The sequence below is a fragment of the Microchirus variegatus genome (genome assembly GCF_963457635.1).
Source record: "Microchirus variegatus genome assembly, chromosome: 9".
NCBI lineage: Eukaryota > Metazoa > Chordata > Actinopteri > Pleuronectiformes > Soleidae > Microchirus > Microchirus variegatus.
The window spans coordinates 22631622-22762699 of NC_139810.1; the positions used below are offsets into that span (position 1 = coordinate 22631622).

Consider the following 131078-nt stretch of genomic DNA (forward strand, 5'->3'; position numbering starts at 1 on the left):
TGTCAACTTAAACGGAATTGAAATTCTCATAAGCCACGTAGGAAGTGCCCTTAAAAAAATCCCTGCTGCAGTACTCCCTCCTTTGTTCTTCCTGCTGTGGGCCTGCCTGTTATGACCGGTGAGCGGTCGCTAGGTGGCGCTCTTGCTCCACCGAAACGCTGCTGCTCTCCCAACTTGACCGCGCTGACGTCACGCCAGTCTGGAGCATCAAGGCCACTTCCACGCCGCGATTGGTCTGAAAATCACGTGACATGTCTCCCAGCATCCATAATTATGTTCCTGATATTTTTGCAGCCCCCCCTCCTCCAAAAGATGTCAGCATCCTACTGTCCTGATTCTCCCAGAGAAATCCCCTAGTTTCGACCAGTGGTGCAACACACACACACCAAACGGTCACTGCAGCTGGTGCCAAATGCCCAAAAAATGTCATGTCCGAATAACATAGCGCCCGGTAACTTCCTGATGGATTCCTTAATGGGAGGATCATCTTCCTTCAGGGGTGAGGGTTACTCCAACAGCCCCGGGATGTACATCCACACAGCTGCAGAGTACGGATATTCAATGATGAGAAACATTGGCAAGATTGGACCATCTTCACTCTCCAAAAGAGACGACGGAGCAGCGGGCGGTGCTGCGCCGCTCAGCGGCTTCCAGGATGGGCCCTACCTGTCAGCTCAGCTGGCCACATGGACCCCAGCCTCTAAAAGCAGCAGGGACGAACAACCTGTTGCCCAGTGTTTACAACCCTGCTCGTTTCCAGCGGGTAACGTCAAAGAGGAGGCGTTTTGTTGCCTCTATCAGGATGACAGCAATAAGGGGAAACGGACAACAGAGGCGGCCACTTACATCCGGCTGGGGGACAACAACAATAGCTGCCGGCCTCGACAGACTGCCGCCCCGGCCAGCGGCTGTTTCCAGGTGTTGAGCGGAGGGAGGCCACAGCAGCAGCAGCAGCAGGATGACCAGCAGCAGCAGCAGCAGCAGCAGCAGCAGCAGCAGCAGCAGCAGCAGCAGCAGCAGCAGCAGCAGCAGCAGCAGCAGCACTTCCCCTCCGGCTTCTCTCTGACTCATTTGGCGACATCTGTTGAATCAGCACCAGAATCGACAGTGGGCTGCAGCAAATCGGCGCGAGGGCTTTCAAAGGCAGAGGAGAGTCAGAGCAGGAAGGAGGAGAAGGCCAAGAGTGACAGCTGCTCAGAGAACTCGGACGGGGAATTAAAAGGTAGAACCACTACTACTACTACTACTACAACAACCCCTACACCCCCTCCCCCCAAACACACACACACGTTCATGCACGTAAACACACAAAAAATGCACTTAAATATTGCACTCGTGCATTAATCCCAGTCAGTGTTGTGTGAGTGTGTGCGCGTGCACTGTGTTTGGGTCACGGCTCAGTCACGCACACACTCTCGTGTGTTTGATTCTGATAGCAGTCGTATGGACCGTGTGGGCTACAATTGACAGGCTCGTCTGCGGGGGTTATTATGGTGCCCGTGGCATTTAACACCTTTCCATTAATGTGAGAATGTGAGATGGGCAGTTATCATTGAAATAAACACGCTCTCTCTTACACACACACACACACACACACACACACACACACACACACACACACACACACACACACACACACACACACACACACACACACACACACACACACACACACACACACACACACACACACACACACACACACACACACACACTTTCTCTTTCACTCTCCCTCTTACATAGATCATTTACATTGTGAGACGCAGCCATTTTAACAGCACAATTATTCGCTTTAAATAATCTGTCAGAAGCAAATGCAAATATGGTAATTGTACATTTTTTTAATCCACTGTTGCAAACCTTTTGTGCTCTGGTTTTAATGTAAAAAAACAAAAAACCCAAACCATAAGAGAGACAGTAGATGTTGACTTTTCTGCGTCGACGCATCGATAATTCAGGACAATTGCAGCCTACCCAATGATTTAAAAATGAAAGTTAAGATATGAGCACACAAGTTTATTTTCACTCTTACTTTTAAAATGTGAAAATGTCAGGGGAAAAAAACACTATTCGTTGTTTTCCCTGTTTGACTTGTGTGCGAGAAACCAAATGTTGTATTTAAGACGAGCACTTTTAATTGAACGCAATGATAATAATTACGAGGATAAAAATAAATAACAACCCCTTTAATAAATTGATGCTAAAGCAACATTTAGCTCACAACTCATCCCTGTGCCTCTTTTGTTACTGCGTAAAACTGGAAAACTCTAGTTGTGGGTTGTTGTTGTTATTTATGGGTTGAGCTAAAAGCTTCACACATGATCAACAAGCTCCTCTTCATTTCTTTTAATTTAATTGGAAATTAGATGAAGGCAACTGTGTGTGTGTGTATGTGTGTGTGTTAATCCCATATTACTGAATTAAATGATTGAATATGGGACAGAGACACAGAGTCTCGCACATTATGGTAATTATTACTGTAACCTACATTGTGTGTGTGTGTGTGTGTGTGTGTGTGTGTGTGTGGAAGAGGCGTTACTCCCCAGAGTCCTCAACCTAATCAAGGAATTAACAGAATGTGCATCAGTGTAATGTTTCCCTGCCTTGTTTCTTTGTCTTTATGTATTTCCTGTGTCACGTATAAGCTTCAGAGAGTTTCCTAATGTTTTGGGGATGAACCTCCCCAAAAAAAATAAAAATTTTTATCTGGCTCTGGTGAGTGAAAGTAATAAAAAATTAATGGGAGTCTGAGGTGCAACATAGACAAAAGAAGTGCTTACACACCCTGTTTGATTTTATCTAATTATAAGCTCTACGTCATACGAAAGCAATTTGCCATGTAGCAGTAGGCGCTGGAGCTTAAGGTGGGATGTTTGGCGTTGTTCATTTGATCAAGTGAGTCATGGAAGAGCCAGGTAAATCTCTTATTAGCTACTCACTTCATTCCTGTTCAATTTTAATTAGTGTGAGTTTGAGAAATGGGCGTGTGTGTGTGTGTAGCATCCATTATAGAGGATGTTGTATCAGGCCGTGTGTGTGTATATATATGATGTGTGCGCAAACACTTGACTGTTGGTGTTTCCTCTGCTCTCTGCGCAGATGATTTAACGGCGGAGAAGACACCGGGGGCGAACTGGTTGAACGCCAAAAGTGGACGGAAGAAGCGCTGTCCCTACACAAAGTACCAGACGCTGGAGCTGGAGAAGGAGTTCTTGTTCAACATGTATCTGTCTCGGGAGCGCCGCCTGGAGATCAGCCGGAGCATCAACCTGACCGACAGACAGGTCAAGATCTGGTTCCAGAACAGACGCATGAAGCAGAAGAAGCTCCACAGGGAGAAGAGTGGAGTTTACAGTTACTCCTGAGATTAATTACGCGCACACACACACACACACACATATATATATATATACACACACACGCACACATACACATGCATACACACACGTGCGCGCGCACTTGCACAAACACTGCAGGCACAAAAACAGACAGACATACGTGTCTCATTCAATTATCATTCATCAATTTTATCACTATCTGACACATACACGCACACGCGCGCGCGCACACAACGCGTGCCTCCTTAAATTATCAGTAAATCCCGGCAGCCTGCAGACTAGCCTTGGTTTCCAGGTGAACACTTGCAGCAGCAGCAGCAGCAGCATTGGAACAATAGTGTGTTATAATTCCACCAACATCCAAACTAAAAAAAAAAGGAGGAGACAAATCTCAAGCTGTCCACGAACAACAACCTGGCACGAGAACTGTATCACTCTCTGCTGCCACTTGTGCAGCTTCCTCCCTGGTGTCTCATCCAGGCTCTGTGTAATGCACATGATGATAGTAAAGCCATGTCATGGCAAACGAGTCCAAAACAATAAAAAAAAAAAATAATAGAGGGGAGGGAAAAAAAGAAGAGGTATATTACCAACTTTGTCCTTCCACTGGCATAGTGGTGGAAATGTGAGGGAGGGAGAGACACTGCGGATGAGAGAAGGAGATCATGGCAGTTTTAATAGAAGTGAGAGACCATAACGTTGATTTAAATATTATCCAGGTGACCACAGTACGTCAAGGTCATAAAATTCTAATGTCAGGTTCGCCCTGGAAAGCGTTGGGGGAGGATTTTATGATCTGCAAATATAATGTGCTGCAGCAGTAAAGATGCGTTTAAAGGTGTGTGTGAGTGAGAGAGTGTGTGTGTGTGTGTGTGTGTGGAGGAGGGCTAATCCACACTCCAGACTGCAATGTGCGGGGGATCCAGCCCGAGTCGCCGGGGCTGCGAGGGAGCAGCAGTCGCCTCCACCCGGGGAGGATAATGGAGCTTCACTGGAGCGCAGGAGATAAGGGGGGAAAAGATGGAGAATAAAGGAACAGCGACGGCTGCAGGAGCAACAATAACAACACAGCGTCCCTGTAAACACGTGGATAACTAAGCAGGACAGGGAAGGCGTCTGACTGCAGGAGGGAGGCATGGCAAGGTAGGACACATGTTTCCTTAATATTTACATGTCCTGTTTTGGAAAGCATGCCACATCTGTCAGGGGAGGCGTGCTTTGACAGCTCCTGTGGCATGCACGCTTGCATGACTGCTCACGCTGATAACTCACGTGAATTATTGCTGATATTAAAAACGCGTGCTGCTGATTTTCTTTATGATTATTATTATCATCCTCCTATTTTTCTTCTTCTTCTTCTCTTTCCACATTGCTGCTGCTGCTGCTGCTGCTTATGCTGATTCTTTTTGACACTCTTTGTGCTCCTGGGTATCAACTGTGACTGAATGTCTAAGTTTGAACATGTTTGATGCTATACTCTTTATGGAATCAGAACATAAAAACAGACGATGACACGGGTTGTTATGAGTAAATTGATGAACACATGCATTACAGTGTACAGTTGAGTCGAGCTTTGACTGCAGCCTGGTGTGTTTTATTGTGATAGTACTCGCCTTATCTCTTTGTGCTGGTAGTCAGTCCTCACTTGGCTCTCTTTCCTTTTTTTTTGTTGCATGCAATGCATTTTTCCTTGTCCATGGATTTTTAACCCCTCTTTTTTGCGCGAAGCTGAAGCGTGGTTTAGGTAGTTTCATGTTGTTGGGGTTGGCTTCCTGGCTCGGCAACAAGAAACTGCCTTGATTACGTCAGTTCGTCTTCATCAAGGGCACAATTTCCGCTGAATTACCCCCTCTAGTCACCCCAAGTCCCCGCAAATGGCATTGTAAATGAACTGAGCTGCAATGCCCTGGACAGAGAGGGGTTTTCTTTCTTTGCTGTTGTTTTGTGGCGGGCTGTAAAACCTCCTGAGGCTCTTAGGAGGAGAATAGATTGTAAACAACATGGGGGTAAAGTTTTAGACTGTGTTGTATTGCATCTGTCATCACTGGCAGTGTGTGTGTGTGTGTGTGTGTGTGTGTGTGTGTGTGTGTGTGTGTGTGTGTGTGTGCTGAGGTTTTAGGAGCTTCAGGTGCTGTAGATGGATGGATGGATATTTCACTTTGATATATTTATCATAAAAATGATAATTGATGCGTTTTGTGATGTGAACAGTCCTCGCCTGTGTGACTGTCTAAAATATCTGCTATTATAGTTTCCACGTGTTATAAAGATTCATAATATGACATGACAGTGTGTATGCGAGTCTAAAACAATGCTTTCTTTGAAAATGGAGCGTTTTCCGCATCACTTCCACACCACATTGACCTAATTAAGGATTGTTATATTCTTAATTAGTGACATTCCTGCAGTTGTAGTTTGTGTTGTGTACGAATACACAACTTTAAATACAAATAACTTTGCACATTTTGACTTCCAGCGCGGTTAATGTGGTCCAAATGTAAACTAGATAACTAGATATTAGGATGCATCGCGCGCGCTTGTATGTGAGTGTGTGTGTGTGTATGTTTGTGTTTGTGTGTGTGAGAAAGGGAGAGAGAGGGAGGGTTATTTGCATGATTTGGAGGCTCTTTGTAACAGTTTTGCTTTAGATGTTTGTGTCTATTTGTTCACTTGTTCATGCCATTTTGCAACATTTGATGTCAAACTTTAATCTATTTCCTTCAACTACACGGAGATGATTTTTTTACGCTCATTTTGCAAAGAGCAGGAGTAAAAACAGCTATTTTCTGCCTCGCCGGGATTGAGACTGCATTAGTATATTTGTATTAAGTATTAATCAGTATTAAGTAGTTGTAAGTAGCATTAAATTATGTCATATAGTCCAATCGCACTGAAATATTTGAATAATTCATTGCACTAAAACTATTGCACCATAGACTCGTGCGTGTATTGTCGTAAATTTATTTTTGTTTTGCCTTGAACAGTAAACCCTGTGATTACTGACAACACTGATCAATACTAACAAAGAGAAAGGAGAAACTGGACATGTCCAGGAAAGACACGAGAGTTTATTTCTGGAAAGTGCTGCATCTTATTTTTTGCGAGGAAAACTTCAGTCCCCGTTTAATTTCCCCTTGTTTTCTCAGCCCCCCTCCTATTGGCGGCGGTGGTTGCAACTGGAAGAGACAGAGTCTGGAATCCAAAGTCACTTTCATTCAGCTCAGTGAATGAGTGTCTCCGCTGGAATGCATCACTGACAAAGACTTTACAGCGCTGGAAACAGCCCCGAGAACTGCACAGATTCACCCTAAAACCATATACACATAAAACAATTTATTTGACTTTGTAGTGGCGCACAGGAACTGAAGCCTTTACACGGCCATTTCCGCAGGACAGCGCCAGAAGTGTTAGTGTTAGTGTAAGTGTTACTGGCGCAATCAGCAAACTATAGGCTCACCACTTTTTCTTTTAAATTACTATTTAATTACAGATAGTGTATTTGAGAGTAACAGCCACCACCTTGGACTTTATTTATTTAAAAAAGGCAAAAGAACATTTGGAAATGTTTTGCATTGTTGGTTGATTGGTTTGTAATTTGGAATTAATTGACTTATATATGACGCAGCATCTATTTATTTATTTATTTAAGTTTATCCTTACAACATTTTGCGTTTGCTGCAAAAATGTGGGATTTGATCAAGTGCTTTGATTATAAACAGGTTTGAAGTATAGTGGATGTGTGTGTGTGTGTGTGTGTTTGGATTCTGTGGAAGTGTCTGTTCGAGGCTTTTCAGCTGACTCTGATGATGCAGCGGCGCTGTCTGTTGTGCATATGTGTCCTTATAAATAACTTTTATACTTTGAAATGTCCATATGCAGAGTTTCCGCGCGGTTGAAGATGGCCCAAATGTGAACTGGAGATAAACCACACATTGAGCTGCACCGTGCATGTGTGTGTGTGTGTGTGTGTGTGTGTGTGTGTGTGTGGGAGGGAACCATCCTGCCTGATGTGAAGGAAAAATGTGTTGTGCTTTAATATCTTTGACTATTTCTCGCAGAGAATTGCACCGTGAGTGGCGTTATTGAAATATAATAACGTGTCTATATGATCCATTAAGTGTGGCCGTGCTTGTCAAATGGATGAAACTCGTGTTCTAACTGTACATTCATGATTCTATATATCATTTTTATCCACGAAGCGCGTGCTGCTTCACTGGTGGAAGTGAATCCAAACAGAGTTTCGACAGATGTGATGAAGACACACAGGAGATAATGCGATAATCTCTTTATGCTCGTGATACAAATAAGATTCTGCAGCTGGTGTTAATCTGCACGTTGTCTTTGTTCTGCGTGTGTGTGTTTTTTTTGGGCCATTCTCAAGTTTGCTCTCTTGTTTACATGGCGTTCATTGAAGCTGTTGTGTCTACGGTTCAACTGTTCTCCGTGTTGTCAACTCTGTGTTTAGGCGTTTTCTCCTTCTTCGTGTTGCCAACTTGGTGGTGAAACAGCTGCTTCTGCCAATGTGTTTTCTGTGTTGTTATGATGACGCGTCAGTCAGTGAACACTGCTGCAGCACGGATACACACACACACAAACACCCAAACTGGGACACAATTATCTGTGCTGGCGCCCAGATGACGTATAAATAAAGACTCAGGAGTGTGGATAAGTGTCCTGGATGTAAGACAAAACGCATTTTGACGCATATTGCAGAGTTACAGCTGTGTGTGTGTGTGATGTGTTTTCCCCTGTTTTAATAGAATGTAAAATGTAATCGTGTAATGGGGAAATGTCGGTCAGACTCATGGCGGAAGCAGTTTCCAAACACTGATGCTCTCGTGCCAGAACAAGTCTTATATTAATAAAAAAAAAATCAAAATGTACCTGTGTATCCCTGACTTGCACTAACATGACGAAACTTCGAGTCTATTCAGTTTTAGAGGCGAACACAAATATTGAAAACAATTACTTAAGTTGGTTTTTAAGTGATTCAATCCATCTGAAAGCAAACTTTTATTATTTTTGTCTACATACTGGGTTCTATTTCTAATATTCGTTTTCCATAGAAGATATTATTGTAACAAACGTCTGAAGTAAACTTAAAATAACAACCCTGGTGCTACTTGTGTTGTGCGCCACAGTTTGATTCATGTGAAAAGACACAATATTAGATTAAACATAAAGATATGAGGACGGAAAATGTTATATTGGTGTCGCAAAATACGCTGTTATTTATTGGCGGTTTACTTTTACGTGATCTAGTTGCGGGTTGCAGTTTTGTACGAACATGTTAAGACATTTAAAAAAAAGCAAACAACAAAGGGATATTTAATGATGACTTTTATTAAAGCACATTAAACATGACGAGAGACAAGTACGTGAGAAAGAATTCGTCCCTCTTTATTAATGAAACACACTCTTTTATTTGCGTTTACGCCCAAAACATTAGAAAGGCTTCCTCTCGACATGGACACTGATATAACGCAGTGATATGACCATATGTTATTGTAATACATGGCCGTTGAGCACACTTTCATTCAGCGTTAATGGCAGCAGAGGAATTAACGCACTCAAACTCCTTTTAACCTGCAGAAAATGAACAGAAACACAAGCTGAAACATTCTCTTTTTTTGTCTCCTGTAAACATGTGGTGGATTATTTGCTTGACCAGCGTCTGGCGCATTGATCAGTCCCACTCCGGGACGCAGTTATCCGGGTTAAGGTCTGACGTCTGGCCTTTTAAATTTCATGCTTGAATCTGAACTCAGCAGCCGTGACAAAACAACGCCGAAACAACCCGGTCATGTTATTTAGTTTTTTTTTTTAAAGCCACGAAGATGAAATATCTTGAATTTGATGTCAGTGAAATGTCCACACTGACGAATTCTTTTGACTCAAGTTGAATTTATTTGACCGATTGGTGACGTCATCTGACCCGTGTGCAGACTGGCCGTGACAAAGACAAAGGGAGATGTGTTTTCTGATATTAGCACTTTACCGTTTCATTTTGCATGCACTGCAGAGTAAATGTTGGGATTATTTTTGGTGTCTGCCTCTTTGTTGTCTCCGGTATAAACCGACATTTTGTGCTGGGCAATTAATGGGAAACAGTGCGCCCATTTTGAGTTAATTTCAGCATAGTGGCGTCACTTTTGTGCACATATCACGTCTGTGTGGTTTGCACATGATGTTCAACTACATCCATTTTCTTTTTCTTTTAGCTAAGCACAGTCACAAAACAAAAAAAAAGTAAATATCAAACTAGTAAAACAACAATATGGAGCAAAACCAGTATCACTGCAGACAATAAAATCGTCAGGCACAAATCTTCTCCTGCACCACGGGAACAAAACGTGCATTTACTAATGCACCAGCCACCATTGTCTGCTCTACCCCCTTACAGTCTGCACATATATGCATTAAACTTACATTATTTATGGCACAATTAGTCTAATTGTGCTCCCTGTGACAGTGCTGCCTTCTTCAGTTACGTCCCCGTGTATCAGTGTTGTCTTATTTGCTGTGTGCGTGGCTGCAGCCCTGCAGAGGACTTGCTGGTTTGCTTTTACAGTCAATATATTACAGGGCAAACCAGTAAACTCCTGTCATTGGATGCAACAGTAACGTTATCCTTATTATGAGATACCCCCCCCCCCCTCCCTTTTTCACCTCCACTGCTCTGCTGTACCCTCTTTTTTTCCTCTGATATGAATTGTTTCACGTGCACATGCAGTGGCTGTGGAGTTTTTTTTTTATGTTTCACGAGGAACCCGGATGTAGTCTTATTAACGACACGTTTATGAACAATCAAATGGTCCTCGTTAAAATTTATTGATGGGCATAAAAACATGAACGGTCACCAGCCGAATATAGCCCGCTGTAGTGGGCTGCTTGTCAAGAATGTGGATCCCCCTCCTTTCCTATCTCCGCAGACCCCGTTTAGGAAATGTTTGTTCTGTTGCGCCCTCGTTAAAAAAGCAGCACAAACTTTTATTGTCGTAGTATATTCTGCATCCCCTTATTTTGATTTCCTCTCCCGCGCGCGCGCCTGTCTACATGTGGCTACTGTGGAGGCTTCTATGGAGAAATTAACAACATTCCGCAGGAAGTTATAAAGCTTTCACGTGATCAAATGCGATATAAAACAAACTCGCCAACGATTCCATAAACACTTTAATGCTGTAATACTAGTCCTTCTAATAACACGGTGCTGCGGTGGATTTCACCAGACAGAGATTGATTACACCATCAAATAGTGCCTTCCTCGGTCATAGAGCTAACGTGCACAGGTCTGTTCTGCGTCTACAAACAGTCTCCACAAACATCTTTCATTCATTAAACAACACGGAAAACACACGGATTGTTGAAGTTACCTCCATTAGGTCCCGGAAAATGCGCAAAAGAGTGCATTCTTTAATCCGATTTAAGTGCATTGGTATCCCAGGATAAGTGGCGCATTGATCCACTGTACAATTTCTGTGGGGGTAAATATAGTCACGTGTCCACGAGGCAGCCAATAGCAGGCAGGGGAGCGTTGAGAAATAATTACCTGCCTTGATTGTTCTATGGCCAGATAAAAAAGTACACATACACGCCATATAATAATCGGATGCATGTAAAAGAGTCAGGGAAGCTTCGACATGTCGACCACGGGTCCCATAAGTAATTACTATGTGGACTCCTTGATCAACCATGAGAACGAGGATGTCCTTGCTGCTGCTCGCTTCTCGGCGCCCGGTTCGCACCCAGCCGCCCCTCGACCGACGTCCCTAGTACCGGAGTGCTCAGACTATCCTTCCTGCAGCTTCGCACCCAAGACGCCGGTCTTCTCCACCTCCTGGGCCCCCGTTCACTCGCAGTCATCAGTGGTTTATCATCCATACAGTCACCAACCGCACATAGGCACAGACTCGCGGTACGTGCGGTCATGGCTGGAGCCGATATCAGGCGCCGTGACTTTCCATGGCTACCCGGGGAACAACAGGCACTACGGGCTGAAGCCCGACGCCTTTCAGGAGCACAGAGCCGGAGAGTGCCTCGGCTCCAGCGGACGGAACTACACGGATTATCTGTACTGCTCATCCACTGACAGAGACAAGACGCATCAGAACGTTTCCTCTCCCGAGTCGGAGCTCCTTGTCTCAGGGAAACATAAAGAAGAGAAGCCGGAGCTAGATCCGAGTAAGTTCAAGCTCCTGCAGGTCTTTTTACAGCCGGGTGGGAGTTTTTACTTGAGGGTTGTTTTAAACTACTTTTTTTTTTCTTTGCTGAGAGGCATTTTAACGTCGCGCGTAAAAGTGAGAGAATTTAAAGCAGATTGATTCCCTGTGTCGTGCTCAGCTCCGGGTCTCCTCTGCTGCACGGAGAGAGCAGCGTTAGGAACTATAAAAGACAAACGCTATTAGGCTAATATTGGGGCTATAAAAGCAGACGAGGTTGTAAACATGGACTCAAACCTACAGGAACACGTTGAATTTGGAATTATATAGCATAGCATGAGGGGAGTTTAAAAAAAAAAGGGTGTGCTTTTAAAAGTGAACCGCAGAAACAGACACATGAGTTCATCAGTAAATGTTTTATTGAGCATTTTAACGAGCATATTTTTGACCTCGTGCCATTTCATGCAGCACACTAGGGCTCACTATGAGCAGACTCTCAGTCCTGTTTAATTATGTTTTATTTATCTTTTTATCTAAACCTATCTGGGAAATAAAAGGTGATTCCCCAGTCCTAATATAATCCCCATCAGAACGAGAATATAATCTGTTTATGTATAGAAACGTTCTCTCGTGAGAGACTCCTGCAGCACAGCTTAAGGAATGTAGGGACACACTCGAGGACTTTCATCAGCATGGACCTGTAACGGCTTGAACTACTGGCCATTTTATGGGCCAATAAAGTGAATAAGCGCATTGAGTATTTTACGACAGAGTTGACTCACAAGTTAAAGTGACGAGGAAGCAAATCACTGTAAAAGCCTGCAAAAGTCGGACGCTGAGAAACCTCTTTGAATATGTTTACTATCAGCTCATGTTGACACTGTTTTTAATTGAGGCATCTTCTTCTTCTTTTTCTCACGCCCACTTAGTAGCTAAACACTGCAGAGGCATATTTTCTCATGTGGGCAGAGTCATTTGTCATAGTTTCGGTTTTGATCAGGTCTTGTTTATTAGTTCTTTTTATTATTAGTATTATTCTTTTATTTGTATGCTTTTTATTCGCAGATAACCCTGTGGCAAATTGGATACACGCCCGCTCCACAAGGAAGAAGCGGTGTCCTTACACAAAGTACCAGACTCTGGAACTGGAAAAGGAGTTTTTGTTCAATATGTACCTCACAAGAGACCGCCGGTACGAGGTGGCGAGGGTGCTGAATCTGACCGAGAGGCAGGTGAAAATCTGGTTTCAGAACCGGCGAATGAAGATGAAGAAAATGAACAAAGAAAGGAGCGACAGAAAAGAACAATAATGGAGGCTGCAGTGAGAAGAGGAAAAAAAACCCCAGCCACAATAACCACTCTAATCAACATGGACAGCACAGATGTACCAAAACACACGATGATTCCCCTCTCTGCATATTTATCACTGTTGGATTTTGTATTAACCCTTAATTACGAGACTGTTTGATGCTGATTATGTTATTTTTTTCCAGTGCACAATTACGTGTCAAGCGTCAGAGAAAAGAAGAAAAAGAGAAATAAAAAAAATAAATGAGATAACTATATTCCTTTTTTTCCACTTTGTTATAACTTTATATATGTATACTTTTTTTTTTTTTTAATATATTTTTTTTCTTATACGAGAAAAAAAATAAAATAAAAAGCGCCGTTTGGTTACATTTGAACTGTCCGAAGAAAGAAAATACTTGAATTCTTTTGAATTTCACGAACACATCTATTTATGACGTGAATGTTTTTTCAGTCATGTTTCATTTTCCTTTGTACGTTGTTGTGCAGGTGTGGTATTTTGTACAGAAACAGAGCATCTGCGAACGGACGCGTTTGTCTATTGTGTATTTTTGTGATAGTCGTCGCTGTATTTGTGCATCTTTCTCCTTCTCTCTCTTTCTCTCTCTCTCCCTCTCTCCTCTTGGACTGTAGTTTAATTGTAGAGTGTAGCTATAGACCTCTGCAAATATAAACATAATCACTGAGTGCTTGTATTCTGTTTTTATTGTGACTCGGAAGTGGACAGAGAGGGCCCTGACTCCCCTGACCTGCACCTCTGCATGAACAATCTACTGTGGATTTTGAAAATTCGTAACAGGAAGTGGAGTTCCCACATCACAAACACGAGTGTTTCCCAAATAAGTAACCTCTGCAACTGATATGATCTGACCCGCGTAAATACCGTAAATACAGCTGAGGCCTACACACACACACACACACACACACACACTAGAGCTCTGCTCCTGCGGGTAATGACGAAGCCGAACAAAACATGCGCACAGTTACATCTGCGAATAGCTTTGTGTTAGTTCTATTTTGATACTCCACAACTTACTTTTACAGTTATATGCACAGTTATACACACACATATATATATATATATATGAAGTGAACACACACATTAGTATGTGCATTTCCTCACACACAGTCATAGTTGTTTACATTATTACTTATGCAAAAGAGCTTTGAATGTGTTATTTTAGTTAGTTAAAGGACAAATGTCACATATCCAAGAACAATGAGCCGACTTTCAGTTTTTTGTAAATAGTGCTATTGGGCGTTCATTTTAAATTAATTTAATTTTTAAATGCACGTGTTCTTCCTAGCACAGGCATTCAGAAGAAATCTCAGGCTGAAATTGAGCAGCTGACTTTTTTTTTTTAAGGTGAGAGACAATTTCCCATGTCTCGCGTTTGTTTCCTGGGTCAGGCCTAAATTGCCTTTTTGTGGTGGCAAACAATACGGACAGGATGCAGTCATTTCAAAGCCCCAATGCAGCACATTTCCGCTCGGCTCGGACAAAAATGCCAGTTTTACAGCCCCTGCTGGAACTCTGGCTGTTTGTCTCAAATGCAGACGAACAAAGCAAACTCGACTAACTGGCTAGACGTCTGGGCTAAATTACTTTATGGTTTTAATGGACGGTGGTGGTGGACTCCTTCAAAGGGGAGTCATGCGCACTGTTGAGAGGACGTTTGGCCTGATGGGGGCCTTCTGCAGCCGCTCTGCACTTCATCACATGAGTGCTCGATTAGCCTACAATTATGGGGGGGGAAAGTCAATAGTTATTGTTCATAAATATGGACGCGGCACTGCACTCGTGTATGAGAGCAAGTCTCATCCATGACATCAAATGATACAGCACAACAACCATCTAAAATGTTGCTGTAAAAAACACACACATAATGTTTCGATGCACAGATCACGTGATGATAAACGGCTGCTTTATTTGAGGAGAATGGTGAGCAAAACACAAGGTTTTTGGACAAACGTGGAGCTTCCTTTCTGCATCACAGCTGTTTCTGATTGGTGGATTGGCTCATGTTGAGGAGCCGTTTGGACGCTAGATGACGCTGTTGCTCCATGTTTTGAGCAGAGTGTGTGTGTGTCGAGTGTCTCTTTCCTTTTATTTTTTACAGCTCTGTGGCTTGGCTCGAGGATGAATAGTAACCCATCGATGACAAAATGACAGATATGGTCACCCACCGCATTTTGTGCAGCAGGCCACAGAGCAAAGGCTTACACATTGTTTGCACAAGCTGGATTTATTGTTGTTGTTATTTAATTTGGTATTATCATTTTCATTTGTTTTTTAATCTTTTGATGCAAGCTAGTATTTCTCTTGAAAAAGACAAAACAAAACAAAAAAAACTGTCCAGCCTAACCAATATTTCCCTGAATTTATTATTATTACGATTACTATTATTATTATTGTGAAATTATCTTTAATTGCCACCAATGTTGTGCCCTTTGACCCTCGGATAATTGAGCTCACATAGGTTCTAGTTTGAACAAAAGTGCATCAATAAAGCGACAACAATGTAACTGCTTATTCGGGCTAATGCAGCGTCACGGTGTCCGCATTGTGTTTCTGCACATTTAAAAAAAAAAAATGTATTTAATTATTGTAAATGGAAATAAAATCAAAGCATTATATATATATAGATATATAATGTTTTGTTTTTATTTCCATGCACCAGTATAAATATAGATATTTAAAAAAAAAGTAAAAAAAAAAGTTAAAACGCAAAATTAAATAGCAGTTAATAAAGAGCCAAGAATCATTAAAATTAAATAAGATTTATTTAATAACAATAGCATCAGTAACATCCCATTCATACAAGAAGTAGCAATAATGACAACAATATGATATAAACGTTCATTATAACAGAGAATGCAAACAACACTAATAACAATTATTATTTTGTCAACTCCCTTTTTATTAGTATTAATAATAAAATAATATTAATAATATATATATATTTTTTAATAACTTATCGTTCATTTGTACAGGCAGATATTAAACGGCTGTAACGTTTGCATCAGCGTTTCAAAGACCCAGGATATGTGCAACTGTGATTGGCAATCTGCATATTTATAGAGTGTGAAAGGTCCATAAATTCGCCCAGTGCGCCTTTCATATTTTACGATGATGCGTATAAAACGTGAGTAACCCCACAAAAACCACAGTGGCATATTTGGAGAGGGAGGGAGAGGGAGAGAGAGAGAGCTCGTGCAAGTATTGAGCTGGGAATTGTGCGCGCGCTGATTGTGGCTAAATATGCAATGTAAAATTTTATGAACTCCTCCGCGTGGGAGATTTACTGGTTATCCTCGTCGGTTTTACGGGGTCAGTAAGTGGCACGCGGTATTCATAGGTCGTGTTTACATTTGCGTGTGTCGGTGTTTTACAGCGCATGGTGCAAGTGTGTGTCGCTCTGCTCTTTACGCGTCTACATTACGACCAGGTTGTTTTGTCTTAAAGCTCAGAGCTTCGGCCTGAATGTGACAGCTTCAGTGTTTTTGGGCTTTTTAGTGTCACAGTTTTGGTCTTCACGGCCTCCTAAATGCTACATTGACCTACTGCAGCCCATAATAGGTCGACTATTTTCGAGGAATCGTTGTACAACCCTCTATTTGGCCTGTGAGGGCAAACAGCATGCCCATAACAGCTTTAACCGTTTATAAAGGGGGAAACCTCTCCTGCTTTATACACCTCATAACCTCCATGCAAAGACAACAAGCTGCACTATAAATTCAGAGAGGAGTGGAACAGCATCATGCTTCACACTCCTTATATTTTAACCACTTCCCCCAAAACTCCATGGATCAGTTTAGTCTTTTGTTATAAATATAACACTGATCACATTTAAAGCCTCTCGGGTTGTTGGTTATGATTAGTGTAGCTCCTCTCAAGGTGGATATATATACGTAGGGCCCACGTCTGACCACGGTCGCAGGAAAAGATGAAGGGGCGGGGGGTGGAGGAGGATGAGGGGTGGGGGGGGGGGGGGCGCCTGTGGTGGGGGTGGTTGGGTGGGAAGCTTCAAAAAAAGGAAAAAGAAAAAGAAAAGAGCAGCGTCTGTGGCTGTGCCGGTCGAGCACAAGTCAGCTTTAACCTTAACGCACATCCAAAGCACAAGCCATGAGCCGGGTCTGAGCCTGCAGAGCCTCGACAAAAAAAAAAAAACCCACTCGCGACTGAGAGAGGAATCCGATGAGAGGAACGGCTCAGAGAGAGTGAGCTGCCGTAGATTGTCCAAAGGGGCAGCGTTTCTCCCAGTTCCGGTTTGTCTGCCTGTGTGTGCTGCGCGAGTTGGGACCCTAAACAAAAGGCTGCCATCATCCTAAAGGAGATATTCAACTGCGAGAGCCCCGTCTGCTTGATGCTAACTAAACATGAGCTCTTATTTTGTTAACCCTCTTTTTTCTAAATACAAAGGCGGCGAGTCACTGGAGCCAACTTACTACGACTGCAGGTTTCCACAAAGCGTCGCCCGCAGCCACACGCTGGTTTACGGACCCGGAGCAGCCGCGCCGGGCTTCCAGCACCCGTCCCATCATGTGCAGGACTTTTTCCACCACGGGACCACGGGCATCTCGAATCCAGGATACCAGCAGAACCCGTGCGCTTTGGCTTGCCACGGAGACGCAACGAAATTTTATGGATATGAAGCCCTTCCGAGGCAAACGCTTTATGGTACCCAGCAAGACGCAAGCCTAGCGCAATACCCAGACTGTAAATCGTCGAGCAGCTCTAACCCCGGAGAAGGACAAGGCCACTTAAATCAAAACTCTTCTCCCAGTCTTATGTTTCCCTGGATGAGACCCCACGGTCAGAATCGTACAATTATTTCCTATTCTTTCTGTGTTGATCAGTGCGCGCGCTCGCGTGTGTGTGTGTGTACGTGCGTCAGTGTGAGTCTGCCTGCGTGTTTGTGTGCGCGTGTGCTGCTCTATAATTCCTGTGTGTGTGTGTGTGTATGTGTACATATATGAGTGTTTCTCCAGACCATAAAACGAAATAAGTGAGTGAACATGATGGGGCACATAGAAGCTGTAGAGCAGGCTGCTGCTGCTGCTGCTGCTGCTGCTGCTGCTGTTCCTCTGCAGCTGCAGCAGCAGCACATGTCCATACAGGGCTGAGCTGCTTTCAAAAGTGCCTTTTAAAAAACATTGGATTGCTGATCACAGCTCATGACACCAGCTCTTTGAAGTCAATTATCGTTCACATAAGATATTTCACAAACTCTGACGACACTATAGGGTGAAGTCCTAGTTTAAAATATGATGCTATACCCACACACGCCCCAGACCAGGAGCATGCAGAGTGACAGGAGGGTTAGCTGAAACACAGCGTGCCTCCGATTATCCACAATCCGGGTTTTAAGGATTTAGAGGGGGGGAGTAATTTGACCCACAGGCCCAATGCGGGCTCAGACTCTTACAGCCATAATCATAAAGGCTTTTGTGGATATTACCTCGTCCATTCACGGATCATCATGTTCTGGCTATCAAACGACATTAACTCCACACAGGTGTAAGCTTCATTTTTTATCTGCTGCTGGTATATTAACATCAGCCTGGCCCCCATCTGCTGTCACTGTCAGCTTTATCCTAACTCACTGTTTCTCTACTAGTTGTCCCCTTTTTTTTTTTACATTTTACCCCTGTGTGTGTGTATGAGTGTGTGTGTGTGTGTGTGTGTGTGTGTGTGTGTGTGTGTGTGTGTGTGTGTGTGTATGAGTATGAGTGTGTGTGTGTGTTTGAGTCAGGCTATTTGAAGCCATTTTATTCCATAAAATAATAGAAATGAGTATATGATGCAGACACGAATACATGTAAATGGATCTTTAAACTGATTAATAATTGCCTTTTAAATACACCATCCTCTCATACTCACTCGTGGGTGAAGTGGGAGCAGACAGCTGATCACTCCTTCCTGTAAATGGCACACACACAAACAAACAAACAAACAAAAATACGTGTAAGAAAATTATAATTTTTTTAAAAATGTCTACTGCTGTAGAAAATCCAATCCACAACACACACCTTAAGGCTTCCCCACGCCTGAGATTAAAGGTGAACGCTTCAGAAGGAGATGAAGGATTAGTTTTCTTTCTGATAGGAAAATGTGTAATGATATTAGGATTATGAGTCATCTGAATGTTATTATAATTTTTTTTTTTTTATGGACGACCGTGCTCAGCTCAGCTAACCTCTGGCTTTATTTCATCCAAGCCCCAGGCAGACGGAACGGAAGGCAAACCTACAGTCGCTATCAAACTCTTGAACTGGAGAAGGAGTTTCTCTTCAACCCTTACCTGACCCGCAAGCGAAGGATCGAGGTGTCCCACGCCCTGAGCCTCACCGAGCGACAGGTGAAGATCTGGTTTCAGAACAGGAGGATGAAGTGGAAAAAAGAGAACAACAAAGACAAGTTTCCGGGTCAGAGGGGAGAGGCTGAAGCCGAGGGCGAGGAGGAAGGCAACGAGGACGGTGAAGTGGAAGAGGCAGAAGAGAAAGAAGCGGAAGAGAAAGAAGAGACCAAGGAGTGATTTTATGGTCCTTTTTATGGTTATATGGCTGAAAAAGGGAAGAAAAAAGAGAGAGAGAGAGGTCCCATAAACAGACGAAGAGTCACATAAGGAGGCAAAGAGCGTCAACTTTATGACCACCCTTTCATTTTGTCAAGAGGGAACAGGAATCCCGCTAATATTGTTGTCATAAATAGACAGAATTCTCCCTTCTCACAATTTTCCTAATCCATGATTCGCACTGCTATTTTCTTCTTTTTTTTATTTTTCATTTTTCTCTAGATGCTACACAAGCTTGTGGCAAACAAATAAAATAAAATAAATAATTTCTTTAATAGAATTGTTGCCCTGCACACAATAAAACAAGGGGTGAATTAAAACGCATGTTATATGAAAAAATAGCTTATAGCTCTTATTTTTTCATTATTTTACTTGTTATTTTTTTTTATAAATTTGTTTTTTAAAATGATAACACCACCACCAACAGCAACAACAACAAAATCAAATCATGACCAATGTCGACCTGTGTTGTAAATAGATGAGAGCCTACATTTAAAAAAATAAAAATAAAATAAATAAAAGCCAACCACCATCATTTCAGAGTAACTTTTGCGAGAGTGTCAGTGAATTGTAGGCCTATAACTTAGTAGTTAGTGTTCCAGAACATCATCGCAGCAGTGACATGGCTGTCAGTCCATGCGCACAAACCCCCCCACACGTTTTATTATTCTCCTAATTGTTACTGTAACTGTTTACTCGTTTTCATGTGAATGGCCTAGACAAAGATCGCCATTAGCTCCTCAGTCATCTTTTTTTCTAGGATTACCAGGGAAATGCAATCGTTTGAAATCCTTTGATGCTACCTAAAAACCTGGGGGAAATTGCAATAGAGATTTCTGAATATAGAGATTTCATATGGTTTTTAATTTTTAAACGTGTTCTATATCCACATTATATGATTAAGTTATGTATGTAGCATTTACCCAATATACGATATACACTTGTTGAAGACAATTTGTGAGTCTTGGGAAGACAATTAGCTCAAAGCCAAGCAAACAACTTAGAGATTGTACCACGGCACTACCTAAACTCAGAGCTTTGCCTTTTGCAGAATTTATATTCCACACTTATGGCATCGCTCTGATTTGATTGCAAGCTATTTTCCCCAACAACTAAAACTGCCTATAACGCACATTTACTGTGTATGATAATACCTGCTACAATTACAAGAAAATTTTAAAGTGAGGGAATTTTTATTTTAATGTGCTGGTGATATAGCGTAGTTGTTTTTGCACTGAATATAATCTTTATGTACGTCTTGTTATATATTGATGTGAACAATATGCTCGTTTCCTGGTGTTTTCTCCTGTGAAAAACGGATTTGTGTGCCCCCACAACCCCTCCCAAACCCTTCCCCTCCCCACCTCGCCATTGTTGATGTAAAATCACGAATAAACAAGATGGCTCACAATCATTTCTGCTTTTTTATTGGTATCGCAGCCTCTGTTGCTCGTAGTATTCCCTTCCTCCAGCCCAAAACAGTCGTAAAAATGAGGTGCAGACAGAAGTGAACCGAAAAGCTAAATCACAATCCAGTCCTAATATGTATAGTTTATGTTATTGTTTCACCACTGAAGCTGCTTTTCTTAAAAAAAAAAAAAAAGAAAAGTATTTTAGTGAGACACTTTCACATCTGAACACTCACATAGGAGTCGTTGACTCTCGAGTAAACAACGATTAAACGAGGAAATGGCTAAATACGCAGCAAAGTTGATGTTTTGATGATGCTTTCGTTTTCCTGCCCATAATATGCGCGCCCACGACGTGTCGTGTGGCAGCGGCAGCAGGGGGTAAAGGATGCCCACGACTGTCGAAGCGTCTCTCGTCTGAAGTTTGCTTCATTTAAACTTTGCAACTTGATCCATGAAATAAACGCCACGCGTGCGTTTGCAGATGTTTCCCTTATATCTCGTTTTAAAGGGGAGGGCGGTGATTCCCTTCACAGCACGCGCACTTTCCAAAGCCTGAGTCGTGTTTTTGATTCATCCTCTTAATAAAAAAAATAAAAAAAACTTCCCCTCTTCAGGGAGGACACGAGGCTTTCCTTAATGAATCTTTGGATGAGTGATGGCTTCTTGAGAGGAGATGAACAAACATCTGGCATGTTTCTGTTAATAATCGGACTAAATAATGGGGCAAAGCATCGGGGGGAGGCTTTATGTGTCCACACCAGGCGAGGTGTAAGTTTTGTGTTCAGACACAAACCTGGTAAAAGCAGCGGAGGGTTGAAATCTAAGCGAATCAGAGGCCAAGTGCAGGTAACAACCTGTGTCTCATCCTGTGCTGCTGCAGACACAGTCACACTCTATTTATTTATTTATTCATTTATTTATTCCACGGAGCACAACTTTCCTCAAACACATCACATATGTAGGTCACATGGTGTTTTTTTTTTTTTTTACATTTGGGATAAATTATCGTTATAGAAACCTGAGCCCATTTTTTTTTCTTTTTTCAAAAACATGTAATATGAGCTCTTTTTCCATCTTTGAAGCTGAATTTCACTCACACAGCTGCTGACCTTTGTGTTTTTAATTTCAGGCCCAAACACAGGTTCCATGCACCTTTTTGGTTTCATTTTCCCTCTTTAATTCCATTTTAAAGGAGTGTATTACTATAATAGGGTATATATGCTTTTCAGCGAATGGAGAGTGTTGTGTTCCCCTGTAGCTGGAGTCAGTGTCATGTCTCTAAATTATTCAAAGCTCCCACTGGTGCGTCCAGTCTGGCTGCTTTTTTTTTTTTTTTTATCTGCTCTCATATATTGGGCCTATTATCATTCTAACCTATTTGAGCAAGCACAAATAATCTACTATAGGTGTTTGTGTGTGAAACAGTGGATTCTCAGCGCTCACCGTGGAGGCCACAGGACCTTCACTGGAGTAGATGTGAGGCCTCGAGCTCACACTTCAATGTCTTTATTGATTTTTTTATTTTTTTTTAAAAGCATAGATTGAAAATATTTAGGAAAATTAAGATCTATTTGTCATTTTTAGACAGAAGAAAGTTATTGAGGGAGTTGTATTTTCTCCTGTTGATATTTTATATAGAAACCTTAAAATAGTTGTTAAATAAGAAGATTCGCTAATGCGTTTGTCTAACGAATAATTCTGACTGTAGCGTTACAGGCTTGTTATTGAATTCGTATTTTACATTCTGTATGCTGATCTTCTTTAATATAAGAATTGGACTATAATACCAGATCGTCCTATAGGTTGGAGTTCAGTTCACTGTTGTTTCCTCCTCAAGTCTGTCCCCAAATGCGCATCCTTTCCTTTTCCATTCCCATTGCGTCTTAATGTCGCTCTTTTTGCGTGCGTGTAGTCTTTAGAAAATTCCGGATGTGTCCCCAAAGTGACAGCTTTCCTCGAGCAGGGATGGGCCCACATGTGTGTGTGTGCGGGGCTGTGTACTTTTACCATAGGGTTGACTTGACCAATAAACTTTAGTGGACCTGCTGTAAACTTTATTGCTGGTGTAAAGCAGCCTCAGCTCGCATGGGTCTGCATCTTTTGTCCGTGTGTGTGTGTAGAGTGAGCTCAGTGTAGATACCACGGCCTGCAAGGACAAGATGCACGCGCTCATCCAAGTACGTGACATGCATTTCTTTGATTATTTATTTTTAGTTATTAGAATTATTTGTAATTCATTCGTGGATTCTCGGTGGTTTTTCCACAACACAGACTGACGTGTTTTTTTTGTTTTATTTTGCTCTGCGTGTGATTTAAAACTGCGTCTTCGTGGCTCCGTATTAAACGATTTCCCTTCACTCCTTTTCATTTCCAGCCTTCATTCTTATATGGATTTCGATGCAGCATATTTTGCAGAAGGCAAAATGATTATCTCGGCGGCTCGCCTCGTTTTCCTCCATATATCTGAGATATGGTAAAACATTGATGTGAGCGTGTTTTTCCCGAGACATCACTCTCTCTTTGTCGCTCGTTTGCCAGAACTTGTTAAAAGTCTTGTGCAGATTTACAGTGTGGATGACATGGGTTTTTCTTACTTCTCGTCATAAACTTTGATGGCTGATGTGTTGTCTTCTTGTCTGTGAGTGCAGCTCCGCCTCATACCTGCTCTTCTGGTTTATTTAAAAAAAAAAAAACAACTACATAATATGGAAATGAGTTTGTGACAAAAGTGTGAAATCTGACATCATTTTTGAAATATTCTGTTTTCACCTTGTTGTGAATGTGTGCGACAGTCAACCCTGACATCTGATAACTGTGCTATAATCTATCCTATAAGAGCCAGACAGTGAGACTGAGGCCCTGCATGGAGGCAAAGTCACTCTGATTCAAGTTTAATCTCTCTCTCTTTCTCTTCCGGCCTCCCCTCCTCCTCCTCCTCACTGACCCTCTTTTATTTCCTATTTCCCGTTGGCTTGGGTGCAGCCAGGCTTCATGTTGGCAAACAGCCCCGTCTATTACGAGACCTGTCATATTTTTTTATTTATTTTCTTTTCTTTTTTTTTAATTTAATTTGAAACACGGTGCAATCTCAACGTCTCCATATCGTATAGTGGCCAATTTTTGGTCACTATACGATATTTCTCATCGGGGGAGAAAAACAGAAAAGGCAAAGATGGGTGCAAACATTCCTGGTTGTTAAAGGGAGAAATTTACAGCTGAGTAATAAAAGTTTACGACTGAATCCTTTCTGCGATTGGCTGCATCGAGCCACGTGGCACACGCTCTATGAACATGAACTTTATGCTGTTGTCTATTCTCTAGTCCTTCCCTTGTATCAGCAGCAGAGCAAAAAAGCTGGGGCGTAGAAAAACCTCTTATTTTGGTGCTTAAATCTCACATGAAAACACCACTGCATGACTTTTCTGGCGCTGCTTTTCGTCTGATATTCATCCGATCTCCGACTTCCTGACAGTGGGATCTTCGGGACAGTCGCCGCCTCTACCATCCGCTGCCTGCGTCTGTCCTCCCCCCCAGAGGCAATAAAGCCGCGACTGGGTAGGGAAGAAGAAAAAAAAGGGAGCAATGACGGCTGCTAGAAAAAAAAGGACTTTCCCTGGTAAACAGACGCTCTGCCTCCATGAGCTCCCACAATCGCCGCGGCGTGAACACAGACAGCAGCACGCGGAGATGCGCTGCCCTGTTCATATTCCCATCGTGACCCCTCAGCTGGACCACGGACTACTCTCCTGAGGTAAGACCACATTTACACTTCTATGTTTTGTTTCCGCTGCTGTGCTTTGGGAACCATATCTGCCTATTTCTGTGTTGAAATGATGAGGGTGTGTGTGTGTGTGTGTGTGTGATGCAGCAGCAGCGTGTGTGTGTGTGTGTGAGATCATGAGAAGGCGGAGGCGTCCTTCCTTTTCTGTGGAGCTGTGTGTGACCTGACCTGTAGCCTTGGCTGCTGCTGCTGCTGCTCACTGTACCTCTGTGGTTTTTGGTGTCCTTTTGATTTCCTCACTCGCGGTGAATACTAATAATGGCCGCATTAGCAGCGCGCTGTGGAGATGCTGGCCCACTCTGTTGTAATGAATTGCCTTCTGATAGTAAACTTTGTCATCACTCATAGGCCCTGCTGACCAACCAGTGACAAATGAGCCGACTGATTAGCCCTCGTTTCTCGCGCCGGTGCTTGTTGTCACTTGTTTTCCAATCTGTGCCAAGACACTCGGGTCACCTTTATATGCAGATTCACGCACGCACATGCGTGTCTACCTGCACGCATAGACTCTGCATCTACCTGCACCGTGTGTACACACACACACACACACACACACTGACATGCACAGCTCGCGGCAGTGCCCCCTAGCGACCTGAAGCGCAGCCTGTGGAGGTGGGTGGGTGTTGAGGCTTGTTGTTTATGGCTGCTGGCTTTCTACTGCGGATGTCAGCTGACCCCGCTTGATACACTGTGCTGCCGGCGAGCAACAGCACGAGCTGACACGTAGGAGTGTTTTTTTTTTCGTTGTTGCGGCGACTCTGATTTGTTGTTGTCACTTTGGAGAAGAGAAAAAGATTTGTTTGTGTCATTGTGTTTGTTGTGTAATGAGATGCGAGGATGTGCAGCTGCGAGACTCTGTGACATAATCACTGACGACGAAGTGTGTGATTTTTTTTTTATTTAACGCCACACACATCAGCAGATTAACAGTACACATAATCACCAAATAATCACAATAGCCATTGAGTGGACAGAGCTTCGTTGAATTGGCGTTAAACTAAGATTAAATGCACGTGAGAGGTGCCAAGTTGTCAAATAAAGTTAAATGATCGAATGGAATGGCAACATTTAACCTGAGAAATATGCACATGCATTTAATCAGCATGGGAAACCGGAGTCACCAGTGTGTGTGTCTGTCTGAGTGTGTGTCTGAGTGTGTCTGTGTGGAACAAGGAACAAAGAAAATGTGTTCAGGATGATGCAGGGCCAGTATTGCGTTTCAAAACAAAGTGATATATATATATATATAGAGAGAGAGAGAGCACATATTGTGTGTCTGTGTGTGTACATGTCTGTAACAGAATGTGTGTACCTTTTTCCCCAATTCAAACCTAGTACATGTGTAGTTTGAAGAAGGCTCACTTCCTTCAGTGTGTTTCTCACTGCTTTTGCTATAGTGAACATACACACATACTCAACAACACACACATGTGTTGTTCGCGTTGCACACATGGTGTCACGTGTGTCTCTCTCTGTGTCCTGCGGGAGCTCCACAGCCCCGCGCCTCGATCCTTGTAAAAGCCCAGTTATTGCAGCAGCCTTTAAAGTCTCATAACCTACTGTCACACACATTGTTTGCTTCTTCTCCCCTCATGAAACATTGTTGATGCAATGGCTCGTGTCCACTGCTGTTGCTGCTGCACAATATCTGCAGAGAGGAAAGAGAGAGAGAGTCCATTTAACGCATGCCATTTGGGTAGTTTGGTAAATTTAGGATCCAAATAAGAGTTGAAAACCACAGTGAATTGTGTTTTTTTTTTTGTTTTTTTTACCCTGCAGTGTTTTTTAAAAGCAGAGACGAGACTCCCATAAAAGCCCATTCAAACCGTGAATCTGTCCTCATCACCACATTTAAAACCTCACTCACTAATCCCGACAGCACAGAGAATTTTGCCTACTAATGGTCATAATTTATGATGTGTGGATCAACATGCGCTCATTGGGCAACAGCTTCCTGAGTGCTTAACGAGCATAAGTCGAACACTTCCGGACATTAATTGGACGGCCAGCGATGGTAAAGTGCCTATAGAGGGCTTTACATTGTTAGTATGTGAATTACTCCTTATTAGTGAGGTTAGAGGCGGGGGAGAGTTAAAAGCATCACAGGCAGGGACCAGACTTCGGCTTCCTTTGCTGTGTTTTTAATCATGGCTGATAATGTCGAAGTTTTACACGTCCCATAGAACTAATACTGAGTGATGTTGTGATGCTGATGTGCATTTGTAGCCTGTGTGACTGCAAAAGACAAGCAAGGCAACACTGGATCTGCTGCTGCTTATGCTGCTGCTGCTAATGCTGCTGCTGCTAATGTTGCTGCTAATGCTGCTGCTTATGCTGCTGCTTGGCCCCGCACTGCTGCAGAGGAACAGGCTGCTGCACTCAGGCCTTCAGGAATAAGCGTAAATGTGAATTTTATAATTATATGACACAATCTAATTATACTAATAATAATGATTAAAAATACCAATACTATTTTATAATGCTTCATTTCAAAACGCATAAATTAAGATGATTAATTTACAGCTCAGTTTATTGTCACTTCATTTGCAATTCATTATTTTCGTCTTGGACCGTCGCGGTCCTGTCCTATACGTGCTGTTACACTGTCTCTGTCTTGGAGACGTTGACCAAACGGGTTGTTTCCCTTCTGCGTCAAAAGCCGCGCATGTGATTTGCCTCACGGGCCGCAATAAAACACTAAAACACGGGGGGAAAGAATGACCTTTCTAATTCTGCACACTGGCACAAGCTCTGCTGCTGCATTCCAACCTCTCCAGTCCACACATTGGCTTTACTGTTCAGCCTTTATTTACAACCTGCTGGACTTTATGGAGCGGCGTGTTTCTTGTAGGGGGGGGAGAGCGAGAGAGAGCAGGGAGAGTTGTGAATGACAATTAGCCTGCAGGAGAACAAAATAACACATATGTCTTTATAAGTTGACTAGAAATTACTCATTGTACATGCATATTTGTTTCCCGATATAATCAACAGAATGCGTTTTTTTGGATGAAGTAAAAGCTTTTACAAAATCCTCCACATATGTGTGTTCTGACAAATTCAAAAATAAACACACCACATATATAGATAATATACCACGCGCATTTGTATTGTTTGTTTTAATTTAAACTTCAAACAGTTTTAACGTCACTTTTTTTTTTAAATTGCTGTCATTATTTTTGTGTGTGTGTTCCCTCTGTGTGGAAAATACATTTCTCTCTTTCTATATATAAAAAAATAATTCACTAATAATAACAATAATAAGGCTCAGTTTTGCTGCGTTTTATTCCTGTACATGATCAGTTTTTCTTTATTTAATATCAGGGTGCAGAGAATAAAAAAAAAAACAATAATCCCAGGACAGCAGCGGAGTTTCACTCCAGATTCCAACTTTTGCGCTTTATTTGCCTGAATTGTTGTGTGCGACGCGGATGTCACATATGGCCACGAATAAGCTAAAGGGAAACTTTTATTGCACCAGCCACTTCCTTCTCTTTGTTCTTGTCTCTTTTATGGGCTATTCAGGTTCCCAAACAGCAGACCAAACACTGCTGCACATTTAGGCTGCAAGTATTCAGCCTATTGAAGAAATCAATGAGGCTGCTGTGGCCACAACGACTGCGTCTGGACAGACATTTTCAATAACGGTATCGATTATTTCATTGGTTTCCATTATGGCCTTTTCCGAAAAGACAATTTGAATTTTATTATTACAAATTAGTACGTACAGTCTACTTTTCATTCAATTTCAAACGCGTCAGATTTGAAATATTTAAAAAATAAAATATTGCAGTGGCGTAAAACGCGCTTACAACATCTGTAAGAGAAAGTAATTTAATTATAAAATAAAAGTAGAAAACACAGAGAGGGAGAGGCTGCCTTGTCATGTCGTAAATGTCGATTTTTACGCACCAAGCTGCAGCACGTCACTCTTAACTTTTACTATTTTCCCCAAAACGCTTTAAAAGTAATTTTCAAACCGATAATTATCTGCTGGGATAATTATCATTCCCCCTTTCCTCTGTGTGTGTGTGAGAGAAGAATGTGTATGAGTATAATCACATCAAGAAAAAAAATAAGTTCAACATCTGTACATGCATTTTCAACACGGTGCGTTTTTTAACTGCAATTAAATTGTGTGCGTAAAAATACCAAAGAGTCAGAGTCTTTGTTAGAGTTTAAAAGACTGTACCTGAGAGTCATGAGCTCACAGCTGATTTGACCTGAGCAGGATTTTTGTCTGGACAGTCGCATGATAGATTTTTCAAGAGAAGTGTGGCAGAAATATATTTCCTCAGACGCAGTTGTTTTCTGTCGACTGGACTGGACTTATACACGCTTTTCCACATGCTGTGCACTGCTTTCATTTCTGCTGCTGCTGCTGCTGTTGCTGTTGCAGCATGGCTTTGCTGCAGAGATAGTTGTTGGTGAGCTGGGGAACGTCACTTGTTTTATTGCCCTCACTGAAGAGAGACCATAAACGCATTCTTACTACCTACACACACACACACACACACACACACACACACACACACACACACACACACACACACACACACACACACACACACACACACACACACACACACACACACACACACACACACACACACACACACACACCCTCCCCCCAATCCAGTTCACTGCAAATGCATGGAAATTGCTCACATGCCAGATAATTCATGCACAATGGAAACATTAACAGTATGTTGGAAAGTCGTCGATACGCGGCCGAGATAAACAACACATGCCAATATTCATTTGGTTCCTCGTACAAAAGGCTGCGTGTCCGCGTCCTGCGGGATGACAACATGTAGACGAGATAGTAGATCACTGCAGCAGTGAAATTAAGTGAGCTGGGCTTCTTTTTTTCTTTTTTCTTTTTTTTTTTGACACACACACACACACACACACACACACACACACACACACACACACACACACACACACACACACACACACACACACACACACACACACACACACACACTTAAAAAAAAAACCCAAAAAAACTCCCAATATCACAGATGATGTTTTGTGTTATAGCTCAGTAAGTAAATGAAAATCCCCAAATGACCCTTTTAAGACACGAGTTGGTGTGTATTTATCTGCCTTCCTTTGACTGTGATTACTGCACTGAATGACGTTGGCCACGCTCTCTGCATCACACACTTCCTGCATAAACACCTCATCTCTCAAACTTCGAATCCAAAATGTCTCAAATAGCCAAGCTGCACAGTGTGTCACTCCAAATCTGCGCTGTGTTTATCGGCATTTAGCAGTAATGTTCAAGCTCTGAGCTAAAAGCTACAGTTTCCCCTCAACTCCTGCCTCTCAATTGGTGGAGAACGGTCAGCTGACGTTGTCATATTGTCTCTCACCGAGCCAAGCCTCGGCTATAACACTCGGGTTTGTGCGTCTTAACCGGAGATTGGAAATTAATAATATTGAATCCTCAAAGTAGCCCACGTCCACGCGGAGAGGCGGAAAGTCACGGAAAAAAGAAGCAGAGCTTGGAGAAAGGTGTGGTTGCATTGACAGAGACGGGGAAGGAGATTTACACAGGAGGAGATTTGTAAAGAGACCGATAAAGAAGTGGGGAGAGTTGGAGAGAGGGTTTACACGCAAGGTATGAATTCTTATTTCGCAAACCCGTCGCTCTCCTGCCATTTATCCGGTGGTCAAGATGTTTTGCCTAACGTTCCCCTGAACTCCACCACCTATGACACGGTCAGACATTTTTCGTCGTACGGTGCCGCTGTGACCCAGAATCGGATATATACACCTTTCTACTCTCCTCAAGACAATGTCGTCTTTGGCTCGGGTCGGGCTCAGTACGAGTACGGATCAAACGTGTTCCTCCAGGACAAGGACGTGCTGCCCAGCTGCAGGCAAACAAACATGGGACTCAGTGCACAGAGCCACATTGCTCAAGAGTACAGTTTGGATCAAGGAAGAGCAGGAGCGCAGGAGCAGAAAGGCAACGTCCCGATCTACCCGTGGATGACGCGAATGAACTCACACAGCGGTGAGTTTTACTACGACAAATAAATTAAGCGAATGGGTCAGTTTTACGATATGTCTTACCAAGAGAGTAAGTTACTTTTTATGAGCCCATAAAACATTACTGTATTCCCTCGACTTGTAGATGGGCCTTTACATGTGCAAACAAACAGCTTTCATTTTCAGAATGATATAGGAGCAATAATCAGTAGCGTGAGACAGCGAGGATACAGCATGATGCTTCGCTTATTTTAGATAATCAAGTGAAGATGCCCTTTGAGAGGGGGGTTTTTGTTTAACTGCTAAAATGGGGTTTATTTCTCGGTGTGGGCTTGAGATTAAACTTAACGCGCAGGTCTAAATCTCAGATGTACTGTTTTGATGTGTCCAAATATATCCACAAATGTATGGAAAAAATAAACAAGTGACTTTACTTTGCACCTCAGCAGGAGTCGGCTACGGGACAGACAGACGCAGAGGACGTCAGATTTACTCTCGCTACCAAACACTGGAGCTGGAGAAGGAGTTTCACTTCAACCGCTACTTGACCCGGCGCAGACGCATCGAGATCGCCAATGCGCTTTGTCTAACGGAGCGCCAGATCAAAATCTGGTTCCAGAACCGACGCATGAAGTGGAAGAAGGAGAGCAACCTGACCTCCACGGTGACTGGAAGTGAACAGACAGCAGGGACGCCAGAGGAGGAACGCAATGGCGCGACAGAGGAAGCGAAGGATGAGGAAGAGGAGAAGAAGAAAGAGTAGTTTGAAGGGAAGAGGAACGACAACATCTTAATGACCATTAAGACCCAACATAACTACCTAAAAAAAACAAAAAAACAAACATACATGGACTTGAGAGCAGCTTCACTGCATGATGGCTTCCCCGCCGCTCTCGCACTTTCGTGTTTGAGCCTTAGAAATCAAACCATTTCAGCCACAGTTTGGCCCCAGTGACATTTGGAGCTCTGATATTTGTTTTGTTTTTTTATTGCAACGCCACACTTGTATTGTAATAATAATAATGATGATGATGATGATGATGATGAACCTAAGTATTAATTTGTGTGTTATTTCCCCCCACACACACCCTTGAAAAATACGTGTATTTATGTCCCCCCACGCCCCATCAATCACTGTGAACTATTTGATCACCTTACAAAATACAATGTTGAACACGACTTAAGTGTGAACTCAGTGCTGTACATGAACATTCCACGGAAATACAGAAAGAAAGGAGCGAGCAGACACTTCATACAGTCTTGAAAAGTGTTCTGGATCAAGCTGAAAGTTGCACGAACTGTTAAAATATCTACAAACACACACACGCACATACACACACACACACACACACACACAACTGAAATGCCTGTATATAATCCAGTTACCAGTATATTATGTAAATCCTGTGAGGACGTCTGTGCATTTAATCCGCTTAAATAGACGCTGCGTTATACATACACTTTGGATCATTTGACTCAGTATGTGGATTTCAATGTGAGATAGAGATTTGTGCACTCCGGTTTGGGAGTTACAACGTTCATGTTTTGTCATAATTGTGTATCATGGAATAATAATAATAAAAAAAAAACATTTGTAAAACTTTCATCCTATGCTCGTTTCGTGTTTTGTTGGCAGCACAACTCCTCCTGACAGTCTAAATGAAGGCAGATGAAAAGAAGCACCAAACTGTGTGTGTGTGTGTGTGTGTGTGTGTGTGGTCTGATTGCACAATTTAATTATACGACGAGACGAAAGAGAAACAAACAGAGGGGAGAAGTGGTTTTCAAACACATTCTTGTCTCTTAAACATTAAATATTAGACTTTTTGATTGACAGCAGAATCACTAATATGAGCTGTTATAACAAACCGCTTTGATATCGTGGCAGTAACCGTAGCTGCATTGTTCCAATATTAGTTTAAGCGACGTGTTTGTGATATGTAAGCTGAGTCAGCACATTCAATTAAATTATATATGTTTTTAAATATATATATATCATAAGTATTATAATTTTATTATATATTATTCATAATATTAATAAATGGCACTGGCGTTGGACTCGCGGTGCGTTGGGGGCGCATAGTTCTGCCCGGTGCTGACCGTCCTGCCCCATACCAGACACCAGATGACGCTCTTGTCTTACTGTCCTGCCCTTTTTGCGCTAAGGATCCCTGCCTGGTCCTGAGCAACCACCAGCTCAAAGTTTACCGGACACGTTTCTCCTATTCATCAATATCCCCATTGAGTATCAAAGCCAATTTATGACTGGCCAACATGTGCACGTGATCCCATACAAATACACCATATTTGGGCAGCGCACACGTCGGATCAAGAATAAAAAAAAGATACCAAAGCCTACTCCACCTATAAATCGTGGATTATTTTTTAAGGCAGGCGGCTACGAATTTTCCAAAAGCGGCTCTAAAGACGAGCAATGATCAACAAAAACAAGGAAATAACCGCAACACAGCACACCCCGCAGCCCTGTCTAGTTTAGGAAAAAAAAAAAGTATCGCTGGCTTGGTTCAACATGAGCTCGTATGTTGACAGCTCCAATTTCAGGCAAACAAGCGAGACAACTTCTCCTAACAGTATGTTTAATTTCGATCTATCTGGGCGCGCGTCCAGCCGCTTCGAGGATGTGAATGTGAACGGGATATTCACTTGTCCCGTCCCCACGACCTCTGTTGAACAGGAGGGGATGAAAACTAGCCTGCGTGGCAGTGCGGATACTCCTCTGCCGTCAGGACCACAGATAACTATGGTCTCCAGTAGCTCGTCCATGGACGCGAGCGGGCTCAGCTACAGCGGCAGCGCGCTGCTGGGGCGCGGGGCGGACATGGACCCGGAGAGGAGCGCGAAATCCGGCGGCACCGCGAGCCAGGAGGGCGACAGGAGCGCGGAGAACACGCAAACGGCGAAACGACACGCAAACGCGAGCCAGCGTCAGGACAGTGAGCCGAGACCACAGATTTATCCATGGATGACAAAACTGCACATGAGCCACGGTAAAGTTTGCCTATTTCCTAAAGTGCGACTAAGATGCTTTCTCTGATTCACTCTTAGCGCTGCAACACTTCTTTTCGCCCGCTCCACTTTCCCTCTTGAGTTTTATAGGCCAAACGCAGGAAATAATAAAAACTCGCGGTCATAAATTTTATGACAAAGGCATCCATTGCTCGTAAACCTGCTCTGTTACGGTGAAGAGGTGATCTGCGCGCTGATTTATGGTCGTATAATTGGATAAGAGAACAAAAATGTGATGTGAAATAATATTACAAATTCAAGCTCCGTGTGTTAGTTTTTTTTTATTCTGCCTCGCTTTGTTTATAGTTTTTAGTGAAGCTGTGTGTTTTACATCATCACACAGTCTCCCTCTCTCTTTCTCTCTCTCTGTGTGTGAGAGACGCTTTAGCCTTAAATTGAACTCTGGGAAACACCAATGCCCTGACCCAATCATGAACTTTTCACCTCCAAAGATCTGAATAGGGCTGCTCCTTCTCATGCTTTTTTCTGCTGCTTGATTATGTCGGCTGCAGATGGACAGTGAGCACAGACACAGACACACACACACACAAAAAAAGAAAAAAAAGAAAAAGAAGAAGATTCCACACTCCTCCTGTTCCTGTGTTTCTCCACACATGCAAACAGAAACAGGAATGTTAGAAAAATATTCGAGTCGAGCAGCAAAAGGCCTGTTGCTTTTGCTCGTGTTCAGCAGCCCGGGCTATAAATAGGAGAAATAATATCTGGAAAACATCACTTTCCATTTTCTAATCCCACTTCATCTGTTTTCCCTCCCTTGTCATTAAACTCCTGTGCAGCCGTACAGGCCGCAGTGAGGCCAACAGCACTGTTACACTTGTCTCGTTTTACATATATTATAACGAGATACGCGTTCTGTTTTATACGTTTTAAATGTGGAATGATGCCTAGGCCGAGCATATTTATTGGAGCTAGTTAACCATCCTTATCAGCCGCACATAAATTTTTATTACACGAATCCACAGTAAGTAATATCAGGTTAAATTAGGTTATATAAAGGTATTTGATCTTTTAAATGAGGGTGAAAAGGGAGCATTAATGATCATTTTTCTGCTTGTAATGCGTGTTTTTATGGACAGTCCAGCCCTTTTATTTCTATACATATATATATATATAGATGTATATCTTTAACATACTGTTATCATATATATATTTTTTTCCCACAACTCTAATGCTGCTGAAAGCTAACTTATTTCAATACCACTTCAGAATCGGAGGGTAAGCGGTCCAGGACCAGTTACACCCGCTACCAGACTCTGGAGCTGGAGAAAGAGTTTCACTTCAACCGCTACCTGAGCCGCCGCAGGCGCATAGAGATCGCCCACACCCTGTGTCTAAACGAGAGGCAGATCAAAATCTGGTTCCAGAACAGGCGAATGAAGTGGAAGAAGGACTCAAAGATCAAAGTGAAGGAGTAGAAGGAGAACGTGTTTGGAGTAAAAAAAAAAAAAAAAAAAAAACCGGGGGTGCATGCTGCAAGTTTCTCAGCGCCACACTGCACAGTGCTGGAGTGCCGCCTGACCTCCGGATGAACTGCTAGGAGCAATGACATCATGACACCGCCCTGTGTGCTTTATCACCAATTATGTGTCACTTGCTGCAGTTTGGGACCTAATGTATTGAATATCACTCACTTTGATCAATCGGTTTACATTTCTAAATTAATTTTGGTGCCCATGCGATGATAACCTCACTTGACTGCACGAAGTGGACATGAGGTTGAGCGGCTGCTGCTGCTGCTGCTGCTGCTGCATGGTCCTTCACGCTGCAAGGCTCATGGTCTGCAGTGGCTGCACAACTCTATATACTAATAACCCGTGGTTTATTTCACTTAGGACACGAGAGGTGCAGGCTGGGTGATGCATGCATCATTTCCAACTCTCCATCATGCGATTAAAAAACTTTAATCAAAAAGCTGAAATGAAGGCAAAATGAATACGGACTGCTTTGGGAGAAATCGTGAATGATTAAAAGGAGCTGTTTCCCATAAGTCCTCGCCAGTTAAAAGCTACTTCATTAACCCTAATATTGTCTCTCTAACATGTTGAAGTTGGATGTGTGCTTTTCGTTTCCTCTCCATGTTGTCTGTCATCTCTCTCTCTCTCTGTGAATTTTCTTCTGTAACAATTCAAGCGACTGTATGTGATGATATTTGTGATGTGCAATGAAGCGATTTCCTCTCCTCCTGTGTAAACGTCAGGTGCCTCTGGTTTACGACAAGGCCGAGGACAACTCATATAGGTGCTCGTTTGTTGATTGTAACCAATAAACTATCATCATTAAAACGTGAGAGGAAAAAAAACGTTTTCATATTGTCCCAAAAAAAAGCACATTTCTGTTATTATTTTTTCTCTCCTGATTGTAGAGGTTAATGCTATAGAATTACACACATTTTTTTATGTGTATTTAAACAATTCTGTCTACTGAATTAAACTGCTACGATATTTTTTTCCCTCCTTCTTATTTAATACGTTTGCTTCTGTTTCGTGTCTTTAAATCTGTCTCGGTGAATCCACAGAAGTGCACTGACTGACAAACGCGCTCTGAAGTTTAAGGCCCCCCATAAAACTTTATTGCCCCTTTTCCACCACAGCACCACAGCCAGACTCCGCTTCCTGTTTTGTCAGGGAAGGAAGACACACACACACACACACACACACACTGATACACACTCTCACCACACACACTGTATGTAGCCTGTGATAACACACTCTCACACAGCACAACACAACACAACATGGATGCAAAACTTTGCTTTCCTGTGGCCGCTCACTCTGATATTACGCGCCACCATTGTCGAGGCCATATGGCCACTTTATGACGTCGCCCCTGCTCTTAAATCCTGGCATCATTACTCTGTAGTTAAAACAACACCGTCTGCTCGTATAATGGACATAAAACCCTAGCAAGTTGCTGTGAATCTGTGCTCAGCACCAGCCTTCACTGTGGAATCAGTCGCGTGACGCAGTCCTTGCCCAAGGTTGTGAGGTAATTCCTCTCTCTCTCTCTCTCTCTCTAACAGCAACTCCTTGAAGAAAAAAAAAGAAAAATCAACTCACCTCTCAAACTAATAGCTTCCTATTCAACTTCCTTGACGGTTATGAGAAACCGGTCAACGCTGCGTCCACTTTCTCTGCGCCCTGTTAGGCCTATATAACACATTCGTGGACAACGTATTGAATCCCCCCCCTTTTCTATGTCTTTCTTTTAGTGTATTTTAAAGTTTACAAGGTTACATATGCCAATTGCCCCAAGCAGGGCCTGTGAATGGTGCACGGGAAGCACGTGGTGTCATTTAAGTGGGTTTTATGGCCTGGAAGAGCTGACAAACCTTCGATATATACACATCATATATAATCTTAACTGTCCGGAATCGCAGCTGCTGGCTTCCCCTTATCTGAGGGGAGAAAGGGCTTTGTGGCAGTGAGGATGCAGTACCTTTCTCCGGACTGTGTAGTCGGCTGGTGCGAGGGGACTGAGACTGAGAGCTGCTGCAGTAAGTTGCCTTTCTAACTTTGCATACAGGCCTGCGACTGTTGCGCTTATTTCTGCGTGGGAATATTATTGTTTACATTTGTGTCACTGTGGCGTTCAATGCATGCTTTTTAGAACTGCGAAATTTAATGATGAAAAAAAAAAACCACGTTGGTTTTAAATGTGCGGTTTTAATGATTATTGAACAGTTATGATTTAGAAGGAAAAAAAAATCTATACAATATTTAAGTTTAATACAGTTGATGCTGCGTGTCACCGGAAACGAGGTGGTCACAGGTTGTTATGATGAGACGTATTTTTCATCCACATGTTTACACCATGTTTTAATCCGATTATATTCAATTTAAAGCTGAACGATTCTCGGACTAAATGTAGATTTTACGTTCAGTGACACTGAGAGAATATATATATATATATATTTGAAAGAAAAGATGACGTGAGGGAAATTAAAAAATACCACACCCTCTCTCTCTCTCCACTGTCTCTACTCCACACACTCACTCTGTTACTTCCACACACTTGTATGTTAAAGAAAAAAGTTTTCATTTATTAAATTTAAAAGTCTTAATTAATTTTAGTGACCTGTATATTTATTTGGAAACGGGTAAAAATAGAAAGTACGATGTTAATGAGCCAAATGTTTATGTAAATATCAGTTAAAAAAACACACAAATAATCCTAATCTAAAAATGCTTCATCTCATTAATTTTGTTTAATTAACACAAGGTCGTGTTTGCTCTCGTAATGTTTATTTTAAGGTCGTGTCCTCACCTAGAGACATGCACGTCTGATGGTCCACTGTAACTGGGACATTGTCCAACATTTAAACCTTAATCCTGTTGTCTTTTTTAAAATTATAAATGACACTTGCTTTGTTTTGTATATTTCTTTGCCCTACACTCTGCGTTTTGCTTGTTATTCCACGTTTTGCAGCAGCTAAATCAGTTCAGAGGCTGATGAGACACTGTGATCATCACATCGTTGATTTACCCATTTGTCTTCAAAGTCAGCTCAGTTTAGGAGATAAAAAAAAACACTGTCTTCTTCGTCACTGTGGCTGGTTTTTGATATGATGTTGATATTGTGTGAGTTTGGCTCAGCTGTCACTGACAGAGATGCAGCATCATGGTTTATAATCCAGGAATTAAATAATGACTGGCTTGGAAACGTTGATTTTTTCTTCATTTAATTCAGCAGATTGTGATATTTTCCAGGCTCCAGACTCAGTGCTGAGCACTAACAGCATTTCTGTGTCACTATGTGATGTCACTGCCTCTGTGGTGCACGAGCCTGTGTGCATTTTTAACATTTCGTTGGGATTACACAGACTATTTACAGATTACTGTGTGTGTATATGTTTTTGCTTTCAGGGGGGGTTTGTGTGTAAAATGATCAGTTGATGCACTTTCAATAGGGGGCACTGTGTAACACAATCCCATGTGTGGACTATGGGGGGGCAACGTGTCCAAGCCATGTCTTAATCTGAGGTCTTTTCTTCCTTAGACTTATTTTTGATTTATTTTGCATAATATGTGAGCAGTTTAAATGACGCCAGATGATGTGAATCCCTATCATTGGCCAAACATATGTAATAGTGCTTTTATTATATATAAGATAATCATTTGAGGTGTTTTCCCACACAGATTTAATGTGTGACGTGCCATTTTAATTAAAGTCTAAATTATTTTTTTGACTGGATCTTTTTGGAGAAAGTTTGAATCCAATATGATCAAACTAATGATAAAAGCATCTAATAGAGTGAAAGAGTCTAAACATCCGTTTTCACTGCCACGTTCTGTGCTCGTGCATCCCTTTCTTTGACCTGTGGCGCTGACACCGTCATCATTCAAGCCGCAGAGGTCATTTCCGGGTGAGCGCAGACTTCTCTTTGTCTGAGCCCCAAATAAGAACCATAAAGTGCCATTGCGTCGTTTTTCTAAACGCAGCCTTAATTTATTTACAATGTGAAGACAAAGTCGTGACATTTTTTTCTTTCTTTTCTTTCTTTTTTTTTTTAATTCAGCGGTCACCATATTTCAATCGAAGTCCAAGGGATTTCTATTCTTAGAATATTTGCCCAAGGAAATACTCGAAATACTTGTCAATGCTGCTTTATTGTCTGAAAATGACCCGTCCTCGATTCCTGTCCTCAGTCCCTGATCTGCATGAGTCCACTCATGTCAAAGCTTTTTTTGTGTGTCCCTTCATTTATAGCAGACAGCAGAGACAGAGTGAAGGGACATTATTAACATAGCAACACAGTATTTTTTATTTATTGAGATAACCTGCTGTATACTTGACAAAATAGTTGTTTTTGTGTAATATAAATAAGGTGAACGACACTTTGATTATTATCCATTTTCTTTGTGCTTATGTTTTCATTTCGTTGATTTTATTATGGTATTATTATTATTTTATGGTGTGGTGGTCGTTTTTTTTTTTTAGCACCACACACGCTCAAACGATTATTTTCCACTTTAAGAAAATAATTCTGATACACGTGACTTCACAAATATGCATTCATAATTTAGAGGATAATTAAATGAACCTAAAATATACATATAGGCCTATGTCTAATTTCAGAAAATCCAGAATTTGGCTCTATTTTTTTAAGATCTGAAATTCCTCATTTGTCAAATAAAAACAAAATATTTAAATTGCTTTTATGTTTTGGATCATTCTCGATTTAATTTCTGTTTCTTTCTTTTTTTATTTTCCAGACAGTTCACCGGCTCACACTGGGTTGGATCATGGGCTGGATTTATCAGTAAGTGTCCACCTCCACACGTCCAGTCAGGACATATGAGTCCATAATGTTGTTTGGCTTTAAGGCGAACATCGAGCAGCTCACACACACCCATGCATACAGATGTTGATATGGTTGACAGTGTTCAAAGAGCCACAACATTAAATATATTAAATCTATTAAAAGCAGAGCACTGTGTTTGTGCAGTTGTGTGTGTGGATCTCGTTAAGAGCAGGAAAAGTTGCAGCTCTTGACTCTAATGAAACACAATCGCTGTAATGAACTGCAAACCAGACCAATGGTTTCTGTGGGGGCATCTGCACTTTTTCTACAACCATCTCTGCTCCCTGGCTGCTGTTTCTTTTTTCTTTTCTTTTTTTTTAAACAGGGTATTCACATCTAACTAGTCTCCAGTCTGTGCGCACTTCATTAAAACTTTTTATTTTTACTGGACGATCCGGCCTAACGTTATTGCACCTGGGGAGGGCGAACGTATTAAGGCTATCAGGTTAAGGGTTTGATTAAAAGCGCATCGTAACCATTTCCATCAGGGACAGGAATATTGCTGCACTGTCAGGTGCTGCAGGTCCACCAAATTAAAAAAAAAAAAACAGCCACGCGTGGACAGAACATAGTTTGGTACAGATTTATTTTGCTTACATATATGTACATGTGTGAACACGCTTGTACCGCTGTTATTTTGCAGGGGAGGAGGAGGAGGAGGAGGAGGAGGAGGGAGAGCTTTACCAATTTCTCAAATGAACAAATGAAACATCAAATTAGTCTGCCTGAGGGCCTCATTTTTTCTACTTCTGCATTATAACTAGTTATTGAACTAGGTGCGAGATCTGAAAGCCATTTGTGGCCAGAAAGAATTCATTGCTGTCTCTCCATCAATAATCCGTGGCAGTGAACTATTGGAAGCAGTCAAACGCGAGGGGTGAAACGCGGGTCACGCTGTCTAACTCATATTAAAATGCGTGCGCCTGAGCGCGTGGGGCGAGAGGGGAGTATGAGCAGCTCGCGCACACGCACACTGACTGGGTGCACAACAAACATCATATATTCAGATGAGCATATGTGTGTGTGACAGCAGGCCGTGGTGGGTTTTGTTTTTAGCACAGTGCTCCATGTTAGTGCACTGCTCCCCGTGTTAGGATGCTTTGTTCTTCGATTTTGAAAAAAAAAAAAAAAAGAGAGAAAGAAAAATCTATTGAAGTGCAACGAGGAGAAATATGTGGATTGAGATATATTCTGACAGTGTCTGAAGTCCCCGCGCGCACCTCCACTGTAATCAATGCCATTGATTCACAATCTGAGCATGTTTGCTGTTTTTAATAACCCCCCCGGAACAGGTCACATGTCTGATATTTCATTTTTCATCCGAGGCTTTTCTCATTAGCTCCCAGAGTGGCAGCGAGAAAGGTTACCGAGCGGTCAGTATGGTAATGGCGAGCAGAAGAAATGGCGAGGAACAATGGAAACTTATTTTTCATCTGCGCTGTCACGCCGTCCCCTTTGTATCCGTGCGTGTTTGTGACCGAATATTCATATAGAAGCCACCTCAAAGGCAGAGGGTGAATGTTGAGAAAAGAAGACCCTGTTGTCCTCTGCACACGACTGTGTGTGTGTGTGTGTTTTTGGGGAAGGGGGGGGGGGAGAAATACTTAAAATCTACACCACATACTGTGGATAAACGCAAAAATATCACAGCAGAATGTATTTGTGAGTGAGATAAATCCTGACACCTTTTACGCACGTGTTTGTTCCTCTATTTCAGCCTCATCTTTTGGGGGGGTTGGGTTGGTTTTCGTCCCACATGCATACCAGTGCAGACATGCTCTGATACTGGCCTGGAAAGCGTCTGCAGCTTGTAACCCAAACCAAGTTAGTTGTCTATATGTACCCTGTAGAACCGAATTTGTGTGCAGTAACAACAATCGCAAATACGTATCTACAGGAATACATGGGCAACTGAAATACCACGAGAGCCAACGGATCCTTTTGTTCCTCTGCAAACCCCCCACCCCCCCTGCACACGTCTCACACACACACAAACATCGGTAATATACTATGCATACAACCACCCGTGCAATTACAGTGTCACAGAATCCACGCAGTATCCATGCAGCAGCCACAGACTTGAGAGTCGTCGTCGTACAGGCCACAGAGAGGAAACCCATGTGTGCAGTCTGCGGCTTCTTCTGTGTCAGACCCTGTAAAACACGTTAGGAACCAGGGGTCGTTTAAAAGTGACTGATTTACGGCTTTTATGGCTCTATAAAACGCCTCTAACATCCTCGCTAGAGGTAATAGAAATGTCGGCGGCGCATTCTGTACAAACAGCAGTGCGAGAAACTATGCTATTCACCTGTTTTTAAAAACCCATATTATGTAATTGTCACTGTGGAAATATAGACACACACACACACATACACACACACACACCACTTGCAATGGGCTGCTGTTGCTGGACGATTAGTGTGAGTGTTCTTAAGTTTGTGTGGATCTTTATGATCCCATAACTGAGGACTTGAAGTTTCTATGACAGAGGATATGAAGTGAGAGAGTTAACTTCTCTCTCTTTGACCAAAGCTAGGAATGAAGACCCTAGATCACATGACCTACAAGTTAACACAGAATCACTTTACATGACAATAATCACTTCTGATAAACTTCTGAGTTTCTTTTCTGTAGTTTTCAGCATGTTCATAAACAGCATGTTACACAAATGAGTTTATTTCTGCCCATCTGTATGAGTGTGCCTGCAGCTGCCCTTTAGAGATGCCTCTCTCTCTGTGACAATCCACAGGCAGATTGTAACGAGTTCCTTCACTACTTTTCATTTTTCACATGCTTTTGTTTGGGCTGTAACAAAAGCACAAAGTCCTCCAAGTAAAAGATGAGGCATTTGACAACTGTAAACAGTCTGGACCCCAGTGTTTAGTCTGTAAAGCTTTTGGTTGTGTTGGACAAATACAAACACTGGTTTCGGTTTGATTTAGTTTATTTATTTTATTGTATTATTTCTTTCTGTGCACGAGCGTGGAGTCGGAGTCTTCTTTGGCAGGACTGAGTGTGGACAGCTGTTTCCAAAAGGCAACAAAGAAATCGAGCCCTGTAACTTCACAGTGACACAGTCCTGGCCCTCAGTGCAGCTCAGTCAGCAGATGATAATGTGCTGCTGCTGCTGCTGCTGCTGCTGCTGCTCTCTGGTATGTGACACCAGGATGGAGGCAGCGGCTCTGCCCCGGTTGTCAGATTAGCGACACCACAGTGGTGGTGCTGTTTCTGTGGCTGTGGTCAGCGTGCTCTGGTGTTAGCCTGGCTCTGTTGGCAGTTGGCCTGTCTTGTTTAGTGTGTGTGTGACATCAGCTGCTCTGTGTTGTCTCTCTCTGTCTCTGTGAGTTCTCCACTGTTTTGGTTGGCAAACGTCACAAACCTCATATATCACCCAGCAGTTTTGTGTGTGATTTAGTTGCATCCCTCTGAGTTAGAGAAGTTAAATTCATGTTTTGCTTTTCTCAACATTCACGACGACCATCATTTTTGTTATCAATTGTTTATTATGTCAGAAAATCAAGAAGTTAAGAGTGTCATACACTAACATGTTCACACTGACACCTACAGATAAAGAACAAGTGGTACTTTAGTTTAAGATGCTGTTGTGAACATCATTCCATCTTTTACATATAAACATATTTGTCATACTTGTACAAATGTCTTTTTGTTCATAACATCCAGCTTTAAAAATAAACATGTTAACTTTCACTTGAACCCTTTGCAGTTCATCTTTTCAACAATAATAATTTGCTATATATGGAACAAACAGACAAATCAAATGTCTTAGAATTGAATTCCCAGTTCTTATTTAGGCAGACTCTCTGACTCTTCCTCCATCACCTCTCTCTCTTACACATAACAAATGATCAGGCCTATTTTCAGACATCAACCACACCTCCACAGCCTCTTATTTAGTAACACAGTAAAATATTAAATAAGTGAGCTGAAATCATGTTAGGGGAAACAGGAACTTGCAGAAGTGATGCAGCCCTCTCTCATTGTGTATAAGTGTATGAATGGAGATGTAATGTGCTCCACAGCTGAGGCACTCACTGCTGCTGCTGCTGCTGCTTGGTAAAGACTGCACCTTCATTAATTAGTAGATAACCTTTATATATAAAGCGTGCAGCTAACAAAATGATTGGTTTGCTATTGCTGTACCTTATCCTTGGCGAATCACCTATTGTCCCTTTGAATAATTGAGACTAGCGCATCTTGCCTGTTTTTATTTTTTCCTTGGTCAGCAACTAGCTACTAGTTTTGTCCCCAAGATCAATTGCTTTGGTAACACAACCAGAGAGAGGGTGTGTGTGTGTGTGAGAGAGAGAGAGAGAGAGAGGGAGGAAAGGGAGAGAGAGGGAGAGGAGAAGGGAGAGAGAGAGGTTGGTACCCACAATGGCGACTGTAGGTATGCTAAATACCTCTGGTTCCTTATCCGGGAACTACCTCTTCCTCTGCTATTGGGCCATTGAGTCACGTGGTAAAAGTAACTTTACAGGGCTGCTCGCAAGTAGGAGGGCTTTATGGAGCAGAAAAACGACAAAGCTAGAAAAATTATTTTCCACTCCAGAAATTAATGATCATGAGCTCGTATTTGATGGAGTCTAACTACATTGATCCGAAATTTCCTCCATGCGAGGAATATTCGCAAAATAACTACATCCCCGAGCACAGTCCAGAATATTACAGCCGCGCGAGGGACCCTGGCTTCCAGCATCACCACCAGGAGTTATATCCTCCGCGGGCGAGCTACCAAGAGCGCCAGTATAACTGTGCAAGCATCCCCGAACCTGACACGCCACGGGGACATGGAATATCCCACTCTGCGCACCTGCTGACAGGGAAAGGGCAGCCTGCTTCATGTGAAACCCCACAGTTGTCCATGTCCCCCGCCACCCCACCGGCCGCAGCCTCCGCCTGCAACCAAGCCACCCCGGAGCATCCAAACAGCACAGCCTCCTCCAAACAGCCCGTGGTCTACCCGTGGATGAAGAAAATTCACGTCAGCACTGGTAGGCAACTTGTGTGTTTATGTTCCCTGCACTCCTCTCTCCCTTTCCCTCCCTTTATCAGTCCCTCTGACTCCCCTCTCGTTGCCAGCCCCTGCTCCGATAGCAGGGAAGCCTTTGAAATGGCACAATTGAGGCGGATTTACGACTCGGCATTGGTAATTACACCCACCATAAATTTTATAGCCGAGGTATACTCAGGGCAGCCGTATCACCATGTGGCTTCTGCTGTTATGTATTGCGCGATAGAAGAGGGAGAGAGAGGGGGAGAAAGGAATAAGACAAAAAAATGGAGTTTTGTAATCTTTCATTAATAATTTAGCCCCATAGTCGGATGTGAGTGTCCTCTCATTACAGCGTAGATGTCTTAAACTTCCCATTAAAATTCCTCAAACAGACAAACATTCGTATCCAATAAATCTTTGCAGCCATATCTCTGTTCTGTTGAGGCCATTCTTGTTGTTTACCCCTCCTTTCCTCCCTTCTCCGTCTCCCTTTCTCTCTCCACTTCTCCCTTTTTCCAGTGAACCCTGGTTACAATGGTGCGGAGCCCAAGCGGTCTAGGACAGCATACACCCGGCAGCAGGTCTTAGAATTGGAGAAGGAATTCCACTATAACCGATATTTGACTCGGCGGAGGCGCATCGAGATCGCCCACACCCTGGTTCTCTCCGAGCGACAGATTAAAATCTGGTTTCAGAACCGCAGGATGAAATGGAAAAAGGATCACAGGCTGCCGAACACCAAAGTGAGATCCACCACCACCTCCTCCTCCTCCGCGTCCAACACAAGCTCAGCAGCCGGCGCTGTTGCCGCTTCCTCGGCCACCACCACTGGGGCCCCCGACGAACTCTCCGGAGCACAGCATGGCGAGGATATTACCAGGTTATAAAAACCAACAACCACTATTGTGGCTAGAAGAAAAAAAACGAACTGGTTATTTATAGAACAATTATATATTTTGTTTTCGTAGCTATCTTGTGCGGTTTCCTTTAAGTCCAAAGTTATATAAAATGCATGTTATATAGCATGGATTACTGCGAATACCGATGAATTATTTTTACGTGACACAGGGTTTAATTTATTTGAAGCTCAATTAAAATGATGTTTTTTATTAAAAAAATGTTTTGAATGAAGGAAAAAAAAGTAGAAAAAAAATATACATTTTATCAAAAATGATATTGTGGGCCATTCTTTTTTGCCCTGCTGCCCAAGGTGAAATGCACAATCTATTTATTTCAAGCAACACTGGAAGGAAATCAATATAATAATAGTTATTTTTGGTATATAAAAAAGCTGGAACACACCATTGGTCTTGAACTTGTATGTTTTAGGATGATGACAATGTGTGAATTTACCTCGTGTATTTCAGAAACAGGATTTTTGGTTTACAATTTAGTTTCGTGGTGTTGATGTTGTGTTTAGACCGTTAACAAAAGCAGATTATTGTGAAATGCAATAAACGGAGTTTAGTGTTCTTGTGCTAATCATATTGGTCAATAAAACAGTGAGTGTCTACTAGTTTTATATACGTTTGACCTGAGCTTCATTTTAATGCAAAAAAAAACAAACGAGGATTTATATTTATTGTTTGGACATGAAGGGGACGATATTATTATTCTTTTATTTTCTCCTGGAAACAGATGTGAGGATATTTGGACATTTTCACGAGGGGGAAACAGGGATCACTGTGTTTTTCAAACTGTGTTTATCAACCATGCAGCTCGATTTTTTTTTTTTTTTTTAATTAGCAATGTGTACAGACTGTGAGTGAGTGTGTGTGTGTGAGAGAGAGAGAGTGTGTGTGTGTGTGTGAGAGAGAGACTGAAAGCCTCACTCTTAATGCACTGAAGTTGTTTCTAAAATTTGAAAATGGAATAGTTTGCGCTGTACATTATGTGCAACCTCATCAGTCTGAAGGGCATTCAATTAAAGCTCCAGACGAGCCACTGAGGCCCAGTACAGCCCAGTACAGCCCAGTCCAGTCTATTCCAAACCCACAGTGCACTGACTCTGACTCCACGACTGAAGCCCTCTGCTTCCTTCGACTTGAAAACAAAGCTGCATGCGGTTCATTTAGACGACATTTGCAAATGTGTTAGGTTGATCCTAGGTTGTTGTGAATATTCTGACTCATTTTGTAATACACACATATATATATAAAAATATATATATATATATAAGTAGTTTCCCTGGTTTTTTTTCTATAATCCAGTGCGCCATGCGACTGAGTTTTCAAATGTAAACATTTTAAAACAATAATAAAAAAAATAATAATAAATAAAGTCGTGATTTGCGCATAGACTGAATACAAAGCGTCATGTGGTCTTCGTTAAAGCAGCACAGGTGAGGACGTAAACTGCAGCTGACCTTTGTTAGTGTGCCAGGCTGTGGAGTTTTAGCCTCCCTGTCTGTGAGAAGCGATGCTCGTGTTTTCTTCTGTCTTCGCTCTTTGACTTTTGCTTGTGTAAACATTTTTGCCACATTTACATGGATGCCCCCCCCCCTCCCCCTCTCCTCTCCCCCTCATGTGAACATTTGCCTCCAGTCCAGAGTGTGCAGCAGCTCGCGAGAATGCACATATCTACAGTTTTTTTTTTTTTTTTTTTAAGACAACACTAAAACGCGTCTCTCTGCTACGTCATCGTGTGTTTTTGGACTGTTTACTCTGTTTACTCCTGCAGGAGTCACACAACAACTCACTGGATAAGGATGAAATGTGACGAGGCTTTTATTTTGTCAAACAGATGCATTGTATTTTCTTTCATTCTTTCGTTTTTCTTTTCTTTTCTTTTTTTTTGGAGCTTTTGTGGCAGGATTTCAGTTTAAAACATGACTGAAACCCAAAGACGCGCAAGAATTTGATAGATTATTGAAATTGTGACATGAATAGGGCCTTATAAAATGCCTCACGTGGTGGGGGGCACGGGGGCACAAAAGGAAGAGGTATTCTCCATCATCAATCTCTCCAGCACAGAGCTTTGTGTTATGTTCTGCACAAACAGCCACAGCCACAACAACAGTCTGTTTTGATCCTAGCAAATATTACTGAGAAAGGCTGCATCCTTCATACTTTACCGTGAAAGTGGAGCTGGACTTTAAAACAAAAAAAAAGAGAGAGCCATTTTAACCGGACCTCAGTGGGTAAAAATCTGGTCCCTTTTTTTTTTTGGACGTGGCCTTTGGGGAAAAGGCAGTAGAATGGCGGAGAGACGGCGCTGAAAAATGAATCCAGAAGCCTTTATGTTGCTGGACAGATTAGAGAAATTAATGTTCTCGCCACAGTCGCAGCATCCCTCTAGCTCCCCTTTTTCTCGGCCCTGTCGCCTCCATGTCGCGAGGCTGAAAAGGTACTTTATTGAAGTTTGGGGGGCGAAGTGGGAGAAGGCCGAGTTCACCTCGAGGACACATTTTCTGTGCCATTAGGCTCATTTCAGTCTGGATGGCCGACCTCTCCAACCCTGTGACCCGCCTCATGCTCTGCACCCCGCCTCATGCTCTGCACCGTATACCTTCTGCTCGCGGTTTGCTTGGTGGAGATTTGTTTGTTTGTTGTTGTTTTGATGGGACATCACTGCATGTGTTGTCAGTGTGGAACTGCTGGACGGTTTGATTTAGACATAAAAAGACTTAAAAAAAAAATAGTATATATACATATATATATGTATATATGTATATATACATATATATATATATACACAATGTCATTTTTAAACTTAGATGGCAAAGATGTGTGGAGCTGATGCTTTAACAGAGCGGTCATTCAATATTCTCAGTGAATGACGAGTATCTGATTTCCCAGACTAGAAATATTGGCCTTTTTACATGGGAGACAGGAAATAAATAAATAAACAAAATACAAGAGGTAGTAAAAATAGTTTTGTAGCTCCTGAGTGACTTAAGAGAGCAACTAGTCTCAGGTCAGCATTCAAAACTGAGCTGCCAATTCTGTCCAGGTGTGTCTGACAGTACTGGGGCAGCTGTGGTCACTGCAGTGATTAGTTTATGGACAGGGACCTTCATCCAAACCTTGAAAACTTCCTGCACAGATTCCCAACAACAGAACCAGAAGAGACAGAAATTAACCAGTTAAGATAAATTGAAATGTAAACTGCGATCATAACAAAAACACAGATTATCAGCGGTGTTGACAGCCTCTCAGAGAGATACTGTCCTCGCTGATCCATCACTGTTGTTTTGTGTGTTTTGGAAAATCTTCAGACTCGGTGTTCATGTTGCAATAATAATACTAATAATTTGACTTTTGATTCAACAAGTCTGCTCTTCCTCGTGTGGCCTGGAGCAGGAAAACTCAGCACTGATGGAGAAATATTAGACTTCATTTTCCTCCAACATAAACTGCTGGCACTGAAAGCCAAACAGCTAATCCTAGTGTCTGTCATTTGTATAATAATTCATCCTCGTGTGTCCGCGGTTTCAGGTGGAGCTCGGATTACACTCTGATCATTTTGGGGGGGGATGTCCCTTTTGTTGCTGTCTGACACTTGTAATTGAGGATTTGTGTACGGTGGAAATACATGACGCGTAATTTACACAGATTTCCTTTCCTGACTCTTCGTTGACGTGGCAACACAGCACTGATGGATTTATTATGGGAATAAACAAAATGTGTGGTTAAAGGGGAAAAAAAAAAAAATATTATGCAAAACGTTCGTTTTGTCAGTCATAAATCAGACTTCTCTCCACACGTGTGCTATTTATCTGTGTGGCTTTTAAGCGCAAAAAAAACAAACTTTGTAAACTGCTCTCGCGTCATCTAAACAGGCGAATAATTCATTCAATCTATAAACCTTAAACTTACCTGACAGAAGATCAACATGAATGAAAAAAACAAAACAAACAAACAAACAAACGCATCATCCGTCAACAACGCGGCTTCATTGTGTTAAATAAATCAGTTATTGATGATTTGAATGTTCTTGGAGCAGCGTGTTTTACGCTCGGAGCTGCTGTGGTGATGTGATGTTCCTCTCTGAGAGCCACGGTGTGTTGTTGACATGGACGCCACCAGTTTCTGCAGGAATGTCGTGTGTTTAATGCATGTGTGTGTGTGTGTGTGTGTGTGTGAGGCTGAGTGTTTAAATTCCTCAGCACTTACTCAGCTCTAACTGGTTTCTTCTCTGACTTGACACTGTTGAATCACACATGATTTTCAGCTCACATTGCACCGCTGCAGGCTGCCGGTGATTTACGAGCACCTCAGGCGAGGAGTCTCTCTCTCTCTCTGACTCTCTGCCTCCCCCTCTCTCTCTCTCTCTCTCTCTTTCTCCCTCCCTCTTTCTCAGATGTACAAACTTTACACAAACAGTCATGGCGGTGTTTGAAACACATATGATCAGCTGTGTTGATGGTGCCGCGTGCTTTACGACCTGCTTTTATTGTCTATACACCGGATAAAGTGCAAGTTTCCCCCCTCTCTCCTCCCTTCCCCTCCCCCCCCACACACACATACACACACTCTCGTCTCAGGTGAGTGTCTCCTTCACTCCACTTAAGTTTGTAATGGAAGGTCCCGGGCCCGGTGTATTGTTATGGTGCAGTGTGTTTAAACGGCAGTCATGGCAGCTGCTGCAGAGAGGCTGCAGAGTTGAAACAGGGGTCACTGCTGCTATTTTCCAGGGACAGAGCGACTCTCTCGCGCATTGACCAGCAGTGGGTGTGTCATAAATCCGTAAATCTTTCTCTCCCCATCCGTTCATTCAAGGGAGCAGATGCACCACGTCTCTCCTTTGTGTGTGTGTGTGTGTGTGTGTGTGTGTGTGTGTGTGTGTGTGTGTGTGTGTGTTAGCTGTGAAGTGATTTACATAAAGCTAGATGTTTAAACTCTAAATCAGACACAGTGGCGTGCACAGATATCTAAACTGGCAGGGGCTCAAGTAAAAAAAAAAAGAAAAAAGTGCACCCCCCCTCATAATTATTATTATTTTTATTAAAATAATCTTTCAGTGACACGACTTCTACTTTACTTACACATACCTCATGTTTAATAGGCCTACTTTTAACACTTTTCTTCAAAATCTCTTAATAAAAAATGACATTTGTCTAGTAGAAATCACAACTATGATGTGTGTGTATATATATATATATATATGTATATTGTATATGTATATACGTTTATACTACTTTTAACACTTTTCTTCAAAATTACTTGAAATCGCAACTGATAAGTATATATGTATCTGTTTATGTATATATATATGTGTGTGTGTGTGTATATATATGTATATATATATATATATATATATATTTGTCTCATTACATGCTTTTAATTGACAATTGATGCTAAGGTGTCTTTCAGAATGGGCCCTTACCTGGTCAGAGGGCAAAAGGGCATCTTAAAATGACTATTTATCATTGGGGGGGTGGCCCTGGTCACTTAGGGGCCCCAATGTTATGTGGAGAATTTGTTTTTTAACATATTAAAGAAATCTAGATATCTTTATATCATATATTTATAGGTGTGTAAATATTGTTTATCTTAAGTAATTTGGCTTTATTTTGTAGTTGTACATTTCGTGCACATTTGCTCATCTGTGCTAAGTTTTGTTGAACTGGTTTAACTGTTTAATTAGATACAATGCTATTTTAGAGCTGAAACAATCGATTATTAATCGATTACTAAATGAATTGTCAACTTTTTTGATGGTGATCGATCGGTTTTGACCCTTTTTTCACGATTACAACAAGATTTCTGATTGTTTCAGCTTCTTAAATGTGAATATTTTCTTTCTTACTTTGTTCCACATAACAAAGAAATCATTAAAACTGAATCATTTTGGTTTGTGGACAAAACAAGACATTTGAGAACATCCTCATATCCAGGTTTAAGACATTTTCTGACATTTTCTGGACCAAAAATTACTCGATTTATCGTGAAAATAATCCACAGATGAATCGATTATGAGAATGAGCGCTAGTTGCAGCTCTGGCAACTTTATTATCAGTTATCACTGAAATTCATTTTGCAGATCACAGGACGCTCCCTTACAAAATAGAAATACAAATACTAAACATACAGATACAGGTTAGACATAGACACACAAACAACAGACAGGACAGATATACCCATGCTTAAAAATGGTTTGATGTTGTTTAATTGTGGATTCTGGTTCAGCAGCAGGATAGACTTTTATTTTATTTATTTATTTATTCATTTTTTCAGGACAATGCACATTAAGGAACATATACAAAAGTACATGTAAATGTGCCAGATTATAGCCCAGGGGCTAATTTTCATCTGTAGTCCATATTAGGCAGGTTGATGTTGGAATAAAAAGAACTACATTTATACATAATAAAACTAGCTATACAAAACAGCAAGAAACAGAAAAAACAAAAAAACAGGACAATTCATTAGTATGTTTAGTTGTGACTGCATGTTTGGTTAGTTCTAAGCCACGCTTTAACGTGGCTCTTGAAAGTGGCCAGAGTGGGACATTCCCTTATAGTTGATGGTTTTGTATTCCATAGTGCACTACCTTTAATAGATAGTACACTATGGCTGTAGCACATGGAGTATGAATGCATGTTTCTATTTATTGTGTTTAAATATGTGGATTCTGAATCATCTGTTAGGATTGTAGAAGTTTGTATTCAAGTTGACTAAAAACCACACTCGGTGTGTGCTTACAAAAGTGCAAATGAATACTGTCCACTTTTCTGGCACATGGTTTCATGTAAATAGCACAATTGCAAAATTATATTCGATGATATACAATATTTCATGTATGGGTTATGTATCAATAATAGTCAAATGGGGCCCCAAATCAAACTCTGCTTTGGGCCCCAGAAAGATTTGGGCCGGCACTGCTTGAATATATTATCTCTCTGCTGCAATTAAAAAAACAAAGAAAACAAAAAAAAACAATTGATGACAATGTGGAAATATAAAATAACTCAACACTCTCATGTCCCACCGTGGTCTTCAGCATCACATGACGCAGGGAATGATAGCCAGTTAAAGTCGTCACGTGGCCTCGCGCGAGGAACATTTCACAGAGTCTATTTGCTGCATCGTTGAGGACCTTCAAAATGACTCTCATTTGCCTGCATGCAAGGTGTCACCGGGGGCCCAGTGACTGGACTGACTTATGATGATGTTATTCACTTTTCATTAGCCAAAACGATGTGAATATGGGTCGCCGAGACTATAGACAGACAATTATGTGTAGGTTAAGTGAAAAAGGCTCCTTTCATTTGATTTGCTCTGTGAAAATGATCCCTCGCATGCACGGATCTGCTGCTGGACACCAGTTGCATTTCGCCATAAACGGGAGAGAAGCAGCTGCTGCTGCAGCATCAGGGTCTGAGCTGTTAGGTTACATTTAAATACAGCTGAGTGACTGACAAACATGGAGAGAATCATAGAATGCAATAGGTTTTTATATATATTTAATAAACTTTAAATATATAAAAAATGCAACACAGTGTCACACCTTTAAAATATACAACTGTTAAACCATCCTCAGACTCACTGACAAGCCTTTAAAAACCATTAACGTTTTTATTTCAAATCCTAACAATGGAGGAACAAGCAAAATTACATGTTAAGAGCTCGGTGTACAAGTTTTCACAGCCTTTAGGCGATAACACTTTTCACAGAACATGAACGTTCTGCTGCAGCACCTAATTATTCCATTAAATTATATTTCTCCTGAATAGAAAGTGTATGTATGTGTGTGTGGGTGTGGGTGTGTGTGTGTGTGTATGGGGGGGGGCGGTTACATAAAATGGCCCAGATTTTGGACTTTCTGGCTGCACGTCAATGGCTCCAGGGTGCAGGATTTATTCTCGCGTGCACTCTCCCCACTGACGGGTCAGGATTTACAGTGGACTGTGGGGGGGGAACAACAAGGCCCAAATTAATGCACATGCTTATGCAAAAGTCAGGGCTTGGGTTTTTTTTTTGTTTTGGTTGGGTGGGTTGTGTGGGGGGAGGGGAGGGGGGGAGAATTGACAATGTGTGTCTTTTCCTCACTTATGAAGAGCAGTCTGCAAACTCCAGTCCTTTCATTTCACTCTGCATTGTTTACAGCAATATAGGGCACCGGGCCCATAAATCTTCCCCCTTGCTCTGCCAAGACAGCGCCATTTGTATGCACCGTTTTAACCGACAGCATCCTCTGCCCATTAACGTCTCCTCTGCAGCTCTGCCTCAGTCTCCTCTTATCTGCTCTGCTCTGTCCTTTGGAAATACATTAACTGATCCGTGCTTTCACTGAGCTCTGTGAAAGGAGATAGTTTTTTGGGGGGTTTTTTTTAGGGGAAAAAATAAAATAAAAACAAATATTAAGAGAATTCATGTTGCAAGGTTGCTCAACCTGGGTGCAAATATTGACCAACCCTTAGTTGTTTTTGGTGTTGTTTTACCTTTGCCGGTGAGATTATTGGTATGAAAAATAAAAGTTTATCGACAATTTCTTTGGCTGTTTGTGTCAGCAGGCGAGAGAGCGCAGAAGGTAAGGAGGGATTGTAAAAGGGTTGACACCCAGAGCGACCGGCGCGCTTTTGTGCAAGAGAGAAAAATGATTTATTGCCAGCGAGGCGGTTCAAACAGAGTTCACGGAGAATTGTGGTGGAGGCGCGGAGGAGCTAAATTATGGTCTTGCTGAGCCAGTATATCATAGATTCTATCTCCAATTCAGAGAGTGTGTTCAAGGGTGTGAGGTAAGGAAAACAAAACGAATTTAATTACTTTCCCCCATTTCACTGCAGCCTGATGTTCGCCGCCCAATTCACCTGTTTATAACAATAATAACAAGAAGGATGGGCACGGGCTCATGTCATTATGATTCAATTCCTATTTATTTCACTCTGTGCATTTTCTATTGACTGGTAGATATTGTTAATGGACAGTTCTGGAGCTGGCTGCAGTCATTACCTCGTGCTCATTCTCTTGATTAAAATTTTAATTTTAATCAAGAGAATTACAATAAAACTAATTAACAAAAAAAAATGCCATTTTATTAAAAGTGCATTTTATATCAATGGAGTGTTCAAGCGTGAAATAATATATGAAGACTGCTTAAAGAAAAATCAAAGGACGTGGTTTGGAGGTTCAGGTGAAAGCTCAGTCCTGGTGTCATCATCATCAGCAGCAGCAGCAGCAGCAGCAGCAGCAGCAGCAGCAGCAGCAGCAGGGGTGAAACGGAAGAAAAAAAAAAGGGGGGAAGGCTCTTCTCCTTCCAAGCTCTGCAACCCTGAGTGCATAATCCATCACCTCTGAGAGACATTTAAAGAGGGTTTTCTCGACAGCTTTGTTGTAGTGAAACACGAGAAAGAACTTAAATCTAAAGCCTGCTTCAGCTGATGGAAGCGGGCACGAGATATGCAAACACCACAGCATCCACGCTCGTTTTCGTAATGGAAGACGCTTTTGGTTGAATGATTTAGAAAATGTCAAGGCGTCAATCTTTCAGTTCGTGTTTCAACTACAGTTAATGTGTTTTTATCCTGGATGGATATTCAGCTTTGTAATTATATATATATATATATATATTTAATTAACTTGGTCAAAATTCACATTTATTTTCTTCATATCTATATTTCCAGTAGTGTCTCGTGTGCAACCGCAAACATGCGCACACAGAGAAGCTGCACTAAACATGCCCCCCCCCCCTCCTCTTTGTCCATGCAGCCGTGTGTTTTATGAAACGTGTGTGCAGTGTTGTGCACATATTACCTCCACACACACACACACACACTGTCAAAGACACTTGATACTGTACAGTGATGCCTGATTAATGCAAATTCGTTGAATCGTCTGATGGAGAAAAAAAAAAAAATCTCTAATGATTGCCTCCTTTGTCTTTGTGTGGCAATGACTGTCAAAGCCTTTGTTTGACCACTCCCAGTGAATCCTATTAAAGCTGCACTTCCACTCCGACAGTTATACGCATATGCTGCTATTTAAAGGAAAAGCCCGCCAATTTGTTCTATTATTATTTTTTTTTATTACTGTTTTAATTATTTTTAAACGAGCTGTTCAATTATTTGTGAAGTTTTTCGAAAATACTCGCGTTCTTTTTGAAGCACGTGATGTGTTATGTCACAACACGAATACACGAACTACTTTTATATTTGCAATTATATTAAACTGTGCAAAAAATATATATTTATATACCAACATATATTTTGCATTTCACATCTGGAAAAGCTCGAATCAAATAAATGAACTGCGGTGGATTTTGTTGTAATTATCCGCTGTGTTTGATTCCAGCTCAGAGACGCAGGAAAGCTGCAGCTCCCAGCGTTGCTTTTTCATTAAAATAAATAATAATAATAAAAAAAAAAAACGACCAACAAAAAAAGAAAAGGAGAGGATGTGCAGACGCGAACATCAGCAGCTCCGTGTAATAAACGCGTCCTGGCAAAAGATTTACAACATTACCAGAAATCAACGTTTCCGATGAGACGTTCCTCACCTCACATGTAATCTCTGTTTGTCTGTCCCCCCTCCTCCTCCTCCTCCTCCTCCTCCCTGCCATCTCCCCCCTCTATGTCTCCGCACTATAAACACTTCTCCTTCCTTCTCACAGATTACACAGGTGTTGGCATCTATTCATATTTCCGTTATGTGATTATTATTATTCTCTTTTTTTCAATCCCTGCAGGCACAGAAAGGCAGAAATGTTGTCTGAAGAAACCTCGAGGAAGGTGCTCGCCAAGTTGCCAGTGGATTACTTTGCAACTCCGGAGCTCTGTCATTGGAGGACGCGCACACGTGACTCTGGCACCCTTCTGGTAAATATGATTCAAATATTCCACATGGCTCCTCCAAGTGCTCTTCCCTCTATGGCTTTATACAGTCAGGTTAATTGTGATCGGATATTAGACAGACACAAATCCCGCCTTTACTGCCATTCAGGGACTTTCTGCAGTTTTATCTGAGACACTTTGATGAGCTGGGTCCATGGACCCCCAACAGTCTGCCCTCCCACTGCAGCTGCATGGCAACAGTTTTGCTATGAGCTCTGGACAAGTGCCAAACCTATGTCCGGGATACAATGGAGGAGGCCAAGATGCAGAATTTAATCAGCAAAACATGACCTCCTCTGCTCATGTCAGTTCCAGGTTGAGCCCAGATGAACAGTTTGAGAGGCCACTGGAGCCCCTGGTTCACTGCCATGCCAAGGGTAAGCTGGACATCAAGAGCAGGAGCTGCAGTCTACTCACCATCTGCCACTCTGGAGTTATTTTCCCCTGGATGAATTCACGGACAACTGACTCTGAACAATCTGGTAACTCTGGCTTTTATTTATTACAGACTAATCTTTTAGTTCATAAAGCTATAAACCGGGTGTGCAAAACATTGTTGACTGATGGGGGGTGAATCCATAAAATCCACATTCTGTGAGTTTATGGGATATATTGTGCATGCAGCATGTATGGTCTCAGTCAAACTTTGAATGATAACACTCAGCAAGTGCATCACACACAGACTAATTATACGTGTAAGTGTCCTCTGCACTGAATGTGAGGGGTGGTTAAATTATCCTGGTGTATATATACATATGTGTGTATGTATATATGTATGTATTTATGAAGGTAAATGTATGTCATATACTCACAGTTGTTTGTTTTTTTCACCCTTTCAGGCAAAGTAGAAACAGAGCTGCTTCAGTTCCAAAGCTGCTAAAAAACATTTGAGCATTTTCTTCTGATTGAAGAAAATCTACTTATACAGAAGATTTTCTGTATACATACATCTCAATCAGCAAAGAGCACGTCATATTCTGCAGTTTCAGGCATTTTATCAAGTATCCTATAAAGTTTATCCAAATATTTAAGTGGCTGGGTGTATTCTGAAGATGAAATCTGCAAAGTCAAGACCAGAAAACACTTGCAGGAATGGCAAAATAACATTAAATACACAAAAACGAAAATTCTGTTTGCTAATCTTGCGTCTTATAATTCACAATAACATATACTCGTATGCATACGTCACTATCTAGATGCTACAAACAAGCCAGTAACGATTAAGGCAGCCAGAGTCTTGCAGTCTGCAGGAGTGTTGTTAAGTAGCGCCGTTTGCTCTCTGAGGTCACTGCAGGCCTTATTAAGTAGCCATTAACCCCTGTGCGTTAACATTGATATGAACAGGGGCCTGTTCTCGCTGATATACATGTCAAATGGAATCTCTAATGGCGGTTATTTTCAGTGGTAGTCCCAAGGTACCCTTTAAGTGACTGAGATGGGGCTTTGACAGGTCTGCTTCCGTGTGTAAGCTGTGATTAATGTGGCCTGTCAGGAAGCCGTAGTGGCGTCAGATGTTTCCCCCAGACTATTTCTTCGGGAGGTAACTTTCCCTGAACACATGACACTGTAGACAGCCAGTCTTGTATAGTGTCTCAAGCATGAGTGAATACGCGGGAAGAGCTCCGGGGCCCTCGCTGGTCTCAAGTTGATTTGCTGAGGATTAACATGGGCCTTAGTGGCACTTGGGGTCCTTGGTGATGTGGAGGTTGTCTGTCTCGGAACAGATATATGGCACCTGCTCTTATCGCCCTCTCTTATGTGCTTTCTTTCACATTAGTGAGCGGTGGTGGTGGTGGTGGCGGTGTGCCCGCCAGTCGACACGGCAAAGGTCCGAGGAGAGAGAGAACAGCCTTCACCAGCAGCCAGCTGCTGGAGCTGGAGAAGGAGTTCCACTTCAGCCCGTACCTGCGTCGCCCTCGCAGGCTGGAGATGGCCGCCGGGCTGCAGCTCACCGACCGCCAAGTCAAGATCTGGTTTCAGAACCGCAGGATGAGGTACAAGAAGGAGCACAAGTATGCACAGGTGTTCGGTGGCGTGTCACAGCAGTCGCCCTGCCACTCCACCTGCAGCTCCAGCTCGTGCACAGAGCACCTGAGGTTCCCTGTTGCCAGAACCTCCATCTCCTCCTCAGATCTGCACTTCGTGGATTGTTCTCCTATGTCCTCGTGTGTCTTTAGTCACAGCAGCAGCAGTGGTCAGTCTACTCACCCTGCAGATCTGACCCAGCTCAGTTGTATATATTCGTCTGTAACTAATGGGTCACAGTCCTCGTGTATGGGCTTAAACAGTTTCCCTAATGCTGGCATTTCTAACTGGCCCTAGGGCCCCATGATGTCTGTCCCTTCAGTGCTCGTCACAGCCTCAATGATACATCTAATCTCACTTAGTGATGAATGCGTGAAGGATGTCTGGATTAAAATCCCCCTCTACACTCCCTTCATGAAGTCTTTAAATTCCACTATAAGTTTCTCAGCCTCACATTCACATTGCATGTACATTAATTAGAAATGCTAGTTTTTTGTTGTTGTAATTTTATGCGGCGGTACAGTTGTATTGTGTTTTTCATGTTTAATGCATGCAGGACTATGGATGAGTTCTTATAATTCCCTGTGTAAGCAGATAGTGGCTAAAATGGTTGTCATACTTTGTTATCGTCACATTAGGGCTCTTTGTGTTATTTATGTCATGTAAATAGCAGGTCGTTTGTGTAAAAACACACTTTAACTGTGAAATGGACAGAATAATGTTCACATTGAATGATTTTATATTTTTGTTAAAGCCATTAAATGATGTGGCAAGTTTTTGATACTGTTCTTGATTAATTAAGGTGTCACATACTGTACATGCTTAATAAATGCATTTGGGGAAAAAAAGACGATAGTTCTTGTTTGCAATGTTTACGCGGTTCACCGCTGATAACAACATCTATTTTCTTCCCCAGCAATACTTCATGATTAAGAAATCCTTGGATGAGGTCCCAAATGGAAGAAACGAGAAAGATTGTGTAATTACATTAAGTCATGCTTTAGATTCATTGAAAACTCTACAGTATTGTGCATTCAAGTTGCACAGTGTTGCCACATAAGCCGCTCCCTCGCTCCTGCCTCCAAGTTCCCCACCATTAATCACAGAGACAAGGCAGTCTTTCCAGCACTCCAACCACAAGCTCTGAACCCAGTGGGCACCATGACAAGATCTCCTGCCTCCTCCTTCCCAACCCCTGCCTTTTCAATAGCTAAATTGTAGAGCTGCAAGTCGGGGCTGGCCTCCCTCTCAGGGGGCACGTATAGTTGTGTAGTTTAAAAGCAAGCGTCTTGCAGCCAATAGGCAACGACAGACCGACGAGGTTCCCCTCACCATGACAGCATGTTATCTTAAAGGATAATGTGTGTCATGTGCTAACATCAGGATTCTCACATGTAAAATTGTTTTACTTTTGGCACTTTTTGATTTCAAATTTGTGAATCACAGAGCTAAATTGCCCACATGGGGCATGATGCATTTATTTGACAGAAGTGGGTCACAGAGGTTCTCTTGGGTCTCAACACTTTTACACATGGAGATAGACAGCAACTCTCATGGTGAAGGAGGAGCAAACCTTTTACACTTAATGAGCCACCGTGTCAGTGCTCTTTAAGTTTTGGACGGCTGATTTGTTAGAGTGAGGGTTGGGGTTGGGGTAAGGGGTAGGGTAATGGTAAGGGTAAGGGTATGGGTTGGGGTTGGGGTTGGGGTTGGGGTTGGGGTTAGGGTAAAGATAAGGGTAGGGTAGCCGAGAGTAGCCTCGCTGTAACTGAGTTGTCACTGACGGAACGGCACTGACAGTTTGGAAAGGAGAGAGAGCTATACTGAACAAGCTCATCTCCATGTGATCTTGGGGATAGAATGACTTCCCGCTCCTAAGTCATCGCCGAACGAGTCTCTGGATCAGCTGTCGTTTGGTAAATATTTGACACCATTCGCAGCAGGTCTCATTGAGTGTCACTGGAGTTAGACGTCTGCGGGAATGTTGTATAGAGTAAAGTGAGGTCTGTACCACACCTGCATGAAAGAGCTGTTGACAGCAGGGGTATTTAAGGGAAGAATAAAAAACGTAGTGAAGGGCAAGGAAAAGTTCTCTCCGACAGATCTGTTTGCTCAGAGAAGGAGAGCAGGCAGATTGTGAGGAAGGAGATCCAGACAGTGTTGGATTCCTGAGATTCTTGCATACGCCGGGGTGATTTATGGTGTTAATGGTGCCGAGGCTCAATAGGACCTTTACCTCTGGTTTCTTGCCACATTCTCCCTCCAGAGACTAAAAGCCAAGAGGATCCACACACTGGAGTGCAGTAATTCTGTTGAAGGGGTCAAGGGGTATCCCCAGGGGTCACCCACACACCCACGCACACACAAACACACACCACCCTCCTTGGGGCCCCACTGAAAGGATGAGACGTCTGTTTCCATTTCAACATTACGTTAGTCACTTGTTCACACACTGGGTTGCTTCTCTTTAGCGTCTTCGGCCATCGTTTTCCTTTCCACTGTTCTTCGCGGGGCAGGATCTGCAAAGCCCTGAAAATCCTGACATGTTTTTCAGTTTAATTCAGTGCTTTGATCAGAACTGAGCCGTGTATTAAGTGGATCTTTGAAGTGATAAATGACAGCAAGCCGAGCTGCCATGAAACTAGCTTTGGTTACGGTCCATCATTAATTCCAGCGTTTTTGCGTTGTGTCCTTTACAGTGACTGATGTTTAACTGTCCCATTTGCAGCTGTTGTGAAACTGGTTTTTGAGGATGGAATTGAAAAATGCTCCGTGCATGAAGACTTTTCTTAAGCTGCCATGAAGACAGAACTGCTGTGTGCTTAACAAAGACGTGCTGTAAGTTTCTCTCATAACACTTTCCCCCTGCACTGAGCAAACATGGACCCTGGAGCTCATCTTGTTACTGCACAATAATCTGCTGCAGTCTCCCTGTTATTTATTGGTAAATCTATTCATTATATGAGAGGAAATACATGCTTATAATGATAACAAATCATTTTTTTTAATGGGATTATATGGCTGTTTGTTGGTTGAAAGGCCAAATCCATGTCTCTTTACAGATTGTGCACTGTTGCACAGGATGTGTGTTTTTAATCTTTACTTACTTTATCCACATGTGCTCTAATTTGTTGCACATGCTTCACAATTTTTTTTGTACGATAAACACACAAAAGCACATAATCCTTGTCATGTCTTTATTTACAATTCGGTTTATAATTTTAAATAACAAAACATACATATACATATAGCAAGGCGAGTATTACAGACTCGTCCTGCATATCGTAACCCTGTTAAAATAATCGCCTAACTAATGTTTTCTAGTTTTTCAGGAAGCACAAAAAACTTCACACACTTGACATAGGTCATTATCATAGGCCGTTATCTTAAAGGGGTAAAATCACATGATCTGATCAACTGAGGATGTAGGTGATATAGGATTTAGGCAAAAAAAAAAACAATAGTAATACCATAGTGCCTGCCTAAGGTACTGGACAGGACAGGTTAAAAACAAATAAATACTAATTTTACAATTATAATATTTATTGAGCTCCCATTTGGGTAAAAACAGCTTGACCTAAACACAAGATGAGAGATGCCCATCTGTGCTCTGAGTCTCTGAGTGATTAAGCAATAAACGTAGAGAATGTAACCAAGATTGTGTTTTATCATGATATCAAATGTCACTGTGATTTAAAACTATGTCTGTGCTTAAAATCAGGTTTGTACATTTCTGTATCTGTGTTTCAAAGCATTTGAATGTAATGTTTTGTTTTTCCCTAACGATTTAAAGGTCATACAGGGATTCCTGTCAATGGACTGTGAAGAAGTTCAGCGCTGCTCCTCACTTTCTAAGAGTTTCAGAGGAAAAAAAGCATACAAAAAAAACAGGACTATGATAAAAAATCGTCTGACCCTGACCTGTTCAGGGTTCACTGACAACAGCAGCGCTTTAAATCAAAGATAGTTGCGAGCTGATATTGTCTGGCCCACATAGCCTGTTTAAGCTTCTCAAACATCATTGGTGAATTATGAGCAACTTCACACTGTAGGTGACATCACCGTCAATGAATCCTCATCTGTGACGCCATTCATCATCACAATTCTTGACCATTACACCCCAAGTTATTACATTTTCATGAATTATCCGATGTCTTGACCAATTGTGATTAGTGGTCACCATTCATTTTACTTCTCTCTGTATGTTCTGAGGTGGGGGAAATGAAGCTGTAGCACCACAACTACAAAGTTGTACTAAAAGTGCTGACAAAGGATCCGTCTGATAAACAGAGGAAACAAAGTGTAATAAGTGAAATAAATGTCATCTTTTAGACGTTAATGTTGATTTAGTGTGATGTTAAGGCAGCTGGCAAACTCAGTTGTACAGATGGGGAGAACATCTAAAAGCAACTCTTGACAAGATATAACATGTTTTCAACAGCAAACGATCTAAAGTTAAACGACTTAACCCTCTGTTTAATCAGTATGTAACATCAAGTTGGGTTCACTCAAATTTTAAGTTCAAATTTAAGTTCAACCCTTGAACATTATGTTTGTGAATGTATTGATTTTCCCATGCAGGGACCAATGCATGCACTACTTTGTTCTATTTGTTGTGTAAAACCCAAACATTAACTAAAGGAGGTTTATATTCTTTTTACGACCTATTGACCTTCCCAGTCTTTTCCCCCTCCACTGTAGTAACTGCTGCCCACCAGTCTGTCTGGGTGCTTGTTGCTCGCCTGTGATTGTTAAGTATCAATTTTCCTGTGTCACCTTTATGGGTTTTATTTATTTGTCTGCTCCTTCACGTGGAACCAGGCCGGGGCATCGCTCACCTAGATGGATTATAACTCAACTGCTTTGGACTCATCAATTTTGGATATTTGACTTCCGGAATCTCATACAACTGTTACTGTCACATAAGTGCACAGCATTATCAAGATCAATGACATTTTAAATGTTTCCCAGTTAAGGATGAGTGTGTGTGTGTGTGTGTGTGTGTTCTTGTACTTGCGCCATACTGAGGACCAGTGAGGGTTTTTAACCAACAAAGTGAGGACATTTTTACGGAGTGAGGACATTTTGGTCGGTCCTCACTTTGTTTTCATTGAAATCACTTTTGTGATTATGACTTTTTTTTGTCAAATTTTGGACCAAACATTTTGGGTCCAATTTTTTTTTTCAAATTTTGAACCAAACATTTTGGTTCCATTTTTTTCACATTTTGGACTAAAAATTTTGCGTCAATTTTTTTTTCAAATTTTGGACCAAACATTTTGGGTCCAATTTTTTTTTTCACATTTTGAACCAAAAATTTTGCGTCAATTTTTTTTCACATTTTTGACCAAACATTTTGGGTCCATTTTTTTTCACATTTTGGACTAAAAAATTTGCGTCAATTTTTTTTTCAAATTTTGGACCAAACATTTTGGGTCCAATTTTTTTTTTCAAATTTTGGACCAAAAATTTTGGGTCCATTTTTTTTTTCAAATTATGGATGACAGTATAGTATGACGTTTTGTCAAATTTGGGAAAACATTTTTTTCAAATTTTGGACCAAACATTTTGGGTCAAATTTTAGTAGATGTCATTCATGAAGTAGATATTTGTAATTGTGTTGATTAATAAAGTGGAAATGCTGGTCCTCACTTTGTCAGCTCTTTTACCCGGTCCTCAGTATGCAGCAAGTACAAGAGTGTGTGTGTGTGTGTGTGTGTGTGTGTGTGTGTGTGTGTGTGTGTGTGTGTGTGTGTGTGTGTGTGTGTGTGTGTGTGTGTGTGTGTGTGTGTGTGTGTGTGTGTGTGTACTGCTGGAGCTCACACTTCCCTCTGAGGAGCTGAAATGAATGAACTTGTAATCACAAGAGTAACCCTGCTAAATGTCACATGTTGACCGTCATCGATTACCCCTGCAATTATTTAACACCCAATGGCTTTATTACACAGTCTAATCAATGCACGCTGTCTTTTTGGTTTGTTCTGTCATAGAAAAAGCTGCATGAAAATCACCGCTTTATTAGACACTCTCGTGTTAGGAAAAGTCGAAGACAACCGTCGTGCGATAAATCACACATTTATGAAGTGAACTGTTTGATATTTAACATGTAAGCGTGTGTCTCTGTGTGCAGCATAGTATATAAAACACATAATATTTATAAATTGAATGATAGGATTTTATCTTGGCACATGCAGCAGCAGGTCTCCAAACCACAAGGAATTAAAGACATTTTTACAAACAAATTACAAGAGTTGAAAGTGTGACATTTGATAGCAGACGTGCCCTTTGCTGTTATTGCTTTTAATCCTCCCTGAACCTCAATAAAACTGAATTAATAACTAAGGGGAAGAAAAAAGAGAGTCATATTGCACCAGTGTCACTTTTCTGTTTGTATTCAACAGTCGTTTACTTGTTTACACTCTCATGTTCAGACGCCCTGAGGCAGGTAGCTCTATTTTGAGGTAAAACTTGTATAAACACAGCATCTTGCATATTGTGATTTGATGGAATGGTGGCACAATAAAAATGGCTTGGAATATCATGTTTAACATTAAAGCAGGAACAAGCTGACACAGAATCCAAATGTGTCTGTGTGTGTGTGTGTGTGTTTTCGTGAAGGCAACGAGAAATAAAGTGCATTTATCTTCTTATGTAAAAAAAAAAAAACAATATGAAATTTGACTGATATTGTAAATATGTTGTTTACATGCAAAAATTCAGGAGGATTTTCACTCTTTTAACAGCTCAAAAAAGAACCCTTCCTGCACCTCAAAGGAAAACTAGTCCTTTATTAATATGGTTTCATTTTCCTAGCAGTGTTTTGCTATTAACCATGATTAGCATGCGCAGTAGATTACTGATCTCCACTGTGAACAAGCAGGGGATGTTTAAGCAGAAAGGGGAAAAAAAACACTCCCTCTCTTTTCCCTGCAGCGAAAAGTGCTGTATGTGGGAGAATATTAGAGAGTGTGCTGCAGTGATGAACATTTCCTCCTGTTTCATGTTTAACCCTGCTCATTTCCCACAGTAAGAACTCCGGAAACACACAAGTGTGCACAGCAGCTTGGGGGGAAGATGACTGATGGCTTGTTGTCATGATGTTTGGGATTCTGCCGACTCCGAGCCTCTTGGCTCAGTGAAGCTGTGAAGCGCTGCAGTACATATATACTACAGGCCATTGTTGAAAAGTCCTTGCATTAGCGAGACATTGCTTCATTGTCACAGTGCTGCAGCCGCCTGTAATGTCCCCGGCCATTTGCACACATGCAGTAGCGTTGGATTGATGATTATGGATCATGCACTGTGACAGATTTCATACCATTCAACAATAAAAGTATAAGACCAATCATTAGACTTTCACACAGTGAGCAGATGGATCTTTTGTTGTCAAGTGGGATTTCCCTGGATTGTGTGTGGGCTGGCTATATACACCCAGGTAGATCTTATACTTCTAACATCACAATTTTTCAAAGAAAAAACGTCAATATTTGAAAAACACTGACACGCTCCATCAATCATACAGATAGCCATCTTTCAACTGGTCAATGTGTCACACTTGAATATCTGTTTCTGCTTCTTCTTCTTCAGCTCTGCTCTGTCCCCATTTCACCATGCTTTTCTCTTTTTTGTGTGTGTGTGTGTGTTCCTGTTTACAGCTCTATCCCGATGCCACACTGATGAGCTTGAGCTCCATAAACGCAGCATACATGGCTGTCGCTCCCATTAAAAGCCAGCGAGTGACCTCTGCGACTGGTGGTGTCAGTCGTCTGTCAGCGCTGGTTAATTCCCAGTCAAAAGCTGACACATAATGAGGTCTGACAGCGTTGGAGGGCCAGACAGAGGTCTGATGTGTCAACAGTGGCCGCAGCAGCAGCAACAGGACGAGGGTTCAGTTCAAACCGTGGAGGTAATCCGAGCTGCGGCCAGGCTCGTCCCTGCATGGGCCTCCGCTTCCCATTGACACACATCCGAGCATGGACGCAAAAACAAATTAGCATCAGTCAATATCCTCTGCCTCCTCCTGCTGCCTCCTGACACAGCCACCACCATGAGTGCTGCCATGTTTGCTTCACCTCCACTCAGAACAATAGACACAATAGTGAGCATGATGGAAGTGCCTGCACACACATTAGAGAGGTGGGTTTTTTTTAATGGTTATTTGTGACATCTATATTTCACCTGAATTCAGATTTATTTCTCTTTGTTGTTTCAGGTGAAATGTGTTCCAGCTGTCCAGAGGAGAGACGCCTCGGTGTACTGAATATCACTCTTTCTTGTTGTTGTTTGTTTGTTTGTGTGTGTGTGTGTGTGTGTGTGTGCTAAATGTGATCATATAACTTCTGCTGCACAAAGGTGCGCGAGCAGTGATGTGGAACAACACCTCACATATGCTAATCCAACATATGGCACTTCAAGGAACAAAACAAGGATTACCGTTCTTGTCCTACAAGATAAAAAGGTTACTTGGTTTTAAATGTAATTTGAATGCGTCCAAGAGCTATAATGGGGCTGAGGCTGTTTCATTTTTTCCCTAATTCGTTTGCATATGAGAAAGCAGACATTGCTCACACCTGTTTTTTTTTCTCCCTTCCTCCTCCTCCTCCTCCTCCTCCTCCTCCTCCACATCTTCCTCCTCTCTTGCCCCCCCTTCACTCTGTTGAAAGCCATTACAGAAATACAATTTCTAATACCTCCGCACAGGTCTTCGATCGACTGCAAACAAATTTATATTCAGGCGGTAAACAGAAAGCTGCAGAGATTTATTTATTGAGTGTGGAGGAGAGAAACAAGCTAGCGCGTGAACCCTGAGTAACCTCCGAGCTGACACGAAGATGGATCAGTGCGCCATGCAAATGCACGGAGAGAAGGGATATATTGCACTCAGTCATTCAGCACATCGCTGCCTGTAGAATCCCATTAACTCACACAGCTGGGACCATATTTCTGTGTTGTAAGAATGCAGTTAGAAGTTGTTCATTACGCTGAATTATATTGTAATTACTGCAGACTTTAAAAGACGCCGGCGAACGTTGTTTAAAGATAATAATAATAATAATAATAAAAAAGGATAAGAGCAGAAACGTGCGATACATTAAATAAATTGAGTTTATTAATGAAATGCCCATTTGTGAATAACAATAATTGTATACATTATATTATATTATATTATATTATATTATATTATATTATATTATATTATATTATATTATATTATATTATATTATATTATATTTTATTATATTATATTATAAGGCTTATATTTAAGACGTAAATAATTGAATGCAACATCGTTCATTGTATTCGGTGATTAAAGTGGATTAAGTGGATGCTTCAGTGATAGTTTATAGTGTTGTGTGAGACAGTCACGTGACACACACACACAAAAAGGAAATCAAGATTTATTTATTTTTAAAGTTTCAAACGTGAAACGTGGATTTTTTTTAAGGAAATGTAAAATAGCTTCAGTTTAATGCAGATGGAGAATAAACAAACTCAATGAATGTGTTTCATTATTAGTTGTTTATGAGTCATTTAAAATGCTGCTTGCAGGTGTTTCACTCAGTGACAGGTTCACCTCTGCACCTCTGGTTTGTCAGCCAGGCAAATGACGTTGTTTGCATGTTTTCGTCCCATGCACACGTGTTTGTTTTGTCACTCCTGTGAGTTTAAAGCACATCATTTAGCGCCATTTATGAAAATGAGGCCACTTGATTAATTCGTGAGTGAACAACAAAAAACATTGTTGTGAGGAGCTTTTATTTTTATTTTTTTGGAACGTTACTGAACGGGAATCACATGTCTTTTCTGTCACTTGTACAACTTCTTGGTCTCATGCTCGCGGAGCCATTTTTTTTTTTGTATTTGTTCGAGACTAATTACAAATCTGCTGCCGCTGAACTTCTAAATACTGGCTGTCACGACCTCTGACCCCATTAAGTGTGCCTTTCTCATGACCTATGGCCTCTGCTGAAGAGGGCTTTGGCTTTTTCAAGAAGCCTCCTCATATTTGCATAATCCATTAGCTGCATCAGTGTAGGCCAAACTCCTGGGGGGGGGGGTCTCTATTTTTTATAGAAAAAAAACATAATTTTAGAGGAATTTGACCTAAAATATATACTACCTTACGCGTTTTTTTGACGTCTTGGCCTGCGTGAACAGGTGAGAAACCAATAAAAACTCGGTCATTATGATGATGCGTGATGAGTATGATGATTGTGATGATTGTGATGATGGTGAACCTGTTGTTTAGGGGCATTTTTTTGGTTAGAACTGCAATTTCTGGGAAGTATCAGGACGTAGAAGTTATGAACAATACTTAAAATAAGTGTCTGTATTGTCTCCCCCCTCTCTTTTTTGACCTTGTATTCGTTATTTCGTATTGCATGCTGCTCTCATGAAACAAAACCTCAATAAAAATGGTTTTTAAATGTTAAATCTTCCAGGAACAAAACTTAATCTTTATCCATATTATAGTGAATCGAGATCATTATCGACTAATATCGTGATAGTGTTTTTGTCCACTCCTCTGTGTGTATGTGTTTGTTGAGGCCTAACGTGATGCTTCACTCTTTCGGACACCATTAAAATGATGACCTGAGAAGTCAGCCTCGCATTAGCCTGACTCGCTTTAATCAGCGCTGCGCTCCCTGATGACACAGATGTCCAGCTATTGGCCAACACCAGCGGGGCACGTCATCTCCATCAATCAGGACCTGCTGTTACTCCTCTGAGGAAGGTCCCCACGGTCGTCCAGCCGCCTGACCATGCGTTTGTGAATGCATGAGAGGCCGGGCATGAAGTGCACCCGCGTCCAATGAGTATGCAGGGAGAGGTGATAATGACTTCCTATCAAGAGTTAACGGCCGAAGGGGAGAGAAGAAGCCCACTGTTCACCGGCTGCTGCCGAGCAAAAGAGGTCATAAAGCGGGACCTGGGCGCCAGGACTCATCCTGAACTCTGCAGCCGTGATGAGGAGAGAAAACTGGAGGATTTAATTCTCCGCGTCCTCACTACTTAACTCTCAACAACAGTTCAACTCTGTGCACCTCCTCTGTCAGCCCCCCTCTGCCTCCTCCTCCTCCTCCTCCTCCTACTCCTCCTCCAGTGTTTGTGTTTGAGAGTCTCGGGGGCTCCTCCACACCGGCCTGCCCCCACTCGTCCCGTGTCCCCTGGCGGTGCAGGGCGCAGGGGCAGAACTCTCCAAGACGCGGACACTGTGCGTTAACGGACGGCGAGACTGGAGCTGGCGATTTTATGTCACTTTCAGAGCAAACTATTCAAACGCAGCCTCACGGTGACCTCGACACTGACATGGTCGCCGTGCGAAGTTCGCTCACATCAGATTCTATCATGGCTGATGAGGATGAAACTTTTGAGTGGATGAGAATAAAGAGGAGTCAGCACAGGGCGGGTAAGTTTTTATGTTTGTTTGTTTGTTTGTTTGTTGTTTTTGTGATGATAGACTGAAACTTTTAACTCGAGATATGCATTTGATGATGTGAATTGTTAATGTTTGATTAAAGAGAGAATTGGGTAACTTTTTTTCATAGTTGCCAAAGTTAGGTCGAAGTTTTCACTGAAAGCTGCAAGAGAGAGAGAGAGCGTGTGTGTGTGTGTGTGTGAGAGAGAGTGCTGACGTGTGCTGCGCGTCATTGTGCACAGTTTCCTCTTTGAAATAAGCTGAATTAAAATATAGAAATAAAGTGCATTCTCTTTTTTAACAGCATCTCTAGCTGTCTACACGGCGCCAGATTTGAATACACAACTGTTCCATGTTAATGTAAATCTCTCAGGTTGTTTAACATCTTTGCTCCACCTCCTCCTCCTCCTCCTGTTACAGTCAGAGTTTAGAGTCTGTGCTCACAGAAGCTCAGGCTGAGCTACAGTAAAAAGGCCCGTTCAGCCTCAGCTGTGTATGCAACCCAGAAAATGATCAATTATTTACCCCTGCCCTTACTTACCATTAGCTTTTGAATAATGCAGCAGACCACTGCCTGTCGAGACTCACAGGAAGTTGAGTAAAACTTACTCTTGTGAGGCTGCAGAGCTCCCTGACTATTGATTAGATGTCTGTTTGTAATGAAAGCCCTTGTGTATTGATTTCAGTTTGCAGCACCTTTACATGTGTCCACCTTTTTAACATAATTGCTGTCACAGATCATCATTTCCCTGACTGATGAGTCCTGGGCAGAGAGCCCACAGACGGATACACACATCCCAGATGATATTCTAAAAGATACCAATAGCCCAATAATGTGAGAAATGCCTATCAATATCCAATTTTATATGAGTTATATGGATCCTCCATTTGATCGATAGTGTCAGAGGGGGCGACTGGACACTGGAGTCTCATAAGTTTTAAGATGTAGATGTAAGATTTGCAAGTGCAGAGGTCTTATCTTTGCTTGTTTGTTTGTTTGTTTGTTGGTTGGTTTGTTGTGAAGGTGGCTGCTGCTATCTCAGATGTTCAGTGACCACAGATGCATGTTGATGATTATCAAGGCCGGAGATTCACAAACACTGCTCAGTTCAGATTACTATGGAAAATGATGTTATTGCATTATAGCAAACCAAAAGGTCACATCGACACCTGTAATTTGACTGCACTGCTGTATATTTACTGGATAGTTTTTTTGATTGCACACATCCTAGAACTAGAAGGGGATTTAATACTGTAACACATCACACCTCCATAAACATTTTCCTTGTGATGCCGCTGTGAGAAAAGCAGAAAATAACATCAGATCGGTGACTCTCGGATGCAACAAAAATAACTTTTCCCCTAGCTTTTGGCACGACGCCTGCTCAGAATGTAGATGAGTTGGTAAACTTTCCCTGACGATGCCCCAGTGAGGGAGGCAAAAGGTGAAAACAACAACAACAACAACAACAACAACCTTCGTCTGGTCTTGAGTCGTTTTATTCATAAAACACATTAGCCTCCCATCTGATCCGAACCCGTGCACTTGAGGAAGCCATTTGCTCACACACACACACTCACACACACACACACACATCACACACACCCTACACACTGAGACGTCTCCTCGCAGAACTCTGAGTATCTTTGTAACCTCTCTCTGTATCTCTCCGAAGGGGGATCATCTGTAGGAGTAGCTCATTAGCACTACAGTGTAACTCAGAGAAGAGTCATTAGTGAAAGTACGCTTTCTTCTGGAGGCTGTATCGGTTTTGGCACAATACAAAGTCTCGCGTATTCTTCCATGTTGAAAGGTCTTCACAGACCTGCTGTAACCTGATCTCCTGGCTCACTGTGTATATTCCCAGTGCGTCATTCTTCAATTATGCTTTGACAGCACCTGAATTACTGTGGGCTGGATGCCCAGATGACTGAGGCAATGTGTATTGATCTATCCCCTTTCTTCTTCCCTCTCCTTGGCTTGGAAGGCCCCTAAATTCCCTGTGCTGGCTGGCTATTTTTAAACGTGCAAGTCATTCCTCAAATATTTAGTTTGATTCTTTTATGCCTTCTGGCTGGCATCAATTCTATTATCTTTGGAGCCATTAATCAGAATGTGCATGTGATTTGCACTCTTGAAAGCTGAAGTTCTTAATTACACACAGTTTCCCCCCCCCCTTGCATTGGTTCTTCATATTCTCTTCCCTCTAATTTCCCAGCCTTGGTTACCTTGACATTCATTTTCTTAAAACACAGATGTCGACATTTATCCTATAAGTGACCTTTCCATCTGCTGTGCTTTTCCAAGTGGCTAGAGGCCTGTTAACCTTCCTCTCTATGAGTTGTGGTAGGACACATTGGACTACACCTGGCACGCTGACTCCATTATGCTGCAGCAGCAGCACATTTTCTCAGAGGCAAAGACACACTGGCGACCACTCACAATGTCAGCGGTGAAAAATCAAGCTGTAGCTGCGGTTCCTGTCATTCATTGCACATAAGTAGCACAGATGATACTTTAATGTGTAACCCTGCAACCTCAGAGGGAAAAACGGGAGGCATTTGTCACTGATACAGTGTTTGAAAGGATTTGTAAACTGTAAAACTGTCACTGGCAATGGAAGGGCTTAAAGGCAAATTATTAACGATTCTGATGAATACAGTTAATGGACTGTTAAGCTGCAAAGTTGTTTTAAATCGCTAAATATTTCTCTGACTATATATACTATCACATACATCTGTAAAATACAGCGCTGCCTTTTCTTTCCTTTTCTTTTCTTCTTCCTGTGTCTCAGACCTTATCATGCAGGACAACGTCCCTGCAGTGATGTGACGTGCGGGGTGTTTTTGTTTTTCAGGCTTTATGGTCTGTTGTTGTTGTTGTTATACAGATGTTCTTGTATCTATAAGTCCAGGTCTTCCCTGCATGTGCACCTGTTTTATTGCACCCAAAAAAAAAAATTGCAATGTGCCTTTAGGCTGGTGCTGAAGTTGAAGTTGATGTGTTGCAGAGACAGAACAAGTTGACTCCAATTGTTATAAACAAGTTATATATATATTTAAATATATATATATATACAAATCAATATTTTAAAGGTTTAATATATATATATATAACAATGAATTTAATATTTGTTCTTATCTCCTTTTCCATTCTACCAAACTTGTGACTTTTATTCATTTTTTTTTTTTAATCATGGAATGACCTTTATATGCATCCAGAAGTCACGAATATTCACAAGAAAGCCACAAGTGACCAGACTTTATTATAACACAATGTTGTTTTCCTCTCAGTAATTATGGGATGGGTGTGAGTCATTTTATTTATATGGGGCTTGTGCTTCTCTTTGTGATTAACCTCACTGTTTTCCCACGTCCTGTGTTGCAGCCGGAGTCCACATGACCTGCGGGTTCAGTGTTGTTGGCTCGGGAGTGGAGGCTATGAAGGCTGGAGTAAGAAGAAGCAGCAGCATCATCATCAGCAGCAGCAGCAGCAGCTTCTGCGCAGTGGGTCATCCCTGCACGGTGACCGGGACCCCGAGGACCAGCTTCAGCACCGAGCAGCTGACCGAGCTGCAGAAGGAGTTCCACTTCAACAAGTACCTGACGCGGGCCACGCGGGTGGAGGTCGCCTGCGCCCTGCAGCTCAGCGAGGCGCAGGTGAAAGTGTGGCTCCAGAACAGACTCACGAAGCAGAAGAAATGACAGAGGCACGGCTTGTTCTCAGAGTCGGGGCCCGCGGCTCTGCACTCAGACAGCCCGGACACCTGCCTCTCCCTATAGGACCGAGCTGCACCGAAACACCTGCCCCTGAACTCCTGAGCCGCTGGAGCCGGATCAGCCCTGCACCCTTTTTTTTTTTTTCATCCACGTTTGCATCGCTTTCACTCAGGCATTCACTTCTATTTGCTTATACCACGATGGATGATTATTACAAGAAGCGAGCGATGGCGAAACTTCTTCATGCAACAACGGGTCAAAACAATCAGTCATCCTCGTCCTCGGCCTCAGACCGGCGCTCTCTGCATTTGAATATTAAAATTCAAGTCATTACATTTTCGCGATGCCATCTTGTGCACAATGTAAACGACGACATCCAAACTTTATATTGATTGTGATACGATGCAGTGTTTATTTATGTTGTACAATTATACAGAAACAGACCTTGAATATATTTATTTAACAGGACATGCTGTGTCTCTTTGATTTGTTTAAAAAACAAGACGATTTATTTATTTATTTATTGGACTGTTTATGGTTTACATTTGACAATTTTTTATTTTTGTCGACATATAAAGATAGTTTTTAAAACAAATATTCCACTAACTCTCCTTAGTCAACTTATGGAAACGTCCTTTCCTGAATGTTTTGTATTATTATTTATTTATTTAATTTAAGATGCACCTGTTTGAGACAATGCACATTTATTAGCTGACACGTTAGCAGATGATTATCAGGCCAGTGTAGAGGAGCTCAGACGCTGCTCTGACTCTGTGTGCAACTTATTTCCCTCCCATCTTGAGGTTTTCATTATCCTCAGCCCATAAGGAAATACTAAAATGCCATAATTGACTCATGGATTTATTGGCCGCTCGTATTAAGACTATTGATCCGTGGTGATCCATCTATTTGAGGCACAAATCTGGGAGCATTTCTGCGAATCTGTAACTGCGCGTAAATGGAATGGAGGAATATCACGATCGGGAGTTGTTGCGTCTTTTATTACTCCTGTATGTGCGTCAGAAAAAAAAAAAAAGATAATTTAGCTTGAACACTCATGCGGGAGAGCAGACAATAAAACGCTGCCTGCGCTGTTTTTACACAGCAACCAATAAAAAAAGTGCGGCCCCTGCAGTCGGAGCAGCTAAATATTCCTTCCAGATTCCCCATCTCATCTCATAGAAAGTAAATGATTATAAAGCTCGGCCCTTAAACACTGCTCTGTTCCCGCCATCACAAGGTGCTTCTATCATGTTAATGTCTCTTTTAATATCAAGGCACGCTCCATCAGACACATTCATTTCATGTGTGGGAATATTTTTATTTAGCTTTCAATTAGCGGTGTTTGCACGGGATGTGAAGGCTGCTGATGCCAAAGGGGATATTAATGATAACAAGGCGTTTAACGTTAAGCACGTGGGTGGTTATAGCTTAGAAATAATAATAATAATTTAAAAAAAGAATCTAATTTATAAATACAATCAAAATGAATCGAGTAGAACGTGCAGCATGTGTTTAATGGAATGTAAATATGGAGGACAGTTGCAGGACGGGACATGGAGGCTGCAAGGCCAAGCTAATATATGCACTTACACCGGAGTTCACCCCTCACCTCTTGACCCGTGCCTTGCCTCAGGACAGCGATGACCCGGTCAGCGGCTCACACACAGATAGACGCAGCATTCATGTGAGGGTGACCTCGAACTCTGAGCTTTCCTTGTTTTATTTTAGTTTCTTTTTTTTCTTCTCCTCCTTTCAACAAGCGCTTTTGTTCTCGTGCTGTGTCCACAAAATAATATTTCATCGAGCTGAATAGAAGAGGGACCAGGCCATATGATAATTGTTCATATTATAATTCCATAACAAGCCAATATATATAATTAATTTTTGTGTTCCAGATAACCCAATTTTCGCCCCATCTCTTATTCTAATAAGCGAAAAACATGCCACTGGCTCACTTTATAAACTCTTTTCACCTAATGTTTTTTATATATAAACTTCAGACCTATTTTTAATAGAACAAGTTGAAATATTAAAGTTACTTAACACTTAATATGATTCCATGCCTGAGTCAGTGTTAACAAAAAATAGAACTATTCATTAACACGCCCCCTTGTTTAAATATTTCATACATAACTGCTTGATATTTATTTAAACCTTCAGACATTAATCCATGCCAAACAATATCTTTTATAATGTTTTTTTTAAATCGTTAATATTAACAGAAATATAACATTGCAGCTGTTGACAGCACTACCATTTAAAAGTTTTACAAGACAGTGATTCTTCAATGTGTTGAACCTCGTTTATTTTAAATTTACATTTAACACACATTTTTTAGTGTGTAAACACACTAACACACACACACACACACACACACACACACACACACACACACACACACACACACACACACACACACACACACACACACACACACGCACAGAACAGAAGTGACATACATGCTGAGCAAAAAGTGAAAATCAAACATGGCTGTGTGTTTTAATGCAAATGACGTGCGCGTGCACACTTGTGACGACGACGATTAAACAAAGCAAACAATCAGTGTAACGAACAAATGATCCAAAACCTGTGACTACAGAAATAATCTCTCACGTCCACAGATTTCCTGCTGAGAAGTGTGTTAGGTTGACCTTGTTAGAAACTCTTTCATCATCTCGTGCAAATATGTTCCCTTGCCACCAGGTACTTGGAGTTACAGGTTGTAGTTTGCTCAGCGGATGCTTGCAGCAGGTGTGCACTTTGTTTTTTTTTTCATAAATCCAAAATGACTTAATCACAGTTTCTATGAAACAATTGATTCACTCATGAACACAGAAGTAGATGGGGGTGTTTTAGTGTGACTTTTATGCATGGGGTGAGGGTGAAAATAAAAGTTTATTAGTCATATATATATTATTATTTATATAATTTATTCATTATTATTATTGTGAACTGTGCCTTTAATTTCACTCTGTTAACTCTGTTCAGACCTGATGAATCTGTGTCTCTCTTCTGTAAGTCCTTCCTGAAGACACACTATGGGCTGATGACATTGACAGCTGTGTGTATAAATATATGTGTGTATATATATATGTATATATATATATATATATATATATATATATATAAAACCTCATCAAATCCTTTCAAGCCATGCATATGTCGTGCAAATATCACAACACATTAAGAAAAACGCGCTGCAAATATCACAACACAGCGGAAGTGTTTCCATGGGGACACTTGAAAGTGATGCACGTCCCCACACCTGCAGGCAGGGGGATCTCTCGACAGTAAACGTCTCGTGGGTAAGTTTGTAGCGCGTTTTTCTTAATGTTTTGTGTTGTGTTGTGTTTTGTTGTGGAATTTGCAGCGCGTTTTTTCTTCTTCATATGTTGTGTTGTGGGGGTTTGCAGCGCGTTTTTTGTGTTAACGTCGTGTTGTGGTGTGGGATTTGCAGCGCCCTGACCTTTCAGGGCCACCGTACATTTCAGATATAATTAATGAACTCAAGCAACACAAAAGAAAGGTAGCATTTTTTTTATAAAACGTCTCAACTGAGATATTAAAGTGAAACAAGTGATGTATACACAGGGAATTGGTTTATTGACAGTTTGTGTTATTTCTCATGAGTAGTAGTAGTAGTAGTAGTAGTGTGTGTGTGTGTGTGTGTGTGTGTGTGTGTGTGTGTGTGTGTGTGTGTGTGTGTGTGTGTGTGGGGGTGGGTGGGTGTGTGTCTGTGTGTGTGTGTGTGGCATGCACCTTCCAGAATATCTTTTCAAATGAACATTTCCAAGTGGGTTCCTTTTGATCTCATTGTAATGAATGTCTAGTTGCTCTAAAATTAACTTAATGCATAATATGCATGTGATATCCTTTCCGGAGCTCAGGGGAATGAAATCAATTGATAAATCTAAGCTCTTGCTAATATATGAAGCTCAGCTGTTGTTGTAATTATGAAATCATTTGAATTTTCTCTCCCATTTTTAGCTTTTACTGCTCCTCCAACTATTCACTCTCATTCACACAATTTGGCTATCAAACAATTGTGGTCATTTTCAAGCAATGTGTGCACCTGTGTGTACTGGAGCGAATGAGTGTGTGTGTATCTGTGAGTGAGTGCAATTACACAAATATTTGTTTTGTTTCTGTATGTGCTGCAAATTAAGTGCTACACGAAACATACAAAGCACCTATTTGAATAATTGTTCACGCATGTACACACACACACATGCACGCACACACACACACCCATACATAACACATTCTGACAGAGCCACAGTGAACAACATGCACACCAATCCAGTCCTTGCCTTGCCTCTCCTGCTCCACTCCAGGGAGCAGATGTTTGGGGACAGCTTACAGCCTCAGCGAATTTGTGTGTACAAAACAAACAGCAGCACTCAGCACTTCTGGCTGCAAAGGGAAATTTGCTCTTGAAAAGGGGGAAGGAAGAGCAGGGGGAAGGCTTTGAGTCAATGTATAGGTATCATGGGGATGGGGTGGAGAGGGGGGGAAACACGCGAGAAAGGGGTGCATGCAGAGGTGAAACTGTGTCAAGGTTGTGAATCTGTTGCATTGGAAAACTATACTCGTTTCTGGAGACATTTGGTGCAGTGTGTCAGAGTAGTGCAAGGATGCAGCTCCACATCACCTACACCCTGGCATCGTGCAGCCTCTGTACAATCAACCAAGGTGGCCCCACTCCATATCTGATCGTCCCTGACCTCCCCTGTGCTGCTCCCTCCACTCACTAGTTTGCCCTTTCAAAAGTTGCAGACGAGCACAAAGTGAAAGGAAAAGGAAGGGGAAAAAAAACAATGCAATGAGCCTTTACAATGTGCTGATACAGCATCTGAGGCATCAGTTTTAACCTAGGACCAGCTATGCTAATGATGTCATAAATATAATTTACTGATTTAATGTCACCAGTGCTGTGCTGCTGCCAGTGCGCTCTGCATTTTGTGATAATGGTACTTAAAAAAAAAGATATCAATGGAAATTTACCAGTGGCCTAAAAGTCATTAAATTAGTAATTATGCTAACACTTATGGTACTATAGTACAGTCACAATATGGTACTAGGATGGTAATAACTCACCAATGGGGGAGGTATATTATTGTTACACCAAACCAACTTCATTCTAATGCCATTTTAAGTTTTGTAATGCAATGTACAGATAATATTATATTAGGACCATGTTACTTACACAATAATATCCAGGTATTGGCGTGGAACTTGGGGTCAATGTAATGAAAATATTGAACTAAAAATGTATAATTACCATAAATATTCTGACGTTCAAATGCATCCTCCCTTATGTTACCAAAGTGTTACCTCCCTATAACAAAATGATTACTCGGTACTAAACTGTGACATAAGGTGTTACTATAATAATTGATATGGTCAATATAATGGTGATAATGTTCCACAGACATGGTTAGTCCTTCCTTTGAAGGTGTTTACAGTTCATCTTTAAGGTTGTCAAGATGTCGCTCGCATGTCTTTTGTAAATAGACACAAACGCTCACTCTAACGTCCGCACACGTGTGCAGTTAATGCACGTTTTGACCTCTCATCAGTGGAGTACAATCCCTAAACAAACCTTCATAAATGAGCCTTCTGATGCTTGTTTGTCTGAACGGAGGCAGATCCACCCCCCCGCCCCTGGGGTGAGGTTGCCATAGTGACAGATTCAAAGACATATGGAGAGAGAGAAGAGAAGAGGAGCTGGGTTGAAAGGGTGGGGCGGAGGTATGGGGGGGGGGGGGGGGGGGGCAGAGGAGAAAGGGATGGGTATCGTTTTTTTAGGACGTTGGCGCTCTGTCTTTCAGATTCGTCTGTGCGTTTCATCTGTCAGTCAGCCATCCGTGTCAGTCTGCTCAGTGAGCGAACAGTTCATGAACTTTTCTCAATCAAGTCTCTGTCAGGCGCCATCTTGGCTGTATTTCATCCCGGTGAAACGATTGATTCTCGCGTTCACAGCCCCAAAAAATATGATATCTGCAGTGGCGGCGCTGGAAAATAACTGTGTGTGTAATACTGAAGGCTGTGTTCGGCTTTTTTCTTTTTTTTGCAAATACTTTCCACTTAGTTGTCTCCACTAATGACAAACAGCAATAGCACAACAAACACAGATGTTTTTGCTCCTCATACAGATGTTCTTGAATTAGATTCATATGAGAACCCTTTGAGCCAACACGAGGACAGCTTGACAATGAACATGGAGAAAGGGAGAGTGGGGAAGAGAGAGCGAGAGGAGGGGGGAAAGAGGGTATGGATGAGCGACCATCAGGACTGGCCTTGCTGTTAAAAAAAAAACACCTTTTTATCAGCCATTTTATGCAAAATGAGAGAGAGCAGGTGCTCAATCAAACCTCACGCCTACTGTTTTATATTTCATCTTCACCCCTCCCAACGCTTCTCCACTAAAACCTTTCCCTCTAACTTGCACCTTTCTTCTCCTCCTCTTCCCCTCTCCCAATGTCATTCGTCTTTCCTCCTGCCTCTCCACAGCCTGCTCTCCGACTGATATGAGAGAGTGACCCAGTAGGCCCTCAGGGGTCAAGTGATACAAGGTCATTGGCAGGTCATCGCTGCTCACTGGCTGACCTTTAAAAGGACTTCTGGAAGGAGCCAATCAGGTCTTGCTCCTTCCACCCTAAGGCGGATCCCCCTCCCCAGCTCATCAGCAGCCTGTGTCACATGACCAGGGTGAGGTGTCAGAGGGAGGATGATTAATGATGCTTTTAGTACCTGTTTAGAATGAAGCTGTCCACACTGCACTGTAATTACCCACTCCCAGGCGGCAGCTGCCCAACATAATTGCTTTTTGTTTGTTGACCTGGTTTATTGAGGAGAAAGATGGCTTTGGCTGGATTAGACGGTGCAATGTACAGTATACAGAGGTGAGCGTGAACGTATGTTTAAAGATGTGACATCAGCATCAGCTATAAAACAATGAATAAGGAAGTCCGTGTCTGAGCAGTGGAGAGAGAGAGAGGCTCCCCGGAACACATGCTGCATATACGTGTCTTACAGGGCTGCCGTCGACCTCTTGCGCAACATACCTCTGAAATACTGTACAAGAATTCAACTGCACACGGTTGAGGAGGGGCCTGTTCAGTCATGAATAATTTATGTCAACGTCGCGGAAAAAAAAAACGCATGTGTAGAGTTGCTCTGAAAATTCAAAACTAAGTTCAGAAGGTCAGTGGAAGTAATCCTCCCCCCCCACCACCACTCCTTCTTTGGCTACACTCCTAAGGCAAATATGAACATTTCAGTACCTGCAGCACAGCGCCACGAGGACAGTGACAATGAAACCCAGATAAACAGTCCCTTCTTTGACCTATGGGGGAGCATAAATTCACCACCCATAAATCCTTGAGTGTTTCAACTCTGGTTGGCGCGCTTTTGCTGCGCCGCTCTGCCCCGACGGAGAGAGGCAAGTGTCGGGTATCAGTGCTACTGTATGAGCAGCTTTCATCCTGCTCCTGGTTCTCACATAACTCAGTCGTGCCGCCTTTATCACCGGCTCATAAATAACGAGGCTATCGCCTGATAATGTCCGCTTAATGCTTAGTCAATAAAGCCCACAGTAAGAGGGGCCTTTTTTAGCCTCTCTCCTGTACATAAACATAAACAATGCAGCAGATTGATGTGATGGGCAGGCTCTTTCCACACTGGGACAAAAAAAGGCAGCGTGTGGGCCCAGGAAGCTGAAGGTGGGCTGTGGGGCTGCAGGTGTTTAGAGGAGATAGTGGGCTGTAATGAGGGGGCTGCAAGAGAAGGGCTGAGTGGATAGCCTTGACTGATCACCTGTGAAAGGCACGCACACACACACAACACACAAAGGTATATATGCACACACACACTCTCGCTCTCACACCCACAGTCACGCGGACGCCATCATTAGTTAACCCATTGGTGTTGATGTCTGCTGCACAAAAGCTCATCCTCCCTATCTGAAGGGCATTAGTGCATTATGATAAAGAGATTCCCCCAATGAACTGCTTTTATATCTTGTTCTCATTTCGTATCTTTTCTTCATCTATTGATACATTTGCAGCAGCAGCAGCCACAGCAGCAGCAGCCATACGCCGCTGCCGCAGAATTATACCCAGGGATGCGAGTTTCATTGTTTTGTTCACATTGAAGGGACAGTTATCGACCATTGGCACTAGTCATCAGACCATCCAATTCCAGTGCGGCGCCAGGGGCAGCTGTAGTCAGTGTGATGGCTGAAATGGGATCAGACCGAGCCCCGGGGAGACAGAGGAGACTGACAGGGATGTTGCGGTGTTGAACGAGGGGGCTGATTGTGATCCATGAGTTCGTATGTGCTGCAGCACCTGGGCTTGGAGCAGCAGCAGCTGGAAGAGATGGGCAGGACGACACCGACTGGGTTCAAAATAAGAGGGATGATCCAATCAGCTCGTATTGACATACTTGGTGGGGTACAGTCAGTGCATGGGTTGTGATGTGAGCGTTAATCTACACACATTTTGTCAGGCACAGCTCAGCCCAGACCTGAGATTAGGCAATTTACAGAAGGGACCAGAAAGCCTTTAGGATGGTGAAATCCTGACATCGTCGAAATATTGATTTGTCACCTGGCAGACTTTTGTTCATCTTAGATTTTGCCTTTCGTCATCACCAAATAAACACAAAAGAACTATTAATAAATAGTGACATTTGTGTCACTTTGTTATGGCTGAGTTGGCACAATTACTTATGATGACTGTCTGTGACCGAGGAATTCAACGCTGTCATGTAAGGTGAAGCTATAACGAGGTCTGAAATAGAATTTAAAGAACTTTTCTCTTTCAACGTTACTTGTTAATGCAGATAAATAAAAATAGAATACAGTATATTTGACCTTTGATTTTTTTAAATTGCAGTGGCATTCACATAAAAAAATGTGGACCCGTGTCGAGCCTTTCACCAGATCCACAAATTAAATTAACATAAAGTTTCGCACAAGAACAAAACAAGATATATCCAATTATATTTTTTACTTTGGTAATTAATATATTCCGGTGCGCTCTTGTTTCTTTAATTTATCACAGAATTCTCTTTAATGACCAAAATTCACAACAGAGCCGAACAACAAACGCAGCAAGACCATAAGAATCACTATCCAGAAGAAAAAAATTAATGAAATCATAATTTATGCACAGCAAGTAAGGCAGAGTAATACAGATTAATGAGTGGCCACCCAACCTTGAAGTTGTGGGAAGAGCGACCCTCTCTGCTTACTAGAGATGCTAGTTGCTTTTAGCGTAGCTCCCCTCTTAATATGCTAGAGCATTAGCAGCAGCAAAACAGCTATTTGTCAACAGAATACAAAGAGATGGGATCATTACAGATGAGTTTGTCTGACTCTGGGTAAGTAATACAATAAACTTATTTCATCAAATGTTGAGTAATGCACTTAAACGGATTATTCCCATCGTCCCTACAAAAGCATCACTGTCATCCACTGCTCATACTGGACTTCATTTATCAATATTTGCTCCAGTCCAAAAACACTAAATGTGTTTTTGCAGTGCCTGTGTAGCTCCTTGTGATTTGTGGATTTTGTGGAGAATGCTGTTGCTTTGATAGGAAATAATGGTCAATAAACTTGTCCTAACGCCACAGAAACCTTTGTAGGTGCTACAAGGCAAAGCAGAACAGAAACGCAAATGTATGAACTCATATTTCACCTAAAATGAAAAATGGAGTTAAATTTTTGTTTGAAAAAAAAAAAAAGGCGGCAGCCATTTAATGACCGATTGTGATTACCTAGAAACCTTGTGACACAGATTTCATCCCTGGCAGGTGCTGTTACCAAAAGAGGAGGTGGATCCAAGAGTGTGTTGGGGGGCAGGGGCCAGGTTTAAGGGGCCAGGTGAGTGAGGAGGTTCCCACAAACTAGTGGAGTCACCGCTCTGAACATTGCGGCAAATGAATCTCCCGAGTAATGGAGACGGAACTATTGCAAAATTAGGAGAGACATTAACTGGGGTATCAATAAATAAACCTCTAATTAGGAAAAAAGAAGCGAAGCGGAGCAAGGGCAGCAGCACATGGGGAGAATATCAATGGCATGCTCACATCTGTATGCAGGCACAGCTCTCTGGTGATGGGCTGTGCCTCATGGGGGCTTCATCAATGGCACTGGCTCACCCATCCATTCCAGACCTGCTTTGGTGGAGAGTTTGCCCACTCTTTGACTGTTCACCCAAAGCAAAGCCTCCCTGCCCTTCCACCATTGAAGTTCAGCCCTTATAGTTTCTCTCCTCTCCTCTCCTCTCCTCTCCAGCTTATCTGCACAGTGCCCTGAGTGTGCCGCTGTGCTCTGTGACTTCACCATGATTGATTGTGGTGTGGGTCCTCCACTCCCTCGGTGAGAGAGAAAATGGAGGAGGGATAACAGGAGAGAGGGGAATGGGCAAAGCAGAGAAGCCTGGAGAGAGAGCCTATGGTGGGTAAAATGAAACAGGGGGGGGAGTGTTTGGGTTTGTGTGTGTGCCCACATGTATGTGTCCCCATCTGTTGGTATGCGTGGAATAGACGACACTGACGTGCAGTGTGTTTGGAGGAATGAATGAAGATAAACTGTGAGTCAGCATGCAGGTATGTGTCTGGATTAGTTGAATGTGTGGCCAGCAGGTGGATGAGGAGGTGCAACCAAGGTGTTGGTGGAGGATGGAGGGGTGCGTGGCGCTGACCGCTCCCTGTCTCTCCCCCTCTGTTCCCTGGAGGGTAATAAAGACTGATGACACTGATGCTGTGCCATCCGGCTCCACAGTCTCCACTGCACAACCATTTGCGCCATCATTTATCCCGCTCACCCCCCCCTCCCCGCTCTAATTCTGCTTTAATAACCGCCAGCTCCATTCATCAGTGTATTGACGGGCATGACAGGCGGTGCGGCACACACTAACTCCCTGCCCTTTACTCGCTCACAGCTGGGGTCAGCGAGAGGTCACACAGTCAATAATCACAACACACCTCACTGTCACCTTGGAGCGACTGCATGCCCTGCATATCTATCCTCACACACATGCCCAGACCCCTCAGTGACTTAACAGCTCACAGACACGCAGAGCAGGGGAAGTGTTAATGTCGCTCCACAGATGAGCCAAATATGTGACTGTGGACTCAGAGGACTCTGGTCCATTAAGCCAAGTTGTATATCTCCAGCTCTGCAATGTCATAACGACCACACGACCCCCAGAGAGTATTCATTCTTTCAACTTGGCGGCAAGTCTGTCATATCTATACTTTTGTTTTGGAGGGTGGTCACAGTCGTTTGCTACAGGTGCAGCCTGTCCCTCTGTCTCTTTGGGTTGAGCGTTCACCTCTTCATATGCAAAACATGTCCTGCTGTCCTCTGACTCTGGCACAGTTAACTGCTGTGACACATTTTTTCTTCATTTCAGCTTGACAGTGACATTTATGTTCATTTGCTCTGCGCAATTTAGAGGCATCTGGAGTGGCCGTTTCCCCTCTTCTCTCCTCCCTTACCTCTTTTCTTTTTTTTCCCCCCTCTCTTCTCTCCTGACAAAAAATATTAATGCAGATTTGCATGCCACAGTGAGTAAGCCCTTGATGAACAGTTGGATTTTTGGGCAGCACACAGTGGAAAAACACCTCTGCAATTACACATGGCAGGAAGACTGACGAGTAAAACGGAGTCCACTGTTTTTAGACAGATTACGGCGTGCGTGTGTGGTCCCCGTAACGTGGAGAAAATCAGTGGCACTGGGAGTCTGCACCCGTGTCCAGTCTATGAATCTTGAGTTGCAGCTGAGTGAAGTGGTGCTGGGAGATTCGGTCCTGTGGGGATTTGAACACGGTGCACACTGCGCCGGGCCAAGTACCAGCCTTCTTCTTGTCGTATGATTTATCCCGTCTTGTACAATCTATAGTCCCAGGTCTCGTGACCACTTCTGCACACAAACGCAGAAGTGCAATTACAGAGGGATGAATATCGAGGCCCTGTGGGGGCATGCATGTGCACATTAAAAAGAAGTTAGCAAAAGTATTCCATATTTACTCGCAAATACATACTTTTTCCTTTTAAACTGCACCCCCCCACACACAAAAGCCTTGTTTCACCTATTCTGGCCAGACAGCAGCAGCAGCAGCAGCAGCCAGGGGTGTGGGTGCTGAGGGCTCTAATCCGTGGTGCAGGTCCCATCGGCAAGGATCATTGAGCTAATTAATAACATGGCACAGAGAGGGATGGCAGTCATTAAGGAACCGCGGCTGTGTGTGCTGAGATGCTGAGGGCTTCTGCATGAGAGTTTGCAGTGTGTGTGTGTGTGTGTAAAAGGGAGAGTATGAGTGGGGAGGGGGCTCTGCAGACACAGGGACTCACTCTGCCATGCAACCCTTTGATTCATAATTCACACAGGCCACACAAACATGGAAGCAGCACACTATTATGCAGTCAGGCGCACATAACACACATAGGGGCATAGGTATAAATTAATGCCCTTTACCCACACATAGAGTTAACATAATTTACTGTGGCGGAACTTCAAGTACACTCGGCTGAAATTATTCAAGGGTCAGACGGAGTGCAGCTGAGCAAGGTTTCCCTTTCCTCTTCAAGACAACTCTGTGTGTTACTCCACTTAGACCACGCTGTAACTCAGACACAACCAGAGCTGCACAGTGCTCCATGGGGCTCTGTATAAACCACTCCACTGCACCAACAGAGCCTATCATTTCCAGTCTGCAGCCATATGTTAGGAGGTGCTGTATACATCGCCAATATTTACTATAGGCTAGGGGACCAGAAGGCTAAGAGCACTTAGTTGTGTGAGGCAACCCAATAGCTCAGCCTGGGCTAATGAAAGGAAACAACAGGAGCAATTAGCAGTGTAAACAAACAGCTAGCAGAGGCCCCAGTCTCCAGCCTCCCCCCTGACAGCAAAGGGACTGGCAGCCTGGAGTAGGAGGTAATTGGGAGAGCTAGGAGCCGAGACAAAATCAATGGCAACGCATGCACAGACACAGCACGATTACTCACAACCCAGCATCGCAGCCCGTGGGACTCAAACACTACGAGGTATACAAGCAGGTTTGACCCTGCTGAGTTTACACTCACCCTAAGGAAATGCTGCTTGACTGTTCCTTTGTAGTTCAAGTATGTACACTCTCAAACAGCCGGGATGTATTTGTTGTTGACAAAGTGACAGAGAGACACACACACACACACAAACAAACAGGCAGAGGAAGTTGACAGCCGACACGACACATACAAGCATTGCACTTTGACCACTGACCACGCAGGGCTTTAACGACCTACCCCTCTGTCTAATTGATCTCATATTGGTGCCATTTATGTGTCTGCCTGTACGCTAATGTCTCCTGATCACTCACTTATTGGGAAGCATCAGTGTCTACAGTGCGACCATGTGGCTGCAGCCTGCAGACAGTCGTGCAGAGGCTACGGCCACGTATGTCTCCTCCTCCCTCCCTGAGTGGAGCCGCAGGCCAGAGGGGCATCACTAATGCAGGAGACTGGCTAGGACTTCCACTCTGCAGGGCACACTCTGCTGCAGGCATGGGGCTTCTGCTGTCTGAGTGCAGGCCAAGACAGTAATCAGCAAGAGAGACTTTTCCTGCAGAGTTTGACAAAAGTCTCCCGTGCATCCATTATGGGATGTTTTTCCAAACACAGGTTTTGCCTGAATCCAGGTTTGTTGGCTCTTGTCTTGTGCAGCAAGATGACATAACAAGGAGCACAGCAGGGAAGCAGGGATAGAAGTAGAAGAAGAAAATATCTATCTATCTATATAGAGAGAGAATAATGTATGTGTGTGTGTGTGTATATATATATATATATATATATATTGAGATATATATATATATATTGATATATTGATATGCAGTCATAAGTAAGCGCACCTGTTAGAGATAGAACACAATGAAATATAAAGAATAAAGTTAAAATATCCAAAAACTTGCAGAGCTGGTAGCTCTGGAAATATGCCGGTTGACAAAAATTAGTTGGTATGCAAGGTAAACAGTTAAATCAATTAACAGTTTCCTTCTTGGGTATTAGCTTAATTTCACTAGTTTTATACTAGTACTACAAAAACAACATGTTTAAAGTCACCATCTTGGACTCTTTTCACAACATATTATAGACCAAATAATTGCTCAATAATGACAAAATAGTTGCAACTATGTGACCGCAGAAATGTCTTGTTTTTATTGTCATTATTACCTCTTAACTGTCGATGATGGAATGAAGCCGGATCTTCCTCTGCTATAGGGCTTAAAAGTTGCATTACTTTACAGCATCTGCATCAGCTGCAGGTAAACTGCAGGACTTGCTGTATTCATTTATTTCAAAGGGGATTCCACGTGGACAGGCACTTAAAGCTTCGTCCTTTATGAATCGGAAATTTTTTAACATTACCTACATCGCCCACCTCAGCTAGATTTCTGATTTAGTGGTCAAACGGATGGATATTTCCACCATTAGTCGTCATTATTACTGTAGTTTCTACAATACCGCCTGGTCGGCTCAGTGGGGATTATGGGCGGTTATGAGCAGAGTGCAGACAGAGACAAAGATACCATCTCTACCACATGCAGAGCAAAGTGGAAAGAGGAATGCAACCAGGCTCCATATAATGTTAATACAGGAGACAAGACAGTCCCATTCCGCCATACTTAACAGCATTCTCAATAACAACATAACAACAGGATGCTGGATATTGTCTGCACACACACACACACACACACACACACATGCAGACTGCCCTCCAAATACCAGTGCATTACTGTCCAGGCGCTCATTGACAGAGCTGCCACTCACCACAAAGATGGATGCTCCTCCTGGGACTATTTCAAACCTCCTTCATTGACTAATTTGTTTTGCTGATCTAACTACCTTTGAACACAACACTGAGGTGAGTGTGCGCGGCCTTAAAGTGGACGACATGAGTGTTTCGTGCGTTTGTTTTAAGTCCAAAAAAAAAGTAACCACACTTTCCACTCATTTGCCACTTGTATAACACACTCACAGGGGACTGTTAACAGCCGGTAGAGAATGGTAAAGGCCTCCAACCAGTCTTTACTTCCACTAACTGTGAAGTATAAGTGATGGTCTGTCTCGTGAGATGTCCTGTTGCTGCTTTGTACACGTTTCCCTCTAGGCTTCTTGATTAAAAACATGTAAATGACTGGTTTTAAGAGTTTTACATTAAACCAAAAAAACCTTTGAAATCTGCATTTTGGTTTGTTGTGAGGATGAGGCACTGGGATTCTCCACATTCTTCGCACTCCCAAAATCATCTCCATCGTTGTCTCCATCATCTCCTACTGGAGAATGTCATGACCGTGGACAACACACACACACACACACACACACACACACCCATGCTGCATTCATCACACACTCGCAGCCATGTCGATAGTCGCCCAGGCTGAGCAGGCTCATAATGAATTTGAAGAGTTGCACACCTATAGCAAAGTCATTTACTTTATCAGTCCGATAAAAGGAAGTGATAAGATAGTGGCTCGGCACTGTAAGAGTATCAGCCTTACTCATTCATCTCGCCAACATCTACAAATGGCAAAGCTCATCACTCAAAGCAGCCACACTGAACCTTTATCTGTAGTAGAAAAAAAAAGTCTAATATCTCATAAGTGTGTGTGCTTATGAAACCCATTATTTCCATATCATTATCAGCGCGAGTGTCTCACTGCCATACTAACATGCTTCTGCTTCTATTCCTTGCTTCTGGTTCAGGCACTGCTGGGAGAATACAAGTGCAAATATGATCAGGGCCTATTCCGCTGTATTCCTCTTATGAAGTTGACCCTCTGTAATTGACACAGACACACTGGCAATTTGATTAGCTCTTCCTGCTGCTTGAGGGCACTTGACCAGAGCCACATCATCGCCTGTTTCATGTACAGAGCTCCACCTATTGGTGAATGCGGGGAACAGCTTGCTGACCGGAATAAACCTGGCTTCTCAGGCTCCACTCACATTTTGTGTTTGGAAATGAGCCACTGGGTCAATTCCAAGAATATTTAACAAGCAAGGCCATGGCTCCACAACACAGTTAAACCCTTTAATGATACGGGATCATCTCTGCAGGAGGAAGCTGACGTAATGCATTTGGAAAAATATTTAAATACACTTTATTCTTGTCTTCATTTGATGTTTTTTTTGGTTCTCATGCTGCAGATGTGTGCAAATGTGTGTGTCTTTAGTAGGCTGTGTGGACCAACCTATCTTTGTGAGGACATTTTGACCTTGTGAGGACATTTTGCCTGGTCCACAGGCTATTTGAGGATTAATATGTGGTTTTAGGGGTATGGTTAGAATTAGAAATGTATAGGTTAGGGTTATTTGTGATGGTTAAGGTTAGGGTAAGGGGCTGGGGAATGCATTATATGCACAAAGAATGAACAACCAGTTTGTGTGTGTGTGTGTGTGTGTGCGTGTGTGTGTGTGTGAGATCATAAACAAGTGTCCAAAGATTTCCGATGCAGAGATGGGTGAGCTATTGTGTTGCCGGTGTGTAAGTGCATTCAGCACGTTCCACTAAAAGTAGTTCACCCCGTTATTACAATGAGAGCTGATGAGAGGAGCCTCTTGAAACACTTGAGATAAGCTCAGTGCCTCAAGTGCACTGACATTGTCACCAAACATGAAAGGCGTAGGAATGCACGTCGAGAGAAATGAGCCAAAAAAAACAAACACGCGTGTGCTGCAACGGCAGTTTTATTCACAGCCCCGAACAAGAATGCGCTCGATAGCAAAAACAGCGTGTCACACAAAGTGAAAATCACTGTACGCCGATTCATCAAGATACATCATTAAAGCTGTCAAAGTTCAAAGCCTCTCAGATCACAGCTCATTCTTGAGGGAGACACCAATGGCCCCATTCATCATATTTGTTTGAGCAATGAAAGGCAGAGTGAGGCAAGACAGGAGAGAGAGAGAGAAGAGTGTGCACTGAGAGTAAAAGTCAGGAAAAGTAAAGGGAATTAAAGTTAATGGAGGGAAAATGGAAAAAATTAATAGAGTGGAATATGTGCTACAACAAGGATGAGAACAAAAAAAAAAAGGCAGCGAAACAGACAGGGAAGTAAAAGGTGAAAATGAATGGGGATTGTGCCAAATAAGAGATTATTAATAGCAAGTGGCAACAGTGTTTTTTTAACAACTCTGTTTGTAGTGGGACGCCACCTGGACTGGGTCCTAACCCCCGAGGCTCTCAGAGTTAAACAAGCTGCTTCAGAGCTTCACACACCTGCATGCAGCCAACGCTATCGCTCCCTCCACCACATTATTTTTTATTATCTGCACTGCTTGTCCTCACCTTAATTTGACCTCGCGAGAGTTCCACCACATCACTCAGTCCAAATTTATTATTATTTATCATTTCTATCAACATGGGAAACATTTCAGGGCGAGCCTGTGTTGCTAATTTCTACGACGCTTGTAAAAGGACATCTTTAAAGTTTACGCGGCTCGTGATCAAATGGTTTTTATACATCCCCAGGCTCTTGTATTCTCCAAATTGCTTCAATAAATAACTTGTAAGTCTAATTATGCAGCAATTAATTGCAGCCAACATGGAATGGCCATCAATCTTGTAACTTGAAAAAATCTTTTCCAGCACAGCCTGGCAGTGCAAATAAGAAATTTGATTAGATTTTGCAAGCACGTATGGCACTGTGTGTGTGTGTTTGTGTGTTGATGTGTGTGTGTACCAGTGGAGGTTACAGCCAGATCACAGAAGAGAGAGCTCCATCCCAGCAGCTCTCTCTCCGCAGTCTGCTCTCTGCCGTCTCGTCCAGTTGCTATGGCAGCAGTAGTGAAGGCTGTATCCATGGCCAAAGGAGGAAGCTGGCATCCCCCAATAACAGACCTCCCACCCATCCCCTCTCCCTGTCTCCCCCCGCCAGGCTCCTGACCCGCTGGTGAACCTGCCTGGGGGTCGGAGGTCAATGGCTCAGAGCTGCCGAGCGACAGTGAGGGATGATGAGGGAGAGAATGAGAAAGAGAGGAGTTACACCACACAGATGGGGAGGAGAGATGAGGAAAATCAAAAAGATGAGACTAAATTTGATTATTATTAAGAGACGGAGGAGGGTGTGGGCGGCAATTCTGCATTTTAGAAAATGGCTGCTGTTTTACCCGGCAATTTTAAAATGGAGGTGGGACGCAGATCCCGTTGGCTTTTTTTGTTTTCCACGATTTTCAGTGTTTGTTTACTATTTTCCCACACGTGTGTGTGTGTGTGTGTGTGTACGGCTTTTAAGACGTGGAGGGTGAAGACACTGTTGGTGTGTGTGTACTTGTTTTTTGTGAGCAAAAAATTAACATTTTGATGTCCAAAATAAATACAGTTTTGTTTGTTTTTACAATAACTTACACACTAAAATAGAAAGAATGCACCATTGAAAGTTGACACACGAGGACCAAAATGTCAGGCCACATTCAAATACGGTAACTATAAACACATGCTTGGCCTCACACATTTTGCAGAACACTTGCACACAGCAGTGTTTTGACAAAACACCAAACACACGTCTAAACACATAATCAACAACTGAGAGTCGTGTGTAAATTAAACGCTACCCATGAAACACTACGCTCCCCTGACCTTAGAATTCACATGTGAAGAAGATGTATGTAACCGAATCAGAGCTCGATAACCAAAACTATAGGAGTCAGGTTTGCTCTGTGGCGTGAGACCAGGGAGAGGAAGAGGTGAGACAAGACGAGGAGCAGGAGGACAAAAAAGGACACAGAGAGTGGCGAGAGGACAGGTCATCAGAGACAGGACAAACATGACAGTGGCAATGCTGACAATCATGAAAAAGAAGCTCAATGGAAAATGTTCACTAACCATCTTCACCAAAACACTGAAAAGTCTTTATATAAGATTTATTTAGCACAAAAAGGCAAGTAACAAAACCACCAACATTCAGGTACAATTCAATTTGCCTATAGTGCAAAAAGATTACAGTTACAGTAAAACCAACATTTGGGTATAACAGTCACAATTGGCTCTTACAAAATTAGAGGTAACAATATAAACAACATTAAGGTGCAATGGCCACAAAAGGCTATTTTTGCAGAAATAAAAGTAACAGTAATATTCAGGTACAACTGCTACAGTTGGCTCTGAGTACAAAATATAAAAGTTACTGTACCAACAAGACACAGGTACCACTACAGTTGGCTCATAGTGCAAAATATTCTGGTACATACATAGGCCGCCTACAATTACAGCTGTACTAGTAATTGCCAAAAGGGACGCAAAGTGTCGCAAAGTGCCAGAAATAAGCTTTTTTAATAATATATTCATTATTTATGGGTTAATGGGCCGCGGGCCGGTCCAAATTGCTTGAAGGGACTGATCTGGCCCCTGAATAGCCTTGATGTACGTGTTATCATTATCAAATGAGAAAATCTGTGTAGTTGGTGGCAGAAACGTAAAAAATTAATTAGTGCTTGTGTGTACACTTAAATGTTTGTATAGTAAAAAATGGCAAAGGATTTGTTTATGGGTTAAGACCTGGTTTTAGGGTTAGGTATTTGGTTGTGATGGTTAAGATAAGGATAGGGAATGCATTGTGTCTGTGAATGTAGGAGACGGTATTAAAATGGGAGTTTGTTTGTTTGTATGTGTGCATGTGGGTGTATTTATAGCTTTGTGAGGTCTTTGTGAGGACATTTTGTCTGTGCCCCACAACTTTAAAGGGCTTTTTAAGGGTCCAAACATTTAGTTTTAGGGTTAGAGTTAAATTGGCTTGTGGTTAGGGTTAGACACTTTGTTGTGAGGGTTAAGGTAAAGGTCTATGGAAAACGTTATGTCTATGATGTGTCCTCATTAAGATATAAAAACGTGTGTGTGTGTGTGTGTGAGTGTGTGTGCGCGGGCGTGTCGAAGTACTAAAGGCATGTGTCCACAGAACTGGGTGTTTAAAATGTAGTCAGTTGATATGGTTGAGTGGGTCTTGACCTTTGACCTCTCCGTGTTAACTCTGAACACCACTTCCTCACCTTGAAGACTTGTGCGCCGTCCTACCTTGGGGCCTTTAAAAAAACAAAAGAAATATGCAGTTGTTCAGTTCAACATGTGTCAATTTCCCAAAGCCATGATTAGCTGACATCCAAGCATGAATTGCAACTTTAATTTTGTTTTATTGTTATTTACTGCAGCGTAAGCACAGACGTATTGTTTCCGGTTATTATCTCAAGTCGGTGAGCGTAGTGGACATTTACAGGAGGACTGTCATTAGTTTTGGTCCAGCAGAAATAAGTAAATAAAAATACAAACAAATAATAATATTTATATATTGATAATATTGATTTACTGAAACACCACTGAACATTTGTATTGTATATGATGTCTGCCTTTTATAAGATAGAGGTCAGTGATATTGCAATAGGTTATTTTAGTGGAAGGCAGAAAATAAACAGTGAACTTTTATAATTACTTCAGGTTCTGACGGTTTAAAACTGGCTTACCTGCACCTTAACAACTAAGATATTATAATTATGGCACCTTACAAAATGTAATTTTTGTGGTGAAAACAACAATATACAATTGTTATTTAACCATGTTAATCATAAAAGAACATTTAATAAGGAAATCTTGATACGATAAAATACAATTGGTGTTTACTTTTGGCTTGCAGAACTCGATCAAGTTTCAGTATTTGCCTTCCAGGAGAAACATTTTAGGCAACCTTGATTTACACAAATCACGATGTCAAACAAAAAGAATTGTTGAACTAGGAAGTAAGGCAGTAAACACACACCACAACCTTATTTTTGCAATATTCAATCAATTTATCAAAATCGACCCTGATATCAGTGTGAACCTGGTTATCACCCACTGCTCTGAAAAAGGACAGTGGCTCCTTTGGATACTGTGAGGATAACATTACCCCCTAGTGGCTAATGTTTGCAACTGCACCCATACTTCTCCTGCTGCCTATGAGTGAATGTCAACAGCCACAACTCCAATCAATCTCCATGTGTAACACTCTGTGGTTCATACAGTAGCTGTGGAAGAGAGGCTCGAACTCTCTCATACACATGCAATATGCTATTTTTTATTTTTTTTTTTAACATATGTTCTAAATTATTGTCTATATATAGATTATTATCACCGGCTGGTGTGGATTGCAGGAGAGTGTGCGTTAGGGTTGTGACTAACCTATCAAGAACGCCATCCGGAGGGCAGAGCAGACGGTGTATGTTTGGTTTCTCCACACAAACACACACACTCATTCACTCAGAGTGCAATGTAGACACGTCACACAGTCCCTCGCTCTCTCTTTCTCTCTGTCTGTGCTGCATTCTTTTTCTTCTGTGTGTTCTCAAGATGTCATGTCCTCTTCGTCACCCCTTTCCGTTTGGCCCCGCTGTGCTCTGTTCCCCCCCCCCCACTGCCTGGAGACTTGTCACAGCCCCTAACTGCATCAGGAGCATTGCTAGATTGGATATACATGATCTGTCCATCCATCAGTAGGGTGAGGGAGAGTGAGAGACAGAGAGAGAAATGGTAGTCTATCTGTGAAAGAGTGAGATAGGGACACGCAGGAAAAAATTGGAACAGAGTGTCATTTTGAAAGCATAAACCTCTCAAGGCTCACACAAACAACGTTATATTAAACACGACGTGTACTTTCAAAGCTTATAATCGAGCTCTTATTGGCGTAAATAAGACGCATTGTGTTGTAGCCTCATTCATGTTCCTTATGGCTGTCATTGGTCAGTAATGTGGTTAGTGATAATGTACTCCTGTGGGGATGTGGACCGACTGGCAGACCTGGCACATCCACGTACGCCATCAAAAAAGTGCACACACTCCTCATCGTTTGTCGCCTCGCGTATAGGTTTAGCAGATAGCGCTGAATCACCTCGCCTTCTTCTCCTTCCTCCTTCCATTCTGTGAACTGAATGAGCTGGAACACGTGTGTTATGGCCCCTGTAAAATGTGTAACAGTGTGGGCACACATTGTCAAAACCTCTGGGAGCTGAGCTAACACTTGTCTCTGTGCATTTTTATCTGCAGGTGTGCCAGCCTGTGAGATTATTCCCTTTTTGTGGACCGTGTTAGTCGAGCAGTCAAATTCTACACAGAATCATGAGCTTAATTGTAGGTTGCTGGATTTTTGTTTCATTTATTTTTTTAATATCATCTTGTGAATTAAGGTTTATTCAGGTTAAATACTAAGCATCATGAGAACAGTAAATCTAAAGCTGCTTCATCTTTCAAATGATAGAAATTTGTCTCTTTCGCTGACAATGGAATTAATCTATTATGCAAAAAAACTTGTGGTTTTGCCTTTTTTTTTAGAGCAGCAGACAATGGTCTGTCATGCATTTACTATGGTGCTGAATATACAGTATAAGCAGGGTGCAAGCTGAGGTTGCCCTAGCACTCCATCGCTTTGTCTTGTGATATTCATCTGTGTCCGCGTTGTTATCTTTTCCATACATTTCCAGGTGATGCTGTATCACGAGCACATCTGTACATCTCCTCCTCCTCCCTTCTGTCTCCATCTTGTTCCCCTTATTCCCTCTGTTTCATTCTCTCCTCTCCCACTGTTTTTCCTCCCACCTTTACCTCTTGCCTTCTCCTATCTTTCCTTCCATTTTCACACTGACACCCCCCCCCCCACACACACACACACACACCTCTTCCTCCATCTCTCTCTCTCCCTTTCTCTCTGTCCCCTCTTCACTCTCTCTCTCTCTTCCTCTCCCTCTCTCTCTCTCCGCTGTGCTCTGATGAATTGCCTTCCCCTCCCGGTGAACTCGACCGATAATCCTGGGGAAGCAGTAAAAGACCATCGATCAGCGCTGCAGACAGGCCCACAAGCCACAGCACAGGAACAACACACTAACAACAAGCCTCTGCACTTGGCTCCTACTGTATATGCATATACATGCATGTGTTTACTGTATGTGCACGTATGCATGAGCATGCACGTGTGGGACAACTTTATACATGCATGGACCCAATGCATTCATGGAGGAGAGGAGCTGACGTGCATGGAGATTAGTTTTTTTTATATATATATAAATATATCACTATGTTTATTGGTACCTGAAATGTGAGCACTACTCAGTCAACTTTAGCCTCATTTATGTGTCATCAGCATGTTAGCATATACTGAAGACTTCCCTCTGTGCTCATTCTGCTTCCTCGTGTGACTCATCCCCTGCTGTGTGTCATCCTCGTGGAATGTGTGCATATATGTGCTAACATGCATGTCTACATTAATATGCATATACAGTGTGTGTGTGTGTGTGTGTGGCTCCATCAGAGTCTGTCTATTGAGTGTGTACGCTTGTAAGCATGTGTGTATGGTATTTGTTTATGTATGCAGCACACACAGAGGCCATAAATCATCTGGCACTCTCCGAGCCCTTCCTGAAGGAGAAGGGTAGAGAATGCACATGGTCTTGGGCATAGCTTGATGGCTATGAAATTGACCAATTGATTGATTGAGACAATTAATTTTGCGCCATGCTTTTATGGCAGCGAAAACCAAGTGTTCATTAGTTTGCAACAAGCAAGTGAAGACAGCTGGATTAAGACAGCTGGATTATTGTATAATTCCCACTGAAACATCGCAAAGGGCTACCTACTGCTGCGGGCTTAGGGTAATGATATGCTACCAACTATTGGTTTAAGTTATATGGCATGATATGACAGCTCAAACTGTGCAGAGTCATGGATGGAGTCCATTTGTCTTCATTCTCCATTTTGCACACAAAAGTAAGATAACTTGAGCGACTCAAGCAAAAGCCAGCCAATAGTCATTATTCTATCCCCTTAAATATGACAAATGAGGGCTGCTTCTATTGAATCTCATTCTTTACATGCCATATTACAAAGCACCACTGTTCGCAAGTGTGGAGGAGCTTGACCATAAAAAGCCAGTTGCTTGGAAAATAAATCTCCACCTTGACAAACGGTGAGCTGCTTTTCATTGAGGAGGCTTGCCATTCATGCTTTATCTCCCCTCTTTTTTTTATTTCTGGACCTGTTTGTGAGTTGTCCTTCAGTGGCTTCCTCTCTGCTGCCTTTGTTCCTAATGTACTGGCAAGGTTGACATCATTAAGCCCTGTATGCAGCAAACACATTTATGCCCTACTTTCATTTTTCCTATTTCATTTCGCCGTGATACACCACAGCACTGCCATCAAAGCGGAAAATAAAGCCCCCATCAGGCTTGAAGCCATGTGCTCTTTGTGGGCAAGGTGACACCTTGTGGACAAAGGAGAGAACCACAGCAATAGCAGAAGCCAGCTCAAAATGAGGGCCAGACGAAACCTTCCTTTGTACAAAGGAACCAGTCTGCAATAATTAGTAGTTTTCAACCTGGAGAATAAGCCCAATGCCGAACAAGAGCAAGTCACGCACACCACAAACCTCAAAAGACACCTGCAGCAGTTATTTGAGGTATTTGACAAGCATGAGAAGGCGTATCAGGCGCTGATTCTTCTAATACTTGGGGAATGACTTAATGGGAGGTTGTCTGTGAAGGTGCATGTGTCCATGGGTGTTTTCCTGAGAGTGAAACGCCACCGTGGACGTTGACAGATCATGGGGGAATGTTCAATTGCAGGTTGTTGCGTCCTGCTGTCATTGGGATCATCTGTCACAGGGCAAGGCTAGCTGGGAGGCAGGAGGAGGCAGGAGGTATAGGGGGCGTCACTCCTCCCACAGATCACACCAGGCCTTCTGCCAAAGCAGGCGGCTGGCCCTGTCTTGCTCCTGTGGTCCCTTGGAATTCCTCTCCTTCACAGCCACTTCCACTGCAATAATAGTACAGTCTTGATAGAAGAACACACTGCACGTATGAAGCAGAGAGGGATTTTCCCACTGGAACACACAACAGAGCTGTGTCTCTATCTCCTAATCTTTTGGCCACGGTGCTGTGCTGACAGCACCAAATCTTGGTCGAGATTGATTTGGCAGCGCTGATGATTATTTTGGCTTAAATGATGAGACATTTCTTGCAACAAATGCCACACACAAACACTCTTTTTTTTGTTCCCTCACAGATGAGTCAATACAAAGCCCTGCAGAAACACAAGTGATCTGACCTGCTTTCTCTCTCTGCTAGTTTGCCGTACCCATCTTGCATTCCAATAACCTTTCTAAAGTCTTTCCCACCTCAGCATTACTTCCTCATCCTTCCTTTCCCCTTTGTTTCTTCTTCCTGTCAAGAAATCTGTTGTTGTTTCACCCACACATGGCGGCACTTTCACGTGTGCACCCTCTACAGTCAAGGCCAGGAAGTGCCTTTGTTGTGACATGAGAAAGGATACAAACAGGAAGGCCAATTACAGCCCAGCAGTCATCTATCTGTCAACCATCTGACAGAAACATAGCACAGCCAAATATACAACTCCCCCATAAATCACTGCATCTCACTCTAACTGGCCTGTCTTGAGTGAGTAATTAGTAGTAACATGCAGAAGCATTTCAGCATCCTGAAATACCATTAGATCATTCCACTTTTGATTTTCAGTCACTTTTCTCCAAAACCCACACACTCAAATGGCCAAATGTTCCTGAAAATTAGATACATTAAACTGATTTAGGGGACGTTCAGGGAATCGATCATGCGACGGAATCATTTAATGTTTAAGGAAGGACCCCGTGATTTGTGGATGTTGAGACAGAGTTCATATTCCACATTTGAAGATTTTAAAAAGAGGACCTTGTATTTTCATAGTGAGCCTTAACTGCCTCGTACTCCTTGCAGCAGTCCCACCCTGAGAGCTCCATTGCTATTGCAGATGCTTTATGACGGGCAATTTAGCTTCAGCTGCTATCTGAGCCATCTCAGGAATGGACGCGCTTAGAATCAAGTGCAATAAAGCAGAGAGGGAAGTGGGAGAAAAAAGAAAGGGGGGACGGGGGGTTAAAGAGAGACAACAAGCTTGTCTGGACAGCCCCTTTGGACAAAAGGTTTGGGGGTAGGGTTGTCCTGTGGACACACACACAAACACAAACACTGGTTTCCCAGGCAGTCGGCTAGACAAGGAAGGGGCATACCTGTTTGTTTTCACAGAAGCATCCAACACAAGGCCAAGCGTCTGTGACTGAATGAGTAAACACATGCTTGTTTCTTACCGAATGGATTATCTGCTAGATATGTGTTTTTTTTTCTGAGTGTATTCTCTCTCTGTGTTCTCTTTTTCTCTCTGTGTGTGTGTGTGAGAAGCATTTGGTCCTACACAACTGGCCAGGCTTTGTTGAGTCTGCTGAGCTCCAGGAAATCTCCTGAGACAGGGAGACAGATTTACACCCTTCCCTCTGAGAGGGCTTTACAGCCTGGGACCCAGCAGAGCAATGGAAGGGCCAAGAGCACCAAGTGAAGAGTGGGGTGATAAGACGGAGTGGGACGACGACGAGGAAAGAAGGGAAGGGATAAAGGGAAAGAGGGAGGAAGCATGAAATATAGCAAAGATTGTGAGGTCGGGGGGGGGGGGGGAGACCCTGTGATATCAGTGGAATGTAACATGGCTGCTATTTGCTCGCCGCCCCTTCCCCTCTGCACAGATACACTGGTCCTCCTGTACCTCTTGTCTTTCTCAATTTATCCCCTTTTCTCCTACACGCATGCATGCATACACACATGCATAAAGAAAGGTCATAAATCTGCCAGTGAGTGCTGCTGGGATAGAGACACCTAAGACAGGTTTGGAGAGAATGCAGATGTACCTGCCTCCAGCACATCATCCTCTGGCTCTCTACCTCTCTCTCTCTCTCTCTCTCTCTCTCTCTCTCTCTCTCTCTCTCTCTCTCATTCTCCTCTTCTCCGCCCCTTCATTTTATCCTCTTGATCTCTCTCCAGAGTTTTCTGTCTCATGTTCTTAACCCCTTTCAACCTCAACTCAGATCATCTCCCACACCACTCTGCACTCCCGTCTCCCCCTTTGGTCTCACTTTAAGGACCAACGATCTCCCACTTAGGGAGAAACAAAATGCTCCCGCTGAGTCTCACGCCATTGTTGTGCCGAGGCAAGGACGAGCTCGAGGACGGACAATGGGGCAAACGGAGGATGAGACGCGGCTCGCGCTCTATAGGTGGTACCTTGTGGGGAAATAACGGTAACAAATACAGGCTCTATGCAACCTGTTTGCTGTCTGAGAGCCAGTATTCATCATCCAGTGACAGGTCTAACTATGTGCTGAGTGATACCTGATGTCTTCAGATGGGCTACAGTCACAGCCGTCCGCATCTACATGATATGGGTGAGATAAGGACGGACAGGGACATCACAAAAGAAACAGGAAAGGTCTTAGGGGTTCTATTAAAAAAAAAAAGTCTTTGTGAGACAGACAGAACAATAACTAGAACTATAGCGTAGTGTTTCAACCCATCTGTACCAGCGGGCGATGACCTCCAGACAAAACAGGCCCACAAACACATGGGCACACCCTCACTTTCTCACACAACATCCAGGCCTTGACATTATCACAAGTCTTCCAGCAAAAACTAGGAACCAAAACACAGGCGCACACCACGTAAACATATACTTTCTAAACACATGTGGCCTACATGACCTGATTTACAATGAAGTAAACAGTTAAAGCCGCACATCTCATTCCAACACCTTAACACCTGACAGGCCTCTCATAAATAAGACTGGCCAGAGACTCCCACGTAATTTACACCTTGGCTATCTACTAAGCTAACATGTAACAGGTATCCAATCCATATTTCAGCATGCACAGCTCAGCACTCACTGGAGAAGACAGACGTGCAAAAGTTAGGCCAGGAGAAGGGGGCAGGGGGACTTCAAAAGCTTGTGAGAAAGGCTTGGATTTTGGGATGTGGTGTGGGGATTGAAGCTCTCTCTCTCGGGCCTGGAGTGTAATGTATGTGCAAATATGTTGTGTATGTGCATGGGAGAGTGCATGTGGGTGACCCTGGCCTGGGGCGTAGCCTAGCCTATAGCCACAGCCCAGCTCAGATCAAGGCCCACAGCCAGGAGTTCCACTTCTGCGTCTGCCATAAATCGCCCCCTGCCTTTGTCTGTTCTCTCTTTCACTGGCTGAAACTTATCCTCTTCCATTAAGAGTGATGGATCGGCAGCTCTCAGGGTGTAAGAGACTCTGAGGTTACAGGTCCTTGCAAAGATTGTACTTTGCAGTGCAGATGTTGGGGAAATGTACACACAGACATACATCCCCAGACGCCCCCACACCAAAGCCCACTAAATGAGACATAAAATACATTTAAAGGCACAAATTAACAGAACGGAGGGCTTGTTTGATGTTTGAATAATCTCATAGGTGCTGATATGCATCTGCAATGATAATTATTTCATGCCTGTGAAAGAACAATACTGCATTTTAAAAAAAAGATAGTCCCAAGGTTTATTTATCAGGTGCTCCCTCTGGATTTAGCAGCATCTGTGCTCCCTCTGGTGGCAGCTTTCTGCCATGACCACATGAACTGCCTCTCAAACAGAGGTTGGCCTAATGTGTCTGCTTGTTCATTAGACTGTGATCTAACATTTTTTATTTTTTAAGACCTATGTCAGTCATAAACAACTAACAACTGATGTAATCCATTACCAGTAATAAAAATAGGTTTAAATGTTAGCCATTAAATTAATATGTATCGTGTTCAACTAACAACGGGTACAAAAAAAAGAATGCAAACCAGGAACTGCTGTCTTCAGCCTAATGAGTTGGCTGTAGGTACATCATGATAAAGATAATAGTTTGGCAAGAGATGTTACAGAGCTGCTTCACATGTTGCAACAACAACCTGAGATCAGCAGCTGTGGCTCAGTGTGTGTGTGTGTGTGTGTCTGTCTGTCTTGACTTTAAAACCTGTGACAGTAAGATGTGGAATGTGTTTTGCTGTGTTTTTTAAGTGTTAGAATTGTGGCCATTGAGATGATTAACAGCTTTAATATGATGGTAGAATATCCAAAATATCAGAAAAATCCATAAAATGAGACTGTCCTGTCGAGAGAGGGAGACAGGCCTCGCTCATGAACCGAGGCGTCTGCAAAGCACGGCCTGACATAGGATTTAGAGCAACATAAGGAAATGGCAATAACCCTATATCTGAATGCAGATGATTACGCTCTCTCTCTGAGTTTAATCCTCAGGCACGGAACACATTTAAATGACGGAGGCGTATAAATATTCTAACATAACATTATCTGAAGAAGTTGCTGGTGCTGCTGCATCAGACTGCTGCTGCGGGCGGCCTGCGTGATGTTGCCCTCAGGTGGTGAGAGTGTAAAACAGCAGCCGTGAATGAGAAGTCCATCAAGCGGCTGAAAGATTCAGTGGCGATGCTTTCATCTGCTCGCACGTATAGAGCCCCATTTGTGTTTGAATGAGTCGTATTTTTGATTTAGTCCACCTCTCTCTCTGTGTGTGTGTGTATGCTCTTGTCTGTCCATGCTTGTGTGGACCACCCCCTGGAAAAACACCTTTTTTGTGGGGACATTTTTCCTTGTGGGGACATTATGCCTGGTCCCGAACGTGGTCCCCACAATGTGGTAAAGACATGTAGTTGTGTGTCTGTGTGTATGTTCTTGTCTCTCTATGCTTATGTGGACCACCCCCTGGAAAAACACCTTTTTTGCGGGGACATTTTTCCTTGTGGGGACATTATGCCCGGGTCCCGAATGTGGTCCCCACAATGTGGTAAGACGTGTGTGTGTGTGTGTGTGTGTGTGTGTGTGTGTGTGTGTGTGTGTGTGTGTGTGTGTGTGTGTGTGTGTGTGTGTGTGTGTGTGTGTGTGTGTGTGTGTGTGTGTGTGTGTGTGTGTGTGTGTGTGTGTGTGTGTGTGTGTGTGTGTGTGTGTGTGTGTGTGTGTGTGTGTGTGTGTGTGTGTGTTTGTGCGTGCGTGCGTGCGTGCGTGCGTGCGTGTACTTGTATTTGTGTGTACTTGTATTTGTTACCCCTTTCGGACCCTTTCTGGCATAAACACTGACCTTGTCAGGACCAGTAGTCCTCATGGGTGGATATAACGCTTTGTTTGAACTACACACACAAAAAATGAAAATTAGAGAGAGAGAGAGGTGTTGACACATGCGCAGTGATCGCATGAGCGGTGGCCTTTGTCTCGGAATGTTGGCCTCACACGCGCTTGTGCGTTTCTCCGCCGGACAGCGCAGGCACATAAAGCCTGGTAAATTGCACCAGGGCAATAAAATGGCAATAAAGTGACAACAACATTGCATTAATCCATCACCAGGGAGCGCTGAAGGTACTGTAAAGAGCTCGGGCCGGAGCCCGGAATGATTTCTTGGGTTTATCAGCTCAGCGGCTGCAGCGCCCATCCAGCGTGGCAGGGGGCAGTGAGGAGCTGAGAGGGGGCAAAGGTTCTCCCTGATGACCAGGCCTGTTGTAATATCAGGCAGGTAGGACACGGCTAATTGTAATAAGACACAGCAACATTACATCGAATGGCTGAGCGTCTTTTAATTAGAAGGCAGAATTAATAAAGTGGAGGAATGAAGCTTTCAAGTGTCAGGGGGCTGATGGAAATCCCCCGCTCTCTGCCTCTTGTAGCTTAGCTGTATTTCCAGTAGTAATTTCCAAGACATGTTCTCACAAGGAGGCAGAGCGTCCTTGTTGGAGCAGCAACAGCCCCTCTGGCGTGCAGCCCACCCCTCCTCCTGGCTTCCCGTGGCTCTTGGAGAAAGAGAGCTTTATTCAGGAGCACCTGGATTTATGTGGGGGGACTAGAAGCAGCAGGTGATGGAAACTGCTGGCCCAGTAGGCTGGCTGTGGCCAGGGGGCTCTGGCAAAGTAGTAAGTAGGCCCAGTGGGTCACACTGTCATTTCCTGTTTCTCTACCCTTTTACTCTCATTTTACTGTTCTTCAATTCCAGCCTGCCTTCCTGCTAGAATCACTTCCTCCAATAGGAAACAGATGAGTAGCCCAGTCATGAGGTGGACGTGCTTTGCCCTTCCCATCAAGTCAGGACATCTGACATACATTTTCACATAGTTGGGGCCAAAATAAGCCCTTTAAAAAACCTAGTAATGCAGCCTGGCAAACAAAACAATCAACGGTTATTTTCTAGGCCTGTTAACATCTACATGAAACGTTCCTCTTTAACAAGATTGTTGATGTTGCCTTGAGGTGAAAGCATTTGCTTCAGGTTTCAACTTGGATGCCTCAGCGCTGGTTACCTGGCTTACTACAGACGCAGAGTCTTTGATTTTGCGCCTGCAACGCGGTGTTCTTCACTGCTGACATGACAATAAATTTAAGAACACACACAGAATAACCTTTTGAGAGAATCTGTGGCGTAAACATTTGGACCTCCTCTCCCCAGATGAAACCACTAGCCGGTTTGCCGTCAGCTATTCCACAGAAACAGCATTCTAAACTGAACCAGGTGTGTACATGCCACAGCGAAGAGGTCAAAAGTGAAAACACATGATACACTCTTTCTTCTTCTTCTTCTTCTCTTTCTCCTTCCTATTCCTCTTCCTCTAATAACCACTGCATGATGTAAAAGAAAAAGAAAGAAAGCTGTGCTAAAATGGCTCATTAAACCGTCTAGTAATGCTTATGTAATGTTCATGGTGAACAGATTTCAGAACGGGGCAACACAAGTGCATTAAAACTGGAGGGAAGTCTTTTAGATAGATAGATAGATAGATAGATAGATAGATAGATAGATAGATAGATAGATAGATAGATAGATAGATAGATAGATAGATAGATAGATAGATAGATAGATAGATAACTATAGCTAGCTAGCATGCATAGATAGATACCGTGCATGTATAGATAGTTAACTATAGCTAGCTATTATGCATAGATAGGTAGATAGCTAGCATGTATAGATAGTTAACTATAGCTAGCTGTTATAGATAGATAGATAGATAGATAGATAGATAGATAGATAGATAGATAGATAGATAGTTAACTATAACTAGCTGTGATAGATAGATAGATAGATAGATAGATAGATAGATAGATAGATAGATAGATAGATAGATAGATAGATAGATAGATAGATAGATAGTTAACTATAACTAGCTGTGATAGATAGATAGATAGATAGATAGATAGATAGATAGATAGATAGATAGATAGATAGATAGATAGATAGATAGATAGATAGATAGATAGATAGATAGATACCTAACATCCTACTCTAAACTTAAATCTAACCCTAAAATAAAATCTTAACTCAGGAAAAGCTCTTTGGCATTTGTCATAATATCCTCACACAATAATCACATACTGTATATAATTAGAAACCTAAGCTGAAAGCGTCTCTCAGAGGAATGTGTGTCCCTATAACTCTGGCTGTGTTGTACTCCGATGCATAGCGTTGAGAACCAGTCTTTGAACTCGTTTGGAGCTGCTAATTCCCTGCTCCTTTGTCATGATTATGAAGTTAAATATCTCATTAGCCTCGACAGCAGCAGGGCTTTATAAATGGAAACACATCAGACAAACTGACAGTCTAAAGTGTAGTGTTAGAGTGGCAGTGAGCAGAGGGACGGGCAAGGGTTTAGGAAGGGAAGAGCGTGGCGTCTCTGTCCATGAGGTAGGAAGACATTGTTTGGACTGCTCTGCTTCCCAGATTCTCTCACACATTCTGGACCCCCATCACGCTGGGTTTATTTTTGGGCCGGCAGTTGAGATGAAGGACTCAGTGTTTAGACACGAGCTGTTTGGATAAATCGGTGTGTATGTGTTACAGATTTTAAGTAAAGCTCTGCATCACTTGCGCAACCTCAGAAGTGTGACACCTTAGACACGTTATATTTCACCAAGACTCAACTGTGAATCAGTACAAAGACTGACCTCTTCTATTTCACTAAGTTTTATTACAAATGTGTTTACTGCTAATCAGTGTAATGGACTAGACCGCGAGCACTTGACTGTGTTTAACGTATCCTGTTGGCCTCAGCGGATGATGAGGTCCATATAAGGATGTCGGTTGTTGCACTGAATTATAAAGCCAATTCAAGAACCTGTCAGGATCCCCTTTATCCTGTGTGGCGTAGCGTCTATGACTTCTTTTATGTGTTAGATTTGTTTTGCCACACGGTTTTATAAAGTATTTATCAAGGCTTTTATAAGCCACTAAAACTATAATGAGTCCAGAAGCCACCTCCAGCAGCAGACCGGCCGGTGTTATTGAAGGTTCACTGTGCTGAGGCCTGGGCGAGCTAGGGTTTAAGTTCCTGCCAAAATGATTGGGACCTGTGGATCATTTAATTCAAACTCCAACATCTCCCAGTGAAATAAATACTGCAACAGAAAATCGCAGGGATTTCATGGCCTCTCTGAACTCTAATCTCGGATGGAAATAGAAAGACTTACAACCTGTGATGTAAGACGTGCAGAGTCCAATCGTGGACAGATGTGATCTTTTTCCCACCTCTTCCAAAAGGAGGCCGTCCCAGCTGGATGTTTCTCACTGGGTTACTGTATAAGCCTCGCATACTGATCCTCAAGCATATAAAACTTGCACATTCATATACAGTGTAACATTAGCTTGTTTATGACTCTGTGTTATGCGGAGAGCAGCCTATGGCGGGGGGGGGGAGCAGAGGCAGGAGAACGCTGTGGTCATCGGTGGGTCAAAGACTGTCAGGGCTCAGGGCAGGCAGAAAGCCAGCCTCACTACGTGTCTGCTCTGAATGTTAATGGATTAACGCTCGCTCCACATTCGGCTAGACTGGGAAACTCAAGATGACTTTTAACGTGAAAGGCCGCCAATAAGTCGCCATCATAAATTCAGGGACACATGCTGTCTGTTGCGGTGCAGCGGCCAGGCGTGTTTCCTCGGGGAGGCCAGGGCTGAGAGACTGTGTGTGTGTGTGTGTGTGATGGAGAACAGGGCAGCAGGTGGGCTCTGGATTGGCTGACCTTGCCTCTCAAACGCCACAAGATATGATCAGAGTATGCCGGCAGCTGTGGCCTTGCTTAACAACACCCAAGGTGTCATGTAGAGCAGGTACACCAATGTAGTTTCCCCCCACCTACAGTCGTACAGTCACCATCCCTCATTCTCTATACACACACACACAATGTGTAGTGTGATTTAAACTCGGGCCCCGCTGATTTTAACATTTTCCATCACAAGAAAAGCCCATTCGGTGACACATTTTTTCTTGTAATTGCTGTAAGCGAGTAACTTAGGCTTGTCTAATGTGAATTTCCACATGGCAAAGGGAGCTGCAGTTGTAATGCTCCCACACTGCAGCGACAATCCCAATCACTATGTGTAATTTAGCAGCAGGGGACAATGAGCTAATCTTGCAGGAGAGCATACACTCCCAATTTAAAATCAATCAAGATGCATTTGAATTTTTAGTACCTCTACTTGAGCTGTGCTGTAAATAAGAGCTGGGTTCGGAGCACACGATTGTTGTGTGCCTGCACGGGGGGTCATTTAAAATCCACTGATGGATTCACGACACATTTCTCTGCAAAGTTTCACACACATTTTGACACTAATATATACCATTTTTCCTAATCGTTTTTGCTGCTTGCTTGCACTGCAAAGTAATTAGATATAATTATGTCGCTGGATGATTTCTCGTCTTTTATTGAAGAACTGGCTGATAAGCAATCACTAGCACCAGCATGGTTTTAAATACTTGAAAGAAAAACAAGTGGCACATGCGGGAAGCAGAGAAGTTACGGTGTTGGAATTTGTAATCCAATTATCTCATTTGAGTGAATAAAACACTGTGCTGTGGTTTCCTATGATTTTCTGTCTCTAACCATCGAGGACTTACTTAATGCCTACAATTTCTTTGCTTTCTCTCCGCAAATTAATTTACGGTCTAATTACTGGACAAGCCTCCAGATATGAAGGAACACAAATCATTAGTCCTTACCAGATGGCAGGAAAATGGCACAGGATAATTGAAAATCTAGAAGTGGATCAATATTTAGAAGCCCAAGGTTACATGAAGTATGACACCGCTATTAACATGGAAAAATGATGCATCGCATCCACAGGCAAATTGGCCGCTGTTATTTGATGGTGAACGACTACTGAGTGAAATGCTTCAAGTGCTCGCTGCTCAATTACAGAGACACCACGCTCGCTTTAAATGATCAAGCTGCACATATGCGTGTACAGCTCAATACTCTTGCAGTGCATGTGCATAAATACAGCCACACACTCGTGTACAGCGTGTGGATCATTTGTGGACGGCCCTTTTGCGACAGAATGTACCATAAAGGTTCAGAGCCCCCAGCATGTAACAGACGACTGCTGGCCCAACCCACCCTTCTCTAGCATTTACCTCTGGCCTGTTAAAAATGATATCAGCTCATGGAGGGCAAGCATTAGCATTTGCATTTTATTGGAAGCATAGAGATTTAGAGCAGAGGATATATCAGCTCTGAGCAGACAGAATTAGTTAACAATGCATTACCTGCCTTTTATGGCAGCTATAACTCTTTCCCCTGGTGGGGAGAGGAGATGAAGGGAGGAGTTTGGGGGTGGGGGGCGAAGGGGAAGCACAGCCAGCAGAGTGTCGGCAGTGAGAGCCATGTCGCAGTCGAGAGGGACATTTAGAAGGAAGAGGCTTTGTCTGCGGTGCTTTACTGCGCATTAAGTGTGATAGCCACCCAAATTAGAGCATCACATCGCAATCACCTTCACACAGATCAGTGGCCTGTGCTCAGAGATGATGCGCCCGTCATCGCTGCAGACCTTTACGTCTGGCTGCAAGAAGGTTTTGGCAGCTGTGTCTCCATGATCACGGCGCAAGAAAAAGGCCACATCATATTACACTGGCCTCTGTGACACTCCAAATTTACGACACTTGGAGAGATTTTTCTCCACAGTTTCCCTGAAACCAAACTCTATGATTTCTTTTTCTTTTTTTTGGTTGCAATGTATTGTGCTGTGCGATAATCTTATCTGTATGCGTGCACATTTGTTTGTTTGTTGTTTTAGTGGTATCCTTGAACAAGCTGTGTTACACTGATGAGGCCCACTGCAGCAGTGCTTTCCCCTCACCACAGCTGCACAGTAGCTCCCCAGACGCTCATTTGGTGTGATGTGTTGCAGGACGACCCACCTCTGCCGTGGGCAATACCCACTGGAGCTCATTTGCACTAAAAGTTGCTGGTATAAGAGGGGATCTGTTTGAAGTGCAAGGAGGCTGTTTTAAATAAATAAATAAATAAACAAATAAGGCCAAAACTGCAGCTATATTTTTAAAAGCAGACTCTGCAAGATAGATGTCGACAGCAGTGTTATTGTTTCCCATTTAAAAGATACTGCATGTTTAACAATGGATGCAAATGTTTCAGTCAAAATATCAAATCATACTTAAGTGCGGTGTAAATAAATCTGCGAGTGCATCTGTAAACGCTGACACTTAACTAAACAAGGCACCAAATGCTCCCTATTGACCCTGCCAGACGATAGTACACACTCCTTACAAATGGCTCGTAGGTGATTTTCCTCATTTGGATGCTTGGCGTCAATGAAGATTCACTCTACACGCGGCTGTTCGCCGTCGACCAGAACTGCCTCTGCATCTGTATTTGCCACACACACACACACACACACACACACACACACACACACACACACATATCACAGGCAGAGCTCCCATGAGTACGACTGTGGCTTTCCCAAGCAAACCTTCTGGCCCAGGTTTGTCAGCAGACAGCTCCAGGCTCCATAAAACAGCCTGCTGCTCGCTCCCTTTGCCCAGCTTAATGGTCCCAGGGGCTGGAAATTTACTAGTGACCTTTGCATTCCATTTGGAGTGTAAAAGCCTTTTTGCTAGGAAAATTCCATCACGTTAGACGTAGCTCAGCAGCAGTGTGTGTGCGTGTGTGCGCGTGTGTGTGTCAGAGAGAGCTAGAAAGACAGAGTCTCTGTGAAAAGCAGCAAGAAAGAAAAAGAGGGTGGTGAGAGAAGAGCCAGGATTAGTGTCAACATTCACTATATAGATTATTATACTTCTATATCGTAGTTGTTCCCAGAAGCTGCAGACGCTTCACTTATGCAACATCTGTTTTCTTCATCGAAGTAGTGAACACGTCACATTTTTTTTGTACAGTTGAGTTTCGTTTTGACCGACTTTAATGGAAAGTAGCTGGTGTTGTATTCTTCTATTTGTTTAAGTAAATTTCGAATGGATAGAAATGAGCTTTCCTCACATATAGCAGCATTACATGTTATGTTTTCCATTTTTATAGAAGTGTTGTGGTGTTAAACGAGATTGTTTTAATTGAGATTTAATTTAGCCTTTTTTTTGTTTGTTAGTGCCTGATACTTTTTCAAACCCTATTAAAATAATAAAAAAAGAAATCTGTGTGAATACAAACATGGGTTCGGCAGATGTGAAAGTGTCCCTGTGAAGGCTGCATAGTGAAGACTGATCAGAATAGGCTGATTTATGAGTTGAACTGTGATTATAACTTGCATAGAAGTAGTACTACTTTTAAGCTGGTGTTATTTAACAGTGCCACCTGCTGGGTGAGAGCAGCTAGTGCTCTTCTTCAATATAAAGAAATCATAAAAGTAAATGTGTTGTTTTGACAGAGAACGCTATTTGTGACTTAATTTTATTTTATCATCACCCCCAGGACATGTAGTTATTATCTCCAGCTTATAATAGAAGATGTCCCGAAAGTTAAGGTTTAGTTTGGCTCATTTATTACTCGTTTCACACATTACTATTCATGATTTAAATTTAAATTCCAGACACATCCTTAAAGAAAAGCCAAACGACATCAACTTTATCACAAAAAACATTTTTTTATTAAAAGGGAATTAGAGTCCACATGCTTTTAACAGTCAATTTGCATGTGGCAATAACTGACACATCCCAAGAGAGGACAAAATATCTTTTGATGAATGAAAATAGCATTTACAGTCTAAAAGATGTTGTACTGTATATGAAGAGACTAAGCCTTCATACAGAAAATCTGATATAGATTAAATATTGAGGGGACATTTTCATTTTGTTAAGATTATGAATTTGGTCCCAAGAGTCACACAGAATATCAAACTGTGGATGAGAATTTACATCAACTTGGCAGGGAGTGTGACATTGTCCAACAACATATATGGTGATGACTGTCACAACACAATTCAGAAAACATTTTTTTTTTTTTTTTTTTGTTAAACCAGGACAATAATGAGCAAGAACATACTTAACCATATCTTTGTTAAAAATATACCCTTTCAGAATCTGTCAAAAACTACAGGGTTGTCATCACACAGTCCAATCTTTTAGCCACAAGGTGGCAGACCTCACTGGCTGGTGTGAATGCTGGTTGCATTTCGTCTGGATACAGCAAGGATTGTCTAACCTGTGAAACCGAGACTGGTCCAAAGATAACACTGAACACGGGGGAAACCAGGTACAAAACTCTGTAAACTGTTTTATTGTCAACTGGTGATAGCATAAAGAAATTAAAAACACACACCTTACAATGAATAAAACTTGGATAAAAAAAAAACCAAACACATTTATAAAATGAACAAGGATATCATCACTACATCATATAGACAATGATTGGCCGGTGTCCTCTGCAATTTTTCAAACTTAAAAAGTCACTATACCCCAGGAGACAGTACAAATTGAAACTCTACAAGAGATAAAAAAGGAGGTGATTATACAGTGAGAAAATGCTGCTGTGGCTTTACTGAATATCAATACTACAGACTCATTATTGGGTTCTTGAATGTAAGGGGGTGCACTGCTTGAATTTGGTCAAGTTTGTACCAACTCTGGCCCTCAAGACTATTTTTTGACATGACCACCTGCCCATGAGGATGGATGATTACCAACTTACATCACATCCTATAAGCACTAAAATAAGATGTGTAATGACATTTTAAAAAAAGATGGTAAAAGAATACAAAGACAGAACAGCAGGAACCTCTTCCCCAGTAGCATTTCACCCATGTCCTCTATAGCTTCTCCTCCTGTCAGATGGATTCGTCTCAGCAGTCTGGGGCCCTTGTGCTCTGTTGTTGGACATGGTTAAAAGGAGGGGGTGGGAGGTTGGGTGTGAAAAATGTCTGAATCAAGCTTGTCCCTGCAGAAGAGGACAGGAGGTCCCATTTCCCTCCTGAGGTAATGCACTCATGCACTGACAGCGTCCTTCTCCTTCTTGTCACTGTCTTCATGCCAGGTGAGACGTTCCTCATAAAAGGCTATGACGATTTGAGGGCACTTAAGATTAGCCTCCTTGGCAAGCACAAGATCAGCCTCATCAGAATCTTTCCTGAAAGAGATGAAGTCCAAAGATTGGCTTTAAAATGCATTCAGGACTGTGCATCTAGGTATATGAATTCAAAGTCAGGATTATTAGTACTGTTAATGGACAATCGTCACATTTATCCAACCCATTTTAAATAACCATGCATGACAAGTTGCAGGCAATAGAAAATCAGTTATTTCAGGTAGCACCATCAGTGCCAAAGGTTGACTCCCAGATACCAGAAGAGCACTTACACACCAGTTTCACTGAACCTGACAAACTACTTTTTTCAAATATTGTTGTTTTGAAAAGAAAAATGCGGAAATTTCCCATAGCCACCAATACCATTTAGTGTATAACGTGTGGTACATTTGCAATTAAACGTAATGCAATAACTTTGGGGCAAGATTTAAGTTAAACCTACCACTTCATAAGAAACATTAGGTCCCCACAAGAGTCAGTTGCTCCGATGATCTTCTCTGGCTCAAGTCCTCTTTCGAATCCACGCGCAACAAGAATGTCATCCTGAAGGACAAAGACGGCACAGAAAATCCACTTTTACAGTTACACTTCAATTTATGCAGTATTTCACTATTCATCCTAAGTTCTTATACAAAAGTAAACAATTTAATATACAGATTGTTTCAGGGCACTGTTTTGCTTGCGTTTTCAACTGGACCAGTGACGATTTATAGGAAGGTTCTTCAAATGCAACATTTTAATTTTCTGTGCCTTCAAGACTTCTTCGGATATTTTATAATCATCAGCTATTAAAAAGGGAAACTTACACATGCAAGAAATCCATTTACCATATAATATTGAAATAGTCTTCAGACGTTTTGTTTAACTGATACAGATTTGCTCTACCACATTGTGCTTCAAGTTGACAGCAAGCTGCCATTGTCAAACAAACATTACACACCTCCTTTTTCTTTTTGGATTTACTTCCACCTTCCTCCTCATCCTCATCATCTGAGCCCTTCTTCTTTGAGCTACTCGAGTCTTTGGGTCGTCCCGAGGAGGGCATGCTTGTCTTGCCCCCACTGCTCGGTGTTGAGCTTCCACTGCTGCTGCTGCTTTTCTTGTAGGTCTTCATGAATTCTGAGATGAGCTCAGGGCAATCGAGATTCTTCTCTGGCTCCCATGTGTTGTGCTTCCTGAGAAAGAGCACATTGTCACAAGTCAGTGTCGCAGCAGCAATCTCTATTTAAGAAAATCAATAGCATGAGAGGATACTTGATATTAACATTGTTGGAATTAACATGCTTTAACATCATGATTTAGAACTAAGGATGGCTCAATATTAGGGCTGCAACTAACCATTATTTTCATCATCAGTTAATGTCTCGATTCACTTGTTTAATCCATAAAATGTCAGAAAACATTGAAAAATGTCCATCAGTGTTTGCTTTAGCTCAAATTATGATCATTTGAAATGTCTTGTTTTGTTTAATTATTTAATTGATTATGTATGTGTTATGTGGAGAAAAGAAACTGTTAATGTTCACAAATAAAGTGTAAATGCTGAAACCTTCAGAGAAGAAGAAATTCTGCAAATAAATAGTAATAACAATTTGCTGGCTTCATGTTGCATCCAGCTGCTTATTACCCAGTTGTACTAGTTTTTTTGTTTAATGTGGCTACAGTTAACACAGGTTCTTGTCTCTATATATTTATCTAGAGTTATTATTATGTACATTTTGTTTACAATCTTTTACAGCTCAAGATGGTGTGGTGTACTTTAATATGATCTTAGTCCACCCAAATGTCCAGACTCCAAAGATACTCTGCTTCCCAAGTTGTTTTAGCAGCTTTTATCTACACTGGAGCTTGTACTGCTTAGCACACTGGTAATAAATCAACTTACTCCGAGTATCCTTTCCACTTCAGGAAGAACTCCACTCTGCCCTTCACCACCCTCCTGTCCAGCACCTTCTCCACAACATATTCTTCTTCGTCAGAGGAAGAGGAGTCATCTTCGCGAGACTTTTTGCCCATTGCAAAGTTTGTTGTTTAACACTACGCTGTTGCAGGCCAGAGGTACTTCCCTGTACAAGATGGAACGACATTGAAGCTAGCATTATAAAGAGAACACATATGCATGATACGCCGTCAAATGAAAAAAGCAACTACACAATCTCAGATACATACAAAGGAGGAACTTGTAGAAATCGATCGGTGTACTTTAATGGGAAAAAAATCCCCGATTTAGCAAGACAGATGCCATCATCGTTTCATTGTCGTTCATTCAAAGTGCAGCATGCAGGGCAAAACGAAGAAAGTCTTCCCATAAATAGAAGACTGAACACAAAATACGTAACGCGCGACTCGTATAAAAGCATATGGGTTGGGGTGGGCTGACCCACGCTGAAAAACAGCCCGAAAACTTGAATAAATGCACGCAATTAAACGAAGTGAAGGTTTGTTTGCTAAGCGACTAGCTAAACGCTAAGCATGATAGCGACCTTGCTAAAGAAGGTAGTTGCAAGCTAACGCTTCATTGAGCTAACACTAGCCGATTTAACACAAAACACACACACGTACATAAATACTTGCAGCATCGCAAACGTGATTTTGACGTGTAAAACATTCCTTACCTTTTGGGTGCGTGGACCGCCGGTTATCCGCAGCGACGGCACGTATATTCGGGGATATGTGTAGACTGAACGACTAACGCTGAGGCTACTTTAGCATTTAGCCTAACCCACATAAAGGTGCTGTGCGCTTGTCTGTACGTAAAAAGCGCGCGTTTAAGGCGCACAATGAACGTACCCGCCCCATACTCAGCTGATGACCTACTAAGCTGCTGTGTTTGCATTATTACCACCATCCCAGTCACACGTTCCATGTATGTACATGTTCAATGTGATACATTAAATACCCTAACAAAGATACACACGAGATATGAGCATTTGTATGTTTTAATGAATATTTGAGTCAGTCTCGTTCAGAATTGATGATATATCAGTCTTGATGTGCTATTTTTGGTTGCCACACAATTATATCGAAAACATTCATTTGTGCACAATCCCATAACAATCATATACCAATCTGAAATCACAGCCCGATAAATCTCATCTCACGTAAAATCACTAAACAACTGGACTCTTTTTTTTCCCCCACCACCATGAAATACCCACTTATCGCTATTGGATGTCTTCAGTGACCGACAGAGGAAGATCCAATCAGAATTTATCTACTACCGACGACAGACTGCAGCGGGAACAACCAGACCAATCACACTGTGAAATGGGTGTATCTTCACTATTTATTGTTCTGTTGCGTTCCAGACTGGTGTAGTCTCAGGCGGACCACCTCCATTCGGCAGATCACGTAGAGTCAAGGTTTGAGGCGCCATGTCGATGTCAAAAGATGTGAGTATTATGCACGTAAAATGTTGTATGCGGGTTTCCATTCCAGTCTGGTGCAAAGACGCACACCGGTTAACGATCGGTCGCAAGCAGTCAGTGGAAAATACAGACTGCCTTTCCAGGAGCTCTGCTGCGGCTATCGTGTGTAGCAACGCCGCCATTTTGTAGCAGCTAGTCCTCGTGGCCTTTTGTTCATGCGGATTATTGTACGGGTATACTTTACACCAAACACCAATGGCTTCCTATTATAAACGAAATGTGAAACGCTTGCGGTGTGTAACTTGACTAAACACCCGATGTTTGCATGTTGCTTGAGTCGACAAAAACCGGCCACGGGCCCGAGCAGTCGGCTAACGTTAATGGCGGCGACGTCGTCGTCCTCCACCCCGTTTATCATTTATGATGTGACGCAGGGTGAATTGATGCAATGAGTCATTCGCATTAGACCGCGAGACTACACTGTGACAACGAGACGCATTGTTGATTTTTCAACCCTGACGAATGTACCCTGGTGTTCTTTGTTCGTTGTTTAGGTTCCACGTGAGCCGGAACAACTGCGCAAGCTGTTCATCGGGGGGTTGAGCTTCGAGACAACAGACGAGAGCTTGCGAGCCCATTTTGAGAAATGGGGCAGCCTTACAGATTGTGTGGTAAGTCATATTTATTAAATATAGCAGGGGAAAAACAATGTTCTGTAGCTTAATGTAGGCAAAGTGTTGCCTTGGAATGTGTAGGGTGTACATTTAACATGATCTAATGCATTTCAACAAGAAGGGGCAGGTTTAAGTCTAGCACCAATGCTGAAATTTTAATAGTTTACCTAATTAAACTTATTCTTACAGGTGATGAGGGACCCAACCACCAAGAGGTCCAGGGGCTTTGGCTTTGTAACCTACTCATCAGTAAAAGAAGTTGATGATGCCATGGAAGCTCGTCCCCATAAGGTTGACGGGAGAGTGGTGGAGCCCAAACGTGCCGTGTCCAGAGAGGTTTGTTGACATGATTATGCCATTCTACACAAGTGTAATTTGTGCTTAATGAGTGTACATTCTTAATCTTGTTTTTGATTTCAGGACTCGAACCGTCCAGGTGCACATGTAACGGTTAAAAAGATTTTTGTCGGAGGCATCAAGGAGGATACAGAGGAGTCACACCTGCGAGATTATTTCCTGCGATTTGGTAAAATTGAAGTAATTGATATCATGACGGATCGGAACACCGGCAAGAAGAGGGGCTTCGCCTTTGTCACATTTGACGATCATGATGCGGTCGACAGGATCGTCAGTAAGTACAAATCTACAAGTCTGTTTCAGATCGTCGTAAATCTAGTCTCGGTTGGCTTCTAAATACCTAACAACTCTTTCACAGTCCAGAAATACCACACAATCAACCTTCACAACTGTGAAGTGAGGAAGGCCCTGACGAAGCAGGAAATGCAGAATACAGGCATGGGTATGGGGGGTATGCTTTTCTTAAACGTGATCATTTGATACATTTCGTAGTGCTTCTTCCAAATTAACCTTGCATTTATTTATTTTTTTATTCAGGCCGCAGCAGTGGAGGCGGGAGACCTTATGATTACGATAGAGGCTTCAACCAGAGTGAGTATTGTAATCATTTGAAAATGTTGAAACATTTTCCACTTGCCCATTGTCTTAAACAATTATTTTTTTTGCCTTTTAGGTGGTGGTGGAGGCGGCGGCAGTAGTGGTGGTGGTAGGGGTAGATATGGAGATGGTCCTTATAATTGCAATGGAGGTGATGGTGGTAAGTAGACAAACTTTTGCAAGTGTTTCTTCATGGAAGTCTGGCGATGTGCTCAAAGGTAATTTTTGTTGCAGGCTATGGGGGAGGTGGACCTGGTGGTCCTGGTGGATATAATAATGGTGGCAATCGTGGTTACAACCAAGGTTACAACCAGGGTGGAGGAGGCGGAGGCTATGGAGGAAATGGATACGACAACGGTTATGGTAAAGACATTTTGTCCCACGGAGAATTGGCGTTAGGTTTTCAGAGCAACTGACCAACTTAAATGTATCTACATATTTTTTTTCTCTTTATGCAGGTAACTGTGGTGGTGGCGGCGGAGGAGGAGGTGGTGGCGGCGGCGGTGGTAACTACAATAACATGGGCCACTACGACCCTCAGGCCTCCAACTTTGGCCCAATGAAGAACAACTTTGGTGGCGGCGGTGGTGGTAGCAGCCGGAACTTTGGCAAGTGTAGATCTACATGTGCTATGTGTTGCCATTTTGTTTTATACAGTATTTATTAACTGAGGTTGCCTTCTTCCCTTAACTATTCCAGGTGGATATGGTGGTGGTGGTGGCGGCGGCGGCTCAAGTAATGGCGGATATGGCCGTCAAGGACGATTCTGAGATGTGAATGGTAAGAAGGAAACTCAAACCTGCACCCACAATTTGATATCATGAAACCAGAGTTTGTAGTTGCAGGGAATTGAAAGTGCAGATAAAGATATAAAAATCACTCTGGATCTCAGGTTATTTAAAGTCAGTGCACGGTTAACAATGTTGTCCCATATTGTTCAACAGGACTGAGTACTTAGGAGAGGAGAGCAAGGAGAGGAGAGCAAGCGAAGGGACAGGGCAGCTGCAGGTTTTCCTCCTAAATCTGCTCAGCCAAACAGTTGTGGCAGGTTACAGCTGCTGCAAGAAGAGATGTACAGTAGATAAAACATGGAGGGTCTTCGTTTAAATATGTTTTTTTTTTTTTTTTTTTTCAAACTGTTTCTGGAAAGCAAGCATTCCATTGAGGTTTTATGTAGATTTTTCTTTAAGTCTGGTTTTTATTTGTAACTGCATCTAATCAAGCTGAAATAAACCAACTTTCAGTTTTTTAAGTCTTGTTAGCCTCTTCAGTGATTTTGGGGAAGGGATGTTGCATGAAGTGGGTGGGGGATGAACAGCTGTGCACAAATACAAACGCCGTACAGAGCCCACAAACTACCAAGTTCTGCAAAGATCATCTGGAGACTGCTAGCTTACATGCAAAGTCTTTGAGGCTAGCCATGGAAGCCAGCTGAGGGAGAGAAGTAGCAAAACCACCGCCAGGATCATTGAAGCAGGGGAGAGTGAGAACAGAAGCCTGAGGCTAGCAGGCAGCAGCTACCAAAAGGCTTAAGTGCTGCCTGTAGGTAAGACCAGCCTTCTCAACTACTGATGGTATACAGTATCTTGCTTTTGTCGTGTAGCTGGTAGTAAGTTGTGTACCCCAATAATGACGTAACATTTTGTGCAAACAGATTTTATTGACTTTACACACCGTTGACTGGTAAAATTGGACACATAATTATGCTTCGATGTTCTTCAAAAAATTGCATGATCTTAACAGAACAAATGGTTAATACTTGAAAGACTTACATGTTGTTTTTGCTTTTTAGGTAACTGCACAAGGTCCAAAGGCTGGTTCTCATGTTTTTGACAAGTGCTTGATCAGGTATATATTGCAAAACATTGCATATTATTTATACATTTATTTTGTTTAACTCAACTGTTTTTTTTTCCACTCAGGTTGAACAATCATGCCGGTGCTGAATTTTTTTCTACCCTCTAACTGCTGTGCAGTTTTTAAAAAAAACTTTTATAAACTGCTTTTATACTTTTTTTTTTCCTTTTTTTAAATAAAGTATATTTATAAGAAAAAAAAGAGTGTTTTTGCTGTTAATATCAATGATGAATTTTTACACTAAAAGGGATATGGTAAAGCTGCAAATGTATGAATGAATCTCTGGAAAAACAATCCTCTGCAGTATCAAGAATGAAGGGATTAGTTATTCGGCGTTCCTCACTTGGTGTATCTGTGAGGTACCAAATAAATTTTACCATCAGGGGTTTGTTGTAGGGAGTATTCATCAATTGAATAAGGTTGTCCGTCTTCATCTCGCAAATGAGAAAACACTTCAGTATAGAGGTCTGTTAGGCGATGTTTGATAAAGCCCAGGTTGTGTTGGAACTCCATCTTTTCCTTGGCCAGGTGCTCTCTCTGAGCTTGCAGCTGGTTCAGTTCTTGTTCGAGGTGAATTATACTCTCAAGCTTCCTCCGCCTGCAGTTCTGAGCTGCTACCTTGTTCTTGCCCCTTCGTCGAATGTCCCTGACAAGTGCTAGTTGACTGTCTGTGAGGGTGTAATGTGTCAGAAGCTCATTGAAGTCATCTACAGGGAGATTGATGATCTTATCAATAGGGAAGGGTATTTTCAAAGACGATGCCCGACGCTGATCTCTGCTCAGTGGCAAAGAGGTGCTTCCTGGTGGCCTTGTGTACATGTCATGCAGAGAGCTCCCTCTGCTGGACGCTCCAGAGTCAACAAAAAGGTTGTTCAGAATTGCAGCTGGGCCTTGTTTCATGGACTGTGCAAGAGATGAAGAGGGCTTGGGTGAAAAATTAGACTCGGAACCTGAGTTAAGATATGACTGAGACTGACTCTGATATTCCATTGAGTAATTCACATGTGCTCGTCTGGTTTGTTCTGCTATGTTGTCTAGTTCACCATCACTATACGTTATACCTATGTCTACACTCTGGTACCCAGGAACACCACCAACAGGGTTATCAGGAGAGGCCAGAGGTGGAGTCGATCCCAGAGACAGACCAGAGTCTGACTCTGGATCATCAGTCAAGTGAACATCTGGTCTATGATTAGTCCATATCATTTGCTGACCTATACCCTGAGAGAAACAAGTGTTGGTGGTCCTGTGTCCCTGACTGTTACCTGACATGTTTATCTGTTCCCTAATGAGCGGAGAAGAGATGGGGTGCATTCTGGGGTGATATTCAGAGTGTCCGAACATTGGCTCCACTCGGTTGCTTTGCCGATACTTTGGCACTTCTTCAGAGTAACATCCGTTGTAAGTGACAGTGGAGCTGAGATCACACGCAGCGGGAGGATGCACAGAGTGGGACTGAGCCATCTCGTACCCTCCCATCGGGTTCATGGGCTCCATGGTTTGGTACTGTGGTGTTTCGTAGGAGCCTTCTGCAGGGACTTCAAACTGCTGGAAGAAAAAAATTAAATGGCCTCAGATTGTGATTATGAGGGACAGGAATTAGCACAAATGTCAACATGGAAGCAACATTTCTGAAGATGCTTGTCAAAATGATTTAGTGGGACAGTGTATTTTACTTCCACTTCAGCACACCACCCCGAGTCCATAGAGGTCTTTCATAGATGTGATCAGTTTTCACCTGGAAACAGATGGCTATTGTGTGATGCAGGGGCCCGCTAGCACATATAGCACTTGCCCCCTCTCACAGTTTCTTCATCCTGCCATTAATCAAACAGGCCATTGTTGTCCATATCACCCGAGTATGTAATAATGTTTCTGCAGTCATCACAGGATACAAGATACAATAATATAGAAATATGTATCGTGAACCACAGTTCAGCTGTTCAACATGACACTGGCATTAGCACAGTTGTGTTAAAAGCACACATTTATATCACACTATTATGCTTGTGGTAGGTATAGTTGAATGTCCATTTTTCACAACACTCATCAACTAGTGTATCTGGGATAAGACAAGTTAATTCTTGTTTGTTTATAATTGTGACGGTGCTTAAGATTTACCTGGAGCTCTGAGATGGCCATCAGTTCCTGCCAAGCCACATCAATTTCTGCGTCCTGTGGAGCTCCATGAAGCCTGGGTCCAGGGAAAGTATGTGGCATGGGTGCACCCCCACACACCCGGCCTGGAGTTGGTAATACCTTGGTATTTGCAAAAAAAAGAAAATGAAGTAATCCTAACATGTGTCATTTACAGGTCTATTTTCAGTTTGCATTGCGTCTTGTGACCTACCTCACAGGCTCTCCTCAGCGGGAGAACACCGCTGTTTGTTGAACACATTCAGGAGAGGCTCTTGCTGGACAAAGTCAACCTGTAGAACGCACCAAACTTTGGATAGGAAAAAAAAGAATTTAACTGTAAAGTAAAGAAAAACTAAAATCAAACTAGATACATGAACCATTTAGTCGGAGCAAGCCCTTAACATGTATTTGTAATGCATATTTTACATTTCTATAGACCTGCCGGTGCTAAACAAATGCCTGTTTGGGTGTTGTGTAAGTTTTTTTTTGGAATACATTGAGGTTTGAGTTCAGTTCAGTTGACTCCTCCCATCAGCTGTCCCGCTGTGCAGCTATGCCAGCCCCTGATAAGACAATCTACGGGAAAACAGCTTTGAAAGACAGACTGGGGCCTGACGGCTGCTTTGGAAAATATGGTGTATGAGTGCGTATCCACAAACTTCAGGCCGAAGTCAACTTTCAATAGTTTTAGTACTTCAGGGAATTTTCTTCTAAAGTACTTATTCCTATGGAACACAAATAATGAATGAGAATACATTTTTTGCAATTTGCTTGAAAAAGAAAGTGCATATGAACGCTGACAGAGCTCCGATTTGGTCCATTTGTTATTGACATGCACAACGACTCTATATGTCATTGACAAACATGCAATCAACCTGAATTTAACAGCGACACTACGGATGCTGCTGTTACATATGACCTATCCTCACACATCTGTTGTATTGCTTCCAATTACGTAACAATATAAATTGTAGAAGAAAAAAGGTAACAATATACACCTATACACCTATATAACATGATATATAATAATTATTGAACAAGAATATCATTCAGCAGTGGAGTTAATGAGACTATAAAACCATGCTTATCTTATTATTATTAGGTCATTACAATGCAGAAGAATTTATTTAAGAGTTAGAATTAAAAATAAAGTTAATAAATTGCCCATTCCATAAGCAGGTTGTGTCACACTCAGTAGTCATTCATTGATTACTTTTGTGTTGCATTGTATTATACGGCAACTTAATTAAACTTCACTTGAACAGATGCGTTATGCACTTCTTATTCTCTCAAAAATCAAATGTTGCCATTAAATATACCATAATACTGACAATGCCACCTGCCACATGTGAATTATTGTCTAATATTTAAAGGTGCATTTATGCTGTTATAACTGGAATCACGCTGGAGGAGACTTTTCTCAGGTGGTTTACCATAGCATAGATAAAAAAAGGACTTAATTTATAATAAAAGTCTCATTTTAAATTGTATTTCATAAAATATAAATGAAAGGTGTTAAATTTATGGTATTACTCATTCATTTACAACAATGTAATTACATTACTAATAGTTTATCTTTGTTACATAATAATATAGAGTTAAACTGTTACATATACATAAACATAATCAAGTTTTTAAGTAAATGATTAAGTCGTAAACTGGGTTTCCGAGTTGATCTGACACATCAGTAGCAGTAAGATGTGAGTGAACGTACCTCAGCAGCATTCTCTGCGTCTTCAACAGGTGATGAGAAAAAAAAGAAGAAGCAAATTCATGACATGAAGTGCAATCCTGGTGATAAACCTAAAAAAAAAGAGACACTATTTGTGTCAACGTGTTGTTGCTCGCGTTGAGCAGATAACATGAGATAATAGGATACAGGATCTGTGCTCCTTCTATCTGTTATTCAACTGTCTGTCTGTCTCTGTTCAGCAACTCATGTACTCATACAGGCACCGGCACAAATGGGATGGCTCTGTGAAGACAAATGCAATCTTCCTGTAAAGCACCCACACCACACAGTTTTTTTGCGCTCTTGTATCCTTAATAGCACACTTGCACCCCAACCTCCAAATTTCCCTTTTCCCCACATGACAAACCACAAACCAACAGTTTGGCATTCACCATGGCAATCATGCTGTCAAGCAACAGTAAAGTAGGTATATACCGTTTCCCTTAAAAAAAATAAGCAAGTCGCTTTTGAAATGACAACAAAACAGTCAGGTAAAAGAACTGAAAACTGAGTGAAAACTAGCCGCATTGGTTGTTTATGTCCTGGCCAAACCGTACAAGAAACTGTGTCCTTTCAAATCCTCCCAAACGAAAGGTATGAGGAGTGTGATGTGGAGCACCTGGAGTCAGAGCTGGCTTTGCATTGAGGGCCCTGTTCCGCGAGGGTTGGGTTGGAGGCTGTATTGAGACTTAGTTTAGTCAAGATGGAATGTACACCCTCCGACAGGTAAGAAAGACTACATTGTTCCTCTATCTGGCAGAGCAACCACCAAGGGAGCGAGAGGAGCAGGGGGAGAATGGAGGGGAGCGTGTCTTACATAGCAAGTGACCATTAAAATCCTTCACAAAAAAAATCCCCTCATTGCCCTCATCTGAAACACTGTGCACAGTCAACTCACAAAGGCTATGTGTTATGTAGAACTGCTGTATTGTGCAACACATCTCACGGAGAGTGGACGTTTATTGTTTCATAAAGCAATGCACATTTACGTTTTTTTATTATTATTATTATTATTATTATTATTGATGAAAAAATATGTAAAGTGCTTAAGAGAGTGTGACTCATTTTGTCTGCAGTCATTTGTATATAATATGCATAACATTTATGTTTCTTAGAAATATAACATAACTTTCCTTGAATTGAACTGGGAGAATTAATGCTATCAACGACAAATTTGCAGCACATTGCATGTGTGTGTTAAGCCACGCAAATATATATAAAAAACGTGTTTGTGCAGTTGTATTGTTTGTAATTATTCAAAAACAAGGAATATGAGGACGTTTTTTCAAATTGTGAAATAAACGCACGTTTTCCAAGTGAAACAAGGCCGTGTATATTCAAAAGACACGAGAACATGGAGGAGTTGTCTGACCCAGTCCAATATCGCATCCCACGGAGACATAAATCATGATGTTTTCTCCGTCATTGTTCAAACATGGAAAAGTAGGTGGCTGACGGAGTCAAGAAAGGTGAATGTCTACCAGGAATCAAAGAAGGGACTTCCCAACCCAAGTTCCTAGCACCCAGCCCCTGACTCAACCACTGCCACAGCATGCCAAAGAGCACCCTGTTATTACTGTGACCACAGTGGTTTTGGATCTGGACACAGTTCCCAGGTCAACGCCCACGTTCCCTGTTTGTGTTTGTTTGCTTCAATTAGTCTTTGACATCTCTGCTTTCCAGCTTGCCTGAACCTCTCCGCGCTGTCAGAGGGTTCTCGTTGTTGCACCTCAGTGTCTCGAACAACTCCGCTCCAAAAATAGACCGGACATGTTTGCCGGACTCACTTCAGTTTAATGACCATTGCATTTGCAGTGTGTCAAATCCAGTCCAGAAATTAATTTCGGTATTTGTGTTCCCACCCTCTTTTGTAAGCATACATGGTATTTCCATAGCATTTTATTTGTCCATTAAAGATGGAGGAATGTGGCATCTTTGGTTTGTCCTAACATCCTGAAAGCTGTATCAGCTTTGAGTGGAAAAACCACCTCACAACTAAACAAAATGAGTGTGTGTGTGTTGGGTTGTGGTATCAAAAAGGGGATATTTTGGAGTCTGTTTCTGGGAAAAGAAAGAAAAAATATAGAGAGTGCAGATAGAGTGCTATTTTTTTTATTTTTTTTCATAAACATGCAATTTTAAATGTCAAAAAAACAAAAAACAAGGTAATGATGCTCTTTTACATTTTTAATATTTAACATAACCTACAGTATGTCTGCATGACTGATTTCCTCACATTTGCTCTTTTACTGTCATTGCTATAATATTGATGATGCACATTCAAATTGGTAGAATAATTTGTAGAACATGACTGAGCTGTTGGTAAATATGTTCCAGGAAATAGGCAGACATCAGATTCAGAGACGACCTTTCCATTGATGTTCCTTAAACTGCTCATTATCAAGGTCACACATTTAACCCAAAACAACGCAAATGAGGAACCTGAATACGCAGCATCATTCTTCTGAATAAGGCTCGAAACTTGTCGCTAAGATGTTTAGATAAAGGCATTTTGCAATGGCAATATATTACTTCACTGCTGTTGATTATCTCTTTATTTGTCAGTTTATTTTACGTTGCAGCTTGTGTTTAGAAACTGAATTACACATTTAGGAAGATTTTGTTTTGTTTATGATGCTGAGACACGGAGAGGGAAGGAGGATGTTGGCTGACGGAAGTTCTGCTTAATGCTGATAAAAGGACCACTTGGTTCTGAGGAAGGGAACTGCTAACTGCTGTGGTTCTTTCACACTACTTCATTCTCTCTGTCAGTTTCTGTTATGAAATTCAACTTTTTAATCTTCTTTACTAGTGAGTAATTCACAGCGAAACATGTCATTAGACTCACAACACATTTGTCCCATAAGTATATCGTGTGCACACATTTTTACTCTCATAAATTATTGGTGTTTTGGTTGTGTTCAATCATCATATTCTGCATTTTGATTTATCTCCTAACTTTCACCTTCTCCATCATCAGCGCTGCCCGTCGTCCTAATCATTGGGATTATTTTAAAACAAGAAACATACATAGGAATATGTCTGACTTCACAGATAAGTGATGACAGTTACATCTGAGAAGCTTAAAACCTCATATAAACTCGTTCAAGGCAGTATATGGTTTCCCCTCCAGACAGGGTCATTTCGAAATCCTTTGGTTGAATTGTGTAAACTTCGTAGAGTATTGCAACACGTTACAGTCGCCCACCGTGCCATTATGAACGCATGTGAAAATGGTTTGCATCTTTTGAACCGTGGATTATTTGCTACACACCATTTTGCCTTCAAAGCTGTATATATTCCACCATTATTTGAAACTTAAGCTCAAAAACAGTTTACAGTAAGGTCAAACTGTGATGTCATTTATGGAGGGCGATAGAGGGAAATCCCCATCACTCCGGGTTTCCAAATGCTTCCCAGAAGTGGGAACTGAGATAATTGGAGTTGGTTAAATGTAGGAGGATCCTGAAAAAGATGTTGATGAGTACAGAAAGCCAGAACATCTTTGAGAATGAGATTTTTTTTTATTATTATTATTATTATACAAAAACAACAACAATGCCAAATTGTCACATTTATGATCATTCATTATAATGGCTTTATAATGGCAGGAGATTGGCATCAAAGTTTAAATAACTAACCGCAATATGACCAATCACAAATGTGTGTCTTTCCAATCTGTACAGTATACAAGAGCATTTATTCTTAGAGTCGTGTTTTGGGAAAGAAAACACTCCCCCTCAAAAAAATTTTTTTACCGTAACTAAAGAAGAAAAAAGCAAAACTCAGTCCCTATCGGCAACATAATAGTGAGGGAATTGCAAAATAAGCCAGTTATGTTTTACTATTGTTATAAATGAAAATAGTTTGGATAGTAGCAGTAAGTCCTGCGCTTACATAAGCACAATCCACTACTTATAATTATGCTCCACTCTATTTCAGTTATTAGGTGTTCTGACTCAATAACAAACACATTATAATGGCTCACCAGCAACATGTACATATACTGTATATACTGTAATAATATTACATAAAGCAGATGAATGACATACTTCAATATATATCAATCACAAAATATATCAACATTTAGCACCCTGGGCTAATCCTATATTTATTTCAGCAATTTGTATTATTTTATGTATTATCATATTACATTTATAAAGTATTTATTAATTATATTTTCCAGAAAATTTTACTTTATCATTTTCTGGAGATACAGAACAACGATACGTGGCATGCCACTATGGCACTGTGATGTTACTGTCTTGTAAAGAATAGTTTCATATCTTTTTATTATTATTATTATTATTATTATTATTATTATTATTATTATTATTATTAATAATAATACAATTTTTAACAACATTTAAGGATCCCTGTGTGCACTGTGTGATTGTGAACTTTACAATCAGCCCTGAACACCAGCACATTTTATTTTGTTTAATCCTTATTTATTTATGATAAATAAGGATGAATAGATAAAGGAATAAAGGATGTCCTTCATTATTCAAAAAATATGTCCCACATTGTTTATGCCTTAACTGCGATCCGGGCATAAAATAGCAGTAGACAAAAAGAAGCATATTTTATGGACCTTATAGTGATGAGAGTATACTGTACTATTATAAACATGAACTGACTGCAATCATGTTTTACAAATAAAATTAGTTTACTCTAGGTTTATTTGAAGTGTATAGATTAACTAATAATTCATATTTCTAATTAGCATTGTTCAATGGTTAAAAGTATGTAGATAGATGTATGTATTAAAATAATATGTATTAATACATCTAAAATAAACAAATAATTTAAGGCATTATAAACATTGTAGACCAAATATGTATTTTGGTAAATGTAAATAAATTGGAATGTATATATTTTACAGTTAACTTCACAATCTTTGACCACAAATTGACCAAATATTTCTCATAGTAAAAAACATCAAACCGCTCTTTGCACTCTTGAACGATGACGCATTCATTTGTATCAGCCAATAGGAAAGAGCCTCATTTACTCTACGTATTGCGTCGGTCTGTGCTAGCCACACTGCTAGCTTGCTAACAAGAAACAAGATGGATTCTCCCATACTGGTAATGCTAATGCCTGTATTTGTTCTATACAGTGTATATTTCATGTAAACACGAACTCAAAACTGTGTGTACAATATTTGGTTAGGAGTGGTTTCTCTAAACGTAGCGATACATGGCAGTTTAGTTGTCGAGTTAGCCGGTGGGGTGGCGAAACAGTTAGCTTCGACAAAGTTAGCTCCGTGTATATGCTGTTGTTGGTGATGTGGAAGTGTCATGTCTGCCTTTTGAATGTAGAAATAATGACATGTGTGTCACCGAAGACCAGACACTGCGCCTCTTTCGCCTGCCGTCGTATTTTGTTATAATATGTATCGTGTTTGACAACATATGTTTGATTGTCGTCACTGATCTGATCCATGAGTCAACGTAACTTCAGTACAGGTGTTTTATCAAGTCATGATATCCATCGATATGTGCTATCTCACGGCTCTGAGCACTATTGTAATCCATTGTGATAGAAATTATAATATTATAGTGAAAACACACTACCCATGTTCTCACAGTGCCCATGGTGTGAGTAGTGGTTTTATGCATTGGCCTATCGAGATATGCTACCCCTGAACTCTTTAATCAAGATAATAGAATATCAAAACATGCTCCCCTAATTCTTACACCACTTTGATCTCGGTTTGTAACCAAAAACACTCAAATAAAGCTGTCATATCTGAGTGACAGTTACATACATTAACTGGAAGGCTGTATGGTAGCATGTTTCTGTTAGCAGTTTAAATAACAGCTTGCTTGTGTCTGCTACTTTCACAGGAACCATCCTTATACACTGTCAAAGCAGTTCTGATTCTGGACAACGATGGAGACCGGCTTTATGCCAAGGTATGGTATTATTTACGTGTGCAGTAAATTTGACTTTTCCCTTCCAGTCATGTCTGACTATGAGCCAGACCCGATATGTGACCAGCGTTTCTAAAAGATGAATTTATTGTAATGCATTTGACTGTTTTATTGAACTACTCTGCTATGAGAATTTGGATCGCAGAGAATATATTTGTCTGATTAGTGAGCATGTCAGTTTGTCATAGAAACAAAATATTAATGTTTGTTTTCCCATATTTACTCTTATTGAAAATTAGATTAGGATTGTATTTACACGAAACAGCCAATTTACACAATTTTGGGTTGTCCCTGATGAAACATGACCAAAGACACCCTGAGGAAAATAGGATATAAATCGGATGATGTCCCAATGACTATGCTGCTATGATAATCCACCACTATGACAAGCTACTACTACACTTACTATTTTGTTTATTATCTTGCATTCAGTCCCCTCTAAAATTATTGTAGCAGTAAGACCAATGCCTTTATCTTTGCTGTACACCGAAAACATTAGTTTTGACATCAAAGGATGAAAACAAGACAGAGATCGGCATTTCATCTTTTATTTTATTTTTACCAGGTATTGACATCAATGTATGTTAAAGATCTTACAAGATAGCCTTGTTTGGAACAGAACAGTGAGTAAAGGTATAGGAACAGATGGAATTATACATTTGATAATACTTCATATTTAGTTGTCAATTCTTTGCTTGCAATAACTGCATTCAGCCCACAACCCATTTACGTCACCAAAAATTTGCATTCTTCTTTGCAGGCTTTCCCCCCAGCTTCTTTCAGTTGTTTGTTTCAGGGATGTTTCTTCCTCCAGTCTCTTCTTTAGTAAGCACTGTGTTTTGGGCCGTTGTCTTGCTGCACAATGATGGATCATCAACCAGTTTGGTTGCATCACTCTTTAAATTGGCAGACAAAATGTTTTTGTAGGCTTCAGAGTTAATTTTTCTGCGATGTGTTACATCATTAATGATGATGTGTTAAACAGGAGAGTTTGTCGGTTTGGGATCATGAGATGTCTACACTTTAGCCTTTCCATCACTTTGGTAAAGATTCAGTCCATAAAACTTTGTCCCAGAACGATTGAACCTTTTTGTCAAATTCCTATCCGGCTGGTTCATAGACTTATTGTTAATAAGTTATTTGCTTCTTCTAGTGTAGTCTTTGTATATTTGTTCCTGAAGTCTTCTGTGAATGGTGGATTGTGTTACCTTCAGCCCTGTCCTCTGGAGGCTGTTGGTGATGTCACAGACAGTTGTTTTCACAATGTTCTCACAATGTTTCTGTCATCATCTGCTGATGTTTTCCTTGGTCTACTGGTTCGACATCTG

At 42.0% G+C, this 131078-nt stretch overlaps 12 protein-coding genes across 12 annotated transcripts in view; 10 read left to right on the plus strand and 2 right to left on the minus strand.

The window, feature by feature from the left end:
• Positions 1 to 270: 270 nt before the first annotated feature.
• On the plus strand, positions 271 to 3365 carry hoxc10a (homeobox C10a; the record flags this gene model as incomplete). The annotated part of the gene is made up of 3 exons (XM_083895499.1): positions 271 to 963; positions 1027 to 1222; positions 3100 to 3365. The coding sequence occupies exons 1-3, from the start codon at positions 424 to 426 to the stop codon at positions 3363 to 3365; spliced, it is 1002 nt and encodes a 333-aa protein (XP_083751625.1). The 5' UTR covers positions 271 to 423.
• A 936-nt stretch (positions 3366 to 4301) lies between these two features.
• Positions 4302 to 59034, plus strand: LOC310932208 (homeobox protein Hox-B4-like; the record flags this gene model as incomplete). Its single annotated transcript, XM_083895500.1, has 5 exons — positions 4302 to 4481; positions 39837 to 39883; positions 56568 to 56697; positions 57022 to 57194; positions 58490 to 59034. The coding sequence occupies exons 1-5, from the start codon at positions 4474 to 4476 to the stop codon at positions 59032 to 59034; spliced, it is 903 nt and encodes a 300-aa protein (XP_083751626.1). The 5' UTR covers positions 4302 to 4473.
• Positions 10961 to 13400, plus strand: hoxc9a (homeobox C9a). Its single transcript, XM_083895161.1, has 2 exons — positions 10961 to 11519; positions 12563 to 13400. Exons 1-2 carry the CDS (start codon positions 10979 to 10981, stop codon positions 12805 to 12807), a joined length of 786 nt encoding a protein of 261 aa, XP_083751287.1. The 5' UTR covers positions 10961 to 10978; the 3' UTR covers positions 12808 to 13400.
• Positions 17186 to 20666, plus strand: hoxc8a (homeobox C8a; the record flags this gene model as incomplete). The annotated part of the gene is made up of 2 exons (XM_083894708.1): positions 17186 to 17621; positions 19028 to 20666. 2 exons carry the CDS (start codon positions 17186 to 17188, stop codon positions 19342 to 19344), a joined length of 753 nt encoding a protein of 250 aa, XP_083750834.1. The 3' UTR covers positions 19345 to 20666.
• On the plus strand, positions 30205 to 31339 carry hoxc6a (homeobox C6a; the record flags this gene model as incomplete). The annotated part of the gene is made up of 2 exons (XM_083894941.1): positions 30205 to 30601; positions 31026 to 31339. The coding sequence occupies 2 exons, from the start codon at positions 30205 to 30207 to the stop codon at positions 31337 to 31339; spliced, it is 711 nt and encodes a 236-aa protein (XP_083751067.1).
• Positions 33107 to 35039, plus strand: hoxc5a (homeobox C5a; the record flags this gene model as incomplete). The annotated part of the gene is made up of 2 exons (XM_083894709.1): positions 33107 to 33584; positions 34831 to 35039. The coding sequence occupies 2 exons, from the start codon at positions 33107 to 33109 to the stop codon at positions 35037 to 35039; spliced, it is 687 nt and encodes a 228-aa protein (XP_083750835.1).
• Positions 44442 to 45826, plus strand: hoxc4a (homeobox C4a; the record flags this gene model as incomplete). The annotated part of the gene is made up of 2 exons (XM_083895591.1): positions 44442 to 44937; positions 45459 to 45826. The coding sequence occupies exons 1-2, from the start codon at positions 44502 to 44504 to the stop codon at positions 45824 to 45826; spliced, it is 804 nt and encodes a 267-aa protein (XP_083751717.1). The 5' UTR covers positions 44442 to 44501.
• A 10540-nt stretch (positions 59035 to 69574) lies between the features above and the next one.
• On the plus strand, positions 69575 to 73978 carry hoxc1a (homeobox C1a; the record flags this gene model as incomplete). The annotated part of the gene is given in 6 exon segments (XM_083895353.1): positions 69575 to 69719; positions 69722 to 70147; positions 73545 to 73858; positions 73862 to 73925; positions 73928 to 73947; positions 73949 to 73978. Coding segments are annotated over 6 exon segments (999 nt in total).
• A 38276-nt stretch (positions 73979 to 112254) lies between these two features.
• On the minus strand, positions 112255 to 115804 carry cbx5 (chromobox homolog 5 (HP1 alpha homolog, Drosophila)). Its single transcript, XM_083894710.1, has 5 exons — positions 115703 to 115804; positions 114973 to 115153; positions 114028 to 114262; positions 113530 to 113630; positions 112255 to 113129 (listed from the first exon to the last, which is right to left on the minus strand). The coding sequence occupies exons 2-5, from the start codon at positions 115101 to 115103 to the stop codon at positions 112988 to 112990; spliced, it is 609 nt and encodes a 202-aa protein (XP_083750836.1). The 5' UTR covers positions 115104 to 115153; positions 115703 to 115804; the 3' UTR covers positions 112255 to 112987.
• Positions 115805 to 116395: 591 nt separating this feature from the next.
• hnrnpa1b (heterogeneous nuclear ribonucleoprotein A1b) lies at positions 116396 to 119335 on the plus strand. The gene is made up of 11 exons (XM_083894847.1): positions 116396 to 116479; positions 117010 to 117126; positions 117319 to 117465; positions 117550 to 117760; positions 117845 to 117928; positions 118024 to 118077; positions 118160 to 118243; positions 118318 to 118446; positions 118542 to 118691; positions 118783 to 118863; positions 119028 to 119335. Exons 1-10 carry the CDS (start codon positions 116462 to 116464, stop codon positions 118851 to 118853), a joined length of 1065 nt encoding a protein of 354 aa, XP_083750973.1. The 5' UTR covers positions 116396 to 116461; the 3' UTR covers positions 118854 to 118863; positions 119028 to 119335.
• Positions 119336 to 120279: 944 nt separating this feature from the next.
• nfe2 (nuclear factor, erythroid 2) lies at positions 120280 to 122338 on the minus strand (the record flags this gene model as incomplete). Its single annotated transcript, XM_083895501.1, is given in 4 exon segments — positions 120280 to 121488; positions 122062 to 122230; positions 122232 to 122248; positions 122252 to 122338. Coding segments are annotated over 4 exon segments (1482 nt in total).
• A 6540-nt stretch (positions 122339 to 128878) lies between these two features.
• Positions 128879 to 131078, plus strand: part of copz1 (COPI coat complex subunit zeta 1) — a 6300-nt gene continuing 4100 nt past the window's right edge. Inside the window, exons 1-2 of the mRNA XM_083894586.1 lie at positions 128879 to 128901; positions 129664 to 129732. Of these exons, the coding sequence (XP_083750712.1) occupies positions 128884 to 128901; positions 129664 to 129732 (87 nt within the window). The 5' untranslated portion in view covers positions 128879 to 128883. The remainder of the gene's footprint in view (positions 128902 to 129663; positions 129733 to 131078) is intronic.

Excerpts from the sequence above, each read along its gene's own strand:
- cbx5 (XM_083894710.1), bottom strand. The coding sequence starts at position 115,103 with ATGGGCAAAAAGTCTCGCGAAGATGACTCCTCTTCCTCTGACGAAGAA. Across the intron at positions 113,631-114,027 it reads AATCCAAAAAGAAAAAGGAG|GATGACATTCTTGTTGCGCG; the intron begins GTGTGTAATGTT and ends TTTGTCCTTCAG. Across the intron at positions 113,130-113,529 it reads CTAATGTTTCTTATGAAGTG|GAAAGATTCTGATGAGGCTG; the intron begins GTAGGTTTAACT and ends CATCTCTTTCAG.
- hoxc9a (XM_083895161.1), top strand. The coding sequence starts at position 10,979 with ATGTCGACCACGGGTCCCATAAGTAATTACTATGTGGACTCCTTGATC. Across the intron at positions 11,520-12,562 it reads GAAGCCGGAGCTAGATCCGA|ATAACCCTGTGGCAAATTGG; the intron begins GTAAGTTCAAGC and ends TTTTATTCGCAG.
- hnrnpa1b (XM_083894847.1), top strand. Across the intron at positions 117,466-117,549 it reads AACGTGCCGTGTCCAGAGAG|GACTCGAACCGTCCAGGTGC; the intron begins GTTTGTTGACAT and ends TTTTGATTTCAG. Across the intron at positions 118,078-118,159 it reads CGATAGAGGCTTCAACCAGA|GTGGTGGTGGAGGCGGCGGC; the intron begins GTGAGTATTGTA and ends TTTGCCTTTTAG.